Raw genomic sequence first — 144,179 nt, 5'->3', positions numbered from 1 at the left:
GCCCTGGTGTTATGTACCATCATAGAACAGCTCACTTCTACCACTGGTCTGTGCTGTAACAACTCACCATGAGTTTTAAAAGAAGTGTTTTGCTCTGATGGCGGATACATGTAGATTTATGATAAGACAGGCAACTGGGAATATATTGCATGTAATTGTTCTGAATTTTCATGAAATCTAGGGAAACCCATTAAGGCAATAATATGCACTTAAAAATGTGTGAAATACCTTTTGGCTCCCTTGCAAACTCCCAGTGCAGGACTGGTAGGGAAACGCCTATTGCTTCTTTCATTCTACAAATAAAGGAAGGTTTATTCCCATAAAACTATGATTGGTTGCTAGTTTTTTCAACTTAGGGGTGAAAACAAAAGCAAGGAAAAAATGAACAAAAATGATAGCATCACTGCCTGTCTTTTTTTCTTGAAGACACTAAAGATATTCAAGAAAGCAGCACAGCAATGAGCTTTGTGGATCAAATCCACAGAAGGGATCCTTACACTGCCGGACTAATCAATGTGGCCACACTGATGATCACCACAAAAACAACCTATTCAAATTCCTCTTCTAGCTTAGAAAGATGCTTTCCTTACACAGACTCCACAGACTGAGGCACCAAGCAGCTTCATGTTCTCAAGACCAGTATGCCCCTCAGCAATCACAGCAGGAAGCAATTAATGACTTCTCAGAAAATGAGGTGCCTTCAGACACAGCAGCTGCTGACTTGGAGCTTCCAGGCTATTACAGCAGTACAGAAAAACCTAAAACATAATTCAGCACATGAAACATTGTGTGTCTTTAAGACAAAATCTTTGTCTTAATTCTAAATGTTATGCTGAAATGTAATATTTCTTTCTGCCCCTGTTAATTACCAGTTTTAAGACAAGCTCACATTTCTAAGCAGCTCTGCAGATGAAGGTTGCAGATAGGTTTTAGACACAATTTTCACATTGTGTCAAGAGGAATAACTGCTGCTGGGCAAAAATCCCAATGGATTGTTTTGACATCCCAATCCTATCCAGAGTTTGAAGTTTTGGTGGTCAGAAAAAAATATAATCTGAAAACACAGCAAATTAATCTGGAAGACACTGAAGGACATCACATATGAATTTCCATATTGTCCTTATTCAGATTTGCACTACATCTAAATATAAAATAAGCTCTATACTTAGAAAATAATACACAAAATCACAATAAAATTATCAAAAATATTTTTGCACCTTAACAAGTTTTATTGGTAACTATATTATTATTCTAATAATTTAAAGATTACAGAAAATAGTTTTAATTTTATTCGAGACTAAGGTTTAACAAGAAAAGCTTGGCTAGAAGGCAGCGGTGCGGACGGGGGCCCCAGGGTCAGGCAGGAGGTCCGCGTTTCAGGAAGGTCCCGCTAGGGGGCGGTGGGAGACAGGGAAGACCCTCGATTCCCGCCTCGGTTCCCTTCTGGAAGGATGCCGGCTCAGGGATGGGTCGGAGGGAGGCAGGCTTAGGGGAGCAAGGGAAACCTGCCAGTGGAAGAAGAATGTAGAGCAGTGGCAGCAGTGTGGCTGCGACAGTAATCCCGCTTCCAATAAGGCACTTCACAGCCTTTCTGTTTCATTGACTCCTTATACCTTCAGCAAACTATACATATCCTCACGTATACACACACAGTTTTTATAGTATCTATATATTTTTTTTACTCAGTTCGGGAATGCAAGAATTGACTACAGAGGTTAACAAAAATTTTACTCAGACATCAGGATTCTTGTTTTGTTATGGCCATTCTTTTAGTTCAGGAATGAATAGCTCAGACTTTGAAACTAAGTGAGTTCTGAAGGGTTTTCAGCCTTCAGAAAGCAATGATTCTTGAAATACATTTCAAGGTCTTTTATATCATGGCCTAGAATATATACTTGCCATAACGTTTTCAGACTTTGACAAATTGATCAACAATATTTGTTTGGTTTTGTTTTTCCAGTAAAAGCCAAGGTAAGTTGAAGGAATGTTTGCTTTGCTATCTATCAGGTTGGATCATCTGCAAAATCAATCAACTTTCAACACAGGCAAGTACATCTCAGTAGGTTAGTCCTTGTTTTTCCTCTCGTACCAGGATTTCTGCATTACATATGAAATACAACATGTACATAATGTAGTGAACTGGCTAGTACCCCAGGATTTTCAAGGTCTATCAGTACAACTAATTAATTCTCATTAATTGTTCTCCAGGTCTTTTCTGTCATTCATATTACTTTATTAAAATGTTCTGAATCTTCCAGGAACAATATGTTGCATACTTTTGTCAATAAACCTACATCGCCGACATTTTTCATTAAAAGTGTCAGTCAGCTGCACATGAAGTGAGTGATTACTTGTAGTTGATTTGGTCAATTCCTTCTGGGCAATATGATAGAGCATTGTTTTAACAACACTTTCAATTTCAGAGACCATGTGTCAAGCCTTCATGTTTTTATCTGGAGACTGTGTTCACAATCACTTGAGATCTAATTATCTCTAGAAGCATTGGAATTCCTTTACAATAAGTTAATAGAAAAAGTATCGATTAGTGATGATACCTGAGGACATGTTGCCACCTGATATCACTTCTAGAAAAAGGCACTGTATGCGTTTGGGAGAAAAAAAAACAAAACAAGTGGTGTGGGATAAATAACCATAGGTGACATGTGGAGTCACTGGTGGATGTAGGCGACAGGAATTTAAACACTTTCTGATTACTATTTATAGGATAATCAAGTCACAAGCATCCATCTACTTGTATTGTAGGTACAAGTTAATGTAAACAAATTAGCAAAAAGTCAAGAATTCCATAAAAATTTAAGACTTCCATCACTCTTAAGTTGTTGTAGCAGTCATGCAATGTTTACTGCAATAGCCATGGCATATAAAACATCTAATTAATTTAGACATTTTTCAGACTTACATGATATTCATAGGCCCAGTTTGATAATTACAAATTGTTCAAAATTATCCATTTAAATGTTTACATTACTGTATTTCAGGAATGCCTCAGGAATGCTCCTGTTAACATCATTCCCAGCCTTATTTCCAAAATGAGTTATTTGTACACTACAGTTAGTGGTTGTTATTTTTACTATTGCTTGATTGATTTAATCTTAAACCCACAAGGGACCTTCCAGTGTACTCCTCTTTTTCACCCCTAGTAAAAAGACATGTACAAACTCACATTCATTTGTGTCTAGTATTTGATTTTCAGCAAAAATCACTGATAATAAGACTTAGTCTCTATGAGTATCCTTAAGAAAATGTAGAATACAGCATAATACAGTAGACAAAGCCGTGCAATCTGAAATCCAAGCCAGTAATACAAATTGAAATGAAGAATAATGGTAAAGTTTGGGATTTTCTTGTTTGCCTGAATATTTGGTTTTGTGCAGGAAATACTAAAAAGTATTTTTGAGAAAATACTAAAAGTGAAAATAGAATGCAGAAAGATGCTCTTGAATGAAGGAAAATATTTCCCAACATTAGAAACTGAAACTTAAAATTCATTGCTTTTGTTCTCATTTTTGTATGGCCTGAGCTTTTTATAACTAACTTGGAAGACAACAATTCTGAAATGAAAAAAAACATAGATGAGAGGACCTAATGAAAGGTATTTCCAGCTTTAAATCTTTTGATTTTGTATTTCAACAACTGGGGTCTACTACTTCATTGTAGCGGGGAGAGTGGAGTGAAATATAGTCATAGGAAAATCAAAGATGTCCACTTTTCATGTCCTCTCTGAAGGCTGTGGAGTTTAATCTCCATGAAGTGAACAGTATAAAGAGATATTGCCAAAGACACGGGGTGATTTTTAAACATCAAATCAAAGAAGATGAAACAATCTGAAAAAAAAAAAGAAATGTATCACATAAAGATGAAAACCTCGTATTGAAAGCCATGTACTACGTGATGGATGTGCACAAACTTATTCAAAGCACTTTGCCATGGACATTTCTAGTAAACTATTATCTCCTTAGAAAATGTATGTTAGAATTTCCAGTAGCTGGAAAGACCTGTCAACATATTGTTGCACTTAACAGTGGTGCCTCCTACAGAAGTGTGAGGGTTTTTTATGGAAAAGAAATGCACACAGGTTTGTATGAAATGTTAATAATACAAAACAGATAGTGATGTGATTAATGCTTCAGTCTGGATTATACAATCTCATTTGTTCTTGAAACAACCACATTGAGACATTTGTTTCATTGTGATTATCACAGACATAGATTTTCTGTTTGTCATTTTGGTTTGGGTTTTTGGTTTTTTTGTCTTTTTACCTTGTCCTCTATTTGCTTTCATAATTAGCAGTGTGCCCTGCTCAGTATTAATAACTTTCCTGGATTAGCATAGTTCTCAAAATCAGATTTAGTACTGAAATAACTTGGACTTTGAATTGTGGCTCAAGGTGAAACAAATAGTGTAGAAAATGGGAGTTAGCTGTAAGGGCTTACTTTTTACTTCTAAAAGTATCTAATTTATGTGAGATTTAGTGTTTGGATATATTCAGTAAGAAGTGTATCTCCATTATGAACTTTATCACAAGTTTTGGAGTGCACATATGCAGTACTGTGCCATTAATAGTTTTGACAGATCTTATGCTTGCTCATTTGGTTGCCTTTTTTCACCAGTTTTTGGAAACTATTCTCTTTTTTTCAACCAGGGCTATATTTGACATGTACCACCTCTGGCAATGTATGGTAGGAAGACAGAGCTATGAAAGTTGTTGGATTAAATGACAGATTCAACTTTTTTCAACATAAAATTTCTATGGCACCAATTGTATCATCTGTATCTAGGATGGATAGCCTGCCTTAAAACTCACAATTAGAAAAATCAAAGTAACTGACATCTCATAAGCAGGTGCAAAATTTTACCTGGCGGGAAAGGACAATAAGACAACCATTTGGAGATCATGATTACTAAAAAGGGAATGATATTGAAGTCTGTATCCCAAAGCTGAAAGTCCACAACTGTCCTAACTCTCAGTTATTCCCGATCTAATTTTTCCTGTAGGCTAGCCCTTCCCATGCTCCAGATTGTTAACCAGTAATTGCTTCCAAGGCTGAGCTTTTTGCACATGTGAATGCACTAGTGTGAACTGCCAAATGATCAACAGGTTTATATATTATTCCCATATTTTAGTAAAAATAGTTCAAAATAATTTTTTTTTTCACTTTCTGAGATCAATTTTAAGCAAAACTCCCATTTTTGTGAAGACAGGGATTTTGCTAGCAGTGATTCTCTATGTGATTCTAGGATCTGGTTGCCTTATGCCCAACTTTTCCTCCAGCAGTAAACACAAATAGAGGCATATGAATTTCTCTCACATGGTTTTCAAAATAGCTTGGCTATTGAAGGATTAACAATCAATTTCTGTTGCATAGTATTCTTCCATCCAAAGCATAATTTGCCAAGAGATAAGACTGTTGAATTTTGTTTCCATCTTGAATTGGGGCATGGGAAAATAAGTGGCTTATGCATGTGCTTCACTTTGGAGTTTAATTACTAAAATCTTCAAGATTTAAATTTGCTGAATTATTAAATAATGCTGCCGGGTAATGCAGTTGTTCTTGATCTGGCTGTTTAAAAACATGATGGCAATTTTATCAACATTTTAAATAAGTATTCATATCAAGACCCAAATAGCTAGCTATTAATGTGAACAATTCTGTCATTACTCAGGCAAGGATATTGCTGGCTATGTATTTGCCAGAATGCAGAACAAAATAATATGAAATGATTTTCATACAAGGCACTTTCCCCTTCAACAGGGTTTTAGTTTAAGTTTTCTTCCATTATTTATTTGAATAATTTAATACTCTGCTGCAGTGCAATTAAAAAGACAGATTGGACTGAACATATGCTTAGAAGAATAGGACATATCACTTTCTCCTCCCATCAAAATTCTGTTTAATTAGCATTGAAATTTGCAGCACCTACATTTCTACCTAAATTACTGTAGCCAACTAAAATGCAATATGTTTCCATACCTGTAAAATGTTCAATATAATCAGGAAGAAGCAAGTTGTGCTTTAGCCCAGGGTTTTCAGACTCTCCTACCAATGTGGCTGAATGCACTCACAAATAAAATCTTTACCAGTATCAAAGAAGCAGATCAAAGACCTGGCAATACTTTTAGATTTGTTCAAAGGCAATGCAGCTATTCAATAATTAAGGTGAGTTGAATACATTACCCTCTTGTTATGAAAAAAAAATCTCTTATTTTAATGTTCAGTGCACTCAGTAGAGACAGGCTGTGGTCTGTGTGTGCATACATAAGAAAAAGCAAGAGGAAGACTCGCTAACCACAGAAAAATTAAGGCCCATATGTTCTCAACAGCTGCACAAGCTGAAAAACTGTCAGCAGCTGGGCAAAATCAGTCTAGCAATGTCTCCTGCCTGAGCACCTAGGGTGCATGGTTTTAATGTCACAGTCAAATTGCTGCATATGCTGCTGTCTCATTGATAGTTGGGGAGATGAAGCCTGTTCCACAAGTACCTTCATCTTCTAAATTATTTTAGTGAAAAGAATAGCATTTTTCTGCCCAGGAACTCCTACAGAGTTTTAGTGAGGTGACTTCCAAGACGAAAGATTCTCTGCTGAAAAACGCTGTCAGTCTTCGTTATGGAGAATGAATCAGGAGCAAAAAGGTGAGAAAAACTGAGGGATAAGCTAATATTTCTTTACAAATAACAGTTTCTTTGTCTTTCTGATAATTTGACATCAGCAAGGATTATAATTTCTATCTGGACACCAGGAATGTTAGGAGCTCCATGGAAGAAGTTTGTCACCAAAGCACTATGACTTTGTATTGGAGTTATCCTTCCAGCCACCACTAACTCTTCCAGTTGGACCTACCTCTTCTGTGGTGGCAGCTGCAGGGCATGGATTTATTCTTGTGGAATGCCTCTTGTGGACCACCCCACAGCTCTGGGACCTCGATGGAAGCAGTGTGGTGCCCAGTTATCAAGCACCAGTCACTTGATGGTGCAGAGTAACAGTCAAATTTACATAAGTACTACATGGAATTAAATTACTTCCTAATTTGTCACTAGAATATTAGAAAATGGTTTCCATTGACACATCCTAAAGATGTTGCTCATTTTGTCTTTGAGAAGCTTGGAACTAAGTTTCCACTGTGAAACTCCCACCATTTTGATGTGCACTGAACTGGAGCTCTTCCTAGAGCTGGGTAAAGCATTTTTCAAAATGAACTGAACTGTGCAGCTTCAAAATATGTTTTTGTATCAGGAACTTGACAAGTATCACATTTCTGCCTTGTGCATTTATGTTTTGAAATATAACTACAATCAAATGCTCATGTGCCAAACATTCAAGCCTCCTTTTCCTGTCACGTATGAAGGAGTATTTTCTTGATATAGAAAATTAGCTTTTTGTTTGTTTGTTTGCCTTTTCTTCCCTGGAAAACAAAAAATACGAGTTCTAATTTGAGTAATATCACCTCAAAATGATGAATCATCACTTTACCTGGGAAAATTCAAAATTTCTAGGACTAACAGACTATAGTAGAGATGTAAATTTGAGAACAAAAATTCTATGACAGTAGTTTTTTTCTATGCTAGAAAGCACATTAAAATAAGATGCTCCCAAGGCTAAACTGACCCTCCCGTCAGAAATCATAAGCCTTGTATTTTATTTAAAACATAAAGAAAAGGAGTTCACAGAACCATGCAATATGCTGAGTTGGAAGGAACCCACAAGGATCGAGTCCAAATCAGCGCTGCACAGGACCATCCCCAGGAGTCACACCATGTGCCTGAGAGTATTGTCAAAACACTTCTTGAACTTCATCAGGCTTGGTGCTCTGATCACTTCCCTGGGAAGCCTGTTCTACTGCCTAACCATCCTTTGGGTGAAGAACCTTTTCTAGTATCCAAACTAAACCTTCCCTGACACAACTTCAGGCCATTCCCTTGGGTCCTGTCACTGGTCATCACAGAGAAGAGATCAGTGCCTGCCCCTCCTCTTCCTCTCACAAGGAAGTTATAGACTATGATGAGGTTTCCCCTCAGTCTCCTCTTCTCCAGGCTGAACAGACCAAGTGACCTCAGCTGCTCCTCATATGACTTCCCCTTAAGGCCCTTCACCATCTTCATTGCCCTCCTGTAGATGCTCTCTAAGAGCTGAATATCTTTCTTATATTGAGGTGCCCAAAACTACACACAGTATTCAAGGTGAAGCCGCACCAGTGCAGAGCAGAGAGGGACAATCCCCTCCCTCGACCGGCTGGTGGTGCTTTGCCTGATGCCCCCCAGGACACAGTTGGCCCTCCTGGCTGCCAGGGCACTGCTGACTCATATTCAACTTGCTGTTGACCAGGACCCCCAGTTCCTTTTCCATGGCACTGCTTTCCAGCATCTCATTCCCCAGTGTGTATGTACATCCAGGGTTGCCCAGTTCAAAGTGCAGAATCTGGCACTTTCCCTTGTTGAACTTCCTATGGTTGGTGATTGCCCAGTCCTTGAATTTGTCGAGGTCTCTCTGCAGGGCCTCCCTGCCTTTGAGGGAGTCAACAGCTCCTCCCAATTTTGTGTCATCTGCAAACTTGCTTAGTATCCCTTGCACTCCTGCATCCAAGTCATTTATGAAGATGCTGAAGAGAACAGGACCTAAGATGGAGCCCTGTGGAACCCCACCATTGACAGTTGATTGCCTCTAATTTTCATTTGCTTAACTTCTGTGTTCTCCCCTCTGATCCCATGCTGTAATTAATTTATGCATTAAGTGCCTCAAAGTTAAGGGAGATGAGTGTATTAGTGAAAAGAAAATAGACTGAACTTATCTGTTGGACTTCAGTGGGAAGTATGATTTCATACACAGGATGAAGGAGCCTAAACAGGAATTAAACAGATGTTAAGGATAAAATCTAGTTGCATGAATTACACATGGTGAAACTGTCTATATTTGCAGGTGCCTAGGGCTATTTGGAGCATGTAGGATATCCATAAGACTAAGAGAAAGATAGACTAGATATATAGGATATATGCTCAGCCCTCTGACAGGAATTTTCTTTTAAGTTCACCTGAATTTTTTTTTAAGTTCCTCTTAAACCCACCTTCAATTTAAGCTCACCTGAAAGAAGTACAGAAGGGTTGATTCAGCAGACTAAAACAGGTATCTAGTGCCATTTGGGATGCCTGAGGGCAAATCACACGTGCACATGCATCTGGCAGATGTGACACAGGACAAACAGGATGCCTACACTGTTCTGGAGCATCTGGATACCACACAGCATGCCTGAGGACATCTCAAACTAAATGCCATTTTTAAACAACTGAATTTGATGTTTATTGCCCCCCAAAAGCTTTCAAAACCGTTATCCACAATAATGTATTGCAGTATAGCAGAAGAAGGCCCCAGTTAACCCGGGAATTTTCACATGAATTGCACCACAGTAAAAACCGGACTTTGTTAACAGATGGATTGTTTTCCCATTGTTATCTTTACGTGGTTCCAAATCGTGTTCAGTACATCTGCAGGGTATTTTACAGTCCTCATTGCCAATGACAACTCACAAATACCAAGCAAGATGGTTCTGCACTGCTCAGTTCTGCAGTGTGTTTCATATAGCCAACAGATCAACATTGCCTGTATACCACTACTAAGAGCCCAGATAGGGACAGAAACAATTTATGAGATTCCTTTGAGTTCACTAAATGTTTTCATCAACTGTCAATTGTACTTTCATTCATAGCACAGACGATGTAGAAATTAATGACCCAGATGCAGACAGAGCTGAAGCAAAGGCTAGTGGTTGCTGCAGGAGCCCCTGAACACTTGAGCACTTTTGTCGCAGGCAGTCTGTCAAGGAAAAGGGCTAAGCAGTTACGTTACAGAAGAGGTCTAACAGAAAAGCTCTTTAATGTGAAGTCTATGAGTCCATGTTATCACATGGACCTCGCCCTCGGTAATTCAGTTTGTGTTTCCTTCGGGCTCCTGGTTATGTGATTCATACTTACAGAGATTTTGAAAGTTTATTTCAGACGCCTTCTCCCATCAGTTACAATATTATAAATGAAGCATGACTTCCAGTGGACTAATGTATTCGTGTAACATAAGCAAAGACAAGGAGAGAAAGCAAATAATTTTAGATTGCCTACATGCCTTCTATCCATTTACTGGTACGCCACTAAATCCCTTCTGAAGTTGTTTCATTTATTCTTCTAGTTAGCAGCCTCTCAATTAAAGAATTTATTTTTGCCTTGTTTGCTATTCTTTGGCCCCTGGAATAATCTAAAAGAACTGACTTCAATATTGTATAAACTAGCTGGTTTATAATCCACTTCCACTGAGGAATTTTCATTAATGTAAATACTTTAAAGAACTTAGGTGTTCTGCCTTTATCAGGTTTGAGATTTACAGTTCTAAATTCCTTTAGATTTACCCAGCAGAATACTTTATAGTAACACAAGAAGGATACAAATCAGTGAGTTTACAGAGTTAAAAGAGGTAAATTAAAGAACTTTGAAGGTTGAGAAAGTCATAGGAAAATATTAAACTGAAAAAAATAAATATCAGTGGTGTGACACTTTTGAAAACAGGTGCTAAACTTATGCAAACGTTTAAAGGGTAAAATATCTGCTATGGAGAAAGCTGTTTTATAGCTGTGCCAAGCTGAAAAGCACAGGACAAAGCTTGTGAGAGTATGGAAACAAAGTATTCCTCACTGAGAAAATCCTATTATAGTGAAAGAAAAAAAATTAGAAGATATTTTAATCTGACTTTCCTTAGAAAACAGCAAAGCCTTAAACAGAAGGTCCATCCAAACACTGTGATAATAAATTGAGTATAAAACTATATGTACATTGGGAGTTATTTTTAAAACAGTAGCAGTAAGTCTGGCTAAACAAAATGTAAATCTGATTATCTGAACTCTCACGAAGGTTTGGTTTTTTTCTGCCACATCAAAAAGAAAACAAAACAAGACAAGCTTGCATTAGAAAACCCTCCTCAAATATCTTGAAGGCGAAAAATCCTTGACGGACTTTAGGACAAAGGGTATGACCTTAAGGAACAGCTTTCAAAGGGCTTTCAGCTTTGGCTGTAAATTGAGTATACTACCTGCAGGCACAAACAGGATCTATGCTTGTGGATAAGATTTTGCTATGTTCTCAGATCACTGCTTGGTCAGTCACTCGCATGCAGTAGATCTGCAAGGGCTGGTAAGGACTCTTACAAGGTTGGTATGAGAGGTCATTTCCTTCTCTAATTCAAGCAATTCTGTAACAGACCATGCTGATCTAAAAACAGTTTAGTGGCACAGAACAGATGCCATTAGTTGGAGAGAAAGGGCGTACAAACAGTGGCTGGAGTGTTTTATTCACAAAAGATATTCTTTCTTGTGATGCTGCAGTGGCTCTTTTAATTAGTTTTGGGAGGTTTCTCATCCCCTAGAATTGATGCAAGTATGCAGCCTGAGATTTTCAGCAGTGACTGGTGGCAATGTATGTAAAGGAGACATGAAGGGAGCTGCAGGGCATGAAGACACAATGCTCCCTAAAAAGCATGCCCCACCAAAGTTTCCCGAAAAATACTTAAAACACTCCAAAAATCAACTATCTTTTCTGAAAATCCTTGTCTTCACCTTTTATCATGCTCACACTGTGTCACCCTGAACAAGCGTTTGGAGGGAGCTCGGAACACCCATCCCCTTTCTCCTTGTAGTGGAGCCTTCTTCCATACACTACCTCACTGAAGTTAGTCAAGTCACTTATACAGTGATCAAAATTAACAGGAGAACCACACTGTGGTTTGTTGCATTAAAGAAGCTGCCACTATCACTTTAAATAACGAATTTAAGTGTTTTGTTTCAAGCCTCCAGCAACCACTGCAAAATCCAAGTGGCAGAAATAACCTCATCGGTCAAGCACAAATCCAGCTTCCTGCCTTTCCTGTGTCCTTGATATGACCACTTATTTCTTGTCACTCAGGCCACAGATTCTGCTTTCTTTGTATCCAGTCTTGTACAAAATGCATGGAGAAATCACTGTGTAGCTATAATTCATTTTTTGTTCTCCCTGCCCTCCGAAGACATTCTTAGGTTGCAGTGAGCGCTGACCGTTCCTTTAGTGTTACAATTGCATTAACAATGCCAAAGCTCAGAATTAAGAGAAAGTATTAGCTAGAAGTACATGCAAAAATGAGGTTAGTGTAGAAAAGACCACCAAGGATCTGTGTTGGAGCAGACCAATCAGTACCTGCAGTATCTCTACAGCTTTTTTTAATTAGCAAAGAAAAATCTTTTCCTCACATTTCATTGTATTCTTCATAACATATCTATAATGTGCTAATGGTTTCTAAAGCAAACACACAGCCCCATCAACTTTTCATGCTTCCCATGGTTTTTGTATCATTACAATGGAAGTTGTACTATGGCACAGAAAAGTCTTCTCAGTAGACTGAGGGGAAGGAGAGGATGGTGTGACTTTTTACTAAATTGCCTACACAGACAAGGTACACGTGGCAAAGTGTACCACCAGTGTTTTACAACTATTCAGCACTGGCCAAACACTGGTGAAAAAAGTGGGAGCTTTATGGCTGGCTTGCATGCTCAGTCTCTCTGATCTGTCAGAGGTTCATATAGCTCACAGGACTCAGTACAGGTGCCTGCTTGTTTGTTCAGTGGACTGTGGTTTTCTGTTCTACACACTAGTCAGGCACAAGCTGAATGTTTGTTTTGGCACAAGCAGGAAAGGTTATATTGTTATACATTAATGGTCTAAACTTTATTTCTGACACGCATAATAGAAAATTAAAATGTTTGCCATACACTTGTACAGTGTATGACTAGGAATATGAGTCAGTATGATGCTGTGCTGAAGGAAAAGCCTAAACCAATGGAAACACCTATTTCTTCTTAAGTATTTCTGCTACCATCACATCAATATACCGCCAGATAAAGCAGCTGTTGTTAATCTCCAACTCAGTACATGCAGAATCAGGGTGGGCCTAATGACTACTATTTGCTACCAAATCAGTGGCCACGGGCATTGCCATGTAGACAACTGTATGATATTTGCTGTACTGTGCACATTGTTAGGCAGACCTCATTACCAAAGGAGAAATGCTCCAGCCCTGCTGGGTAGGCAGGGATCCTATCCTGGTTTCCTGGGACCAGTTTTCTATTGCAGGCACCTTCCATCTAAAGAGCACAACCAGGATTTAGATTGTGAATAGTTTAATTTCTGTGAATAATCTTCTTTATCCTTTGGGTAAACAATAATGTTTCGCAGTTTAAGACTTACATTGCTGACTCTGGGTTTTTCCACATTGAAAAAAAATATCAAGGAAAGGAATCCACTATGGTCAGCCCCATTGATTGTACTGAAAAGCAGCTCAACTAACACTGCAGCACCATCTTCCCAGGCACATTAGGCTTGCTAAGTGCTAGCTGCAGATCTGCTCAGGAGTACTGAGAGCAGAAGCTTTTACAACTATCTTGTCCAACTGAAAATAACTGGAAAAGATTTTGCAGCCTAGAAAAAAAAAGTAGGGATATGAACGAAATAAACTCCAACTTGTCTAGTAGTCATCTAGTAATTCTTAAGAATAAGAATTTCTTTTAGAATTGTTCTCCATTGTCCCCCCAAAATCTGAATCAAATATTCATTAGCTAAAAAACTGCTTTAGATTTTGTGTTTTGTCCTGAAGGTTTAGGCAAATAAAGATTTTGTTGTTTTTCACCCTTCCAACTTTGTGCAGCCTAATTCAGTTCAATAATCACCAAACCTATCTTCAAAATATATTTAATAACTTAATAACTTATATTTTCATGTAAAATTAGCTTAATTTTCCTTACTGTTAATAAAGCCACTTAAAGCATCCTTCAGTAACATAGTGAAAACAGGTCTATTGATTGACTCTTCCCATAACACAAGTTATCAGTTGTCACACATGTGGAGAGGGAAGAACAGTTCAGTGAAGCAAAATGTCGGTTCAGGAGGAGTACATCTATGATTCAACAAGCAGGGTATCACTTTTACAAAGCACACCCATCCTTCATTCGTCAAATGACTGCAAAGAATTAATAAAATTTTTTTTCAATGCAGTTTCAGCTTTTTAAGAAAGATTACAGTCAGTGAGGCATTGTGTCTGATTTCATGCTTCTCTTCTCCCTGATTTCAGCAGACCACCAGAACACAACCACAGGCACAGTAGAGAAATATTCCTGTGATGTGGTTTCTGAAATTTGTTTGTTTTTCTTCACTTGGTAAAGGCTTATTCATTTCCATGCTCTAAGCGAATCCTGTTCCCAGTCAATGATAGCTGTGTGAATGCATTTGAATGCTGAATTTGGCTTTTTGTGTTCAGCTGGTTTCATAATACCTTTTTCTGACTCAGTGCTCATGCTGGCAAATAAGTCCAAAATCTTTAGGAAGTAGAGTTACCAGTTAGCAGGTCTTTTTAATAGTAAATAGATCTATTCCTACTACTTTGATTTTATTTTCTTTTTTCTTAAATTTAAAATCAAAATCTTATTTTTAAGAACTGTTTAGAGTCCACAGTAGATTAAATTTTCAGGTGTAAATAACATATTGTTCAACCTTAACAGAGCTCAGTCATGCCTGGTGCCTCCTGTAAGCAATTGACAAAGCTACTTACAGAATAAGAACAGGCTTTCAGAAGGAAAAACTTAGCATAATTTCTAAACATATCCTTTACAGAATGCAGACGTCGACAGTTTAACAAAGGCTAAAACATAAAAACACTTGGGAGGTCCTTGGTCCAGCTCTGCTACAGGAGGCTCCATTCTGAGGTCAGACTGGGGTGCTCCTGTGACGTTAAACAGGTCCTGAGGCAGACGCACTCATGGTACTCCACTGTCACCAGACTCCTGGTAAACACAGTCCATTACTCGCTATCCTTTGAGCACAACCATCCAACTGCTATTTAACCAACTACCTGTCCACCCATCCACAATGTAATGACAATTTAGTTACAAGAATTTTTTAGGAAACTCTGTTGGAAGCCTTGCTAAAGTCATGGTAAATGACATCCACTTCCGTCAGCTTGGTCAGGTATGATCACTCCCTGGAAAATCCATGCTGTCTGTTGCCAAAGACATCTTTCTTCACCTGCCCCAAAAAGTCCTTCAAGAGGACTTGCTCCATGGTTTTCCTTGGGATCAGTGTTTTGGAGACTACTCTATGTGTAGAAATTGTTCCAACATCCATGTAAAATAAATCATATTGCATTTCCTTCTATGCTACTGGATGGATTTGAAACCTTCAGAGTGGATACAACATTTGGTTAATCACTGAACTTCATTTAAGTTGGTATCTTCAGGAACCCCATTCATTAAATTCCATTTCTTTCATGAGATCTTTTGTCCATTGCTTGACAGCTGAACTTAAGGCTTATGTTACAAAATTCCATCAAAGCTACTGAAATCTGTGAATATAGGCAAGGGAAGCTTTTTTTTCCAGAAGACAAGTGATGACCATAATTCATTCATTTAAATTCATTGTTAAAACAATGCCTTCTTTTAATTTATTATTAGAATTGTACATATACATTTATTTGCATACTTTTAACTGTCTATTGTTAAAGAAACCTGAGTTATGCTTCAAAATAACTCAGTTATGCTTTGTGATAACAAAAGAGTTAGAAAATACATTGTTTTGCGTATTATACCTGTGTTTGGGATAAATGCTCAACCCTAGTATGAGTGTCCACTGAGATGTCTGAAAGCTGGTTTTGCAGGAAAAGTTCACTTGACATTTCCAAATTCCAAGTCAATTTTTTTTTTAGCATATAGCTTCTCACTTGCTCCTGTTATTTTTAGTCTGTAGTCAAAAACCTCCTCATAAGAGGAAGAGGAGGGGCAGATGCTGATCTTGTCTATGGGGTGACCACTGACAGGACCTGAGGGAATAGCCTGAAGTTGTGTTAGGGGAGGTTTAGTTTGGATATTAGAAAGAGGCTCTTCTCTCAGAGGGTGGTTGGGCACTGGAACTTTATTTTCTTTCTTCCTTTCTCCATACCCTTGTAGTTTCATATGGTGTAATAGGGATTGCAATTATCCTGTCTGTCTGGGAGACCATTAACAAGAACTCAGATTTTCTTCTCCCCCCACCCTCAATCTCTATGCCATACTGCAGGGAAATACATAGATTTTGAGGGTCCTGCAGTAGATTTGGAGGTAGATCTAATTCCAGTCTTAACTGTGTATTTTGGGATTGCACGTGGATTCCATTAGAAAGAAAAACTGTTTTCTGCTTTGGCTTCTGAATCAGACCAGCCACCAGCCTTCATGGTCTGCAAATATTTCAGCTCACTGTCATAGTCTTTTCTTGTAGTGCATGTGTTAAAGAGGGAAAATGACAATATCAGGCATTTACATCTCAGCAGAAGCTTGCCAGAGTTTAACAGGACAAAGAAGAAATATTTCATTAAGTACTCTTACTTCTCAAAATCATCCTGCAAATTATACATATGTATATTAAAAAAGAGCCTTGTAGAAAAAGTTTCAAAAATGTTATTAGTAGAAAGTGTATCAAAGCCAATATATATCCTCCCTACTATCTCTTTCTAGTGATAAGGGTAGACAACATCCTAATACTTTGCAGTTAGGAAGATTTAGTTCAGTCTCAAGATACTAAAAGGAGAGTAACTCTTAATTAAATATTTGAAGGCTATCTGTAACTGTGTCATTAGCCAACAAAAATGAGAATGTGCTTCATCAACTGTGTCCAGCTTTCATCTTCACAATTCAAAAAAGACATGCACAGATTGGAGAGGGTCCAAAGGAGGGCCACAAAGATGATCTACAAGACCTACAAGAAAAATTGAAGGAGTTAGATTTTTCTGTCATGGAAAGAAAAGGTTCAGGAGTGACTTCATCACAATTTTCTAGTACTTAAAGGGCAGCTACAAAGAGGACAGAAAGGTCACTCTTCAGAAGGACCGACATGGAGAGAACAAGGGACAACGGGCACAAGTTACATGAGGGCAGGTTTCATCTTGATATAAGGAAGAAATTTTTCACAGTGAGAACAATCTCCCCAGGCGTGTAGTGGAGTCTTCATCACTGGAGAGGGTGCTGATATCATCAGGGATCCCTTTCACATGAAAGTTTGTACCAGATGAACTTCCTATGTCTCTTCTGACTTAGGCTGTTCAATTATTCTGTGATGCAATCTACACAAAGGTTTTTGTTAACACTTAGCCATGAGTTTGTGCTGGTTTTGGTTTTTCTGTTGGGGTTTGTTTGTTTGGTTGATTTTTGTTTGGGATTTTTTTTGGCAGGGGGTTGGTGTTTGGGTGGGGTTGTTTTGTTTTGTTGGGGTTTTTGTTGGTTTTTGTTTTTAATGCAGGAATTCCATCCAGCCTGAAACTGAGAAGCACATGGGACAATTTACCATTTGCTTGCCTGAACAAGAAAACATCAGAGATCTCTCCGAAATGTTTTATTATCTCCTTTATCTCATCCTCTTTACAATTCTCTTGGACTCTAAATCAGAGTGGATAAACTATTTGAGGATTTGGTTCTGACATGAATGATTGTTTTCTGTCTTGGCTCCAACTCATAGTCAGTGCTGAAAAAGAGGCTTTTGTGCCACACATTACCATTCTTCGTGTGACTTCTGGCTGTCTAAATTAGCAAAATTATCACTATTCCAGTGACCTCTTTTTTCCTTGATGAAGGATCATGCTTATTTTCTAAACTAAATTACTTTGAACATTTAAGTTGGCAGGGATAAAGTAGGGGGAAAATTCCACAGTTGAGAAATCACAGTAAAATGAAAGGAAAGGATTATAAATATCAACCAACAAAATGTAATTTGTGTATTAAACTTGGATAGATTGTTTACTATCTTCATTTGACGTAACTTTAAAGCACATTTCCAGCACATGACCCACAAGGATTTAAAACCATATGAAATTCTAGTTATCAGAAAAAAATAGATGACCCCAGAGGATATTCTGATTTAGTTTTAAAGGCTGGAAAAATTGCAAATTTGCATCTTGAGGTCAGAAGTAGCTGGAAATACCCCCAACATTTACAGAGGAAAGATCTTGTGAAAATTTAGCCAAAACCACATGAATACCTGGGTGTACATAGTCAGGAGATACATGCTAAGAAGAAAATTAGGAGTTCCAAGCTTTGCAAATTAATGTCTTCAATAGCTCATTAAAAATAATGATGCATGATGCCCACCTTGTTACACAAATTTACCAGTCAAATATTGAAATCTGAATAGGACAATTTGGCTAATAGGCTGAGAATTTTTAAATTACTTTTAATAAGCAGAAAACATTACTAAATGAAGAAGAAGTTCAGTGAAGAGTAACAGAAATGTTCAAAAGGTTGGGACAAATTATAAGCTAAAATTAAAAGTGCTGAATACATAAAACTTAGCAAAGGTTTACTGAGGGGCAATGTAACCAGTCACAGATATTTTTTAAAAATCATTAATCTCAATATGATATGGATAAAGTAATGCTGGAAACATCAGTGTAAAAGTGCAGATGAATTATATGAATCAGTTGGCCTCTGATTTTAAAAAAAAAAGTTTTTTGTGAAAAGGGAGGGAAAATTCATAATACTGCCATCACTGGGAAGGTAATTACATTTCAAATAGCTAAAGAAACAAGTCAGAAAGAGTTTCTCACTGTTGCTGTAGTTACCACTGACTATAACAGTGAGCAAGTGTTTCAGGGAATGAGGGTGAGCCATGGTGTTCCCTTGACTTGCCGGATAAGATTGCTACAGAAAGATATTCTGACCAACACAACTGTGGTCTCACAGCCATTATCCAAACCTCTCTAAATTCATTGGAGTCTTTCCACTGACTTAAATAGACTCTGACATTCTCTCATAGTGAAATGAACTTATGGCTAGCACCCAAAGTTCAAGAAAGCCCAGGGGACAAAGTCTTGACCTCTCTCTGTCTAACAAGGGGAAAAAAAAAAAAAAAAAGAACAGTAGGGGGAGAGGGCAGGGCAGGCAGAACTTATAAAGGAGAATAGCAACTTCGGGGCTATCTCCACCATGGAGAAAATTATAAGGAAGGGAAGAGTGATCATAGGAACCTGGGTCAAGGAAGAGCGAGGAAGAATAGCCTGGCACAGAGAGGGAATGATACAGTTGGCAGCCCTGTCATGGAGCTCTGATAAGAGCTGCAGGGATTTAAGGTCCTTCAAGTACCTCTCCCACTTTCCTATTCCCATTGCAAATTCAAATAAAACTGAAAGCAAAAAAGCAAAGGATAGAAAGATTAAAGGTTTTGCATTGATGGCAAGAGAAAATAAGTAGGCCGATTATGAGAACAAAAAGTAATGTAAATCACAGACATATAAAACGCAGTGTCCTGTATTCATAAGTTAACACTGAAGAGAACGTTTTTGCTCAGAAAAACACTTTCTGGTTAAAGTGAAGGATAGATAATCAGAAAAGATGATTGGTTTATGGGAATGGTATAAATGGTCCTGTATTACTCAAGGGATTCCACCAGTTTGGATGAAGTAGAATGGATGTCCTTAGAAAGAGATTATGAGAAGAGATGGGAAGAAACAGAACACCCACATCAGAAAACTGGTGAAATCCATATTAACAATAAGCTTTCATTAACAATATTTTAGCCTAAAACTGCACTAAGAGAGCCTTAGAATTTGTCTTCCTTGGAGATGGCAAGCAGATCAGCTCTAACCATTTCTGAGGGCACAGTCCCTCACCCAGGCAAGTGTCATGGTCCAGATGGAAGGTGCTAGTAAGGGCTTTCACCAGCAGTGACTTCAGTGGAAGAGTTTTGCCTCCATCCCCATGCCAGCCAGTCCAAGCACTAATATTTATTCAAATAGGATAAACAGCAGAAACAATTTTTGAAGAAATAGAAATTCAGTTTATTAGGACTGTGGAAGCTCAGTGCCAGATATTTGAAAGTATAATCAAACCACTTAAGTCCAGCCATAACATTTAGATTTTGTTTAATCCTAATGTATTTTTGTAACTGATTTTTGATGAATCAGCCCTTTAAAAATCTTTACATAAACTGTTCTTTGAATTATATGCAAATATTATCCTTTATAAACCTAAATATTGGCATATATTCCTACAACAGTTTACAACTATGATTGGTAACTACCTTTCAGATTATTCCTAGATTTTTTGATGGTAAATACCATCCAAAGAGAGGAAAATGCTACCTTTTGGGATATCACTAGAATAAACAGCCTTGGAGATCACAAAATTCCCTCTGCTAACATGTTGGCAAGAAGCTAATCTGGACATGGTGGGTTAGCTTGATTTTGTTCAGATTGTTTGCTTAGCATATGCAATGAGAACAGTTTGGAAAATAACCTACATTACAAATGAGGTACATCAAAGACTGCTAGAGTGTCACATTTTGATGTTCCTAGTTGGCCAAAATGGCCACTCTTACCTGAAATTGAAGTGAGATACTGGATTAGCACCAAATTCAAAACAAGCAACAATGCAATTTCTTAAAGACTTACTGAGCTTTCATACCAGGTCAAGTACATTTAGGATGAGATAAGACCAGGAAAGGGACTGTGGACATCCTTCTGCTTATGAAACAAGGATTTCCTACTCTTTTCTGTTCTGTAGAGAAGATTATTCTGGGAAGTATTGGAAAACATCTGAAAGACAACACAGTCATCAGTCACAGCCAGCACAGCTTCATGAGAGGAAAGTCCTCCTTATCCAACCTGATTTCCTTTTATGACAAGGTAACCCACCAGGTTGATCAAGGGAAGCCAGTTGATGTAATCTTTTTGGACTTTAGTAAAGCTTTTAATATGGCCTATCATAGTATCCTTCTGGACAAAATGTCTAGCCCACAGCTGCATAAACGTATCATGTGGTGGGTGAGCAATTGGCTCACAGGTCGAGCACAGAGGGTAATAGTGAATGGGTTGACATCAGACTGGCAATCTGTCACTAGTGGGGTTCCACAGGGCTCCATCTTAGGCCCTGTGCTCTTCAATATCTTCATAAATGACTTGGATGCAGGAGTGCAAGGGATACTAAGCAAGTTTGCAGATGACACAAAATTGGGAGGAGCTGTTGACTCCCTCAAAGGCAGGGAGGCCCTGCAGAGAGACCTCGACAAATTCGAGGACTGGGCAATCACCAACCATAGGAAGTTCAACAAGGGAAAGTGCTGGATTCTGCACTTTGAACTGGGCAACCCTGGATGTACATACACACTGGGGAATGAGATGCTGGAAAGCAGTGCCATGGAAAAGGAACTGGGGGTCCTGGTCAACAGCAAGTTGAATATGAGTCAGCAGTGCCCTGGCAGCCAGGAGGGCCAACTGTGTCCTGGGGGGCATCAGGCAAAGCACCACCAGCCGGTCGAGGGAGGGGATTGTCTCTCTCTGCTCTGCACTGGTGCAGCTTCACCTTGAATATTGTGTGTAGTTTTGGGCACCTCAATATAAGAAAGATATTCAGCTCTTAGAGAGCATCTACAGGAGGGCAATGAAGATGGTGAAGGGCCTTAAGGGGAAGTCATATGAGGAGCAGCTGAGGTCACTTGGTCTGTTCAGCCTGGAGAAGAGGAGACTGAGGGGAAACCTCATCATAGTCTACAACTTCCTTGTGAGAGGAAGAGGAGGGGTAGGCACTGATCTCTTCTCTGTGGTGACCAGTAATAGAGCCCAAAGGAATAGCTTGAAGTTGTGTCAGGGAAGGTTTAGTTTGGATATTAGAAAAGGTTCTTCACCCAAAGGGTAGCTGGGTACTGGAACAGGCTCTCCATGTGAGTGGTCATGGCACCAAGCCTGATGAAGTTCAAGAAGTGTTTTGACAATACTCTCAGGCACATGGTGTGACTCCTGGGGATGGTCCTGTGCAGGGCTGATTTGGACTTGATGGTCCTTGTGGGTTCCTTCCAACTCGGCATAATCTGTGATTGTTAAAAAAAGGAAAGAACCTTTCATCTTCTTATGTGCCACGTGTTGCTCCTACTGCAATGTATGTTTCTTAAACTTCCTAAGAAACTTGCTTCTACCTATTCTCATGGAAGCTTCCATACTTACATAATTTCTCTTGTGCTGCAGGCATCTTCATCCCTGTCCAGTAGTCTGGAGCAGTCAAAAAAGTCAGAGAGACTACAGTGCAAAAGTCATAGTCTGAGTTAACAGGATGAGCAAAGAGACAAAGATTTGGCATAGCTAGCCTTACACATGGTAAAGGGCCCAAAGATGGCTTGTTAGACCAAAAAGTCTCTAATCTCACCTTTTAAGAGGAGCAGAGATTCAAACTTCATCTTGTGTCACCTCAGATTTCCAACAGGTCTTCCCAACCAGTTAAAGCTATCATTTTACTGAAACATCTATAATATTCATGCTGTATTTTGGTGCAGTCTATAATTACCTGCTCATACAGAAGCTGTCAGGTCTCCTCAACTTTGTTTATATATTTCTCATAGTAAAGTATCACAAAACACTCCCTCTGAGTAAAACATCCTGCTTAACATATAGAAACATATAAAACCCCTCCAATAACATATTGCTATTTTATATACAATACTGCAGCTCTAACATCATCTCACACCATTTTCAGTTAGTACATCCTATATAAACACCCTCAAACATCGCATTTGAAATGCAAACATATAGGATAAGACATAATGAAATAATTTACTATGTATCTATTCAGCACAATGTAACATAAAGACAAAGCAATATTAAGTGTTGCTTAAACAGGCACTATAAATAGTTGGGATTTAAGGAGTCAAACATTTTAAAGAGTTCAGACGATACTAAAAATTTGACAGCAAATGTAACAGGGTTTACCTCGGGAGACTTTTAGTTCTTTCTGCATATGTTCTTTAAATGTACTTTGTCCCTTGGTGGTGCAGAAGTGAATTAGCAACATGTGAAAACTACTAAGGAAAACAGAAGGTATACGTTAATTTCATACCTAATTATTAATTAATTTGCTCAGGTTCTACCAGAATAATCAGTACTTGAACAGCTTCACTTGTTCCCAATGATCTGCTGCAGTGTCTCTGCTTAAAATTCCAGGGGGCACAGTTGCAGCAGGCTGAAGAGTAATGATTGCAGGGAACTGGAGCCTGGCCTGGGCCCTCCTTTAATGGGACCTGCACCATATGCTCTTATAGTACCAGGAATGACTAGGTCACTAATGCTAGGGTAGACAAATGTGATTTCTTTCTGATAGTTCCATTACACTAGCATAACACTGAAGTGGAGAATGATGCAGGTGAAATAGCTCCACTGATCTTGTATTGCTGTAAGACTGTAACAGTGTTAAGACAGTCTGTGTTATTCATATTGGAAAAATTATTCAGGACAAATTAATGTGCATAATGTATTATGAACGAAAACTTTGGTGCCCTGATACAAACAATATGTAGTGTTGGGAGATGACAGGTTCAACTAACTTATTAAATAAGATACAAATTACCTTTGACAGACAAATGATATGAAAGGCTGACAGAAATTTTTCTTCATGCTGCCTCTCTTTCAGATAAAACTTCTAAGACACAACATATATAAGCACTTCCTTGTACATTTGATCCAGATTGCCTTTCACTCCCTTCTGTACCCCATGCAGGTTTTAATTTGCTGTAATATTTGTCTGACAAAAAGTCTTAAAATTATATAAAATAAGAGACAATTTGAATACTTCTATGAAGATAGAAACATTTTCTACTTCCTAACCCTATTATGTTATCCTAGGTATCAGAAATTGATGTAAGAACCATCATTGACCTAGAGAAAAAGGCACACGTGAAAAATGGAAAACTCTTCGGACGAGATTCAGCAGGAACTCTGGTATAAACAGAACTTGGTAAACTTTATACCCCAAAGTGAAAATTAGGGTGCAGCCTCCTTGGGATTTGAAGATCCCAAATGCCTGCACACCTCTTCACACTTCAGTCTCACAGTGCTCACTGACATTATCTAGCTCAGCCCTAGAAACTGGGAACTCAAAACAAACCCTCTCCTAGGAGAATTTTATAATTGGTGAGAAGAAGGCTAGGCTGAGCAGGACTTTCCTCTTCTGCTGAGAATTTGTGAAGGTCAGGATTTGCCAAAGAGGGAGAAAAAGCCCACAAGGGGGAGCTTGGCTCTGCAGAAACACTAGGACACTTGGATAGGAGTGAGTTGTGGGACTGTATCTACTGTCAGAAATTATCATGCATTTTATACTAAACAGTTACTGGACTTAATAAAAAGAAAAGTACCAACACTCCCACATCAGTACATAACCACAGTGCTCCAGTCAAGCTTCATCCCTGTATAAGATTTTCAGCTACAGGAATTTGCAATTCTTTTGGGAAAGGAATGTGTTCCTTCCCTTCCCTGTGGAGCTCACAATATGGATTGCTGAAAAAGGAAGGTTTGGGGTCCCTCAGGCTGGAGGATGTCTAATATGCAGATCTACTATTGCTAATCTCTCCTAAGGCAGAGACAGGGCACACACTGAAAAGACACCAGGAGCTTTGCCAAGCTTATTCAAGCAGTCTTGATGGGCACTTACCCTCAGGAGAGAATATGGACTTTGGATACCAAAAGTAGAGAGAGGCATGTACCCACACCCCTGAACAAGGCACCTAAGATCCAGAGAATGATTTGAAGGACAATCCTTCACTTTATATCTTCTACCTGAAGCTTCCTTGTTCAGTATATCAGGGAAGGCAAAAAATGACCAGATTGGTCAAAGACCCATCCAATGTGGCCTTGAACACTTCCAGGGATGGGGCATCACCACCTTCCCATTGAATAATTTCTATCTAATTTAAATTTACCTAATGTAAATGCAAATTTATTTAGTCTCTAAATTTCCCCTTTTATATAACTATGTCAGTCCATGATGGATAGGAATTGGAATGTCCTGGTTAAAATGAAAAAAAAAAATCTGCATAGGGGTGAATAAGAGAAAGAATAAATGGTTCAGTTCTGCAAAGTGAAATTCTTGGCATCCATTGCCTTCAGAAACAACTGAGAATGTGCAATAACCCTCAGGAGTGATCTTCAAATAACCTCTGCAGCAAAGCACTACAAACATAAGCTAATTTAAAAAAAACAAGTGTAAAAGCCATAAAATTCTAGCAGAGCTTATTTACTGCTTTATACCAAGATCTATGCTTGTATAAAATTTCATGAAATTGCACCTAATTTACCATGGATTATTTCTTGAATAAAAAGTAGGAAGAAAGTGACTAATAATTTCCCTATATTTTTATATTATTTTCATCACCATAGGTAACCCACCTATAATAAAAAATGCAGCAGCTCTGTTTTGTAATGCTATGTTTATTGTATTGAGTTATATGCAATACAATACATATCAATACTGTATGGTGCATAAGCAATAAAATAAAGAATATAAAGCACAATAGCATTACAATTATTTAGTGTTATAAACACTATAAAGCATCAGAGTAGCTAGCAAAATTATGCTGAAAACTAAGCAGGAATGTATTTTTAAAGTTTTTAGAGAACTTTGCCAAGTACTACTGAGCTGTGAATATATCCTCCTTAAAACTTAAAACCACCTCCACTGGTGTAATTTGAGATAGATCCATTAGCATAAATCAAGTTAATCAACATACACCAGCCTAGAGTCTACATCCACAAGGGTTCTTCCCTTCAGCTACTTCATTATTCTCCAGTGCAAGCCCAGGAACCTGAGTTAAGCAAAAAAGAGTGCATCAAAGGAAGAAAGAATTTAAAATAGTAATTATCACATTATTAGCACACTTTGCATGCTACAGGAGTGCTCCAAGGATTCAGAACAGAGTAATGTCTCCAATCAAGCCATTACAAATTCACAAAACCCATTTGACAGATGAGAAAGGGATGAGGATTACACTCAGCCATATCAAAACAGGATATACTCCCATTTTCTTTGACTGTAAAGCCAAGTTATGAGGTTCCAACACCCATCATCAAGAACTGACTTCTCCCACTTCAGAATCACAGCTCTTTCCCTTTCAGCAGCACTGACTTGCACACTGCAGGTCTGGTGTAGTAAATAAGACTATTTACAAGTCTGGAAAAAAGATACCTTCTGAATCAAGGGACCTAAGTCCTACCTTGTTGATTTAAATAAGCTTCTGACTCAGGAGAACAGGGACTCACTGTGTGTTTTTCTCTGGCAGTTGCCCCAAACAGGTATTTATAAGTGCAATTACCTGAATGGAGAAGGCGGTTCTCTGGAAAAAAAGAATGGAAGAGATGAGTTTTCTGAACTGAAGAAGAGAACAGGGATCTGGACAGGCTGAATTGATGGGCCAAGGCCAGTAGTATGAGGTTCAACAAGGTCAACTGCTGACTCCCACACTGGGGTCAGAACAACCCCATGCAGTGGTACAGGCTGGGGTAAGACTGGTTGGAAAGGTGCCTGGCAGAAAAGGCCTTGGGAGTGCTGGTCAACAGCTGCTGAATATGAGCCAGCAGTGTGCCCAGGTGGCCAAGAAGGCCAATAACATCCTGGTTGGTATCAAAAATAGTGTGACCAGCAGGATTAGGGCAGTGATTGTCCCTCCGTATTCAGCACTGGTGAGGCCACATCTCAAGTACTGTGTCCAGTTCTGGGCCCCCTCAATTCAGGAAGGACATTGAGGTGCTGGAGCTGGTCCAGAGAAGGGCAATGAAGCTGGTGAAGGGTGTGGAGCACATGTCCTATGAGGAGCAGCTGAGGGAGCTGGGGTTGTTTAGCCTGGAGAAAAGAAGGCTCAGAGGAGACTTTATCACTCTCTACAACTATGTGAAAGGAGATTGTAGCCAGGTGGGTGTCGGCCTCTTCTCCCAGGCAACTAGCAACAGGACAAGAGGACATAGTCTCAAGCTGTGCCAGGGCAGGTTCAGGCTGGACATCAGAAGGAATTTCTTCACAGTAAGGGATGTTAAAGATTGGAATGAGTTGCCCAGGGAGGCGGTGGAGTCACCATCCTTGGAGTGTTCAAGAAATGACTTAGTGCCATGGTCTAGTTGCCAAAGTGGTGATGGGTCAAAGGCTGAACTTGATGGTCTTAGAGGTCTTTTCCAACATAAATGATTCTGTGATTCATGTCAGATAAATGTATTTGCAGATTTCCAGAATCACATTCATCCTTATCACTACAATTCACTGAATTATACTGAGATGAGGGTGACATATTGACCGTAATAACGCAAAATTGTAACATATATTTTTTTACTACTCCAAAGAAATTAGATTCATTATCTTAAGAAATGTCTGTTTGTTACCAATAGGATTCCATGGTACGACAGATTCTGTTACACAACAATCTTAAATTCAGTTTTCATTAAAAGACCGTTCTTCGTGGATGAAGACATTCAGGACTCTGTTTTTCTTCACCCGTTTTTCTTTATGTCAGAAATCATATTTGTTCAGAGAAGCTCCAAAAACTTTTCTTGGATGTAAAATTCTCTTAGGATCACAGACATTATCTAAGCAAAATAAAAGAAAAAGTAAAAACAAATGTTTTCTGGAGTTTAAATAAACAGTGTTGTTTCCAAGCAATGCTTTTACTATTTCTTTAAAACATCACTTTGATGTTTGAGGAGGTCACAGTTTGCTAGGACACAAAATATTTGAAAAACAAAGCACACAGTTCATGTTGCTGAAAGTACACAGAGGAATAAAGCACTGCAAAGGATGGGCCAAATTCTGTCTTACAAAGAGTACAGCTTTAAATAAGCAGCAAAGAGCATGATTTGCTTACTTTTCAAGCATTTTACAACATACCAAAAATGAACAGAACAAAGTTTTCTGTGCGTCACATCTGGCTAGATTTATCAGTACTTCTAGAAGAAACTCTTACAAGCAGACTATAACTTATATTAACAAGAGAATGTAAAGCAACAGCTTACATAGCAAATGTCTCAAGTATTTGACTCCCTGCAAATACTAAGATTACAGACAGCGCTTGGTTGATGATGCAGGAAGGAAATTGTCTTGTGTTTGATGCTGGGATTCAGAACTGTAGCAGGATAAGCCATTGTGTAAGGAAAGCTGTAGTATATCTGGATGGATACAATTTTCAGAAGACAGATGGGAAACAGAGGTTAGAGAAGGTATGACGGCTTAACACAAAACCACTTACACAGGCTTTGTGGTATATATGGTGTAATAAAGGAAGCGATAGCAATGACATATTTTAGGGAAATCCAAGAGGGACAAAAATGCAAAAAAGGAATAGCAGTCAGTATTTGCAACAGAATACCACATCAGCAGCTCAGAGGAGCTGATGAATGAATTCTGAAATGTCAATGTGGCAGGTGCAGGAATTAACGCTAATCCTGGGAGGAAATCTGAAGGAAGTGTCCTCAGCGATACTGTACAAAAGATGAAGATAAAATTGAGCAATTATAAAGATATTCAACCTCAGGATATCAAAGTACTGGTTTTCAAGGTGTGGTGGTTTCAGAGCCCCAAAAATCCAGTTTCTAATCTCCAAGTCCCAAATCCCCCCTTCCCCCCACAATTTGTTTCAGTGTGAGAGGGTTTTCCAGACATAACACAACTCAGTATGGGGGGAAGGGAATTATATTCCAATTTATTACTACACAACACATACTATAATACATTATATACAACAATTCTAATTATCTCTCCTATGGTAAAAACAATATATATGTACAGATCAAATCCCTCCTTTCCCTCCAAATATAAGTTCAGAAGAAAAGAAGAGAATCACTTTCAAGACAGCACAATCTTTTCCAAGCAGCAGGTTCACTCCATCATAGTTGGAAAATATCTCTCTCTCTCTCTTCATTACCACACAGGGGTTTCCTCTCACCCAGCCAAAGGTCTCTCTCTCGTGGACTGAAATAGCAGGGACAGGCTTGCCTCACCACGTCATATCATGAAGTGTAGGGCATCTTCGTGACAGTCCCTTCCTCAGGGGATTCAAGTTCCTCCTGAGTCAAAACATTCAGGGCTGTTCAGTTCAGGTTTTGCCCCAAGCGTTCCAACAGAGCTCCTTTGCTCTGTCTCAAACTGCCAGCATGGCGAATGGGGGAAAGCCTCTTCCCCCCTGCATTCCTCCTGGCTGGCCCAGTCCAGCTCCAGGACATCTCTGCATTTCAGGACTCCCTTCAAGTGGTAGTCCACCTCCTCCTCTTCCAAAAAGAGGGTCTCCAAAGGTTTGGGGAAAGTAAAGTCAGGTCTCACCCCAAACAGTCTCTGTTGAGCTTAGTCCTCTCTCTCTCTGTCGGATAGCTCTGTGTCTCTCAGCTTGGTTCCGTGCCTTCTCTGCTGCTTGTTATCTTTTTTGGCTTTCAGCCACAACTCTCTGTTCAGTGCTGCTCTGCTGAACACTGTTCCGAGTTCCTGCAGCCCCTAGCTGGGGCTAGGGGGCCTCAGCCCCCAGTGGGGCTCCTGGCCCCTCTCTCCTCGTGGCCTAAAACATGGCTACTTCTCTTCCAACTACCTCATCTCAATTCTTTTCCAGCTTGTTGCAATATGTTGATTTTCACAGGAGTGAAAACACAGCTCTGATTGGCTCCACACCAAGAACACCACCCCCCTGGAGTTGACCACTTCCCAACTCCAGGGGAAAACCCTTTTCACTCAGGACACAAGGTAGCGCAGAAAGTCATTGGTAAGGACAAGAAGAAAGACTGACAATCCTAAGGCACAGGAATATTAATGTACAACTACTAAAAAGACCGCCAGGTTTGCCGAGAAAACTCCTTAGGAAGCACAGTGCAATAAATTCTGTCAGCATAAATTAAAATTATAGCTTTTGTATTCCATACACATTTTGGAGGGGAGATTACTTTTTTAAAAAACTGCAGTTCCTTCCTTACTTTTCTCTAAGGATGAGACATTCAGGTCTGAAAGTATGAGAGGATTTGGGAAGTCCATTTGAATCAGTGAAGACTCACAGGGAAGCCTCTGCCTAAGTTTTGCACCTCCTTTGGCAGCATGGCCATTGGCAGCAATGCAATTCACAGAATCGCAGAATGGGTAAGGTTAGAAGTGACCACTGAAAGTCATCTGGTCCAACCTCCCTGCTCAAGTAGGGACCCCTAGAGCACATTTCACAGGATTGCATCCAGACAGTTCTTGAATATCTCCAGTGAGGGAGACTCCACAACTTCTGGGCAACCTGTGGTCACCTGCACAGTAAAGATGCACTTCCTCATATGCAGGTGAAAATTCTGTGTTTCCATTTCTTCTCATTGCCTGTTATCCTATTGCTTGGCAGCACTGAGAAGAGCGTGGTTGCCTCCTTTTGACACTCTCCCTTCAGATATTTTTATATATTGATGAGTTTCTCTCTCAGATATCTCTTCTCTACGATGAACAGGCCCAAATTCATCAGCCTTTCTTCATAAGTGAGGTGCTCCCATCCTCTAATCACCTTCATCACCCTCTGCTGGACCTGCTACAGGAGCTCCATGTCTCTCTTTTACTGAGAAGCCCTTTCTCAGAGTGGTGTTTCTGGGGCAGCAGTACCAGTACTTGGGCCCTTGTCCTGGATGCACTGTGGGAGCAGACCTGGAGCTGACAGAAGGCTTGCAGGCATGAGAGTCTGGAGTGCAAGACAAAGGGAAGGAGAGCCCTGCTGCAGAGATGTCTTTGCATGCTTACATGATCCTCCATTCAGATTGCATCTGGGATCTGCAAATCCCTGTGCAGACAACTGCTAGCAAAATGAAAGGAGAAGAGAGTTCTCTAAATTGTTCCTATTTCTAATGTTGTAGCTGCCTTACCTCAGTAGCAAAAAACATTTCACAATAGTGCAGTGTACTACATCTAAGGCAAAAGGAGAGGTGTTATAGATTCTCTTTCAATTAAAACCCTGCAATGCTGGTTAGAGATAGTTGTCCTGAGTGACTCCAGCAGTGATTTTAAATGATTAAGATCAAATGGAGGAATGGAACTGAAAGGAACCCTACAGATAGACTATAATCTTCCTTCAGTGATCACACATACTATTTGCAGTGTTTTGAAGTGCTAATGTAATGCCTACAAATGAGCTAACAGTTCACTTCAGAAAATGTGTATGATACAGACTTCATTAAAGCTAATGAAATGGATAATTTTAACTGCAAGCAATGGTAAATTGTCAATTAAAAACATTTAATACTTTGGGAATATTCCTTTAGCTTCTGATTTTTTACTGGGCAAAAGAATAAGCAATTCTATCACTCCAGGTCAACGTAATTTCTTTCATATTCTGTAGTGATATTGTACATTATATGTCTACAACCACAATATCTATGTCATCAAAGTTTGATTTTAGCATAATGGTCATAAATACAAATACATTTACATTGAAATAAATGCTGTATTACAGGTCAATAGGTTCAAAAGTCAGACATCCACACAACTTCTGAATATTGCTGCCACCTTCAGGAAACACATGATAAAAAAAGGCCAAAATATTATGTAGAAAAGAAATGGCAAATAAATTGGAGATTTATGATGCCACTTGGTTATTGTATTGTACTTCTGTAAAGTTAATTTTCATAATAGTATATAAAGATAATTGTACTATTCTTAATTACCAATAAAGACATAAGTCCAGTGTTAAGAGATTTGCCTAAGAACAGTCAGAGCCAGTGACACATATGTCCTTATCTCCTTGAAGTTTCAACGAGAGAGAGCTGTGGATAAGAAAAATACATTACTGGCATTTGGATATATTGTCAATGAAGCTTATTTCGTCTTTGATTCTTTGAGGGAGTTACTTAGCATTACAGTAAAAATTTTATTACTTGCACTGAACCTCAGTTCCAGTGGTTACTTTTCCAACCACAAACAGAGCACCTATTGAAAACTGCATTATAAAATACAGATGGAAAAATCAGTGCCTATATATTCACTAAGTTAAATTTTTAATCAATAACATTCCTGATTGTTAGTGGACAGGCTGTTATCAAGTGGGTGCTTTACAATGTTGTGTGAGAGTCCTATCGATTTCCTGCCAGTTTCTCACTTCTCAGAAAAAAGAGATCAGGAATGGCAATGTAAGCTCTTCAGTCTTTTTGAAATGTCAGCATAACTGAAGTTTAATTACAAAATAAGCACACTGACCAAATTTTATTTTTTGATTCCTGTTAGAGCTTACATGCATCTCATATCAGTTGAGCTCTTAATAGGAACATATGAAGTCATCTGATGTAACTTTAGACTAAAGTCATGACACTTTTTTCCTTGTTACAGAACTGATGTAAATTCTCTATGGATGTGTTTTAACACAAGTCTTCCAAGTGCAGCTGATAGTACGAAGTGATCCAGCCTGCAAACCTCATGACGATTTACTCACCAATTCCTTAGTGTTTGTTTAAACAGAAACATCTAGCAATGGGCTAGTATTTCCCCAGAGTGCACAGGGAGGAAAGGGCAGATGGTCTCCAAAACAGAAAATTTCCTTTGGAGATTATTTAAAAAGATTTTCCCATCAGCAGTAATATTTTAAGCAGTTTCCTTTTGGATATTTATGATTAGATTATGATCTAGTAAAGTCTCAAAACATGTTCATTGTTCCTCCAGATTTGAGAAACTCCCATGAATGTGATGTGAGAGGGCAACAAATGCCACAGTGGTCATAAAAGGGTTGATAAATTGTCTTCATCTTTTACTTGGAGGCTTAAGAACTGCTTAAGGGTTGTCAGAGGGTGCAGAAAGGTGGTATAGGCTTCTTGTGCTACCTCCAGAACCAGAATTCACACTTACTTCTCCTTTCTGGACATTCATTTTAGTCCTAGTTTGTGAAACTCTAAAGTGAGGATACCTTGGCTCCTTCTGGTCTTGATTTAGCTCTGAAATGGGAGTAGAGGAAGTTGATTTTGTTTTGTTTTGGGGTTTTTTTGGTCAAGTGTACTTTGCCCTCCTCTTTAGTTGATATACACTCCTTTGAAAACTGTATCAGCCAAGGCAAGGTTTCAAGTGGGATTTCAATACATACTGCTTATGCTAAATTATTCTATTAGATACTAGAACCCAATTCCTTTAGTAGGTCCTACATATGGAGTTGTTGAAAGTCTTAGATAAACATTCTTGGAGAAACCAATGGCTGTCCACTAACTACATAAAATCAGAATCTCTCCAGACCTTTTAGTGTAATCCAAAAAAGGGTGGGTTTGTAGGCAGTTACAATGAAGAAAAAGAGAAGAGTCAGAACAGAGCAAACGGACAGGAGAGAAATTATATCCCTGGTGTAATGACATGAGCACCAAGATCAGCTGTTTCCACTACTACCATTAGCTGTAAAGAAGATTCCTTTATTTTCCACAGTTTTCTCCTCTCTGATCTGCCACATTGGAGACAGTGCAGGAACATTTTAAATTTACAGAAATTTGTAATAAACTGGTAATTCAAATACTGGCATATGTTCAAGGTATGGGGAGAGAATCTTTTAAATTAAATTAAACTTCTCTATAACACTTTAATTACATTCCCATAATGTTTCACAGTTTGGAACTTTGCTTATATCATATGCTACACATTCTAAGATCTTGTGCATTTCTTGTTTCCTCTAAGTTTCTAAAATTATGGAAGTCAGCACTAAGACTTTCTAGCAATGTTGAAATCTTAAGAAGACTTATTTTTATCTCATGCCTTCCTGAGCTGGGGTTAGGAGCCAGGTTTTCCTGTTTGGACAACTGGGAGTGAACATCTGGAATATTTTTACCAATGAGAAGGATGTCTTAGTGTAAGGTAGAATGGAATTTCACCAGTGTGAAATCCACATGAGCAATTTTACAGTGGCTGAAACCTCTCTCATATGACTGACCTCCATCTGTGTAAACATAATGCATTTCAGAATACTGTTGTTCACTCTGCAGTATCACCCTCACAGAGTATCTGCCTTGATGCATTGTAATGGTCATGGCAAATGGCATCTGAGCCAGCTTTGCTCATGAGAAAGGGCCCCAGCTTACAACTGCTGCAAACATGTGGCTAACGAATATGGGTGAAATACAGAAGGTGAAAGAGGGTAGAAAGGAATGGAAGGATTTCAGAAACACCACAGGTACCATGAGGACATCTTGCTGTGATGCCACTACAAATGCAATTTTTCTTATAGGGTGTTTTATAAGATAGGAAGGGCATGTTAAACTAAAGGCTCTTTGACTAAGGACTGAACACTATGTACATTGCATTTCTTTATTCCATATCAGCTATGAAACTGAGATGTTATTGCTTGAATCAGCACTTGTGAAGTGATAGAGAAATTAGCAATGTTGTACCACAGCACCTGTAAGTAGGTATGAGGACAGAAAAGAAACAAACTGCACTGTGTCTTGGGAAAGAAGCGCCTGGCATGGATGAGGAATAAGATGCTGTCACTTGTAGCCCATTCCAAACAGTGAATTTATAGAAGATGGAGAGACTGCATGGCCAAGCTAACAGGACTCTAGGGAGTGTACCGAAGATCTTGCAAGCAGCAGTCAGCAGACAATTTTTCCAGTTTTGTTTCATGGGTACCTGAGGGCCCTGGCCACTTCAAAGCACTGAAGAGATCAGTGTTAAAGGTACCACAACAATTCTGTTGTAAGTGATCAAAGTCTTGTTGATGAGGAACAAGCAGTGAGACAGGTTTATGTTGCAATTCCTGAATCATCACTTTTTGGCGGAAATACTGCCGTTTACATGCTTGGCCCCAACATACCAGTAGTTCTACTGAGCAAGTGGATCCCCACACTGAGGTAGAGCTCTGTTAACTGAAGGGGCTACAGATCCATTTAGAGGAACATATCACCATGGAGGATTAGCATTACGTGGAAGATTAACATTAAAGGAATATGTCATCATGGAAGCGAAGCGTTACCGACATTATCTGAATCATTAGAAAAATGTAGGAATCAAGGATAATAATGTACAATGTATCACCTTACATGAAAGCACTGACAAACATGAATTTTTATTATAACTAAATTCTGGATTTTTGTATCTGAACAAATAGGGAATGATTCCAAATCAAACTGCTGTTGCTGTTTTGTGTTATGCATTTATTTGTTGAACAGAAAAAAATACTATTTGCTCTTTTTTTGGTAATATTTCCTTCGTCACAGGAGGAGATGAAGAGTTATAGAGCACCGAAAAATACCTCGCCATTCATTATTTTATTTATTGTTACAATCTGCTTCCCTACTGATAAAAACTGGGAATAACAGCATGATTGTATTCCTTCGATTTCAGCGGAAAACCAGGGGGCCACCACGGACTGGACAGACAGGAGCCCTGACACACCAGCCTGGAGACAGGGAGGTCCATGTTATCAGCAACTGAGTGTGTGGGGAGACCCTTACGGATAAACGTATCCCAGATCCACAACTTTACCGAGACCCTCAAAGCGACGCGCCGCAGCAGCAGCAGCAGCGCCCCCCCGCCCCCGGCGGCGGGAGCAGGCGGGCTGCGGCCTCTCGCGATGTTACCAGGGGTCCTGCGAGACTCGGAAGCGGCCGCCACCGTTGCCAAGGGCTGCCGCCGCCGCGAGGTGATTCCCGCCGGGAAGGGGGCAGGGAGCCGGGCAGGGAGCCGGGCAGAGCCAGGGAGCCGGGCAGGGGCGCGCAAGGCGGTACCCCGGAGTCTGGGCGGAACCAGGAGTGCGGGGCTCCCGGGGCGGGGGGAGCGCGGCGCGGACGGCGGACAGCCGAGGCGCCCTGGCAGAGCCCGACCGCGCCGTCAGCGACGGCGTGACAGGAGCACCTGGCCAGGTTTAGCTTGTGCCGACGCTTTTGAAAGAGACCGGCTGCTCTGCTCGTACGTGGGTTGCCCTAAGAATGCTGGTTGCTGCCCAGAACTGGTGCGCAGCTGAGTGGCCGGCGATAAAGCTCGAGAGGGGGTAGGAATTCTCTCGCCCTGCTCGTATTCTGGGAACTGCTGTCTTTGGTTTGTTGCTAAAATTGCCACTCCTTTTTTTCGTTGCCCTACTCAAGCAAAGGCTTGTGTAAGGATAAACGGGCCGCTTCTGGATCGTCCCGTGGGCTGGAGGGCGGGATTTGCAGTTGTGCGGCAGTGCCGACAAAATGAGTTTGACCTGCAAAAGACTACCTAAAGTGGGTTTTGGGTAAGGTTTTTTTAGGGAGAAAACCATCATTTAAACGTTGCCAGGAAACTGAATGGGGGATATGCCTGCTGGGGGAAAAAAAAAAAAAAAAGCAAAGCAAACACCAGAAAACCAAACACAACAAACCACAAACCTTTACGAATGTAAGATAAGTATCTCTGTTAGTGATTACATAAGTCAAGAGTTTTTAAAGAAGATATTCTCTTGATTTGTCTCTTTGAAACAATTTCAGTGGGGCTTTGCACCGACTGCTTTCTAGTATCTGGATAATTTGTACTTTTAAAAATGCCTATTTATACCAGAATACTAAGTGATTTTTTTACCCCAGGGGATTAAGATATTATCCAATATTAAGGTTTATATAGACTATATCCTGAGATTCTAATTTATAAGAGGACAGCAAATCAAGGGGGTAAGTATATTACAAGGGATTTGCAGTGTTTTGTTTGTTTGTTCTGAATTTAGTTTAATGCTATTTCTGGTAAGATGATTGAGTTAATATTGAATTATGTTTGATCAAAATAAAATGTTCAGCAACTGCACTACTTATTACAGAGAACTGCTAACTTGGTGAACTATTACTTTTCATAAGAGGTAACTCCACCAGCTGGTGCTATATGGCTTTGGGTTGGGCTTTTTTTGTGTTTTGGGGGGGGGTTGTGTGTTAATAGTGTTTAAGTTTGAAGCTGTGATTGACTGTATTGTCTCTTCCAAGTGTGTATATTGTTTATTCACAGGTGCTTAGAAAGTCTTTGATTTTTTAATTAAAAAAAAGTCAAAGGTCTCTACTAGAAACATATAAGTTAGAACTCCCACTGAGGGTTGAAATTATTCATTGGCATATAATGATGTTTAAGCCCTTAATTTTGGTTAATTAATTAATCAAGATCAAAATCGAGCTTTTGTCTTTTTTTTTGCAACCCTTGAGAATTTAACTGATTGTCTTCTGGACTTGACAGATGTTTCCATTTTCTCACTGCTTCTGCTCCTCCCAGTTTTTCCCAGTAGATGAAGTTTAATTTGACAGAACTCTGTCAGGTCACTGCAGATGATTACCACAGGGAAGTTAAACAGGTCTGATAATTCCACCTGCCCTTTCAGAAGCTGACAGCACTTTCAGTCATGGACACGGCAACAACTCTGAATAGAGGGATCCAAAAATCAGAACTGGATGAGAAGCAGCTGAGAGACTTGTAGAGTTTTCTTATTAAGATACAGTCATTACTCTTGTAAAACTCTCCCTCCTTTTTATTTTTTTAACCTACAGTGTAGTCTTGTGACTATTTGATGGGCAAGTCCTCAAGCAACTACAAATAGGAGTATTCAGACTTTTCTTAGTGTGATATTTCTTTTAAGAATATTGTGCTACAATTTCAGGAGTTTCATTAAAACTGATTTGATTATTTTGTTTTGTGTGAAGTTTCCCTCTCTGATTGTGTCTTTTGGTAGAAAATCTCGTGTTGTTGATAACTGGAAAAAATTGGTAGTTTAAGGGAATTGTGCTTTTCTTAGCATCTTGAGGGGAGGAAAACCCCTAAACTATGAGCGCTTGTTATTCTTCTATTTGTTTTCTACAGATGTCTCACTTTACAAGTGAAGATGAAGCTCTATTGCAGTCTATGCTTAGACAGTTGCTGCAGAGCGTAAAGGAAAAAATCACTGGAGCCCCATCAGTAGAATGTGCAGAAGAGATTCTCCTGCATTTGGAGGAAACGGATGAGAATTTTCACAAGTAAAATATTTTTGCTCTTTTTAGTTTTCTGAAGAAGGTGATATGTGCTAAACTGTATCATTCTTGGGAAACGTCTGCATTTCATATTGCTTTGCAAATATGTATATATTTATATATACAGATAATAATCAACTGTCAATAATCAACTCTCAGATGATGCTAATTTAGAGAATAAAATTAATTTTGCCATTTTTCTGGTTTGCATTTTTTCCCTCCACTCTTGGTAATATATGTTAACTGTAACAGTAATTTATGAGCTGTTTATGAGAGAGGAATTTACAAAACTACCAAGCAGTCAACTGATGCATGTACACATGTAATCTATTAAATGTGCACATGAAGAGGAGCAAGAAGAAATCCTCACTGAAGGCTGTCAGTGGTTTTGACACTTGCTAGACAATATAATCTTGTTTTTCAAAATAAAGTAAATTTTCAGAAGACTGTTTGGCTTTCATATTTGATTGTTCCGTCTGGCCTATATTACTGAACATGTTAATTTTATCATGTATATCATGAACATGTTTGTCTTATCTTGAACTTATCATGAACTGAACATGTTTATCTTATCTTGTTATTCTTTTAATTTATGTTTTAAATAAAGCAGAAATGTATCCTCATCACACTTCTGTTAAATCAGACTTGACAGTATGACCTCATTTACATGGGATCTAGATTTCTGGAGCACACACTCCTCTTTCTGTGATGTTCTAACTTGATTATTTTTTTACTACATCGGAGATTTTCAGTATGCATTTTATGACAAGCCAAGAGACTATCGAGCTGAAATGATGTTGAAGACATTTTAATAAGGCCCAGAGCTCTGCCATGTGACGGCTTCTGAAAAAGCTCGTTCCCTGACAGTTTTTTTCAGAAGTGGCAGTACCTTCATTCTCTTAAATTTATGTAGTTTTTAACATTGCTTTGTCGGTGGTAGAAGTTAGGTAAAAGTAAATAAATGAAATAGAACTAGGGATTATCTAAAATTTCACTATAATTTTAAACCTTTGAAACTTGTGTGCATTCTGAAGATTCTTTAAAACGTATTTTAGCTCAATTTTAATTTGTATTACAAATTGTATTGGGTGATGCTTTTGTTGGCACTCTTGTGAATTTTGAGCACCAGGTTCCTGGGTGACAAGCATGAGAGTAAAAGGACTTGGTTATAAACACATCAAAGATGATGCTAATTGAAAGTTACGTGTAATTTTGAAAGAAAAACATTTTTCCTTAAAAGAAGGTATGTAAAATAAAAAAACTCAAACAACAAAAAACCCATGAAATTACTTCTGTCAATATTTCTTCTGAGAACATAATAGGAGAATAGCCAGGTTGGGGAAGTAAATTCTATAGCTGGTGGAAACGATGCCTATATAGCTTTTTACTTTAGAACAGTGAAACCATGACATCCATTACTTTTTTCTTATATATTTATATTCTTATATTATATGGCGGTCCTAAAGATATTTTCTTTTCATGAGAATGGTTTTATGTTACATTTAATGGAAAATCAAATGATGCTTTAAATGCAGACCATGAGCGTTACTCTTTGGTGCTGGAATAGTTCTGGGGGTATTCTTGTCTCGTTCATCACCCACAGCAGTGCACATTGGTTTTCACGGAAGGTCAGAGAAGTTCTGTGGTGCTTTCTTAGTGAGGCCATTAAGAAATTTTCTCCTTGATTCTTAACTCATGCACCAAGTCTGCAAGCTCCTTGTTAGTACTGTGTGCTTTTGGTCTGTCCAATACTCTAGTTCAGCTTAGCATTTTGATCAGCATTGTTTCTGCTTCATGCTTATTTTGACTCAGTAATTTTACCAGATTTTGAGGCCTTACTTTATCCTTTGTTCCCACTTAGATGCAGAAAAGACAGAAATTCAAGATCCTCAGAAAACTAATAAAAAGGAAAATTGAATTGAGGATTTTAAACTATATAAGTAGCATATTTTCTGTTAGATTAGAGGTTTTTTAACACCAACCCTCATCATACTTCCTTTGTAAGCCCCACCAGATAAGTCTGACTTGATTCTGCATGTGAAGAAGTAGATCTGTCATTGCTGTAACACTGAATTGTTACAAAATATTTCTAAGGAGGAAGAATGATACAGAAGATCTAGACTAGGACATCAAGAAGACATAAACTTAGTGGCATGAATAATGATGTGATTGCTCTGTATTTCAGAGTGCAGCAGTCACTGCAAAAACATATACCCTGTTGCAATACCTATAGCTAACACGGAGATGGAGGACTCAGGGAGAGTCTTTAGTTGGAAATCCAATTCTGATTATTCATTCTTGTTTTCACAAGTTTCTGTGAGCATCTGATCATAAGAGTCCATAAGAGTGCTAATTTCCTTACGTAATCACAGATGGCAGTTTTGTAAGTTTGACTGAGATCTTTTGCATACTGTTAAGACATGTAGAATTTCATAAGCCTTAGATATGCTTATCTGCTCTAATTTATAAACTGAGTTTTCTGTGTTTCTTTTAATCTTGTGTGCATAACACATAAATAATAATACCAGAGAGCTATACTGAAGGACAGTGATATGTTCAGGATGCTCCAAGTAATGTTTCCTTTGGAATTTTAAATTTGAAATTTCTTGATATTCTGTGATTTTTATCTACAAAACCTTACTCTTTTTTCTGAGTGGACTTTTACTGTTTGGTATTGTTTCTTCCTGCAATATGCTGGTAATTACCATATTGAAGAAAATCAGACTTTAATGTGTTTTTGTTCACTGTTGAAGTGTAGTTCTATGTAAACCATGACCTTTTCCTTGAAGTAACAGGTCTGCCTTAGGAGGAGATAATGAATGTTGGTGTCGTGTTGAAAATGTTTCACGGTAAAGTCAAGGATACCTGTTACATTATAATTTTGTGTATTTCTTGCAGCTATGAGTTTGTGAAATACCTTAGACAATATATAAAAAATACCGTGGGACCTGTGATTGAAGAAGAAACAGAAAAATATACTTCTGCTCAAAATCAGAGTGAAATATCTGGCTATGACACGCTTGTCCAACATCTTACTAAGAAGACCCGTGAATCAAAAGAGTGAGTATATACATGTAATTCACAACTCTCTTTCTTCTTGGTCCTAGTCATCCTTTCTCTTTTCCATAACTCATTTTGAAAAAATAAAATCTGAACCAGTAATAATTCTGAACCTGTAACAAAAGTCAGTGCTAAGCAGTTCAGATATTCCCACCTTACATTGCAATTTGTCACACTTAGTCTCACACTGGAATTAAGGTTATGAACTATTTCATAAAAACTCTGATAGCAAATATGTGAAGTTTTTGTAGCATTTAAGATTTTAACATCAGTGGTCATTTTTATGTGTTGCAGAGGAAGAAAACAAAAAAACCAAGGCTTTTACTTTCACCTGGAAAATAGGTCTTAGGGTGACTGTTTTTCAAATTACGCTGTTTGTATCATTTTGTTTCAAGGATCAGGACCTTAGAGTTCTTGTGCTCCTTAAAATTGGTAGAAGAAACTCCAGTGAACTAAATATGTCTGTATCTCATATTTTTAATTTGACAGGAGGATATTAAAGCACAATATGATAATTCATATTTTTGATGACTGGAATAAGTAAAAGTAACCTTAAAGTAAACAAATAATTTGAAATAAAATATCAACATTTTACAATAGGATGTTTTCCTGAAGCATTTTTTATTTTGAATTGTTTCCCTGTGGATATTATTCAATTTATGTAAGTTAGAAAACCCCTGGTTTTGTTGAAAGAAAATTATTTTGTGTGCGTGTCCTGTAATCAAGATCTTGAATCAGGATGATGAGTTCTCTTCTACTGAGTCTGCTTGGGGCTTATAGCAGAAGAAAAATTGGATGTTGAAACTAGAAGAAACATAAACAGTAACAAAAATGAGAACTGTCCTGTTTTCTCAGGGACAGATCCTCCCTTTTGGTGGATGTACATTGTTCTTTCTTAACATCCCAGAACAGAATTATACTAGTGGTATTTCATTGAATGGTTTTAGAAGGACAAAAAAAGGAATTTTATTATAATTTTAAGATACAGTTATCTGAAACATTTAAGGTACATACATATTTTGTTGCGCATTTTGGATTTGCAGTTGGTATTCATTAATTTCTGTAAATTCAGTGAGTTTAGGTCCAATTAGCTTTATGTCATATTCAGTTATTTATGATTTAGCAATTTTTTTTTACATAGTGATTTTTATGTTCTTTAATATTAAAATCATCTTTGCTTTGAAGATACCGAGAAATGATGCATGCTTTGAAGAATGTCATGATGGTTGTGGTAGAATCTTTGATTAACAAATTTGAAGAAGATCGGATGCATAATAAAGAACTGGATAGTAAAACAAAGAAAGAACGTCAGAGTGGCTATTTTACAGACAACTGTTCTGACAGTGACTCCTCGTTCAACCAAGTACAGTGTGTTTTCTTTCTTTGTTATGAAATAAGCATGGTACTGCTAAACTGAGTGAAGATTGAGAACAACCCTAGAAAAAGATTCGTTCTTCCTATCTTCCAAGTTACCTTTCTTTCACTTGCCAACTAACCTTTAGGCAGCATATGCTAGATAAGGTTAATATGATGGCCATCTGCTTTGCAGTACCTATCCAAGTATTGTATAGCAAAAGATAAATTAATGGTAAATGCACTGTTATCTAACTTTTTGTTCATTTAGTTTAGGAACCAAATTACATGCAGTTCATTTCCAGATTACTGCACTATGCTATATTGCTTATTGAATAAATTATTGTAAGGGATTTTATGAAGATACAGGAAACTTCGAGTAAAGCAAAGCAAAATGTGTAATGCTAATTTCACTGTGGTAAATTTAAGTTTGGGCAAACAGCAGAAAACATTTTGAATGTTGACTTTATTGTTAAGTTACTAAAAATGTTGAAGTTCTAATTATTAAAAGTAAATTAGGTATCAGGAAGACTGATGATTTTAATCTTCTACTGTTCAGTTTAATGAAATATACTGATGATCATTTTATAATGTGTGTTGCAGAGTTATGCGTTCATGAGTCAAGAACAATTGCAGCTGCTCACAGAAAGGCTTGACCCTATTCAGCCTAAGGAAGTGAGTTTAAAAGCAGAATGAAATGTTAATACAAATGAATGTTTATGGCATATTGGAGAACAGACTGTATGTACATAAGAGTTGCTGTGTTAATAAGTGGAAACTTTTTTGGTTCATGTATCTTGGCTTCAGTGCAGCAATTGCTCTGCAGTGCAGTATTTCATTGTTTGTAGCTGTGTGGTTCAAAAAGTAGTGTTGCAGCAGGTATCTATTTTTTTTAGAAGTTTATGTACTACAGATTTGCATTTTTAATTTGAAAAAAGTTGTTCTGTGAGAAATAAAGTTTGTCCTGTATATGTGTCCCTTGCCCTTCTTGGTAACTTCCGTACTGCCCTTTGAGTTACCCCTATCACAACAGAGAGATGCCTGCTGATTTGCCGACGAGCTACTGCCAGATGGAATGTATAAAGTCCAAGTTAGGTTTGCTTTCCTGTCAGTGGCAGTATTAATTTGTGTCTCTAACCAGCAATCAGCACCAGCTGCTGCTACTTTAGAAACTTGGAGAGATACCAGTTTGAGCATGCTGTCTCAGTACGGCTTGTTTGGGATTGTCTGGCAGTTGAAAAAAGCATAGTAGGTAGGAACTGGTATATACATTGTGATTGAGTTTTATTAGAAAGCCAGGTGAAAAGTCTGATGCTATTAAATATTGTTAAAATTTCCTGTAGTTTGTTGTAGTAAGATGAAATAAATTACTAGAGATTACAGTCGTCTGTGAATAGAACCGTGAAAAGTTAACGTAAAAATATTTAGAATACAATACTGATGAAAATTCAGCAGTAAAAAGTAATGTCTAATAAGGGGAAGTGTCCACTTCCCTTAACTGACAGATTTAGAGAGCTATATTCGCCGATAACAAAATATTTGATTACAAGAAGAAAGCAGAACATAAACCTTGCATCCAGTATTGAAAACCTATTTAAACTGGTTTTGTTCCTTCCCCAAATACATGTTTTTTCCCCTCAGTGATGTAGTGTTTTGTCTAAATGACCATAAAAAGTATAGCAGAAGATAAGTATTCTAGAATTCCTTATCTCTTCTACAACCAGGTTCTGTTCTTTCTTTCGTTCCTATAAATTATATTGTAAATTATGTATTTGAGAGGTTGCTCTGAATGGACGTGTCGTGTTTGTCTTTTTGACCACTTCAGGTTCGACAAGAAGCATTGCAGATGCTGTGCTTTGCCCCCCCCTCTGATATACTGAGCTCTGAGAATTGGCCAAATCTGCGTAAGCATCTGACGATTTCTCTGTCGGATCCTGATGCAACGTTCAGTGTAAGCAAATGTTTTCTATATAGTTATCAGATATGTACCCATAGTAAAGAGTAATGAAGAGGTGTAAGAAGCTACATATGTATTACAGGTAGTCCAGCAGGGTCTCAAGACATTTTATTATTTGTGTATGGGTCACATAAACTACTTTTTTAAGTGAAAGAACTACATGATTCCAGTAAGTCTTGGTTTAAAGGATTGCAACAGGTTTTCGATAGAATATTTAGGCACTCATTTCCATATCTTTTAATGGGAATGAAGAGGTTTGATTTTCTTATAGCAAAAAGACATGTTAAAAATTGACAAAACTATTCTGTAAAACAGTTCATGTTAATATTTTCTGTTTAAGTCAGGCTTATGCTCTATGATGATGAGAAAATGATACATAGTAATATTACACAGGCACTGATAATGAAAAAAATGGCAGCTGCTTAAGCTGCTTTTAGATTATTTATTATGTCAATTAAAATTAGTTTCTTCTCTTTGAATTTTAAAATAATTACAAAATAGATAGGAAAGTTGCCCCAGCTGTTGTCATATATTTCTCTTTCAGCTTAGTTCTACAGTTTCTTTTAAAACAGTGCTAATTACAAGTTTCTGAGGCGTAATGAAAAAGTAGAATAGCGTTCCTTGAGCTACTTCTTTGTATCTCAGTGAGGCTTTGCATTGGTGCTGTCAGTTAAAGTATTTGAGTAAAATTTCCTTTGGACTGTGGGTATTTCTGTGATGTATGTTTTTATAAAACATATTTAACATCTCTACAGATTTCTGAGTCATATGTAATATTAAGAACGATGCCAATGCATATTAATTATTTTGCAATTGTAGTACACAGTTACATGAGTATTTAATACATTGCTTGCTTTTTCACCCTTAGGAGAAAATTCTTAGGTTCTATGCAAAAACCTTTTCTTCTTCACCATTTAATATGACAAGAGAAGTCTATACAAGTTTAGGTATGTGCATTTAATTATATTTCAGACTTCACGACTCATGTAATTCCTGAAAATCAGTATAATACAGTCTGCTTTGTCACTGTTGTCATGGAGGTAAAGTGTTTTTTTCTTTTTTCTGTTTTCTTTTTTAGCAAGACACTTGGAGTTGTACTTTCTTTCTGGAGAACACTCTCTTCGTATTTCAGCTGGTCTGGATGTATCTAACACAGATATAAATCGTTTACTTAAAAAGGTATAAATGAACTTTCTGTACCTTTTTTATCATTACTGAAACATCATGCAATACTTATTTTTTAATTTTAATAATTATGTTTTCAGGTTCGCCTTTTAAATGAGTACCAAAAGGAAGCACCATCTTCCTGGATTCGGCATCCAGAAAAGTATGTTACCTTCAAAACCATGTAACTGTTTCTGAATTTAATCATTTTTGACATATAATTAGACGCATGTAATTTTAGCAAAGTGTTGATTACAGGATGTACAATGGCTGGTCAGTGACAATAGGGGAAATAAAAATATAGAGTGGGAAAATTAGAATAGGGAAATTGCACAGTAGTCATATTAAGCTGCTTACTTAGCTTTTGAAGTGTTCTACGTACTTCTGAGCAAAAAAATAATGTGGATGTTGTAAAAGTAACAAGAGTAATATTTAGCACTTACAAAAGATGTAATAATTTAGGAGATTATACATGCATGTTAGTTTTATTTATGGTACTACAAAGAATTAATATCCCTACAAGATAAAGTTAATATTGTTGATATTTATGATTTATCTGAACAAGGTTTTACAAGAAGTTTGTCCTGAATATTACTGGTGGAAAGACTTAAATTTTTGGTTTCTGTCCATTTTTTCCTATTTGTGTCATAAGGTACATGGAAGATGTAGTGGAGAGTACCTTGTCACTTTTGTCAGTAAAACACGAGCCTAATCATCCTGCTTGTCCAGATTTTTTGGGTCCCGTGTACTTCTTGGCTCTGCTAGATATCAAAGCAGTATGGTTTAAAAAGTGGACGGTAAGCAAAAAATCCCCAACTCAGCAACTCGTTCATGTCTAACATATATTTTGACAAGTCTGAGTTATGATATCACAGACCTATTGTGTCCTATAACAACTTATACCAGGAACTGTAATTAAGAAAGTCTGAGGTGTTTTTAGACATTTATTTCCACTGCTTTTTAATATTACTCTGTCCCTCAATTTTTGTTCAGTTACTAGTTTGCACAGAATTTCTGAGTATTTCTTGTGCTTTCAGTCCCTTTGGTATAATTGACTGACAACCATCAAAGGATAGAAGTAGTTTTCTGGAAGAAGTGATGAGCAGGAAAGTACAGATATATATGACACACTGCACACAACTTGCTAACTTCCAGTCGACACTGGAACTTTTTGCAGCCTACCATGTGTAAACTTATAATTTAGGATTTACATGGGAATGTCAAAACACATAGTTTAGCATTTCAGTAGTTATTGTTTTTCTGTTTTACTGGATGTTCTACTACACTTTTTTCTAATGTCGTAATTTTTTTTGTCATCTGAAACAAACTGCAAACAAAAGTCTCAGTTGAGTATAATACTGATTTGCATGAGCTGGAGTTCAATACATTGAGTATGTATTGTGCACAGGATCCCTAATAGAAAAGAATCAGAGATCAAAATGTCTGCTTTTTTGTTTAAAAAGCAAAACATGTTTGCAGTTGACATTACATCTTCTTTGTCATTTAAGCATGCATATTACAGCAGAAGAGTGGTACTTAGGCTTTTGGAAAAGAAATATAAATCCTTGGTAAGTACTTCTCTTAATATACTTTATTGATAATATATTCTATATATATTTTATAAATAAAATTTATTGATAGAACAAGGAGTAATGGCTTCAAACTGTAAGAGGGTAGATTTAAATTAGTTATTAGGAAGAACTTCTTTGCTGTGACGGTGAGGAGGTACTGGAACAGGTTGCCCAGAGAAGCTGTAAATGTCCCATCCCTAGCAGTGTTCAAGGGCAGGTTGGATGGGGCTTTGAGCAACCTGGTCTAGTGAACAGTGTCCCTGTCCCTGCTCATGTGACAGTTTGGAACTAGGTGATTTTTAACATCCCTTCTGTCCCAGACCATTCAATGATTCTATGATTTAGCAAGGCAAATTTACTTGCAACTTACTCTTCTTTTACACAATGTGGTTGGAACAAACGTTTTTCCTTTTATTCTGTCCCATATTTGTCTTTCCTTAAATGAATGATTGCAAATGCAGAGAGGGGTATGTGAGCAGCATATTTATATCAGGTGTTTAAGTAGGATTATTATTTATTTGTTTGTTATGTTGTATTCATATTTAGAATTATTAGAATTAGAGTTATTTCCAAAAATGCATAAAAATGGGAAATGGTGCATGAAAAAATATCATAAATACTCTGCTCTATTTGGATTTTTGATGGAAAGAGACTAAAAAAACCACAATTGTGTTCTTTGAGTTGTCATATGAAGCACTAAAGATTCAAAATGTCAGCAAGATAAATCAAAATGGGAAAATATATTCAGTAATATAGATGTTAATCCTGTGAAATATTTTGTCTGGGCAGATCTCTACACTGGGATGGAAATGACTTTTTTTTCAATAAGACAAACGGATACGAGATCCGTTCATATAGACAGGACTTTACCTATGTTTTGTAAAATCTTTTAATAGAAATGAAATATAATGTAAAACATATGGGACTGATAAAATCTTAAGATGGGAGAAATGGATACAGACAACTGTAAAAGATCTTTATTTTGTTTATCTGTATGCATAGAACAGAGCATAGAATAAAGCATGTTCCATGCAACAAAGAGTTTATAATAGAAAGTCTATGAGCAGAATAGTCTAATCTAATATATAAGCACAGGGTAAACACCTGATTAAGTTTGGGTTTTTTTCTTATTGTGCTTGTCTGTATATTTTACTTACACTTGTGAATAAATCTTGGCAGCTGGAAACTGTAATAAATGTAAGTGTTCTTCTCAGATCATAAGAAAACAGAATAAATGAGCTTAATGCCAGCTGGAACTAGAACAATATGCTTTGTGTTTCCTTGCTAAAACCATGCTTATAATTTTTAAACTTTTATATACCTTGGTAAGATTATAATGGTATGATAATGATACGCCACTTCTGCAAAGGTAAGTAATATCACTGTCAGCACCCAGCAACCAAACTTACAGTTTAGTAAGTGTATTCAAGACAGAGTTTTTCTCTGTGGAAAATGAAAATCTTCCATAGTAATGACAATATGGAAATCACAGATTGCTGTTGGCTTCTCAAACCACTTGCATATTCTCTGTACTCTTTTTCATAGATTGTCTTAATGCTTGTCATGTGATGATAATAATAATGTTAGTGTATTTTAATACCCTTTAAAATTTTGCCTCCTGGTGGCTAAGCCATCCAAAGCACCGAAATATGAGGTCATTAAAGTGGATATTTAAGTTCTTGTCTTAAAGGACAGTACTTGCGTAAAGAGAGAATGAGTTTATTGTAAAATATCAAGTAGTTTATTATTTTGTGCTTTATTCCACAGATTAATGCAGCTGTCCAGCAATGTTTTGATTATTTTGAGTTTTGCAAGGCAGAAGGTAATAAAAGTTCCAAAGTCAGTGGCTTCTTCCACTCACAGCACTGCAGTGAGTATCTTTGTACGTCTCGCATAATATGCATATATATCCACATTCTTTAGGTCTTTGAACGTGCTCCCTCGAGAGGAAGACATTGCGTCCATTGTTTTTCTTCCCAAAATCTTATATGACTGTCTTTTGAGAGGACACTAGTAGCAGTGGTTAGTTACTTAAGCTGTCTTTATATACGAAATGATCCACTTGTATTGCAGGTAGTAACTAGGTACTGTGAAGGAAACTAAAAGAGTAAATTTCTAATTTTTTTGCTTTATTGTTAAAGGTGATAAGCAGAATTTTTCTTACACTGGACAAGAATTGCAGTACATCTATTTTGTTCATTCACTGTGCCTCTTAGGAAGATTGTTGATCTATAAGGAAGGCCAGAATCTCTTTCCTGTACAGCTGAAAAATAGAAAAGGTAAGGGGAGGGTTGGAACCTGTTGAGAAACACTTCATCCATACTTGATATATGTTTTCATTCCAATGTTGTGGACATTGTAGAACAACATTCTGTTCAATTTTGTGCCTGGAAGCTTTCATAAAGTTGGTATAGGTAATTTTGAGCACCTACGTAGTTTTTTAATCTTTGATGGATGTGGTTGAGTAGATCGTTTATGTATTTAGTTTTAATTTATTTATATTAATATATTTAATATTTTAATTTCATGTTGAAGGGCAGTTGAATCAGCGTGTAAGTGTGCATAATATTTCTGTCAAACCAGTTGATGTAATTGGTTGGAAGAGAGACATGTCCAGGGACCAAAACTGTTTTTCAGGTGTCAAACAAAATCGGTATTTCAAGCTAATTGCAAATTGAAAACAAGTGCTCTGAGTTTAACCTATTAATTAAGATAAAATAATGGTAGAAGAATAGTTTGGTACCCATGGAGCAGAGGTGTTAATAAGGACAGAAGATATGAGATGGAAGAGCCCTCAGACATCCAAAAAGTCTACCTAGAGTAATACATTGTGCAAGTGTGTGAGGGCACCTGTAGTATACCATTACTTTAGTATCTCTATTACTTCAGTGTAGAATTCAAAACTTTACTGGATACTAATTCTGAGCCTTCCCTTTTGTCCCTCTGGTTTGAGGATCAGGACTTGATACATCCAGTGTAGAGCACTTAAAAGGAACATCTGCTCATATAGTGCTTTTGTTGTTTATGGATTATCTGTATAACGCCATTCAAGCCGTGGATGGTTGTTGCTGCTTTTTTCTCCCCTACAAACGTAACAATCTTGCTATCTGTTTTCTTAATAGTGTCCTTCTCAGCTTTATAGATAGCAACTATTTATTCACAAGTTGTCTGATTTATTAGCATTATTAGATTAAACCTGGAGCAATAGTTCCCAACTTGGATTTAGCTACATTTGTTGGGTTTGTTTCAGACCTGAGAAGGAGTTGTCTGTCAGCCTGTCTTTTTTCCAGTTGTTTCAGCTAATCTAAAAGTAAGATAATGCTTTTTTTCTACGGCCACCTATATTGACCATTCTCAAATATTGGCTGACATTTGTTTCAGTGAAAGACATTGTAAAATTTCACTTGGCTAAACTGAGAGCTAAGATCAAGGCTTGTAAGTTGATCATGAAATACAATAGAGTCCCAGGGACATGCATGTCCTTTGCTTTATTACTTGTACATAGTTGATTTCCTCAATACAGCAAAGCATTCTTTACATATATTCACAAAATCCATTTTATTTGGAAAATTAAAGTTATACTTTAATTTGCAGATTAATTTCCTGTGATTTGTTTTCTTTTAATAGATAGTGTATCCATAACCGATATGTTGGTATTATTTACTCAGCTTATTTATTACTCTCCAAGATACCCAAAGACAGCTTTGACAGCACATACAGGTAAAGGCTTTTTTTTCATTATATTGCTAATATATGTAATTATAATGAGCCATGGGATAACTTATTTTGCAATTTTTAATTTGTGTCTGTTATTTGTACAGATTTTTCTTTTCCTTTCCTTTCTTACCCTTCCTTCCTCCCTCTGTGTTAAATCAGTGCTTAACAAAATTGTAGTTCAGAAGCAACTACATAAACCATATAGATATTTGTGTAAGTTAAAATATAAATAAATATTTCTTGTGTTCACCAGACAGTTATTCTCCAGAAGGTCTTGTTATGGAGATTCTTCAGGTTTTTTGTGATCAAACAGGATGTGTGGCTGAATGTTTATATACAGATGCAGTGATAGATGCCCTACTTCATCCTGTTCAAAGTTTGCTGAGTGGCACAGAGGTTTGTAGTAATCTTCCAAGAAATTTTTACATCTATAGAATATTACCATTTTTCTGTGTAGATTTATTTACTCACATGGTATGGTAGCTTCTGTGGTATTTTTTGCATTAGCTATTGTGGTATGCATTAACTAGCTTAAGCTGTCATTATGATTGATCTGACAAACTTGGTTTTCTTCAAATCTTGTGAATGGTAGCAAAAATTATACTGTAGTGAGACTGTACAAAAATATTGCTTAATTTTTTTTATCGGTTTTGGTTTTTCTTCTGTCATTTGCAATATTTCTTGGATAAATATTTGCTTTACCTGCTGTTTGAAAGGCAACCTATTTTTATTTTTAAATTCAGTTGGCAATTTGAAGTTAAGTGTTCTCAGTATTATATGTAAAATATTTAATTCTTTATGGGAAACTACTATTTTCTGAATTGATAAAAGGAAGAGGGTTTTTTTTTTGTTCTTTTTTTTAAACTCTTCTGTAAGAATTATAAAAATATTGGGAAACGTTGTCTGTCTGTAGGTGGTTGAAAATCTAGTTATAGTCTCAGTCTGTCCTGTTGCTTTTGTTTTGACTGAGATGATTTAATTGATCTAGGTGACTGTAAGTCTCAAGACAGGCTGTGGGTCTGAAATGCCCGTGGAGGAGCCTGAGCTGTCTTACATGAAGAGACTTTAACAGAAATTATTGGCTAAGAAGTTCTGAACTTATGTCCTAAAACTCAGTTTGGGTCCTGAACTTAAATATCTCATCTAGGTTCTTAAATTTGAATTTTGTCAGTAACCTTCTGCTGACTTTTTCAGTACAGTTTATTTTCCGGAACAGATTCTTCATATTAAATCCTGAAAATATTTTTACCCATATAGAAATATTCCAGTGCTCTTTCAAAAGTGTAAACAACCAGTTACAAGTACATATTTTAAAGTATGTATTTCTCTAAATCTTAAAACCATAGTCCTGTAAAAACTTGATCATGCCAATAATGTAACTCTTCTGTGGGCTCTTCTGTACTGAATACAGTAGCATTACTTATACGTTTTATATAAGGCTAACTGTGGATGCTTTTGCAAGACTAACACTTAATGTTGTGTAGTTTTTACTGTACATAGCAAAAACGTAGTGGAAATTTTTTTAAGTACAAAAAATGACCAAGTCTGCATATGCTTTGAACATTGATATCTAAATCTGAAAACAGTACTAAGGCAATACTTTATTGATTTGCTGTCATGGAGGCCTGTGTAATACCCCAGGCAATCTTTGTGGTCTCATGATATTCTAAAGTGTATACAACTCTTTTCTTCTTTGTTATACATTAGTAGTTAAAAATAAATTATCTCAACAATTCAGATCTTCCCTTTTTTTGTTGTTGTTGTTTCTGCTGTGCTCAGCTATCTCTCTTAAGTAGCTGAACTCTTAACAAATTGTAAGCCCTCCTATGACTTTGTAACTGGTCTAATAAAAAAACAGCTCATGTCCAGGAATATTTAATGCAATGTAGCTGCAGGAGGCTGTGTATGTCTTGTGAATCTGGAACGTCATATTTGTTCTAGTGAAAGTGCAAATTGTTTGTATTGCATCTGGCAAACCAAAACTAAAAAAAGATAGAAAAAGAGAGAATTACCCTCTTTCTCTTTTACAAGAATTTGAACTGGTTTTATTTCCCAGCAAAGCCATTGGCACTTCTTAGACACCCAGTAATCCTAGTTCTGGACCATGCCTGTCTCAAAGGGAAGGCTAAGGCCATGCACGCTTCTTTCTTCAGCTGGAGCTGGGGAGTGGGTAGCTCTGGACTTGCATGTGGGGCTCCTTGGTTGTATGGTGGACCTAATGAGCAACCACAATGCTGTTATTTTACATTTGGGTTCTGAGTTCACTTGGATAAGTGCAAGCCTTACTTGCCTTTTAAGCAGAGTTGTATTGTATATCTGTAGGAGAGAGGGGAGGAGAAACTCAGTGAGCAGGAGTTGTCAGAAGGATCAGTCTGTGGGCAGCAATATTGACCTTTTGGACTGCAACCTCTGAGTTGCTGCTGAAGCATACCTGGTGCAGAAGATTGCATTCACATTTTAGATAAACAAAGTATGGTAGTTTTGGTGTTGGTTTTTTTTTTTTTAATTATTATTTACAGATTTTTTTGGTGTTTCACGGAGAAAGTAAAATAATAACAGATTTGAAGGAACAGTGACAGCCCAATATGTTCTTTTCTTAGGACCCTGAAGAATTATACCCACTGACCTGAAAATAAAAGGTCAGGGAGATTTTTAACTGTCTGTCATTGAAAATTTGAACGGAAAAGAACAAGCCAAAATTGTATCTTTCTCTTGGGTTGCCTTGACCCACAAGGATTAATAGTACATTCCTTAGATTTTAAAGTAGGAAGGCTATTTATTTTTCTTCTGTGCACTGTATAAAATATAAAGCTACCTATAAGAGAAGAAGTAGGAGCTGGATTGAATGGTATTTTAAAATAATTTCTCTTGTGAGTCCAGCTGTCATTCATGATTAATAGAAGAGTGGAAAAGATTTAAGCAGTGGACTTTAACTTCAGCAGAGTTGTGCTTTTTTGCCTATTCCGACATACTAAATATTTAACAACTGTTACTGGAAACAGTAGTCTCACCCAGCTCTCTATTGCCTAAAATTCATCTCACTGTTGACTTCACGCTGTTGTCCTGGGTGTTGATAGGGGAAAGCTACCACACAGGACTTCTCACTTTGCAAACTGTCCTCCTCCTTTTTTAGCATGTTTATGCATAAATGCTAGGAATTTGTAGTGTTTCTCAGTCCCTGAGTGAGAAGGGATGCTCTGGGTATCTTGATTGTTTTACTGAGGCATATGGACAGGAACAGTTTTGCCCAGCACCTTTAGGACGCTGCATTAAGTCGTACAGAACTACAGCTGCTGTCAGGCCCTTGGCACATCTCTGTCCTGTTCTCATTCCCTGCCTGTACTATGTCATGGCAGCAGTGAAGCCCACTGTCCCATTGGTCTGAATCTTGACCTTCAGACATGGTTTGCTTCACCTCCATCCTACCTTTTCACTATAAATCCAGTTGCATGGTGATCATTGGGCTGTGTTTGATCCTGGTCACTGTGTCTGGAGTTGACTCTAACTCACCAGCTTGTTTTCCTGGCTTAACCTTGGATCTCCCCCATCACTGTACAGGGAATCTGAACTGGTAGGTGCACCAGGTTACTATCACTGGACCTTGACTGGGTATGGTGGGACTGCCTGCCCATCTGATGGCGAACAAGGCCTTTGCCTGCCTTCTTACCATGTTCAGCTCCTGGCTTCTTGTCCCTTGCAGAGCTTCCTGACAGGTTCTTCATGGAGCACCCAGTTCTGCTTGTGTACCTATGGAGTACTGACATCACTTATTAATAAGCAATGGCAAATTTAACATTAATTTGGGCAGTGTATTCATTAGTCATGATAACCATACCAATTAGTCTGAACACCAGTGTTAAATGTTCAAGTCTGCTTGATTACAGCGTAATTGTTTGTTATACAGTGCTGCGAAGTGAATAAGAAATTGATAGAGGACTATTTCTTTACCCCAGTGAGGAGGCTTTCCTCAAGCGAGGTGGACGTAGAAGATCTTTTTGGGAACTGGAATTCCATTTCTAGCCAAAGAGTTGCCAATGCATCAAGGAGGGAGTTAGCATGTTTCTCACCTTGATTCCACTATTGTTCTTTCACCTTTAAATGGCATACCAAGAGCCTTTCCACATTCATGGTGGGAAGGGGGAAAAAGTTTAGAAATGCCTGTTCTTTGTATCTGTGCAGTCTTGAACTTCTGCTGAAATGATTAAAAGTGGCATTTGGGATGCAGATTTCTCTGATGGCATTTGAACATAGGCTGTTTACTTACTATGTTTAAGCCTTAAGAAATGATTAGAAAGGTGACCTTCAGATACCTAAGACAGACTTGAAAAAACAGCTTTCACAAAAACATTAAAATTAAAACTTCCTTTTTTCTCTCTTCCAAATAGGTGTGTATAAATTGTCTTGAAGCCACTTTGTTTGATGTAGCTGATATTTTGGCAAGGATTACTGCTTCAGAAGATGGTCTTTCTCTTCTTCTGTATGGAGAAAATGAAAAAAATTCCAAAGATAGGTAAGAGAGCATTAATGAATGGCATTAGTGAGCACTTCTATGAATTACATTATTCTTATAGACATATTTTCTCTTCTTTCATTTATCTGTAATGTGATACATTTTGTTTATGTTTGGAGTAACGTATCTGATTATAAAGTAAAGTACTAAGTGTTTCGGAGAATGTATTATGAGAGTATTTATGTGTAGAACTGGATGAAATGACAATGTAAAGAAATACTTATAATAAGGGAGATTTCCATGTTTTACTTATTTTTCTAATTCATGTGAGAACTTTCATTTCTCTGAATGTAATCCCAGTAAATTCATGGTGCTACTGTTCAGACCAATGGCCTCTCTTTTCCATTTTTCTTTGATTTTAGAATAAATATTAAAATAAATCAAATTTATTGAAAGAATAGATTTAATGTAGCATTCACTTCTCGATATAGCTAGTAGAGACCGATCCTTTATAGGAAGCTCCCATGTGTAGTGTTGTGCCTCATTTAGGATCAGTGTGATCCTATGGGTTGTATATTGTTGGCTGATGCTAACACTTGAAACGGCAATAAAATTGAGATGAGCCTTTGAAAATAGGTAAGCTGCAGGTCCTGAAAATGTTTGGACTGTATGTCTTCTAAGTGGAGAAGTCTCAGAATTATGTTTTTAAGGGGGTGGTAGTAAGATAGCATTTTGGAGAAAGAGTTGTCCTTGGCATTACAAATGTAGAATACTTGAGAAGGACATCTTGGATAGGAAAAAAGAAGAAGAAGGACAAATTTTATCTTGTAGTGATATACTTAACACTGATTAAGCAGAAGGAAAAATGATTGTCTGGTTACTCTTCAAAATTGGACTCCTCTAAAACACAGTCTGTGTAGTTCATGGTCATGTGGGCTGGATGGAAGACAATGGATGTATTTTTGCATTGTGTAGACCTGTTAGCCAAAGTAAAATCACTTGCTGTACATTTCTTCTGACTGGTGTAGCAAGCTATAGCTTGTCTCTCCATAGTGGGTCATAGTCTCTTTCTGTATTTTCTTTTGCCATAGAAAAATTTAAAGTAGTTTAGTCAGAGGATTTGCTTCGAGGATTATTGATTACTGCAAAACAACATTTTAAATGTGTTATTTTATTTCTAGTCCTACAGCTGCTCATGTAATTGTTCAGTTCACAAAGAAACTTCTTCATGATGACCTTTCTCTTTTATCTGGATCCGAGCTTTTGCCAGTTGTTAAAGGAGCTTTCATTTTTATATGTCGTCAAATGTACCGAACTTGTGAAGGCCTGCAGATGTTAATTCCTTATGGCTTGCATGAATCTATTGCAGAGGCCTGGAGAAAGGTAAATCTTGCTTTTGGATTGGGGAAACTAGAAAAAATCTTACACTAAGAGGTTCGACTTGTGTAATAGTTGTTCTTTGCTTCAGGTTGAGTATATTTAAGTAGTGAGATAGTACTTGAAAATGTAAAAATTAAGTTCTACTTTTCAAACTTTCCTTCTGTATGTAAACCTAACAGAAGCTTGATTTGAGAATTCTATGTCTTAAGATTAAAAGAGGAATTCTAAAGATGCATCAGTAGACCTGTCATTCACTGTGCTTGGTGCTTGAGGTCACTTGATGTCATGATAACCACTGTCCACCAGAGATCTCGTTGTCACTCTTGGTTTGGGATATTTTGAAAGGAAAGACTACTGAGATGTGCTCTTACTAATTTTTGGTAAACTAGTTGGTTACAGTGAGAATTATGGAGAAGAAAATGTAGATTCCAAATATTTGATTTAAACAGTTAGGCACCATAGAATTATCCTCAAAAGAGACCATAATGCGAAGTGCCAGGCAGGAGTTCTTGTCTTACCTGTGTACAGATATCTTATGAAGTGTAGACTCTGTCTTTCAGCTTTGGTTTGATTGCTAGTCCAGTGCTTTTTCTGCGGGCAAGAAAGAACTTGGATCGAACAGTTCTGTGTATTCTGCTTTCTGTTATCACAGAATCACAGAATGGGTAATATCGGAAGGGACTACAGGGGGTTATCTTGTCCACCCTTCCTGCTCAAGCAGGGTCATCCTAGAGCATATGGCACAGGATTCTGTCCAGACAGTTCTTGAACAGTGACAGAAATTCCATGAACGCTCTCTGTGTTCATGGTCACCTGCACAGTAAAGAAGTTCATCCCCATATTCAGGTGGAACTACTGTACATCAGTTTCTGCCCGTTGCCTCTTGTCCTGTTGCTTGGCACCACTGAGAAGAGCCTGGTTCCATCCTCTTGGCACCCTCCCTTCAGATACTTATGTACAGCCTCTTCTTGAGGCTGAACAGGCCCAACTCCCTCAGCCTTTCCTCATAAGAGAGATGCTTCAGTCCCCGTATCATCTTCAGTGCAGTTATGAATTTACTGAACAAGGTATATGGATCTCTGCCTTATTCATTATACTTTCCTATATGCAGTGTGGAAATTCTTATGTATTATAAAAGTTTACTTCAGATGAAGAAATGACAGCAGTTCCTTCAAATGCAGTTTTCAAAAAGTTCACAGTGAAGCAAATTTAATAAAAACATTTGAATCTAAAATAACACTGGTACCATTTAGGTAAAAGTAGCAAACAAATCTTCAGCTTTGGCTTCCAGCTAAACTGAAAGCATATTTAAGCTATAGATATTAGGACTCTTAGTGGAAGACCACTGCATTGTTCATACTGAAAAATGGAACCATGTTTTTTTTTTTTTCCTCTGGTGACTCTAAAGTATTTTCTTAGAGAAGGATCAGACCAAGCTGGGACAAAGAATTGGCTAAAAGACTAAGTTTTTTTTTTTTTTTCTGGAGGCAAGGAAGCAGGAGGGAAAATGAATGCAAGGTAAAGAGAATGGAACAGCTATTTTTCCTGTCACATGTTGTATGCTTTTATTATGATTAGACATTTAAAAAGTACAATCACAGCGTAAACTGAAGCAGAAAATATCAGAAAGATAGAACATAAATAGAAGAGACTTAAATCACCAGCTTGTGGGTATTTCTCACTGCTTCAAATATGAATATTGTCACAAAGGCATACATTTTTATTGCAAATAAATATATTATTAATTAGAATCGTAATTATATCGCAGTAGACTATGTTTTTCATCAAAGAATGTTGGTTTTGAAACTTATAATCTTCCTTACATTGAAAACTGGAGGGTTTTTTCTTGAATTAAGGAACTTAGTTCACTTGAATCATGCTGTAATTTACATAACTCATCAATCTGTTCATCTTTTATGCTTTCCTATTGTGTAACTAGTCAGTCTTACTTGAACTAAACCGTTGCTCTATTTAATGTTTATCGCAGGCAGACTGTTAAAAGCTTTTGATGGGCATTTCCAGTTATTTGCTCTAAAACGCATTTACACATATGCAAAAGACTTCTTTGCACATTAAAATCCTTTATTATGGTATAGAACATTATTTAGAGGAATTGTCTTGACACGTACAAGATATGTAGACTGAATGTGTTGAATTAAAAAAAAAGAATCATTAACTGACAAAATGCCATTTCTATCCATCACTTTGGTGGTCAAATTGAGACTGAAGTATCAATATAGTCAGGACTTCAGGAATCAACAAGATAGTTCAGGAAAGTTCCATTTGCAACTCCATCATGCTAAAGTTATTTTCTGTCATTGTTCAATTTTAAAACACCTGCAGTTTATAAAATATTCTACCATTTATAGGGTAGCAAAAATGGTGGACTTTGATGGACTCTTTCCAAGCAGTAGTGTCAATTTTTAAATGACTAGACTGGTAATGTGTTTTCTTTTCATTTACGTGTCTCTTGAAGTTTTAAGACTGACAGATAAACAATTTTTTTCTTGGCAGATTCTGATGAATCAGATTCTGGGACAGAATTTATACAGATGATAATAAAAGGGGAGCAACAGAGCTAGTACACTGAATAATTTAAAAGAGGAATCTTTTGTGGATTTATTATGTCATGTTTATAAGACAGTAAATTAAGGACTGCTAACTTTCATTTGAATTGTGCAATTTGATTTTTATCCCTAGAAACATAAAACAACTTAAATAATTAATTTAAAATATACAATGTCTTTCACACCAAGTATTTTCAAGTATTATTTAAACCATAAACTTCATCAAATATAAAAATAGGTATATATATTTATGTCTGTAGCTCTATCTCCATACCAATATAGATAAATTTATATAATTTATAAATAAATAAAAAGTGGCATAATAAATAAATTTGATGTTGCATTGTCGACTCCAGAGACTGTTATTTCCATTTCCTGTGACAGAAATGGAGTAAGGAGTTGTGTTTGATTTTTTTTTTCTTTTTTTCTTTTAAATACCAGTTTTTGCTTTGGGAATCTCCAGGTGGGAAGTAAAGAGGTTTTATTTAAGAATTCTAATAAAAATTTTAAAAATATACTAGCTTTAAAATTGTTTATACCCAAGGAAGAAGGAGAAAATAAGCTTGTCTGGAATAAAAAATGTAGTGGAATAGTGTATTCTGTGCCAAAGACTAAACTAAAACCTGATCACTGTTATTTTTTTCTTTAATATATAACACGAGAATTAGCAATATCTGGAGTTTAAAAATAGTGTAAATAAACAGTAAGGAGGTACTTATTTATTTTTTATTTTACAGACAAATTTGCTTTCAGAAAGAGTATCTACTCCTGTAGCTGGTGCAGACTCGACTTCATCAATAAGTCTGGAGTCAAAAAACACGTAAGTTTATGCTTAATTTATGTACAGGTACAAGTGTGAACAGACACTGCTTCTTTAACCACAATTGAGACATCTTGTAACCCCATGTCTTTGTTTTAGTTTGATCCCAGATGTCAACTAAATAGCACACAGCTGCTCACATCCCAGTGGGATGGGGGGAGAATCAGGGAAAAAGGAAATTAAAATTCATGGATTGAGTGATATGAACAGTCTAATAATTGAAACAAAGTAAAATTTGGTAATACTAATAATAGTAATACTACTAATGATAATAATAGCAATAATAGTAATGAAAAGGAGAAATAACATACAAGAGAAACGAGTGACGTGTAACACAATTGCTCACCGCTCTCCGACTGATACTCAGCTCATCACTGAACAGTGATTGTCCCCTCCTGGCCAAATCCCCCCAGCTTATATACTGAGCATGATGTCCTGTGGTATGGAATATCCCTTTGGCCAATTCAGTTCAGCTGTTCTGTACTCTCTCATGGCTTCTTGTGCACCTGCTCACCTGCAGAGCATGGGAAACTGGAAACTCCGTGACTTGGATAAGACTACTCGGCAACAACTAAAAACATCAGTTTTAGCAACATCATTCTCATCCTAAATCCAAAACACAGCACTGTACCAGCTACTAAGAAGGAAATGCACTCTTTCCCAGCCAAAACCAGGACAGTCTTTTTGCGAAAATGATAGTGGTAGGTAGAGGGATTGAAATCATCCCAGCATAGGTCTCAGTAGAGTTACAAAATTGTTCCTGACCTTTGAGGAATTTCTTAGCTTAGAGAGTGGTATGAAATTGACTTATAGTTGATTCTCTTTAACTACAGAATTTGGTTTGAGGAAAATGTGAATTGGAAAGCATAGAACAGAACAGCTGTCAGTTTATCTGAGGGCTTTGATGTGCTGCTAATTTAAAATTCTCTTCTGCTGAATCATATTTACACCTTTGAAGTATTACGTAGTAACATTGGCCAATGTTGATATTAGTGCAGAAACTAGTTAGTTAAGTAGATTCTTACATATACTTCACCATAGATTTAATGTATAATTTGTAAAGACTCCTCAACAGTTATTACTGTAGCCTGCAGTGGTAGCATGTGGACTGGTTATAGCAATTCAAATCTAGTAGCAAAAAGAGATCTATGGATGCAGAGCTCTGACTCTACCATTAACATAAGCAACAATGTCTTCCTAGCATCTAAGTTTTTCATTTAACTGTGGAACAAGACATGCTGATAATTTTCTGGGTGTAATCTTTGCTTCTGAACATGACACACAGGAATTCTGCAGAAGTAGTGATTAAATTTTGAGGTGATGGGTCACTGCTATTGGAGAAGCTGCGTGCTGCTTGCTGATGTGTGTGTCAGAAATGGAAATGAGAATCCAGTAAGCAAATGCTTTTAAAAAAGCAGGATTACAACAGTCTAGTGATACCTGCAGGAGTGGTGCCTAGTCATAGATGATGTAATTGCTTCACTTTTCTTTGTAGGGCAGAAGGTATCATCATATTTTTTTCTTGCAGTTGCTGTTCTTCCTACCATGTGTGTAGAAAATATTTTCCATGTACTGCTCTTAATACATGAAGCTATTATGTAAATATAACACCTTTCTTCATAATTCTGTACTAATCTCTAGCAGGAACCTTTAGCTCCTCAAATGTGAGTTTCTCATGATGTTTTTACATTGCTGAGAAATTCTGTGCCTGCTTTGCCAACTTGTAACTCCACATTAATACCTGAAGACTGTATAGAGTCAGATAGTAAGTCATACATATGTTTAAGGATGGCATAGGTCTTTTGGGTTCCCCATTACATCATCTTTCTATTCTGTGTTCCTACCTAATAGTTTCGCCAAGATGAGTTTGAGTGTTTGCGCAAAATACAGTCTCATATATATTATATCTTTTACAAATGCTTTTTTAAAAATAACATAAATTTATAAAATAACCATAGAGTTCAGTGAGTGAAGTACTGTTGTTTTTCAAAGTTAGAAATTTTTCCCATGCTTTTATACATATAATTTTTAATTACTATTTTGTTACTCTTGCAGTTTGTTATGGGAAGAGACTTTGTTAGATGCCTTGCTAAATTTTTCTATGACACCCAGAGGATTATTTCTGCTTCATAGTACAGGTGCCATGAATGACTGTGTGAACTTTATGTTCAGCAGTTTATTAAAAAAAATCCAGGTAAGCATTACCGAGTGTGCATGGTTTTTCTTTATGTTTTAATTACTACAATAAAAGAAAGGAGAAAGAAAATAAATCCGGAAACCATGTTGTTACTTACTTTTTGCAAAAATGAATGTAAAATGTAACTTATAATCTTTGATATTGGTGGCACACTGAATCTAAGTTTGTTGGATGTTGCTCATCTTCACAATTCTGGGCATATATTTAGTTTCTCAGACTTTTTACTGTAAAGTTTGAAATGCTAGGAAAGATATTTTTTCTTTTTTTTTTTTTCTTCTAAGTGCAGATTTTTCTAGACCAAGCTGACAGGTGATGCTGAAATCTAGATATGCTAGACAGTACTTAAAATATAACAAAAAAATCAAATAATATGCATTTTTAGGGCAAAAAAGTAATGTCACAGACATCCTACTGAATGTGTGCAAAAACCATTATAATACTAATGGTTTTATTTGCTGGTGTTACGTCTCTAACCAGAGTCTTTGCGTTTAAATTTTTAAAAGATACTTGATAAAGATGTTTGGTTTGGAGTCTGACCCTAGTAGGTGTGCAGAGGGTAATATCTATGAGCTGTTCAAGTCTAATCATGAAATGGATTAAATTCTGTAAACAAGTGTAAGAAAGATCAATATTTAAGAGATCATTTCAGAGTTTCATGTCTTCTGAGTAACTAACACTGTACTTCTATATTTATTATCAACAGACAAATGAATATGAAGAGCTTGGTAATCAGGTGATTGTTACACAAATGGCAACAACACCAATGGGTGCAGTAGCTCTACAGAGTTCAGGTAAATTGAAGAATGATGTTATTATGATTAGTTACATGCTGTAGTCTTGTATATTAGAAAAGTGAGAAAGATGATAAAAAAGGTAAACTGAGTGGAATAATTACACAGTATTAACAAAGACTGCTTAAATAAATGTCTGTTAATTTCTTCTTAATTGAAATTTATTCTCTCCAGCTTTCAAGTCATTCATTAATCTTGATGCCACATTTGGGAGTTTGTTTTATTTTTTCTTCTGAAATGATGCAAGATCTTTACTTCATTGGTTTGGATTTCCAGAAATTTCCTGTATGTGTGTGAAGACATTTATACTGCTTAAAAATAAGTTAGGAACAATTTGCAAGTGCTTCTTATTGATCTGCAGATCAGAATTTATAATTGTTGATATCTTTAATTTGTGTGTACATTTCCATGGTTATTGACTGCTCAGAGAGCGAGGAACTTCAAAGGCCTGAATGTCGTTGGTGCACTTATACAGTAGTGAGATGTAAATGAAAATGTCTGAATTGGCAATTATTATATGTCAACCCATAGCACAAAGTCCCTTCAGGTTCAATCTCAGGTTACTCAACTGTTACCATATCAGCAGTCCAAGTAGACATTATATTAAAAATAGAATCTCATCAATAAAATAAAGGTACTGTCTTAAGTTGCTAAGGAAGTTCATGAGGTACAAAAGTTGAAAATCTTCTCTCCGAGTATGTAGAAGTGACTGGTGTGTAACTAAGATGACTTGACTGAAAGACTGTCAGAAAGGCAGGCAAATTCTGCTAGTCAAGGAAGCTGATTGTTAGTTGCTTATTATTTATGCCTCTGGGATTTTTCAGAAAGCAGGGAGCAGATCTACTTGAGGAGTTACCCATCTGCCCTGTTTAAGGTTCTCAGCCAAATTGCTTCTTACGGGCCTTGGCGTCAAAGACAAATGATAGACCAAACAGCGTTGATTTTCAGCCCTGAGAGGTTGTGTGGTGTATGTAAAGTTTCTGTTAAGCCTGTAACTTACCTTTGAAGATTTCAGAGTTAGATGGCTATCTTTCCTCTTCTCTTTAAATATTTAATATTTTAAATTCAACTAGTAGTGCTTCTCCTAAATTATTTTTTTGTCCTTTTCTTTGTGGTATGTTTTAATTTATTAATGAATTATAGTAAATCAGTATTTTTAGAACCATAGAGAGAGTACTAGCTAGGCCTTGATCTGTTGCAGTTAACTTGTTAAAGAAGGTCAGCAGCTCATTTATATGGACAATATATAAATATCGTCTTAATCTAATGTAATAGTCTTTGGAAAGTGTTGCTATAGATTTTAGATTGAATATAAGCAGACCACTGTAGAAAAGTAGTTTTAACTCAAGGATTGAGAATAGCAGGGAGAGTAACCCTCAGGCAGTCTGTCTTATGAAATTTTAGTCTGCAGTGTAGAGAATTTTGAGAATCTGAGTTAGAAGTGTAGTGTAAAATGTTTTTAATATGAAATTGATAATTAGAACAAAAATTTTCTTTAGGCTTTATAAAGGCACTTGTAACTGAATTGTGGTCTCTTTTGGAGTGTGGAAAAGATGATTTGAGGATTACCCAACCCAAATCTGCTCCAGTTGACCCTATTGACCAAAGCTGTCAGAAGGTGAGAAATTATTTAATCTTATTATTTAGTCTTATTTAATCATAGAAAAAAAAACAATGCTGTGTTTCAGATAGGATGATACATATCTTTCTGTAAATTTTTATTGCATCTAATCTTACTTCTTGGCACATGTGTCAAAGCTGGTGTAATACACTAATCAAATGATGATTGAAAGGATACTTGTGTTGCTTGGCAGGTCACAATGCCAAGCATTCACTGTAAATTAATGAATAACAATCGTGACAAAACTGAAAGTCTTAAATACTGACCATCAGTTCATGTATCTGATTACTGTAGTACAATCAGGAAGAGTGATGTGTTATAGCGTATTCTGTGTGATGTTAGAATTATGTGATGAAATACTATAATTTTCAAAATTGCTGTACAACGTCATAAATAATACATATATGTCACATATAATACATATTTCACCGACACTACTGCCCTTTTAGATTATACAGATGCCTGCCAGGGTACGCAGTCTTATTTTGAGCAGCTCTGTTTATGTCAAGTTCAGCCTGTAAAGGATAAAAACAAACAATCTAAATGGGAAATAATTGCTAATATATACTTAATTATACTTAACTGGTTAATATTCTCTTTTGTCCCTCCTTTTTTCTTTCTCTAGTCTTTTTTGTCTCTGATAAACTTGCTCACTTACCCTGCAGTTTTTGAGCTCCTGAGTAAACAAAATATGCCAAATAAACCAGTGTATTCATTCCGTGAAGTACCCTCAGATGTTATTGTAAGTACTTTGAAAGAAAAATAAATACTTCTGTGAAGACATATATCCTAAAAAAATGTTATTTTTTTGTAATAGAATAAGTTATTTTCTCTTCTTATTGAGAGATTTTGAATTTTTCTGCATTTTGTATTATATACAGCATGAGGGCAGTATATGCACATATCACTTCATGTTAACTTAAATTTTCATTTTGAAATCCTAAAGATAATATAAAATTTGATGCCTAATTTAAAGGTCATCTTTTCTAGCTTGTGCTAGAATTGTGGTTTTCCGTGGGAAAAAAGTGGCATATGTAAACCCCTCTGTATGTGCATGCAGTTACATGCTGGAAAATGTGTATACTTGTATTTCATACAATATTGCTCTATCACACTATCCGTGGATTTAAACAGAATTTAAAAAACCTACAAAACCAAAGTATAAAACCACCATACCTTCAGCTTTTTTTAATAACACATGATTCACAGACACACACACAAAAAATCAGTAATTGGAAAGCTAGTGATAAAGGCATATTTCAGAAAAATAGTTTCACCACTTCTGTATTTAGCATTATTTTGTATTTGATCATCCAACCACAGTCCATTAGGGTTTTTTTTCTCATATACAAAGCACAGAAAAGTTTAATTTGTGACCTTGAGTAGCAATTAAAATCAGATTTTTTTTCTAATGAGCTAGCACTTCAAATTGCTGTTATGCTGAAGTGTCTGTTTAGCACAAACTCTGGATTGGTGGTAGCTTAGATTGTTTAGACAGAGTATATCATAATAGTGTATGTTGTGTTTGGAAGGGATTTTTGAGTTCTTCTTTGTAATGTTGTTTTGATGATTTCAGGAGGAAATGGGATGATAAATTTCATTTTTCCAATCTACTCAATTGGAATGAGTAGTATGTCCACCAATGGATATTTCTATGCAGTCATGAAGTTTTTTGAGCTACTGGGATCAAGGGAGATAGATGTATATTGAAAGTGATAAATATTTGAGAGATTTCAAATTGTGGTAGATCTTAAGTAATGATTTTTGTGACTTTTGAAAGCCAGTGTTGTTTTCATTTCTGAGGCACTTCAGTATTTTTATGGAAATCTCTAGTTTCCAGACATACCAATACAATTGCGCAAAGTTCCCTGAGCAGTTACAGATGTTTTTTATGGGGTTTGTCTCAACTACTGTGCAGCAGTGGGTTTTGTAAGTCTAAGATAGACATCCAAGATTATATAGTTTACAAAAAATAAATTGTCAGATTGTCTAATGTTACTTGAACATATAATGACTAAGTAGACTAAGTACTCAGAAAACTTCTGCAGTTAAGCAGAAATAGAGGTTTGCTAGAACCATGTTTTTGGGCAGTGATTGCAGAAAGTGAAAGATAAAAGATTTTGACCGGATATAACTATGATTAGAAAGCAAAGTAAAAGCAATTTCTAAGCTACTAAAAGATTTGATTGGAAGACCTAATTACTCTGTGGGCTTCATTTTTTCCTTTGTTTCTGAATCATGTCACTTTACCACAGAATCTGACTTGTTTATGCTGAACTATATGTGATAATGCACAGAACTTAATCATCTTTGTATACCCTTTATTTCTTAAATGCACAGGATTTAAACATTTGTTCCTCCTTTATGTTTTTATCTGACTAGTTGCATCATTAACTGAACACATTATTAGTTGGGCTTTTACTATTTTCAACTATTGACTAAAACCAGGTTTTTATTTTGTGCCCTTTAGAAAATTTTTCCTAATACATTCACGATCTCTCTTTACTGTATTTGGCATGTAAAGATATTTTAGAAAATGGAGTACATAAATTAGAGTCCTACCTGCCTCCAGTCTTGCTTTGAGGGTATCTACTGTAATGTATTCAAGGGAATCTAGCTTGGAAGGTACCCTCCAGATCTGTAGCTTTGAAAGACATTAAAACAGGTGATCTTTTTTTTCACTGATTATGGAGAATCTTGTATTTAGAATAGTTTATCTTAGATGTTCAAAGTAGATGACATCTGACCTGTAATATTTAATAACTGCTCTGTAGCTAAGCAGTGCAGATCTATCTGCACATTTTTCTGGTGAGACAGTGTGTTAGATCTCATTCATAATCTTCCTTCCTAAAATCTCAAAACAGAGTTTGGTCTCCTTTCTTAGTAGTCCTCTCACTGTGCTTGCTCTTTCCACTCTTTTGCAGGCTCCAAGCTTTGATGTATAAAATGAGAGAAGGAGGTTGTTGCTAGAGAAATATCCCTTAGCATTTAAGTCTTTGTTTGTGCAGATATCTAAAAAAGTCTTAAACCCCAAACAAATCAATTGCTTACATTACCAATTTTGTGAACAGCCTTGGGGGCCAAGTTGAATTATTTTATTGTGAATGATATATGTGGAAAAATATGTCTCCCTCACCACCTCAAAAAATCTAATAGGAGAAATATGCTTTCACCATATTTTAAATGAGAATGCATTTTATGAAGCCAGTTTACTTGGACAAGTTCTAGACCTGTTTTTCTACTATTTTCAGTTTTACTTGTGATTTTTAGTTTTCTCTGTTGAAAAGCAGAGCTTTGGTTGATTTCATGAAAGTATGGATCTTAACTTTTCTCTCATATTATGTTGAAATAACTCATTGATCTAACTAGTTGAGTAATAACTCTCTCTGCTGTCTCTGAAACTGTACTTAAATATGGAGGAAATAAATGTTTTGATTTAATCCAGATTAAATAAAGCTCATGAGGGGCTTGTCGTTTGTGAGCATAGCACAACAATCTGTTTCTGAGGTAACATCAGTGAATGTTTTTGTGCATTTCTTAGTCTTTTAATGAAATTATTTCTTAGAAGCAGTTTGGATATGCAGTGAACCAGAGGGGAAGATAATTAGGTTGGATTTGTGGAAGAAGTGGGAAGCAGCCACAGGTCACTGTCTGTTACATGAGATGCTCTAGGATAAGGGGTGTAAGCCTCGACAACTGAGCCAAGCCTTGCTACATCGAGAATAAATGGCTGTGTCTTGCAGCATGTAGTACTAACCAGTGTTATAAAGGGTATTATATTAAAGAATTTGCTGTTCAACATTTTTGTTGTGGTTTAATACTAAAGAACTAGGATAGTTGATATGCAACGATCTTTTTGTATGCTTAGTGAATTATATTTTTAAACAGATTTCTTTTTTTCCTAACCTTCTATATAGTTTCTTTTGACCATTGACTTTTGAGTGGAAAACAACTCTTGTTACAGAAATAATTTCAATGGGTATTTCAATAATGGTTTTCATTTAACAGTAAACATCCCTATAAAACTATTATATGCATAAAATATAAAATTATACTTGTTTTTTCTCCTTTCTCTTCCTTTGACAGGATATCATTGACAGGCTTATAATTTTAAATTCAGAAGCTAAAATTCATTCCTTATTCAGTTATGAACAATCACATATATTTGGTCTGAGGTAAGTTGCTTGACTTTTTTTATTCTCTGGTCACATTAACTAAATAGGATATAACATGCTTGGATGTGTTACTTCTGACAAGATAATATTGTTTGGGTTTTATTATGTATGAAGGTGAAATTCCCCGCTTCTTTTAGCATAAGATTAAATGAAAAATGACCTGCAAAATGAGAACAGTGATGAATTCAATGTTATTACCTGTAAATGGTTATATTGTAATATGAGAAGCAGTGGTAGAAATTGCATGTTATTTTGCCTACTTGATTATAAAAAGCGTGTTGTACATCACTGTAGTGTATAAAACAAAAATCATACCAAAATGCTAAAATAAACAAATTACTGTGTTTATATCAGAGTTTGGTTTATGTAGTCTCCCTGTACTTAAAATTATTTTTTTAAGTCTTGGTTTAATTATCACCAATTTTATCAAAACTTATTTTGAGGAGAGTACCATTTGATCCCAAATATTTCTAGAACCTGAAGTCACACTTAAAATATACTCACACTGTCATGCTCATGTTTTGTAATATTAAGTGCTTTATAATATTTTAACATTGTGTTGCCTTAAGAGACCACAGAAAACAGGACTCTGAGCCAACTTAGGGTATAAGATAAGATAAAATGAGTAGGTCCTTTAATTTCAGGCCTGAGGCCCACCGGAATACACGTGACACATCTCCCGTATCCACGGGATTCCACAATTTAAGGTATTGTCCCATCCAATCCCAGATTTATCCGCCCCCCAGCATCTCCCCCTGGCACACCCCTCTGGAAATTGAGGCAGGGGGCTCTCGGACCCCCTCTTCCTCATCCTCCTCTTCATCAAAGCACGTTCAGTCCTTGGAGCTTCTCCAAAGTTCTGGGTTTGAAGGTCACTTTGCCTGTGTGATATCTTATTGTCCAGGCCTGGGTGCAGATGTTGTTAAACAGAATAAAGGCCTACCTTGAAGGAAGTCTAAACAAGCTAACAGAATTTTGAGAGAGTGAAATGGAATGGGGTAACAGTGTTGGGTAAATGTGTAAACTACTGTGCTAAGGGTAATAATACAGCTACTTCTAAAATCTACAAAAAGCTAAAAATCAAAAAATCCATAGACATCAATTGAAATCAGTTTTTGCATTTTTATTCTGTTTTCCAAAGATGAATATATAAATCCTTGCATTGACATTTTTTTAGGAACGTATTTTGTGCAACTGAAATAAAAGATCATATTGGAGTGTACTTAATAGTATGGAAAACTTTGATAACCTTGCTTGAGCAGTTGATTAAGTCCTGCAACATTAGCTTTCTGCAGCTGTATTTGTAAAATTATTTCATACTATGTATGAATAGCCATAAGATACAGTATAATTCACTGATAAGGATGAGCATGGAGGAGATGAACAATTTATAAATGCTGCTTTGGAGGAAATCATTAGTTTATAGAGGAATGAGAAGTCCTAAAATGAAATATGAAAAATAAAATCCTGTTTTTCATTTAGAATTAGACTGGCTCCATAAAAAGATTGACAGAACTTCCATTGATTTAATTAGGATTAAGAGAAAGTGAGATGGTTTTCAGTTTAAAATAACAGGTGGTTGAGCAGCAGCAAGCCTGACAGAGTTCAAGACGCGTTTGGACATTGCTCAGGTACATGGTGTGATTATTGGGGTTATCCTGTGCAGGGCCAGGAGCTGGACTCAGTGATTCTTGTGAGTCCCTTCCAACTCAGGATTTACAGTATTAAGACTTACAAGAAACCCTAACCTATATTATCTGAACATGAGAGATACACAGTTCATTTTACAGTTCTGTGATCTTTCGTGTGGATGCTACTGACTGCAGACATCTGTAAAACAAACCTTCCCTTGTGTAGTTGGTTTGCTCCTTGACCAAATTCCATCGAGAATACCAAGTTCAGCAGCAGTTAGATCGAATAATTTTAGATGCTAATGCTCTGAAAATTTAGAAATTAGAAAGAACAAAAGATCTACATTTCTCTTTGCTGCTATGTAGAAATAAAATACATACGTGTTTTTGGTAACTGCAGCATTGAAAAACAGAATGATTTTGTGAAATATTTGTCTAGAAACATTTCTTCTAGACTTATTACCAATAGTACAATCAAAACCACGTTCTTTTAATTGTTCACAGATTTACACAGCCATATACTTTCTATTTGTACATGTTCCTCACCCAGAGCTGAGTGCTGAACTTCATATCTGTTTAACTTACAGGTTATATTCCAAAGGTCCTGCTTTTCTTGTTCAAAACAGTTACAGATTTACCTTTGTGAATGTCAAACAACTTCTTCAGTTCAAAACTACATTTTTCTTCATGTGCATGCTGAGCTTTAGTGACTTAAAATTATTTTATTAGTTCTTTAATTACATATAAAACTTAAAATATATAGATATTTCCACAGTCTCTTTAATCCAGAATGCACAGGTGTATCTATTTATGTTTGTAGTGTTAATGCTGCATTTTCAAAGGGAAACATAGGGAAGCTAGATATGGTTTGCAAAGCCAGTGTCTCTCAGTGCATTCATACAGACTAGGACCTGTGTGATCAAGGTAAAATACTCAGTTCCACAATAATGTGTGTATAGAAAGATTTTCAAACTGTCAGTTCAACTTTCAACTGCAAAGCAGATTTATGGTATTTAGAATAGAGAAGTCTCACAGTCGGCTTGTATTGGTTGACGAAAGAATGCTGAAAGCTGTCTCAACCACTCTTTTGTACAGGCTGAAAATCTGGATGCACAGGAACTAATGCAAAAATTCTCAGTGCTTTTTCTGTTTTAGAAGACTGTGAACTTAAATTGCCATCAGAGAACAAATCCTAGAGAAAGTAAAATGACAGCAGTAATGAAAGTAAATTTTTAACATACTAAACACAGAGATTTTTCTTAATTTAATGATGTTTTATTTCTTTGCTACAAGTGTTCCCGTTGATCTGATCTTAGAAGGTATTGCATGTGAGAAATAACAGTTTTCTTAAAATCTGACACTAGAAGTCTTAACCACTTGCCTTTCAAGACCAAGTTCTTTGAATTTCTGTGACTTATATTAACAAAGGAATTAAGAAAACAGCAGTAACGTACTTTTTCTTTCAGATTTATGGTTTTATATGTCATCAAGGCAACTTAGCTAGTATTGCAGTACAGTGAATACATCCACGAGTTTTGAGTTTTTACAGCCTGCCAAGAAACTATATGCATAATATATATATTTTCAAAGCTTCTGCCTAAAGCCTGATTCAGGCATTTGCATACTGCTGTTCTTTCTATTCAGAAAATGAGTTTTCTGTGAATGTTAGTGACACCGTGTTGTTGGCAGGATTGAAGTGTGGCAGAGTAACAGATTTGTACCTTTGATAATCAACCTTCTGTCTCTAAAAAATATCAATACTCCAAAATAAATTCAAAGATAATCTTTCAGTGTCGGCTTGAATAAAAAGCAGAAGGAGAAACAGTGTTACTGGGAATATGCATGGACTGAGGGCAGTGGGAGGGGATCAGAGTAGGCAGCTTTGCAAAAATTTTCTTTATTTAACAGAGTGCTTTCTTAACGTACACTGTTCCTGGAAATTATTTTTTTCCTTTTTTTCTTTTTTTTTTCATGCCTATGTGATAATATGACAGTAATAGCCATCAGAATACTTTGAAGAGGAAAACTAGATCCTTTCTTTCTTTGCCTATCTTATATACATACATATGCCACTATCGAATTTGTATTTTTCTTTTTTTTCTCCCAGTGGCTTACTTTGACCATAAATCAGTAAAACTCCTAAATATTGTGAGATCAAATTTTGTATGTACATTCTGAATTGGAAGAATCTTTGTTAGCCACACCCTCGTTCACTGAGACACCACGTGCTAGTGGGTGTCAAGCAGCCAGGACAGCACTCTGTTCAAGAATTTGGCTTTCTGCAGGGAGATGCTTGGAAGACTCTGAGGGTAAATCCTGTTCTTTCAGATATGCAAATTGCAACTGTTTTCTTTGTCATACAAAATACCATGGTGAATATATTTTTTATTTATAATGCTAGTTTTCTTGCTTTCTGAATGGGTGCAGAAGATGATAAAAATGCATTTTGTCTTTCTGTTGCTCTACAGAACTACTAGAGAAAGATTTAGGAAAGAAACTTTAAATAGCTTATATTAAACTGACATAAAAATCAATCGGTCTCTTGAAATTTGCCTCAAAGCAGTATGTCTTAGTAAAAATTTCATCTAGTGCACTCCAATGAAATCCAGATGAATGAATTAAATCCTGCAGGAGCTGGGAAATGAAAAAGGGTGTGATAGGCCAAAGATAACTTTCTGGGTTTAGGAAATACAGATAAAAACCACCCTTGTGTTCTTTTCCTTTCTTTTTTTCAACTGCATTTTAAACACCACGCCTTATATATAATTGAATTTTAATAATTAGGTATATTCAGTGTATATAAGTAGTTTGTTCCCTTAACTGTACTTATATGTATGTATTGTTAATTAAGAGACGGTGCGATTTTAATGATTGTAACACAATGGGAGAGCATTAATTGTCTTGTTTTCTAAAGGTAGAAGACACGAATCCTGATCATTCGTTTTTCTTCAGGTCAACGTGCTGTTTAGATTTAATCTCTCTTTCCCTTTCTCTTTATTAAAAAGCATTCTGAGTAGCAGAATCTAAAGGTAAAAGAGGACAGAGTCTGTATTGCTAGTGATTATTGGTGATGGCGTTTTGCAACAGGATTGTGTGGGCATGCTTCCACATCATCCGTGATCATTTTTTTGTGAGTTTATATGTTAATAGTAGTTTGTTAGGGTTATTAATGTAAAACAATTTATTATTAATAAAATAGAAACATCAGATTCTGTGATCGGATTATGTCACTTACTTTTCTTAACTTCACTGAGGGAAATCCAAACCACTTTTCCTTGGAGTCCTCTAGGCTGTAAGTGATGCTCATGGAAAACATTTTTGTTTAGCTAGGGAAACTTTTACAGTTGGCAGTCACATGACATGTGATTTCTAGGTACACGGGGTAGCTAAAGTGGTGTGGTGCTCTCTTGAAAATCTTTTCATGTGGAAATCATCTTAAGGAATACATCAGTCCCTGAGTTTTCTCACTGGGAGAAACATGACTGCCCCGAGGTAGTAGCTTCCAGTGCCCCAGACATTGGAGGTGTAACTTCTATATCCAGAAGATCTCATATTTTTTTTTGAAAACTGTGCTTTGCCTTCAGTGGAACAATTACAAGTCTTGATCCTTTAGCAAGACCAAGTGTAGAGACATCTTCTCTCTGCTCGTTACTGATGCCTTTTGTTCAGTCTGCAAAGGCAGCGTGCAAAGGCCGTTTGCATTCCAATGCTGACTAGGTAGCTTTTACCTTCCTTGGGGCTTTTTTGGTAGCCCTTTGCCTTTCTCTTCGTGTTTGGCACTTGATAGTAGTTGCCACTCGCTATTTGGATCCATGTTCTTGTTGAAGCTCAGGTTGTTACTCAAAGCAGTATAATAGAGAATAAATCAGTTGGTAATGTAGGCTCTGATGTTAAACATTTTGAGGCTGTCTCCCCTGATGACAATACTGGAATTGTTTAATGAAAGTTTTGCTTTGGCTTTCACTGTTGGTATATGTACTTATTTAGGAAGAAGGAGATCCTGCTGCTGCAAAGAAGTTCCAGTCCTTGTTTTATTCCATTTAAGTTTTTAATCTTTATTTCTGCAAGAGAAAAGAAAAATCTTACCTTGTCCCACAGCTGGGGGAGAGCTCTCTACAAATGTCATGCTGTATATTTTGCACTGGCCTTAATCAACCATGCCTATATCTACAGAAGGCAGTAACTGCAAGCCAAAAGAAAACCTTTCACTAAGGACCAACTTAACATTTCAGGATCACAACACAGGAACACCTTGCAGGCAGCAGAGACATAAGAATTTCATGTTTAGTTAGCCATTGTGCTTTATGAACACATACATTACAGAGATTGTAGTATAGTTTATTTTGGATATGCTAGTTTATTTTTTCCCATATGGTGGATGGACTGCTGATTATAGCATGAAATTTTATCTTCTTTTGGTGGACTGTGTACTGGCCGTGAATGAGTTAATTTTTTTAATAGTACTCTACATAGGTTCTGTGTTTTGAATTTGTAACTAAAACAGTATTGATACTACACTGGTGTTTCCATTGACACTGTGCAAGGATCTGCTCAGGAACAGGGCTTACTTTTTTTTCCCACTCTCTGGCAAGTAGGCTAGGGGTCTGCAAGAGGCTGGGAACAAACACGGCTGGGACAGCTGACCTGAGCTGACCAGATGGATGTTCTATACCATATTATATCCCCCTCAGTAATAAAAAACGGAGGTTTATGGTTTGAAGGTAACCATTGCTCAGAGAGTGTCTAGACACTGGTCTGCTTGTGGAAGGTGAGGAGTGAATGAGCAGCTGGGTAGGTGCTTAGTTGCTGACTGGTGTCAACCTACTGCAGACTTATTCAAGAGCAGTATCTTGCATCTTTAACCTCCAGCTGAACATTTGCTGATATCCTTGAAGTGAGAACAGAGCATCAGATTGACTTTGGAAAGAACTTATATTATGAAAGTAAGGAAGATTGATGTATTGGAGTCTAGTGGGAACTGCAGAAAAATAAAATTGGGTTTACCATAATAAAGGTGGTGTTTGAGAGAGACATGATTTGATATTAGGAGAAAAAAAAGACAACTTGAGAAAATGGGAATTCTCTAAAAGGAACTCACAGAAAAAATACTGAGAAGTTTGATAATAAGCTGTCCTCATAATATGTGTTTGTAGCAACTCGGAGAAAATCATGGACAGTTTAATTATATTATTTTCAGATGAAAAATTTTAAAAGAGGCAACATAAAAAGTGGCAAGGTTTATATACTATAGTTGGTTTATATCCCATGAAGGACTTCTTTTCTGTTGTAATTACAGGGGTCATTATGATTCCACCTACCAAAACCATGGAGATAGTTGGTTTGTGGAGGTACACAAGTACTAGCTAGAATGCCTTTTTTTTAGATTAGGCGTTTCTACAGTGATGTATAAGTTGTGAAATTGTAGTTGATGTAGTAGAATGCAGGGAGCACCTTCCAAGAAAGACAGGGATAGGGCAGGAAATGCAGAATTCAGAACAAAATTACTTTTTGCTACCATATATGATATGTATTTTAATATTTTTTAATTTATTTAAAATTACAATTCTATAAAAGACTACTTCCAGATAATCTTTTGGTTTATCTGCATTACACTTTGTTCCTGGCAGTATGGTATATATCTTGTTAGTAGTGTTCCCAGAAGTATATAATCAGATTTGAAAGGGAGAGGAAAGATTGTGTAGTACAACTGTAGTGCAACTGCTCTGCTCAGAGTGAGTTCAACTAGAGAGCATGACTCAGGGCTCTGTCTAGTCTGGTTTAGAATACTGCCAAGGCTGGTGATCCTGTAGCATCTCTGGGCAGTTTGTTCCAATATTTCATCATTGTCACAGTATGTTAAAATGGAATTTCCTGTCTTTCAGTTCATGCCCATTGCATCTAGTCCTTTCACTGGCTATCACTGAAAAGTCTGACTCCATTTTCAGACTTTCCTGTCAGATTCTTATACACATTGACAGGATCTCCCCTGAGGATCCTCTTCTCCAGGCTGAGCAGTCACAGCTCTCTCAGCCCCTATGTCAAATGGCTCAAACCCTTTATCATCTTCTTGACCTTTTGCTGGACCTTCTCCATTGCATTGATGCTTTTACTGGAGAGCCCAGAACTGGACCCAGCACTCCAAGCTGTAATCTTATGTGTACCAACAGAGGTGCTGGGTCACCTCCCTCACATGACCTTTTGGCAGCACTCTTTGTTACACAGCACAAGATGCCACTGGCCTTCAAGGGCATGTTGTTGGTTCGTGTTCAACCTGTTGTCCACCAGGAGCCCCCAGGTTTTAGCAGTATTCAAGTTGAGAATTCTATCTTCTGCATCCAAACAAAATTTTAAAATATATCTGAAAAAGATACGCTTTGATTTTATTGTATTATATGTGTGAAGGTTTTATACATTTTCATAAGCATGCACTCTGTATAGGTGGAATATTGAGATGAGAAGTCTGATCCAATTCTCAAGTTTCAAATGTAATGAAAAAGGACCAAAAAAGAAAAAACTCCACAGCCATATTCAAGTATGTTTACAAATATACACACAATATGACATTTTTTTTTAGTTGCAAACTTTAGTCTATACATTTATGACTTTAGAAGGCACAATAATGGAATATTACCTTAAACTAAATATATGTACTTCAGTGATAGCATTTTTAACTGGATTTTTCTGTGTAGGTGAAGATTTCATTTGAATTCCTAAGCAGCAGCTGCTCATGTTAGATCTTGTGTATTTTGCCATTTATCCTACCACTATCCCATCTACCTAGTTTTATTTGCTTATGTTTGGTTGGGTTGGGGTTTTTTTGCTCTGCCTTGTCTACCAGAGGAGATGTTATAAGGCATTCTCAACCACCAGTCTTCTTCCAAGTGGTTTTTAACTGCTGGAAACACATCTTTGCCATTTATTATACTTAAGAGAAGAAGTTATCTATCTTCAGTGCTATTTTCTGGATTTTTTCCTCTATATAATAATAATAATAAAAATTATAGTTGAGCTGTCATTTCTTCTTCTATGATTTAGAAAAGTACTGGAAACAAATCAATGTCACAAAATAGTTAATGTATAATAAATAAAACCTGAAGAGGACTGAAACTGAGCAGCTCAAGTTGTATTAAAAACAACAGGAAAAAAGACATATTTTCATCTTGACTTTATCCTTGGCCACAATTGTCTGAATTTGCAGGTGTTAAATTATTGAGAGAATGGCTTGTGAATTTTTGCTGTTGTTAGGAGAAGCATATTGGAATTACAGGGAAGAAAATAAGCACTGACTAACAGACTACAAATTTAAAATAGTATGTATTTTCCAGTTCATATCAAGTCTTATGTGAATGCAAAATATAACACTGATCAGACTTAATTTGTTGTGTGTTATGACTGTGATAAAACAGGAAATAAAACAGTAAAAAGAATGTTTAGTCATAGTATTTTTCTTGAACAGGAAGCCCTCAATGAAATTATTCTGTTGTGGTCTTAGAGTGAATAGATTAGTTAAAAAAAATTGCATGATTTGGATTGCTCTGTGTCAGATTTATATGAAAATATTTTGGAGTACTTTCACCATTAAGTTGTCCTGAAGTAAAAGAAAATTGTATATAATATACTGTCATGTGCTCTTGTGATTATTAATTTAATTCACCATTGTTTTACTTTCTCTGGAAAAAAATGAACACAGAAGATTTGTTGGTTTTGTTACACATTAAATCTTTTATTGCTTTTGAATTGTGTTAAATTGGATTATACAGAGGGGCTTAAAAACCTATTTTCTCAAGGAAAGATATTTTTTTTCTTTCTGCCTTCCTTCCCCTTCAGACAACCTGATTCTAAGTTGCCTTACCAGCCTATTATTATATAATTTCCTTACATTTCACATGGAATGTCTTACTAAGTCTGCATCACTTTTGTTACTCTGTGTTATAAAATCAAAAGCAGACTGAACTGACCAGTGGATATTTTCTCTGGTTGTTCAATGCACACAAAAAATCTGTTGGAAATCATTCCCTGCTTGCTTACAGTCGTGCCACTTGAGTGGCTAAAAAGGATATAAAAGAGTGTTCCTGACCTAGTTCTGTCTGAGTGTTTTTCAGATACTTCAAGTTGGTTTTTTTGTTGATTTTTTTCCCCCTCCCTTTCTATTGTGAGATCTCATAAACACGTTCACCTTTGTCTTATTGTGCATTACTGGATTCCTGACTGATGTGCTGTTGTTTCAATGTGTCCTTCTGCAGGTTGTTAAATGTGCTGTGCTGTGAGCTCAATACTCTTTTACTCTTGGAGACTCAGTATAAAGTGTCACAAGTTTTACTAACTGCTCAGGAGGAAAACGTCACAGAAGCTTCAGAAGGACCAGGGTAAGAACTGACTGATGTAAATGTTATTTTAACTGTCAAACTCTTCTCCTGAGAACAAATGCATGGATGCCTTAGTGGCTTCAAACGTACAAATGCTTTCACTTAAACTGGCTATTAATGTGCGCAGGTTTCCTTGTGCAGGTTTGTCAGCAGTCTTAAATTATGAAAAGATACAATGGTCTTCTCTTTCTCCCATGTCCACACCAAAAATATAAGAAATAAAAAAGCAAATATTTTTCTGCTTTTGATTTGTATTAATCTTAGTTGTTTCTTAAACAAAAAGTGTGCATAACTTGCGTATGTAAATATGCCTTCTAATTCTGTATTGTTTTTAATGTTATGTATTTATTATAAAATTAGAGTATTGCTTTAATGTTTATGAATTAAAGGCATCATCTGTACTTTGGGTTTTTTTGAGAGGGTGGGTTTTTTTTGTTTTTGTGGTTTGGTTTTGGCTTTTTTATTTATTTATAACTTAGTTGACTCTCCAACTTCTGTGACTTTCCATTGCTGTCTTCTAAGTAAAATTACACAACACATCCTTTCAAAAGGAAAAGTATATTTTTGGGTCAGAAGTGGACAGTCATTTAGTTACAGACATTTTTTCCTTTCTCACAGCATGCTGAGTGTTAAGAATTTTCCTCTTGCTGTTTGTTGTATGTGACCGTTACAGAATATAAATCAATCAGTATAGGTGAAGTCTCCACAGATATAGATCATAGTTATTTACCATTTGAGGATGAAACCTACTATTTCTGTACTGAGGCAAAAGTTTTATTAAGAACCCTGGTGTATAAAAACTGGATATTATAGCTTTTAAAAAATTTGTGTCTTGGCCTGCACAATGACTTCAGACAGCAAGATGGCTGTCTTTTAAATTGTGAATAACTCTACATATTTGCGGCAGGACAAGTATACTGGTAGGCCAAATAAGGAACAAATTTTGATGGTCCATTAACTGTCTTTACTCTAATTACTGAACACTTGGACATAACAAAGCTTGTAAATTTTCTAATCTTATGTGTCCAGTAATTGCTCAAATGTTTCTAATCAGTAATACGTAGCGAATACAAAGTTAGAATAATGCTCAGAGACAAAATACTTCACGTTTCTGTTTATTTCCTTATGTCTATGTGTATTCCTGGTTGCCTTTAAGTCCAGTGTCTTTCTCAAAGTATTCTTTCATATAAAAGTTTTTTGAATTAAATAGTCAGTAAATCAAATTCTAATTTTTGGAGTTTTTTATGTTTCCCTTCGTTTTGTTTGGGTTTTTTTTCCACAGAGTTTTTATAATTGATGGTCTGTCAGTGGAGAGAAACCACATTCTTGTAAGGATAAATCTGATTGGAGGACCACAGGAAAGGATTTTGCCTTTGAGAGCACTAGATAAGGTTAGAACCTAAAGTTTAACAGTTTCTCTTTGCTTAACTCCTGACTTCATTAATTGAACATTTTTGCTGATAATTCAGTATGTGAAAAATTACTTAAATTAAGAAATACTAGACCACCTTTAGCTTTATAAAGGGCTAACATTTAAAGAAGTGATATACTGAAAAAATTGTTCCCACTATCTGGGGATTGGCATGTACCTAGGACATACTGCATTCAGATGACAAGTGTATTTTGCTCCATTTTGATGTTACTTTTAAGCGAATACAGTTTATATTTTTTTTGCTTTTATATTTCTGTGGATTTTTTTATTAGCTTTCCATTTGTCTTCCTTTTATTTTATATTTTTTTGATGCTTGGGTTTTCATATGCAGTATCTAATACATGGAGCTTTCATCAATGCTCTAACTTAGAGTGTTTGTTAAGCAACACCTTTAAGTGTTCTAGTTCTCACTGGCTGTCAGTCTCATAAAGATGAAATGAAAATTACTATCAGCACAACCAAGACACCTAGATCAGTGTATGAAATTGGAAATACAGTTTTGTGTTTTGTGGTTTTTTTTTAAATTTTTATAAAACTTGCAATTTCCTCTGTGTTTGAAATAAAAGCTCTAAAATCAAAACTGTCAGTGGTACATATCATAAAAAAACTCTGGCTCAAATACTTTTTGGATTTTTTATCTTTTTTTAAGTTATGGCACATCTCATTGCAAATTGTAATATCAAGTGTCATTTTGATGCATAGGTAGTAATTCTGGGAACTGCACCTTTGTGTGTTAATTGCACAAAAGCATCAATTCTTCTCCTAAATTAATTTGGTTTTGGTCCTGTTTCTAGGGCAGTGATCCATATCCTTGGCCAATGTTTTCATCGTTCCCTTTGCCAAAGTGCTATCTTGCAGGAATTCCTAGGAAAGCTGAATTCAGACAAGGTACACACAAAGCATGTAAGCAGTGTAGATGTCACACAAGCATCTTGGTCAATTTTAAAATTTCCTTTTCCTTCCTCCTTGCCCCTCCACTCCTCCCCTCACATCCCACGGATTATAATCTATTTAAGTACTTAAGTATATTTTATTGTTGGCTGCATTTCAAGCTAAATAAATTGGTTTGGTTTTGCTTGTCTGGTTTTGTGCAACTGTCAGTCTGCAAAGCTCTGTTTAGTAATCTAATTCTTATGCAAATGTCAAGATTAACCTTTTGGCTAGTGTCAGGTGGGTGACTCATAAGGTACATTTGTATCATCCCTCTAGTAACTGAAGCAAGACAGTATGGTTAAGCTACAGATTTTTTTTACACTATTTTCGTGTTTCACCTCCCCATGTTTACAAAGCTTGGTGGTGTGTGAAATGGACAGCTTTTAGGATAGTTGGTTTCCACATTGAACAGCAATTTGGAATGTGAGCAGACTGAAGAATCCTTTGAAGAAGTGACTGGTCACAACAGTTTAATTCACACAGAGAAACCTGTTTAAGGTTTTAGTTTGCATAGACAGTGCAAAAGAATCTGATGAATAGTTTAGTAAATAAATAATTCATTATTTATTTGTTCATGTGTACTATATCCTTGAGATGTACTTATTGGAAATTATTTGCTGATTTCCTTAGCAGAGACAGATTTTCAGAAGTGGTAGAAATTCTATATTAACTGTAGAAGACAAAACAGTCTGTTTGTAAATCTCTAGGAAAAAATAACTTGAGAAGGTGATTCCCTGCTCCCACAAGAGGAAAGGCTACGTAATTATAAAAGAAGGGAGTTTTCTATATCTTTTCTAGGCTTCCCAAGGCAATATTCATAAGACAACAATCGGATAAAAAGTAGGTGCCCAGTTGTTTTAAATATGTCTTCAGGGAGGCAGTAGTATCTCTCTTGGGTTGGAAAAGCATATCGTATTGTATCCCTCAGAACTTCTCTGTTCTCTTGTTCAGAGCAATTCTCTTGCTCATCATTACATAGTGGCATAGTGGAATAACGATTACAATTGTCCCTTTTGCAGATGTCAACCAGCTAGGAAAACTTGGGTAAAACTTTGATTAACACAGTAAGTTTGCTGAAATAAAGTTTCAAGGGTTTGCAAATGAATTTGATGAATAATTGAAATAATGGTATCAAAGAAGTATTTCAATTTGAAGTGGCATTTTTGGTATTAACAGTATCTTAAGTAAAAGATTATATAACTGCAAAATGAACAGAACATTTGGTTTCAGAGTCAAAATATTTTGTGTTTGTTATTTGAAAAAAGGAAAACAAACATTGAAAGTGTTCTGTTTCAGTTCTCCAAAATCACAAAACTGTGAACATATGATTTGCCAGACTGAAGCTTTCGGTATGCGTAAGTTATTTTGAAAGAAAGTGTTGGAATAAATAGACCTAAAATGAAAAGAATAAAATTCATAAATCACTATTCTGCTGCTTGGGAAAACAGACATCAAGAGCAAGAGTAGAAAATGGAGAATATCTGAACTGTATTCTTCAGCACTACAGTATGGCAGTGATAGAAGTGCTCTTTCACAAGAGAGGTTATAAATATGATTATGATAAAGATCTGTATGTTACATTTATACAAGGTAGAAGAGCGCCTTTACACAACTTCTTTGGGGTTTTCAATATTCAGAATTCATATTGTGTGTTACTTGCACAGCTTGCTCAGAGGTTTAAAAACAGGTTAGAAAAACACTTGTTAAATTTTAATTCTGCCTCAGTGCAAGGAGATGGACAGGGTTCACACGGACTTACGCAAGAATTCTGCAGCCATGAAAAAACACTTGTACATCGTATGAGAAGGAATGCATGACTGCTTCTTCGTATCTGTCATCAAGGATGGAAAGCCAGCACAATGTTTCTGTGGTTCCTTGAACCTGTCTGTGTTCAGATTTAATGCTGCAGCGTTCCATTATGTAACCTGTGTGGTATCATTCCTGTCCTCTTTTTTTGGCTTTTCTAGGACACGAATAATTAAGTCTACTAGATTCTTATTACTGTTAAAGAATATAAAGTTTTTTTTTGGCTGAAAAAGCTGTAACTGTAGGTTTTATTCTGTCTGTCCTGACCTCTTACTTGCCTCCTCTCTTATTGCCCATGTGACAAGGACACCTAAAGAGAAGCTTACCTTTTCTTTCTACTTTGAAAATACGTCCTGTATCCATCATACAGTTGTGATATCAGGTGTAAAAACATAACCTGAGTTGATATTTTTTTAATGTATCTATAGAATAGATATTGGAAATGGCCAGGGGAGAGTCAAAAAATAATAATAAAGTTTACAGATGTAATATAACACCGCTGATATGCTGGTTTTGACCCTCCTTTTAGATAGAGTTGAGGGACAGCTGCAATAACAGAACCTTTGTTTCCCAGAAGAGTGTCTCAACTAATGGAAGGTGTCTTTCTGAGTGCAAGCTGAAATTGCATACTGAATATTTTGGAACTAGTAAGCTGAATTGAGGTCAGGGAACAGGAAGCTTCATTTCCACAGCTCTAGACCTCATGTAGCCTTTGACTGTGTCTAGTATAACACAAGCCATGGAAGCCACTTTCACTCTTATGCTGAAAGTAATGTAAAAGGGGTTGATACTAAAAAGGACTTATTCACACTGAGTTTTCAGTAAAGAAAACCTAAGAAATGGGTGGATTTTTTTATTCTCTCTCTAAATTCTTTTGAAGGGGGATCAGAATGGGCTGCCCAAGGTGGTGGTAGAGTCACCATCCCTGGAGGTATTTAAGAATAGACTGGATGTGGCACTTACTGCCGTGGTCTGGTTGACAGGGGGATGCTAGGTCAAAGGTTAGACTCAATCTAAGAGGTTTTTTCCAACCTAGTTGATTCTGTGATTCTGTGACAGTGGTAAACGTGTGACTCTGTCACCTTTCTGGGTGTTCAGTTTGGGGTGGAAAGGGAGGAGAACTAATGAGCTGTAAGAAAAAGCAGAGCAGATTATTCTGATAGAACATGTGTTTCCCAGCATGAAGGCCTGAAGGCTGCAACTAAGAGAACACTTCTTTAACACTCTTGCTATTATTCTGTGCAATTGTAGTACTCAGAGACACTAGCAAGTGGATATTTGGACTCATTGCGTCAAAAATTAATTTATTGTAATTTATGTTGGTAAAATTAGTAACTGAATTGGATATTGGAGTAATTCCTGCATTTCATGATGACACTTTGAGTTCACCCCAAAAGTATATTTGTACTTGGGAAAAATCTGTAGTGCTTCACTGTTTACAACCATCTGCACTGTTTTTGCAGATGTTAGGTATTTGTCCATGTGGTATATGTGTCTGTCGGAAAGGATTTATAGAAAAATAAACTTGCTTGGTTGTGTATTAATATGCACAAATTCTTTCAGCCAGTACTCAGAGTTTGAAAACTGTTGGTTAGCAGTATATTAATGATGCACTTCTGTCTAAGATAATTTATAGTGAAGCTTCAAATGATTTATGTGAATCATTATTTACGTGTGGAAATTAATTATACCATTTCCACTTGTTTACACTGCAGCAAGACACCTGTTGCTTTTCTTTTGTTTTAATTGTTCAATTATTATTTCATTAAGATAATTTGAGGAAGAACTATCAAGTGGTTTTCAAAGAATGATAGTTCTTTATCATTCAGGAAACAACTATGAAAAAGTTATTTTTTTTACTTGTAATTTTAACTATAGTGTAGATTTTTAACAGTTAAACTCTTTAGAACTCTTTAGAACTCTATTAAACTGAAATATTCACTGTTCTATTTGCCCACATGATGTTTTCCTTTTCTACTTCTAGCTCTGCAGTTATGACAGTTGGTAATGAGTGTGGCTGAAGAAGTGTCCGTAAATGTTCTGCAATGATGCATTCACTTCTTGGCATTTCCCTAAACTTAGGTATCCCACCATACATTAATCTTACTTCCTTCTGGACTCGTACAGTCCAGAATTGCTGCCAAAAATCTTTGGTAATGTTCTTAAAGTATTTTGATAATTTATCTCAACCACTGTTCTCTGAGTTCTTTGCTTTGTACTTCTAACTTAAATGGGAACATGCTGCCATGTTTCTGTGTTGGTTTTTTTGGGGGGCTTTTTTGGTTTGTTGGTTTGGTTTGGTTTGTTTGTTTTTGTTTTGGGTTTTGTTTTGGGTTTTGTTTTTAAATCTGATCTCAGCACTGTTTTTTTAATACCTGTTGGAAACTAGCAGTTGCTTCTTAATTTTTATTCTAAATTTTCTCTGTCAAAGAATCGGCTATATTACCTTTCCTGTTATCCCTTGTAATTTCACATAAACATCTTTATCACCTGCACTTCTTTGACTTGTCCTCCTTTTTATATTTCTCTCAATATTCATGTATGAGACTCTTGTCTTTTGCTTTTAAGTCCACTAAGTTAATGAAAGATAAAAGAGCAGTGAGTAAACAGGTCTATGAGAACTGTACATGGGGCTTCCTAAATTATATATCCTTATATGGATTTGTTTTCTTGTAGTAGTCAAATACAATATCGTCAGGTTATTCATTATCTCTCAATTTAGATTTTGAATAAGAGACACATGGATTTACAGATCTTAGTTTCTTTGTCACAGAAAAGCACTTTTATCACAATGCATAATCAGATGAGAAAGGGTTTGTTGCATTTCTTATGTTTTCTAAAACATTGATGAATTTTCCTAGGTCTTACTTGCTTTAGATACAAAAGCTAGCTGAAGAATTATTTGAAGAATTATAAAGCAACATCTTTCAGGGAAGGAGGTCAATTTAAACTTGCAGTTATGGTGTGGTGGTTCAGATTTCATACATGTAGGTAAATGTAGATTATTTATAGTGCAGTTTCATAGCTTCATAAACTGGTAAATGTGATGGTTTGTTTTTTTTTTTTTCACATGACTACACAGAGCAACCAATGCTAGCACAAAACAAGGGATGGGATGGCAAAATATAACCACATATGAGGAAGAAAGCAGAAGTGCAGCAGATTAATTAAATTTACATTAGTTTCTTTTCACTCATGGTATATTTAAAAGCTCACTAGCATCAGTAGAGGAAGGTCTTACTCCTTTTCTTCCTCACTTTTTCTTTCTATTGACTTTTTTTCCTTTCCTTCTGCTGTTCCCTCACCTTCTGTCCTTTACCCCATTCAGCAGTTCTGATATTTCTTCCAGAAAAAAAAAAGTAAAGTCATTAATTTGGAATAACTAGTGAACTCATTTAATGACATACCAGAAAAGAGAATAAAGAAAAGCAAAACTTCTTTTTTTTTGGCATTGCTGTGTGTTTAGAACACCTCTAGTGGTAGTGTGAAAGCCCATGCTCCGTAACAAGTAGTACGGGTAGCCCAGGACTGTGTGGTTGTTTGAGTTCCAGCTCTGTGATAATACCGTTGGACAAGTTATAGTTGCGTTCTAAATTGCGAAAGTGGGCTGATGTTTATTTGCTATCGTGAGGTTTTTCGAAGCAATTTTCATTCAAAAAACCTCCCAAGACTCTCTCTCTTTTTTTTTCCTTTTTCTTTCTTTCCTTTGTACTATGATGACCTGCTGGCAGAAGTGGTAGTCGACATTTAATGACAAGTTAGGGGAGCAAGTGGTTTACCTGGAAGAAAATGAGAAGCAGCAAGTTTCCACGATATAATGCCAGTTACAGAATGTAATGGATGTATTAAATACATGACCACTACAGAATCTTGGTTGCATGGATCTTAAGTTTGTTTCTCTGTCATTTGAGTTTGAACATTCTTGTGTTCTCTCTGAGGATCCTAAGTCTTGCATCCTCCTTGACTGAGAGAGAGGAAGTCCACTGGTTATATAAAAATTATTTCCTATTTTCAGTAGGTTGCTTGCCACTCACTGTTCTAATGACAGGCAGAACACATGCCCATCTGCATTGGTTATCTTCCAAGTTGCTTAAGATCCTTTTGTATTAAATATTACCTTCCCAGAGGAACCTCAAGGCAAGTACAGTGGTCCATGGTATTTAGCAAAAGTTCAGAATATAGTTAATCCTGCAACCTTTTGTTTCCTTATCCTGTTGTTGGAGCATAAATGAACATTGTAGAAGGTTACATGTTTAAACAGTACAATTTTGGATTCATTGACACTGCTGGATAGTAGCATGTGCACATATCAGCAATCACAAAGATTTAAGCTTGTAAAACCTATAGGAGAGGAAGAATATTAGAGACACAAACTGTGCAAAGAAAAATCTAGGGATCATACCAAGAAGCCAGGAGGGGGCAGCAGAGATGCCATGAACTTGAAATCCTGCTTTCTTGAGAGGATACTTTTTAGTAGTTTTATTTCCTTCAGAGGATTCAAAGTTTGACCCTTGTCTCTGGTGAGTTGACTGATTAAATCTTAGCTTGTAGTTTCTGGTCCTTGTCTGCCAAACTGATTTAATGCAATCCATTAGGAAGTAAAATAACTATTTAAGTTGTACAGAGGAGTGTTGCTTTGCAGTTGTAAGATTTTCTTCAATATTCACCTGTTACAGAAGTAACAGAAAAGGGCAGAAAAAGAACTAGAAATCCTTCTGACAATACTGTAAGAGTTAAATTCTTTTTCACATTAAATTTTGATAAATAGGCTGTTCTAAGAGTCAGTGTGTGTTATTTGGAAAGAGACTGAGGACTAGTTATTTGAGAATAACAGAGACATTTCAGGTTAATTAATTTGGAATCGTTATTAATTATAATAATTACTATAATAAACTTATTTTGAAATGTTATGAATTGTATAATAATTTCCAATAACAGGGATACAATTTACTAATTATAAATCATTAGGGTCTTAGATGAGCTTAAAATAAATTATATGCAAAATTGGAATTCTATTGAAAATATTCCAGTAATTTTTAAAGAATAAGGTAGTTTGAAAATAGTATTTTAAAACTGAAATGCTACAAAGAAGAAAGTAACAGCAAATATTTTAAATAGCCATAGACTGGCTCAAACAATTGTTATGTTTCATGACAGAATTAATTTCTGTAGTGCCCAAAATGTAGAAACAAAGAACAAAGAAGAGCTTGCAAGGTCTGAAGAACCTTCATTCCTTAGTTGTAGTGTCGGCTACAGTCCTTTCATAATGATGGGAACTGCGTGGTCCCACAGCAGAGGGAGTGTGTACAGCTGGAGCAAGTGCATGTGGATTTACCTTCTCACAGATACTGTCTTTTTATTTTTCCCCTCAAGTTGACCAGAAAGTATTTCATAGCAGCATCAAGTACTCTGGGAACCAAGCTGCCTAACAAGAGGCAGTCTAATTGACTGTTTCCATTTTGTAGGATTTTGATCAGTTTTATCTTGCATAAAATTACTTTATAAAATTACTTGGCATTTGAACTTGAAATTTGTTCTGGCTTCAGAAAAACAATTTAAAAAGTCAGCCGTTCCCAAAATATTAAAATGTTTAAACAAATGTTGCTTATGGTAAGAAATTATGTCCTCTTTGATTTCCCAAAGCATATGTATACATTATTTTAATTGCTATCTTGCATATAATTTTCAGTGCTCAGCGTCATCACACTTAATGGTAGCTTGCTAGTGTTCATTGTTCAGTGTGAATTCCAAGATAGACATTTTGGTTACATAAGATTTTTTATTTAAATAAAGAATTCTTAAGGCTTTAAGTACAAACATCATACTGTTGAAAGCCAACTTAATACTGTCTTGTATGATTACACATGGTAGTTCTGCATTTCACAGAACATTCACTATGGTTCTGTTTTCAAACTTCTGTGAGCGTCAGCTGTTTGTGAAATTGAGTTCCAGAGACTGTGAGATTTTATTCTAGAAAATTGGTAAAGTATGTGCAATTTCCTCCAACTCAGTAGAACATAGAAGTGAAAAAAATCGGTTCTAGCCAAGAGAGAAGAGAACATACTTTCCTTTTGTCATGGCATCAATGACAATTTTAACTTCGAAGGCATGTCTCCCTGTTGTAAAGAGGTAATGTGTCTTTAGTAGCAAGGTAAGAGTAACACTAAGGAGCAATCTTTGAAATTCTTTCTTTTCATTAAAAATAAATATTTCATTAAAATCTTTTTCATAAACTGTCCCACAAATTTCTTTAATAATCAAGCTGAACATGTAATGAAAAACATTATATTTGTGCCTCATATATAACAATTATACCAAAGACTGTGTTTTAATAATGCTCAGGTAAAAAGTCAACTGTTCAGAAGTTAAAAAGAATGCTTATATTATATTGTTTCAGCCTGTGACAGGACCAGCAAAAAACCTGTGGCTCTGGGCTGGAGCATGTTGGGTACACCTAGATTCTTCAGAAAACTTAATTAAAATTTCTGAGTTTCTCTAAAAATTAACACAAAACTTGCAAGAGGACATTTCAGCAACAGCAGAAGTATACTTTTAGTCTAATGTTTTGTCCCAAATTTAAGTCCTTATACTGATGTTGAGAAACACTGGAGATTATCAGCAAAGCCATTGCAAGAATTCTCATAACACAAGGAGCCCAATATATTTTTGGCAAATTTACTTGATAGGTGTCCTAGTAGCCTGAAGGCATACACATCCAAAGCAGCAGCATCTGAGGGAAACCTTCTTACAGAAAGAAGCAGAAATTTTCTGTGGAACACTGTTGTGTTGCTATCTTATCATGCTTCATTTCATGTTCTAAAAACTGTGCTGCCATCTCACTAGGGAATGCAGGGCTGGAGAGTAGTGCCGCAGAAAAGGACCTGAGGGTCCTGGTCAACAGCAAGTTGAGTATGAGTCAGCAGTGCCGTGGCAGCCAGGAGGGCCAACCCTGGGGGGCATCAGGCAAAGCATTGCCAGCCAGTCGAGGGAGGGGATTGTCCCTCTCTGCTCTGCACTGGGGTGACCTCACCTTGAATGTCGCGTGCAGTTTGGGCATCACAATGTAAGAAAGATAGTAAGCTATTAGTGTCCAAAGGAGGGCAGTGAAGATGGTGAAGGGCCTTGAGGAGCAGCTGAGGTCACTTGGTCTGTTCAGCCTGGAGAAGATGAGACTGAGACTTCCTTGTGAGGAGAAGAGGGGGGTCAGGCACTGATCTCTTCTCTGTGGTGACCAGCAACAGGACCCAAGGGAATGGCCTGAAGTTGTGTCAGGGGAGGTTTAGTTTGGATATTAGAAAGAGGTTGTTCACCCAGAGGGTGGTTGGGCACTAGAACAGGCTCCCCAGGGAAGTGGTCGCAGCAACAGGCCTGGCAGAGTTCAAGAAGTGTTTGGACACTGCTCTCAGACATATGATGTGACTCTTGGGGTGTCCTGTGCAGGGCCAGGAGTTGGACTCAATGATCCTTGTCGGTCCAACTCAGTATATTCTATGATTTTGTAATAGGGAAAGCAAAAGCCACACACACAAGCAAAGCAAAACAAGAAATTAATTCCCTGATTCCCACGGGCAGGCGTGTCTTTAGCCATCTGCAGGAGAGCAGGGCCCCATAACACGTAACAGTTACTTGGGAAGACAAATGCAATTGCAGAATCAATTAGGTTGGAAAAGATCTCAGAGATCATCAAGTCCAACCTTTGACTTAATACCACCATATCAACTATAATCATGTCAACATCACTCCTTTCCTTTTTCTTCCCCCCACTTCATATACCGATGGTGTCATATCATGTGAAATATCCCTTTGTTCAGCTGTCCCAGCTGTGTCTCCTCCCAGTTTCCAATGCACCCTCAGCCTCCTGGCCAGCATGGCAGTATGAAAGCAGAAGAGTCATTGACTCTGTCTAAGCACTGCTCAGCAGTAACAAAAATGTCTCTATATTATCATTGCTGTGTTCAGCACAAATCCAGGACATACTCCCATCCTAGCCACTGTGAAGAAAATTAACTCTACCCCAGCCAAAATAAGCACAAAAAGCCATCAGTAGGTAGAATGAATATTTCTGTTTTGTATAAAGCAGAATGTCATCAGCTTTAGGACTGCTTCTCCAGTTTAAAAATTCTCTTAGGATAAGGCATATTTATGTCATTTCTTTTTCAAAAGGTATGAGGTATGCCAAAACTACCCATGGCAATGGGGTTGGAACTAGATGACCTTTAAGGTCCCATTAAACCCAAACTATTCTATCGTTCTATGATCATTGCAGAATAACACTAATTTTTAATTTCTTCTAGATAACGATCTTGACAAGCTCTTGACACTCTTGAAAAGTCCAGAGAAGCCAACCGGGTGGACAGAAAATTATAGAAAACAGTTCTGCAAAGTCATGAAAGCCAGATCGGATAGTATCAGTGGACCAGGTGAGTATAACTCAATAAGTTTAACAAAGGAAGCAAACAGAAGACCACTAGTAAGCAACTGTTCTTTAAAATTTCTTTGAGGATTAATTATCAGTACAAGTAGCCAAAAATTTTGTATTGATTTTAGAAACTATTTCAGTGGGATTTTCCCAAGAAAATAGGGTTTGTGCTTTATGTCCTATTTTTCTCTCTTTATGTCTTTATGACCATAATCCCTCTGTGTTTTAAGTGAAATTTGTCACAGAAAGAGGACTCAAATGTGAGTTTTTGTCTTAGATCTCTAAAGGGTCTATTATTGACATGCTGAGAAAATGAAAAAGAGAACCTGAAAGAAAACACACGTTTCTCAGAGATCAGTGAATGGCTTAAAATGGGTTGGGAAATTATATTAAAAGCCAGTTTCACTAAAAAATTTCATAATTAAGCCATACTAAACATCAAAGAACTCACTCATTCACATTTTTCTTAATTTTCATATTATTTTCTAGTGACCAGTGCGGTCATGCAGGAGCATTGGTACAGATCAGTAAAAAAAGCAAACCAGCCAAAGCAAAAACATATGACATAAATTGTCAGTGATCAGACATAATAATTGACTTGCAATACCATATAAACTTGAGCAGCAAAAAAGAAGCTAGGTGTTTTCAGAAATTACTGGCTTCCATTTCCTTAAGAATTACAGGCTTCATCTATCTAGCAAGGGCAAAAGGACTCTAGCCGATAAGTTGTCAGGACTGATTGGGAGGGCTTTAAACTAAGTTTGGGGGAAGGGGTTGAAACCAGGCTCTCCAGAGATGAGCCTAAGGGTGGAAAGCCCGAGTTAGAAGTGATACCAGCAGCCCAGCTGAAGTGCATGTACACCAATGCACACAGTGTGGGTAACAAACGAGGAGGTGGAAGCCATCGTGCAGCAGGAAAGCTGTGACACAGTCGCCATCACAGAAATGTGGTGGGATGACTCGCGTGACTGGAGCGCTGCCGTGGATGGCTACAAGCTCTTCAGAAGGGAAAGGCAAGGTAGGAGAGGTGGAGGGGTGACTCTGTATGTTAGAGAGTCTCTTGACTCTGTAGAACTTGAAGTCAGTAACAATAAGGTTGAGTGCCTGTGGATCAAAATCAAGGGGAAGGCCAACATCCTGGTGGGAGTCTGTTATAGACCACCCAGCCAGGATGATGAGGGTGATGATTTATTCTACGAGCAGTTGGCAGATGTCTCAAAATCACCAGCCCTTGTTCTTGTGGGCGACTTTAACTGGCCAGATATCTGTTGGGAACTCAACACAGCGGAGAAGAGGCAGTCTAGGAGATTCCTAGAGTGTATGGAGCATAATTTCCTGCTTCAGCTGGTAAATGAGCCTATCAGGGATGGGGCCCCGCTAGACCTGCTGTTCACAAACAGAGATGGGCAGGTGGCAGATGTGGTGGTCAGAGGCCATCTGGGGCACAGTGACCATGAAATGATAGAGTTTTCAATACTCAGGGATGCAAAGAGGACCATCAATAAAACTTCTGCCCTGGACTTCCGGAGGGCAAATTTCAGCAAATTCAGAAGACTGGTTCAGAGGATACCTTGGGAAACAGCCCTTGAAAACAAAGAGGTCCAGGAGGGATGGACTTGCTTCAAGAAGGAAGCCTTGAACGCACAGGAGCAGGCTGTCCCAATGTACCGAAAGGCGAGCTGGGAATTTAAAGGAAATTAGGGGAAAAAAGAGAGCTTACATTCTATGGAAAAAAGGGCTGACTACTCATAAGGAGATTAGGAATATGGTTACGTCATGTAGAAAGAAAATTAGACAAAGGCACAATTTGAACTCAATCTAGCCACTTCTGTTAGGGATAACAAGAAGTGCTTCTGCAAATATATCAATAGCAAAAGGAGGGGCAAGGAGAACCTCCATTCTTTGTTGAACATGGGGGGAACATAATCACCAAAGACGAGGAAAAGGCTGACATACTTAACACCTTCTTTGCCTCAGTTTTCAACAGTAAGACAGGTTGTCCTCAGGGACTCCTGGCTTCCAGAACTGGTAGACAGAGACAGGAAGGCGAATAGCCCCCCCTGTAATCCAGGAGGAAACAGTGACCTGCTGAGCCACTTGGATCCTCACAAGTCTATGGAACCAGAGGGGATCCATCAGAGGGTGATGAAGGAGCGGGTGGAAGAGCTTGCCAGGCCACTCTCCGTCATCTACCAACAGTCTTGGCTCACTGGGGAGGTCCCAGGTGATTGGAAGTTGGCAAATGTCACACCAATCCACAAAAAGGGCTGCAAGGAGGACCTGGGAAACTACAGGCCTGTCAGCCTGACCTCAGTGCCTGGCAAGGCTTATTGTGGCCTTTCAGTACTTGAAAGGGGTCTTATTAAAAAGATTGGGACAAATGTTTTAGCAGCACCTGTTGCAATAGGAGAAGGGGTAATGGTTTTAAACTAAAAGGGGGTAGAGGTAGACTAGGCAGAAGGAAGACATTTTTTGTAATGAGGGTAGTGAACCACTGGATCGGGTTGTCCCGAATGATGGTAGATGTCCCATCCCTGGAAATGTTCAAGGTCAGGTTGGATTGGTCTGTGAGCAACCTGATCTAGTTGAGTATGTCCCTGCTCGTTGCAGAGGCATTGGACTAGATGACCTTTAAAAGTCCCTTCCAACCCAAACCATTCTATGATGCTGTTCCTTTTTTTAAGAAAAGTATTTAATTTCAGTCTTTATTATGTCTAGCTAAAGAAGATTTGACTAACTTTGTTCTTGCATTCTAGTCTTCCATAGTCTTACCTCGTTAAGTATGAGAGAGAATTCTCTATGTTGTGATTTCAAAAAAAAACACATCAGGGTAACTGCATTAGATTTCAATTCTGAATTGATCCTCAGAGGAGCCTATTCTTCTCTGTAAGAAGAACACAGATTCTCTGAGCTCAATTAGGTGCTTTTTAATGTGGACCAGATCTTCTACCTTGAAGATCACTGAGATCTTGACTCTGCCTCTGGTCTGTTCTTGTTTTTCAGTATGACCGTTTTAAAAATACTGTATTTGCAAAAGAATTTTTTAGAATAATACAAAAGAGTTGTTTACTTTTTTATGTCCTTGATTTTTCAAGGAAACTTGTGTCAGAATTAGGGTGGAACAGTGGGTCTTTCATGTTACAGAGGAAGAACAATTGCAGATCAAAACTTCTTTCTTCTGTCCCCCAAACCAGTTTGGAGCCATTTCCAAATTAATATCCTGTAAACCATGTGAGTGCATGTGAATGTGCATGCAGGTGTGTAAAGATTATGGCATTTGGGTAGGATTTGAAAGGTTGTTTTTTCCATTAATAAAGAAGATTTGCAACCTTTATCTCTAATGGAATCACTGACAGAATTCTTATTATCTTGTTTTCTTCTTTTCAAAGAAAATGTAGGTTGTTCCTTTGTCATTTTAATGTACAGTAATTGAAAGTCCTCCTTGTTTTTGCCATTAAGAGTGGAATTGTTAACTGTGTTTTTCGTACATTCATTATACTGAAGCATGGTTGATGGAGTTGAAAATTTCTGACACTACTCAAAAAATCATCGGTCCAAGATTTTCACTCTTGAATTTTTAACCTCTAACACAAGTCAAGCAGAACTACTGTTAACTCTTAAGAGAGGGTTTTTTGCATTTTCCCTTAAACTCCTTTGAAGCATCTGGATCATACATAGAATATGATCCAGTATGGATCATGGAATATGATCATAGAATATGATCCAGTAACACTAATTACATTAGAGGATTCAAAAAAATCTGATGCTTTTTGCAGTTTTTGATCTTTTTGACTTAAAACTTTCAGAGTAGGGATCAGATAACCTCTCATGGTCGTTACCTATTGAAACAGTTTTAATCGCATCAATTTTTTCAATCAGTGTTCTTATGCAGTTTTAAAACCATTTCAATTACCTTCCTTTTGTACCAAAGAAAAAAAATCCTTTAGGAATTTGGATATTTTATGAGCATAGTGCAATGATTTAAAACTCTTTCATTTATTTTGTATATGATTATACATTCCTACATTAAAATTTTCTTTATTTTGTGTGTGAATTAAATTTGCATTAAGTGATTGCCAGTCTCCTAAAAAGTTCAACACTAATACAGCCAAGCTACCATAATTTAAGAAAATCAACATTTTCACCGAGTTGGTAGGCCACATAAACTCTGCATGAGAATTTGGGCTTTTACAGCAATACTGACTGTACTGTACAATGAACCTGCTGAAATTTCTTTTGTCTGCTTTTCCAGTTATATGAAGAATCAGTGAAACAGTTTCCAGGATAGTGTCCAAATGGTAGCTAAATGATTTAGTATTAGAAGACAAAAATTAAAATAGCTACTTGTCATTTCACATGGACATTCCTTTGGGAGAGACACTGTCTTGTGAAAACGCTCTATTTATGTATGAACCATGTGTTTTTTGATAAATTCTTATTTGTGTCTTCCTCTCTCAAACTTGATTAAAAGTTTTTCAAAGATCCTGACAGGCACTTAGATAAATACTTTCAAATGCTGGAAATCAGTTTAGTGCTTGAGTTTCAAAAAATTGCTTAGCAGTTGTGCTGTTGCTTTTCTTGTTAACTTAAGGGCTAAACTGAAGTATTCAAGTACTAGGTCAAGCTTGTGGATATCTTCCAACAAAAAGGGAAGAAATGTACAATGTCCTGACTTGGTTTTAAATTTTCTGAATTATGGGGTATTTTAGTCTTAACATAGTTCCCGTTTATTATCATAGTATGGCATATTTCAGTAATCACCATACTAATAGTCATACAGTAAACATATAGCTAGTTAAAAATTTTAAATTTAATTTCTGCTTTTTACTATCTACAGCTCCAGGAATAGACACGTTTGCTCATTTTACACAAATATTTGGTATATTATTTGTGGGCCAAATTCCACTAAGCATATTAGTGGAGATTAGTGAGCTTGTTTATTCTCCCAAAATGAATAAATTGTTATTCTTCTGTAAAATAAATTGCTTTTCCTAGCCCTATGTGGTTTATTAACCATGATTAAAAATAGCTATGTTATATTTAATTAGCAGTTTCTTTTCACTATAAGATTGCTTAAGAATATAGATTACACGTGTAATTTTTTTTTTGTTTTGATTAATAGTCCTTTGCAATGCAAAATTAATTTTGTTACTGTTGGGTTGGTAACTCTAACTGTAAATTCATGTTTAGCTGTTGTAGTGAAACTTCTTTAGTATTACCAAAAGTCAGGCTTTTAAAAACTTTTTATGGAGTCATTCACTGTGAATTAATTTCTGTAAATGTTTTAGACAACTAATCAAAACAAAAAAAATCATGATTAAATGTCAGTATGTTAGTTAGAAATGGTTGGAAGAAGAGTTAATTATCTTTATGATATCTTTTTTTTAATTGGTTTTCTGGCATAACAAGCATCAAACTGTGGGTAGAGGTTCTGTCTTTCTCCTCCTCCTCATTCCTGAAAGAACTTGCTCTGCAGTCTCCTGTGATAGTTTTCCTGACAGCGAGGCAAATTCAAGAGTTTTCTAGTTTTCTCCATTGCACCTCCACCACAGATTGTTATGCCTTACTTGTGCTGCTACAGCTGCTCATACAGTTATTTGCTTAGTAGTAGTGGAACTAGGTGATCCCTTCCAACCCAGGCCGTTCTATGATTCTACGACTTATTTAAGACCAGCAAAACCACCTGTGGGTGCATGGAGTTATGTGCGGGAACAGGGGAACAGGAGCTGAAACTTCATTGCTATTAAATTGAGGTGCTGCCAAGGAAATGGTAACATGCAGCCTGTAAACAGGAAATCTCATAAGTAGCAGCACTTGTTGCACTCTAAATACACTCCCTTGCTTTGCATTATTGTGAAAAGAAGGTTATATCACTAAAATTTAAATCCTGTTTGTCGAGATAACAGCTGTTTATTGTTCTTATCTTAAATTCTTAATAAAGCTTACCTTCTACGGGCCTCCTCCACGCAGTATGAGTAAAGGCTCCTTGTATCCTTTGTTTAAACTTGTATGACGTCATGTGCTCAGTTACCGTAGCCTCAGACTTGCAGAATTGAGGTATCAGGAACAGTTTTGATAATGATTTGTCATTGAGAGTTCTTGTTAACTTCCTGGCTCACTTCCTCTCAAAGTGGGAGATAAGATTTCCTCCCATAGTGAACAGATGTCGGCATCTCACTCATCTATGCAGTATCTGCAGACTCAAATAGCAAGAACTCCATAGCAAGAACTGAATAAGAACCTTCACTGTCATCGCTAAATACAGAATTCCCCAAAGGAAGTGCTCCTGTTGCATAATTTTAAGTGCATAATTTTTATCTTGTGATGGTTTATCTTGAGGGGGGTTTATATTGGCTTTTTGTGTAAACATCCCTTAAAACTTCATGTACTTTTGTTAGCATAATTTTGTGGTGGTGTCAGTTTTTTGTTGTTTGTGAGTTGGTTTTATTTGAGGTTTTGTTTATTTCCTGTCTACATGCAGAGACAAATATGGTAAAATATTATAGTTTAATTATAGTTAATTTTCATTTCATATTGAAACCATGTGACAAATTCTGAAGTAATCCTTGGAGGATATAAAGATAATATGGGATTCTCTTTCTGTTTACACTGAATATATTTTGAGTGAAGCTATTAAAATTTAATTTAAGTTAGGAATGGTGTTAGGAATGCGAAAGCACAATGCGTGCTTTGAGTTGTTGCCCCATAAAAACATGAATAAATATACAGGAATTTAAATAGCTTTACTTGCTCACATATTGTCATTTTTTTAAGTAATGTAGTTCCACATTTTGTTCATTGCCTCTGATGTTTTAATGGGTTTTTACATTTTGCAGTTTTGGCAGAATTAATTGAAAAGTTCGTGTCACATCTTTCTGAAAGCCGAACGGACTGTTATTTCAGCACGGGAAACTATAAAGGTCAGTTTCCTAATAATTTATTGCCATACAGCCTCTTCATATTTAAATTACTTTCCTTCTAAATGTAACTGTAGCGTTTTGGGAGTTGTTTAAAATGTTCTTTCACAGTTCAGAAATTCATTACTTAACTGGTGGGAAATATCTCACTTTGGACCAAAAGGTAATGTACTTGAGTAAAGAGTAGAGGTAATTATTAGTGATGGGCTTTCACATTTCTATGTGTGTAAGGGAAAAATGGAGATGCAGAACAGGTGAGATTATGATTCAAAGTATTTGTTGACAGCTGTTATAACATGATTTGCAAAGCTGGTGGCATAAATATTTAACATGGTGTAAGCAATCTGGCACACCTTTTGAAAGCCCCACAATATATAATCAACTAATAGGTATGCAATTTATATAGCATTAAAGGATATGTGTTAAAGAACTGTTATTGTTGTCAGAGTAATCTGAGTGTTAGTTTTTTACAGATGTCATGCTTACAGCCAAGAACAAAGGATGAATGATAAAGTTGATTTATTCTGAGTGTAAAGTAATGCATTTTAATGCTTTGAAGCACTGGCAAAATTAGAAGATTTAGAAGCAATGTTAATATCTGCTGGAAAATGCACTTTTCATTCTTCACTGTTTGTCCAGGACTCCTCTTAGGTTGTAGTTCAGCCATTTAGAGTACTTACTGTGCAACTAACTGTGGAGAACAAGCCTGCTTTGGGGAGAGTCTGTTATTTATACTGATATTTTATTTTCCTATCCATAGGATGCAGATATAGTATCCTTGGAGACTTCAGGCTTGCCTTTGAAGTTTCAAAGCATAAAACCCCTTTAGTAATTCAGAGGCTCTCTTTCATTTATGTAGTGGCCTTTACCATCTGAAAGCTTAGAAACAGAATACCCTCAATTTTGTTTGAGAATGTCTATTTGCTTAATGAAGAGAGTTACTGAAGTGACACATTTTATCACAATTTTATTTTTTCTTAGAAGATCCTGGAAGTGTTTTGTGTTGTCCTGCATTAGATTGTCATTTACTTTTCAATTTCTTTTGAGTCAGAATGATCAATAAAATAATTTCATGGACTCATAAGGCTTACTAATTACATATTTCTGACACATCCTAATTCAAGCAATTATTTTGATTTTTCCTTTAAAAGCTCACACAATGTCTTTATGTTGTAAATTATTTATCTGACACGTAGACTGCCCCTCTTGCTCCTTGACATGCATCTCTTTCTTTAGTTCCAAGTACCACACATTCACCAGTCAAATTGAAGGCCCAGGCGGGATTTTCTTTTCTGCCTTGGGGAATGCGTATCTCTCATTTCTTTGGAGAAAAGTATAGCCTGCAGACCTAACTTTGCAAGATTGTCTTAGTGTTTCCTGTTAAAAAAACAGGAAAACCCATGTGGTTTGAATAAGGGAAAAACTAACCTTCTAGAGGAAGAACAAACATCTGCGCCTTGCTCTATTTGCCTTGCCCAGCAAATAGAGCAATTCTGCTCTTTCTTAATCATGATAGCTAAGTGAAAAATGTGAAAAAACTCTATACTCCATACAATGTGAAAAAACTCTAAGGAAAAGAAACAGTAGGCCTTACTCTGTTCACTTAGTTGTTGAATACCTTAGTTTTAATCCACTCTTAACATTTTGGTCAAAGCTAGGATTGAAAACACGTTCAGGAAGGTTGAACCTAGATCTTCTATTTAACTGATTTCACCATAAACCACTTATTAGGTGCATTATTTATGTAAAATTTAATGCCAACTTTGAAGAAAGACCGCATTTGAAAATCCCATGACAGTTGCATACATTGAATTAATATTTTAGGATGAAATATCCCAAAAAAATAGATACAGAGACAGAGATAACATAGTGAAAGCCTCAGTTCTTGCTTTTCTTGAGCTTGACAGATTTTCTTTTCTTTTCATGATAAACAACTCAGTCTGTCTGATACTGCTTTTTGTGTTTTCTGAATGGGCATTATTCAGGCACCATTGGACACTAATTCTGGATAAGTCTGCCTACTCAAATATCAAATAAAGGCTGCAACATTTAAAGGGTTGTCTGATGAACAGTTTTCATGTGCAAATGCTTTTCATATTATATGTGCTTTAATGAAGACAGGCTTGGAAATAGGAGAGTGAGAAGTCCTCTCAAGGATAGTCAGTAATCTGGTGGTAAGAAACTGATGTGAAATGTGGGCAAAGGGCTCATGGTGTCTTATTGTGTTCTTTCCCTGTCAGCAACACCATTAGCACAGACTTTTTTGTGTAGAGTTCTCCAGTCCAGCAGAGAATGTTACTCAGTCAAACAGCACTTGTTTCATCAAGGGTTTCTTTTAAGTTTTTTATAGGAAAATATTTATTAAGATTTCATAGCACCTTTTTCAGAGAAGTGTAGCAATAAGGGTTGACCAGGGAAGCTAGTTTAGGCCAATAAATTAATGCTGATTGACATGAAACAAAAGTCTGGCTCTAAAATTGAATCTATGATCGTACTCCACTCTGAAATAGTAAAAGGACTTGATTGTAAAATTGGTTGTATAGCTAAATTCACACTCATTTCAGGTTCTCTTTTACATCATAAAATATACAGGGTGGCATTCCTATGAAGGTAGGGTAATGCACTTTGAGTACTCAAGTTTGCATTATGCTTCCTATATTTGTACTGGAGAGACAAACAAAACACACTCAAATTTTTATCAGACCTTATTTGTTTAAAATTAGGTTTATCACTGATTGAATAATGAGTGATCAAATTTCTGTGCATTTCCCACAGTTTTCTGCTAATCTTCATGAAGCGTTGCAATTTCTTCATAGAGAATTATTGATTGACATATTATTTCACAGTATCTTTTTTGTATGCTCGTGTGTAAGAGCTGTCTAAGCTAAATCCTAAAACTACTGTTACAGTAGAGACATTTTTCTGTATTAGGTAAAGTTAATAAGGAAGAAGGTAACATCTTCCTAGCTCCACATCTAAGTAAGCCAAACATGCACTTGGCAATTGCACGTGTCCACCATTCTCTGAAATAAATTTGGGTCTGAGGAACTGAAAACAGTTTCTGATAGTTGTTTAATGAAGACAAGTCACATTTTTCATGAAAGTGGATTCAGTACAGCACGAAGATATTCAGTGTTTATCATATTTCTTGGCATGAGAAATTGATTATCTTAAAAAATGACAGCTTTGTAAACGTGTGGCTAGTTGTAATTAGAATAACACAGTCATCCATCTACTGTGGAACCCCTCAGGATTTCAGTCTATTATAAAATTACAAATATGGAAAAATCAAATTAGTTTGGGTTGTTATCATTTTCAAGATGAGAGAAGGAAAAATCTGATAAACCACTATGCAGTTGCAATTTTTAATTATAAACCAACAAAAATCTTACATGAAGTTTACTTGCTGCTAGCAGCAATGACACTGCTGTGATGTGGATTGATGACTGAATCTGTGTGTTATATGTTAATGATCTCTGTCTGTTCCCTTTCCTAGAATTAATACCTTCTAGTTTGCTTTCATTTTTCGTTCTTCTTAATAAAACCCAAAATACTGAAAACCAAATCATTGATGCGTAGCTGTAATAGGTAAGAGAATGGCAAGAAACTGAAATTTGCTATAGTATAAAATACTGTGCATTATGCCTTAGGGATATGAAGTTCCTAAAACAGCCTCTTGCTCTTTCTGTTAGCAAATTCCAGTTCAATGCAAAAGAAATCTTTTATGGAAATGTCTAAGTTTTCTCAAGGTTTCAACAAACCCATTTATCAGAGAAATTCCATGTGCAGAGTCATTTAATATGTTGGTGTCTGTGCTTTTTAATTGATCTCCACCATATGTTGCAGACTACCCAAACTTGGGAATGCTGCAACCTTTTTTGATTGGCAGGTTTTTTTGGTAGCTCTACTTTTGCAGATGCCCTTGCAGTTAAGTCTTCTTTTTCCACTGGACTTTGTGAAGCAACTCCTCCATGTACTGCCAAAGGGACAGAACCTCAGGGATTTCAGGCCTTGGCCATAACACTCAAATGTCACGCTGTGTTCCTTCTTCTAGATTAGGCTTAGTTCTCCAACTGAACAAAATCTCATATGAATTTCCTACCATTTAATGAGCTCTTAATCTTTGAAGGGTCAGGTGGGTTGAGTAACGAACTAAAAAATTTTAAAAACACCAGTGGGAAAGTATCAGTATAGAGCTGTTCAGAAGGAGTAGCAAATGAGAAATACAGGTTTTCAACCCCAAATTGGTCTTAAAGGGAAGAAAAAGGAAGGGCATTCTTACATTCTTCCTGCGTCATTTGATTAATCCACTTCTTTAAAGACTGTTCTCCACTTTAAAGATGCTGTCAGCAGAAAGCATTTTTCCCACTGCCAGTTTAGGTAATGGATTGAAAGTGTGGGTCATTCTTAATGAGGCTGTTGCCAAAAATAGCTTGAGTATTTGTTATAATCAATGCATAAAGAAGCTCTAATATGAATATTTTGATTTTGTACTGTTATGACAAGCGTACTGATGACATAACATAATACGTTCAATACTCAGGGTGGAATAGCACATGAGATTACCTATCTCTGAGAAGCCAACAACATTCTCCAGCAAGTACTCTCGGATGTTGTTTATATTGTCTCCGTTCACAGTTCAAATCCAACATAGTAATACTTTTCTTTGAAACAAGATTTTTTTATAGACAATTATATATTCTAACAAGGAATATGAGATTCAGACTGTCAGAAGAACTCTAGATGAGTAGCCTGGTGGAGGAGGTGACACCATCAAAAAATTGTAGCAAATGACAGAGCAGAACATAGAGAAACTCATGACTTTTGCTGTGTCCCAAGTGCAAATAATTTTTTAAAATAGAAAACTTTCATAAGAACATCAGAGAGAGGATGGATACTGACAGAACATAAAGATTTATATTGACTGCTTGGGCAGGTGTGCATGGGCAATGTTTAGGTACCTGTTGAAGAATAAGAAAAAACCTGCTCTTTTTTAACAACAACAAAAAAAAATTATGAGTTCCACAATTTCAGTTTAGATGGACCAAACCAAGGACTAGAGATCTGATAGCAAATGTACCTACTACATACTTGTAAGATTTTTGAAGCATCTGCAGGAATAATGCAGGTGACCCTGGTTATCATGGGATTTTCAGAATCCAGAATGCTTGCAGAATAGTTACTTGCATAGTTCCTTTGAATCAAAAGTCTTTTCCATCCATACAAAGAAAACTAATCTTTCTGAACATCACTGAAGTTAAAATTCAGCATGCATTAGCATTTTCCAAAGATCATTTATGTAGACATAAACACTTTTGGCCAGGGCATCAGGGAGTGAAAAAGCTAAATTAATAATGTGAGAGCTTTAATAATCTTCTTCACTTTAAACAAAAGGAAGCCAGTGGTTTCTTTGGGGTAATAGCACTTTAAACAGGCAAATAAATTAAATATTATCTAAAGACTATAGAAGTTCTCTGAAATATGCTGTAAGCTGTTTTAGCTTGGCATCTTGTCATTTCAGTATGAATGCAGTGTAGCCTGTTTTCTGATTTAAACACATAAAAGATTCATCATGGTAAGAGGGAAAATGAATAAGAAAGCAGTCTTCCATATAAGTTGTAAAGTTGATTGAAGTCTAGTCTGATAGAGAGAATACTACAGGACTGTGCATGCCAGTTAACTTACTCTGAAATGTTTATAGCTATAGATCAACTTCAATAATTATACGTAGTTACCTTTGGAAATCATGCCTTATGGTGGTTTGGTTTTATGCTCCTGAATGCTACAAAACATTCTGAAAAGTACTGCCCATTGAGGTGCTTTCTATTATAACAATTTTTTAAAATTGTACATCAGCTCCCAGAGAATTCTGGTATCCTTCAAGTCGCTCGTTTGGCTCAATTTCTAGTTTACAGTGTTTTACATTTTTAAAGAAAGAAGTGTAAAGTATCTGTTCAACATAGATTTTTTTGTTTTATTAGATAAATAAAAAGGTAGCTGCCAAAGCATGTTTTTCATTCCATTTAATAATAACCAGAGTGCTGTATTATGTTGTTATTAATTCACAGTTCAGAGAGGTGTTCTGGCCTTTGAGGATAAATGGCATTCTTATTTAGAAAACTGATATGTCTATGCCTTTTGTTATGAAGCCTGTTGTGTTTCAAGGCAGTTATATCTGGTGTATTAAAAAATATCCGTCAGATAAGTTTTGTAGAAAATTAACTGAGTGTATTGATTCAGAGGTATGGGCATCATTACAATAGTACAGTCACAACATATTCCTCCAAGCTTACTAGTCAGCTTTTTAATCATAGATTGGAATATGCAGTATTTAAATATTCCACTTGTTTTTAATAACATTTTTCTAAGTTTAATGGGGCATTTAAGGTTTCTGGGTCCAGTTTTTAATCAGCGGGAAGTTGTCCTTTGTGTATTCTAAATTACTTTATAGTGTTCTAAAGCCTAGTCTTCCCACTCTTTTAAGTGTTAAACAAAATGGAAAATAAAAACTTTTTACACGGGACAAAGAACCATAGTTTACATGTTCCCATCGTGAGTTGTGGATTAGCAGAGTACAGAGCTGTGATTATGTCAAATACAGTGGTGTCTGAAAGCAAGAGTTTTTACCTTGATAAGATACCGTGTGATAGAAAATTATTATTCAGTCCAAACTCTATGTTAATTTTATCTTCTTTCACAATACAGGGGAAAATATCAAAAGGAAAACTGATAGGGAGAAAACCCTTTTCAGCAACTAACAAATTATTACAACAGAGAAGAAAAGGCAATGAGAATCAGTGAAGTCAGTTGTGGTTTTTTAATGTTAGTGGGAAATAAGCATTCAGTACTTGTAAACAGTTACAAAATGGAAAGTGGGCTCAGACTGTGGATTGAGCTATTCCTCATTACACCCTTGCTGGACTGGAATCCGAGCTCCTGCATTACCACCCGCAAGAGGATCCATCTCAGAATGGAGGGAGAGCTGTATTGTGGCTTAGAGGTTGTTGTACCCTTTGCATCTGTCCTGCCATTAAATAAATGGTGGTGTTAGGACTGAATTAGCCATTAGCCATCACCAACTCATTCAAATTCCCCCTATTTTCTAAGATGTAAGTATACCTCTTGCCTTCATGCTTGCATGCAGGAACTTGAAGATGAATTGACTTAGTATGGTAATTGCAGACTGAGTAAACAGGTAACTTGGAACAGGAGCTGTAAAAAGTTAAGAACTGTTTCAGTTATCTCTGGGTTTTTAACTGAAAGGCCCTGTAATTTTATAAGTATTCTTCCAAATATTGCATTGCTGGTATGCTATATGAAAGGTATTGGAGCTTCTGTTCTTTGGGTAAAAAAACCCTCTCTGATGTGGGTTTATATTTCAATCCCATCAGATTATTGAATAAATTCATTTTACTCGAAGATCAGTTGATTTTTCTTATGCATAAATGTATTTGTCAAAATTACAAGGTAATTTCTCATTACTCTTAACACTTTAAATTATTGTCCTCTGTGAAAGCTGTAAAACAGAGTGAGGTTTTTTTTCTTGCCATACTTCCTCTGCTGAATTTTACTGCTTCATTGTTAAGTGTAATTTGTAATTTTGTTGTATTATTTTCTTCATAAAAATTTCAACTTACCTCAACTCGTTTGATCAGAGTGCCTTTTTTGGTGGGGGGGTTGGTGGGGCTTTCCTTCCTGAACCTATTTCATTTTTAATCCCTTAGTCCCTGTTTGCTTACCAGGAACATAGAATGTTTACCTGAATGAGAAGCAAGGGAATCCTTCCATTTGATTTCTCTGTCTGTCTGAGGATATAGAAAAAATACATATTAAGTTACTGTGTGATCTGCTTAATCAGATTTTTACATTTATCATTTACATGAATATATTTTAACTTCTGCTGCCGTATCTATTACATTTTTAACAAATGTGAGTTATTAGGGTTTTTGATTTGTTTCATTTGTTGCTGTTTTTTAAGTAGCACTTTCAAAGAATTATATTAAAGGTTTAAGCCCTCAGTTTTGTAACTTGTAATATTATTAGACTGTAATGTTTGTCTGAAGTATAGTTATATTAGACAATACATGTTCATGATAGAAAAAATGCCCATTTTTAATTGAATTTAGAACTTAAAATTTAAGAAAATACTTCAGCAGAGGTTTCTTTAATTTTTCTAACTTGGATTTTTAATTTAAACAAATACAGAAAATGGAGTATGTGTTACTGTGTTAAAAAAATGCATAGAAGTACAGGATTTTTAAAATCCATGAGTTATAAAGTTTTCTGTGATTCATATAAAAATAGAACTTTCTTTAATAAAGTTGGAATTACAGCTAAGAGACTTTAAGGCCACTGGAATGGAAGAAAGTAGATCAGAATATGTTGCCTTGTCTGATTTCTAGGCAAAAAATGATAAAGTGCTACTAAGAAATGGCACTGAAAAAGGCATTGCTCACTTACATCATGCTGTTAAGCTAATGATAACCATTCTAACTGTGAGGATTTCTTTATAAAGACGGTGATTTTCATAAAAAACAATATATGAAGAATGCAGTTTCTTGATGTATCCTTTCCAAACTCTGATAAACTAATTTCGAAAAAGAAACAATTCTGGAGAGTTGGTATGCATACATAAAAGAAGCTTTTCATTCATATTCAGTTAAAATCATATTTCCCATAATACTTTATTTAATTTATTTCCTTTTGTTTTAGCCATGGAAATAGATGTGAAGAAGGAAAGCCTTTCATCTGTGCAGCAGCTCGGTGTTGAAATGACAGTCAGGTACATGGTATTAAAATATTTCCTTAGAGTATTTCTAAATTTGTTTGATTTTCATGGAATGACTTTAATGATGCTTAATCCATCAACTCATTGCTTTATACTATCTAAATCCAAGATAAACTTCAAGAAAATGAATTCTAACTGTAAATTAAAAAAGGTATTAGCACATAATTAAATTATCTTTACAGATTATATATGTTATTATCCTGCATTTTTGTAAAGACTAATTGTAACTTGCTAGTAAGATTTACCATAAAATTGCATTATCCTGAATTAAGTGTCTTTTTTTCCCTTGCATTACTTCTCTAAATGGTTCTGTTTAGCTAAGCTTGGTTATATGCCATTTAAACATTTTATTTGGCTGGTAATTTTCAGAGCTGTGATGAAGAAAAAGCTAAGATGTCTGTACTTTCACAGGTTGCTATCTTTAGCATTAATATTTGAATTCTGATTATAATAATTACGTGTACAATATAGTTATATCAAATTCTAAATATTGTATGTGAAGAAACTGAGTCCTGTCTGAGTACTTGCTCCTCCCCATGATAGTCTCCAAAACCGAACTAAAAGGAGTTTAGGTGAGGAACTGTAACACTGAGTAGGAGATGTTTGGTGTGTATCCTTCCTAGGTGGAGCATAATAGGTTTTCTTTAGTCATATATATGTACATATACAACACAGTAATTAACAATGCTATGACAGATTTACTGTTACAGGCTTATTAAATATGAGTTGTTGCTTTTAGGTATTAAAAAAAGTATTTAAACTGTTTTGGTTTTGAACTTTTTGTGCTAGATATGGAAAATATTTAAACTTGCTAAAAGAAGATGCTGAAAATGGGCTGTGTTTCGTGTTAATGAATTGTGAGAAATTCCTGAAACAACAGCAAAGAACTGTGGTATCTTCACTTTGTATCCTTTGTTGATGGTATAAATTATAATGCCTAAAAATGCCAATGGAATTTGAAGTCTTGCTTTGGGCTTTTGATAGTGGCATAGACGTGTACTATTTACAGAAAACAATTTTTAAAAAGCAGCACTTTTACTTTGAAAATCTGATAAGTTAAAATGCACACCCAGTGCACCCAAGAAAATGTTCACCCTTTTGTTCCCATACTTTTTTAGAAGTGCAAGTCTCATTCATTTTTGTCATTAACTGTTTTGGAGTGGGATCACATCTTTGTGTGTTATAAAGAGTCTGCAGCAATACAGCTTTGAACATTAATGAGTATTTGTGGTACTTCCACAATATCAGCACTGTTAATGGTTTTGCCTTCACCAGGAACGTTTTGACTTCTGACTCTTTTAGATCTAATGTGGAACTTTTTTTTTTTTTTTTAACAAAACAGATACACCTTTCCAACAAGCTTTGCTCGATTCTTCATGTATTAGACTTGCGTATCACTGTTAGATACACTTAAGATAATATTAGTCATAATATGCTTAATCTCGTTTTTAAAGCTTTTCTTTTACTTTCTTTTTTTTCCCCTATAATTTTAATAACTCATGTTCTCCACTGTTCTCCTTTCTTATACTCTATAAGCACACTTGTTTTGGTGCAGAGTTTTTTGTATTTGCTTGGGTTTTGTTTACTTTTGTTGGTTTAGCTTGACTACTTATGGACTGAAAGAAAATTAGTGTATGGGGAAAACAAATTATTTCTCTTAATTCAGTTTGAGAGACAACTGTGTCTCAAGATGCTGCCTTCTGTGCAGCTATATTCCCCTTGGCCCATCTCTAAAAAACCTCTGTGAGCACAGGCTGGGGAGGAGAAGGGCTGTAGTTCCTGGAGGGCAGTGAGGAGGAGATCTCTGTCTGAGTTCCTTAACCTTCTCATTCAGGCTGCTTGCAGGAGCGCTATGCTGGCTATGACTGGTTTGCATCTTCCATCTTCCTCATAATGTCAGGGGACAGGGAGAGGACGCTGACGTTTCTTCAGCAATTTTCATGTCTTCTTGTTTCAGCATTTCTCTGGCTACCAAGACTGCATTTATCTGTAAGAATTTTAAATCTGTGTCTTTCTGAAAGGCAGCTTTGAAAGTTTATAAAGGAGACTTGATTAATTTCCTTACTTTTGGTGTGGTTTTTTTTGTTTTTTTTAATGCATTAGGTTTACATTAAAGCCCCCTAACTAAATATGTAACTCTGGAAAATTATCTCAGAAAAATATAGTTTTGACAGTTGCTCAAATTGTTGTTTAAAAGGAGTGAAATAGCAAGTGGACTGATAGTAAAGACAATGTTATTGAATCTTTAAGCTGGCAGTAAAGCAAACTTTGTTAGTGCCATTAAATTCTGTGCGAAGGCTACAATACTGTTGAATGACCTTTTTTTAATTATTATAGTGTGCAAGTCCATCCATCTGATTTTTTTTTAGTAAAAGTATCAGTTTTGAAATTTACTTAATACATTAGAATATATTTAGTAAATTTTAAACATTCTTACTGCAAAAATACTATGTGATTGACGATTTTCAGTTATCAGTGTTTTGGATCAAGTTTGTAGTATAGAAAACGTCATTTCTATCTTTCATTAGGCTGTTTCCATCTGTTTAAAATAAAACCCTTTGTACATTGTCAAGTTGCCTTGAATGTTGTGAACATAAACTCTAAACCAACTGTAGTCTCTACTAGAGAACTCTGGGGTATAAGATGCATGGAGTAGATTCCATACCTCTTGTACATGTAGAATAATGTAGGCATTAATATCAGTAGATCTGTCTTGTCACTAGAACGGATGACCGTATTGGTGCATTCACAGCACTGAGTTTGGCCCTGAGGTTGTTCCAACCTAATGAAATTCATGCTGAAATTTGCTCCATTGTGTCAATATAATTGTGCTGAAAACCATTGGTGCCAAGGACTCATTACCTAGAAGCTGGGCATTAATATCCAGAGCCTTCTATAGGGATAAAACCTCTGCTGCTTTTGCTGCATAAAATAGAATTTCACTCATACACTTCACACGTCCTACAAAGAAATGTGCTTACAGAAAAAAACTTCAAATACCATAGAAGTTCCATTCCACCAGTAAATGGGGAAAAAAAATCCAACAGAAATTGGTCTTTTTTTTCTTTCTGTTCCTTTGTTTAAAATATAACAATGGTTTCTCCAACCCTTCGACAGTTAAAGCCTATATACAGTAAAGAACTAGACTCTAATTAAAAGGAATAATCAGAATATGTTATCAACACTTTTCTTTAGTTTTACTACAAGTTTTTATTGATGGTAGTATGACCTTTTTTGTTTATTCTGTTTCCTGTCTCTAAAATAATCAGAATGATTAATCTTACATGTAAAAGTATATATTTTTATATATTGTTCTCAGCGAAGTATTATAAAAAACAAATTTTTGTAGTCTGTGATCCTATTCCTCAATTTTTTTGTTGATGATTATGTTGTTAACCAGATTCACCTGCCTATTACAACAGTGGAATATGGCATCCATCCAGTCTATTTTTGCAGTGCTCACCACATTGAAATGTTGCTGAAAGCTGAGTTGCCACTTGTCTGTTCAGCCTTCCACATGTCTGGCTTCACTCCATCCCAGGTAACTGATCTAAGTGTATTGAAGTATCATCAACCTTTTGACTTAAATGCACAAAATCAAGAACGCTGAGGAACTACTGTGGGTTTTTTTGTGCAGCACTTGTGTAGTGGTTATGAAACTGGGGGTGAGAGATGGTATTGACCACATAATGACTTAGAGCATCTGAAGATAGAAAGCACCTGACTGGTAGAATAATGACAGTGTACTGAAGCTGATGACCTTCTATTACATATTCATGCGGAAAACTTGATAAAAATAATATATACTTAATGCTCAGATTTAGCATTAAAACTAAACTGAGTATCTGGAATAATTCTCTAAATTTTCTATAGGTGGGAAATGAGTAATTTGGAATAGTTATATAATAGGAAGCAGTTCCGGTGATATTAGAGCAAAATTAATTTTATATGAGCTACCATATCTGTTACAGTCAGGTAATGCAATATTCTTTTATAGTAAAGAGATGTTACTAAAGAAGAATAGTTATCTATAATGATAGCTTTCATTTTGTGTACTTGCAACAATTCTTTGGTATGAAACATTACTTATAAAGACTGCAATCATGATGAGGCGTAAAGAGCTTCATGTAGTAATGAGTTAGAAGGCCAATGCAGAAGACATCATACCACAGAAAGAAAGTTTATTGCTGTGCCGAGGCAAGGAAAATGTTGTTCATCTTACGCCTTCAAAATTCCTTTTTGCTGCAAGATTTGCAGCTGAAGAGACTTCTTAATGGGGGCGGATGCCAGTGTGGTTCAGACATTGCTTAAAATAGCTTGGGGTTGGTCTTTGAGAAGATTGGCAGATGAGGAAATTTATCTCAGCATAGGAATGAGGTGCTTATAATAAGGTTCCTTCTTTTGGGGTGTGAAAACACATGGGGAGAGTCACTTCTTCTTCACCTACTCTTGTGCAAATTACACTTTTTTTAATTCTGTGCACTCAGTAATAAACTAGTTACTGTTCTAAACTGCTGGCAAGGATTTTTTCATTTATTTATCGCGCTACTGAAATGCCGCTGGTGGGCGCCACTGTATCTTTTGTGTGATTTTGCAGTTCTACTGCAGCATTAAAAAGAAACAAACTCTGAACTGTGGAAACAGTTCTGATGTATTTTAAGTGATTGCGTGCATCAATAAATACCTCAAAACAGATTTACTGCTACAGTACGGCTGTTGTCATCTAATTAGAATCCTGGTATCTCTCCTGCTGCATGTTTTTAAACACTTTAAGGACTGATTAGCAGAAGATTTGTGGTCTAGAACTAAATGAAATGTCCACTATACATCTTAATACATTGTAATTTAGAACAAAAAAGGAGTCACTAACTCCTTAGGAAAAAGGAGTCACTAACTGTGTTCCATACCCACTTCATTAAATGAAAATGTGTCTTAAGGAAGGGCCTAATATTCATTTATAAAGGAAAAACCACACTGAACACACCTTCATCACTGTCATTGCCCTTTAGGCCACATTTAAAAAAAAGTCTTGAAAAAAATTACTTTTGTTTTCCTTGGACTTTGATTTTTATGTCTCAACCTCAGGAGCTGCTGGAATATACTCAAATAAGTGTTAAGTTTAGCTGAACTCACTAGAAGTCTGTTCAGAGGCTGTGCTTTAAAAATGGTGATTCTTGGCTTCTTTTGTACATCATCCTTTTAATTGTTATAGGAAAAGGGTTCTGTCTTATAGAAAAGAGATAAAGCTGATCAGTTATGACTGAATGTCTACAATGATTTAATTGTATATAATTTCATTCTCATCTAGATTTGTCTGCAGTGGATAACTCAGTGTTTCTGGAATTACCTGGACTGGAGTGAGATCTGTCACTACATTGCTATCTGTATTTTACTTGGTCCTGATTATCAAATATATATGTGTATTTCTGTGTTCAGACACCTACAGCAAGACATTCTGAAGCACACTGAAGCCCAAGATCTTCAGGTTTTTCTTAAAGTAATGGTTTATTTTTTAATTTTTCAGTTGCTGAGGAGAAGCAAGGCTCTCAATACTGAAAACATACTTAATCTGGAACTCTTACTGAGTTTCACTTAGTTATTTTAAGTGAGTGGGATAATACTTCAATTTGATTCGTTCCCTGGCAGGAAACTGTGGCATAGTATTTTCTAGAGAATAGCTTTCTTGTGTTTTGTCCTAATCAGTTCCCTTCATAAGCAAAGTAAATAACCACATTAAGTCATGTATGTGGACCCAATCTCATTAAAATAGATGCTCTCCAGAAAAGGTGAGTTTACACAGTGGTCTCTTACTGAAGCTTGAAGAGATGTGTCAACAAGCTCAGCGAGCTTTCATATTGATGAGATGGCAATTACTGTACAACCAACCACACAATTTCATATTCTTTCGATATTATAAATTATGTTTGGGTTTCTTTGATTTTTTGCAGGGTACTGCTTAGCTGTAGCTGCAGTCACAAATGGATACAATATTTTACTCTTCTTCACAGAGACATTTTTGCTGTTTTCTCTGGTCTTTTTTCTCCTGTCAAAATTCTTCTGAGAACTGCATCTTAGTCTGTCCTAAGAATAGTAGTTTTCTGACTAGTTTGCATCCAACTTAGATATTCTTAAATGTGAATAATATGTCAGTTCAGTTAGTTTCCTTGAAAATGTTTGGTACACAGTCTAATGAATGTATTGTTTAGTTTTCCCTGGTTTTGGACAATGTGACTTAAAAGCTACGTCTTTATGGCATTACTGGATAGTATATGTAAATTATAGAAGAGAGAATTTGTATGTTGCCACTTACAGTATAAACAGGCCAAAGATTTGACATGGTACTGTTAAATTAATGAGAAAAAATGTATATTAATGCAGTAGTGGAATATCTACAATTAATTGAGTGACCATTGCAGTAAAAAAGATCATAGCATAGTCTTGCTTCTGATAGCTCTTAATTAATAGAAATTTTAAAAAAAGGAAAAATAGAACCATAGAATGGTTTGGGTTGGAAGGAACCCTAAAGACCATCCAGTTTCAACCTCCTGCCGTAGGCAGGGATACCTTCAGCTAGCCCAGGTTGCTCAAAGCCCCATCCAGTCTGGCCTTTAGCACTTCCAGGGGGGGCATGCTCAGGCTCTGCTCTGAGCAACGTGTGCCAGTGCTTCACCATCCTCACAGTCAAGTTCTTCCTAATATCTAATCTAAACCTACTCTGAGTTTGAAGCCATTCCCCTGGCCTGTCACTACATGCCATTCAATTTCAGCTATATATATGATATATATATTTTATATTCCACTGTAGTCAGCCTTCTCACAGTGCATGAAGAACAACTTGAAAGGTAAAATTGCCTGTGTGTAGGGGAGGAGAAACACAAAGACCATTTTGAATTCCTGTTCAGCTGCCAAAGTGCAGCCTTCCAAGCCTGAATATATGTTCTCAGGAGAATTCCACTTAGGAGAGATGCACAGTCAGTACACCAGAGGTACAATATGTGTCCACAGGGACTGTCTGGCTGCAGAGAATTTTTTGCAGCACATGGTGCCAGCAGTGGTAATACTGATTAGCAGATGAGGGGAACACAACAGCAACAAATTCACCCATTTCACTTAACTGTTCTTCAGGACCCCGCTTTCCATGGTGCATCCACCTTCTCCATCTAATATAGTAGCCATTACAAGGAACATGGTCTGTTTGTTTTTGTTTTTTTTTTCTCAGGGCAATTTCTTTTACTCTGTGTTTTGGAATTGCTAAGAATTACTCACTTGTGGTGATGCAGAAATACTTTGTCTGGATAAAGGTCTTCCTTTATCACTGATTCTAAAAATATGCATCTACTATTAATCTCTTGGTTTTCTTGAGAATCTAGCTGGATATAAAAGCCACACTTATCATGCCCTGTGTTGGTGTAGAAATCTTTTTTTCAAAAGAATATTTTAGTACCTGGCTTTCCCTTCTTAAAGCTTACTTTGTTTTTCTTAAAGATCTTTAATGTTATGTTCTCCAAAAATGAGATAAACAATGTCCACATGAAATAAAACTATCTGATACCAAGTCTGCAATTAGAAATAACTGTCTGGAAGCAGATATTGCCAAATATGTATTTCTAAATGAAATGTAAGAAAATCTATTTTACACATCCAGTCTATGACAAGCAGAACAAAATAGGCTATCTTTAGAAGCTTAGAATTCATTAAATTTGAGTTGTGCATCTTTTTTTCCTAGCTAATAAATGTTTTTTGTGTGTACTTGTTCAGGAAGAAGCACTCCATGGATTTCGAGTGAGTGATTATTTAGACTACATGGAAAAGTTGGAGGCAATCTACAGACCTATGCTGCTGAAAGACATGAGGACCATAAGAGTGCAGAATACATAGATGAAGCAAACAAACACTTTATTTTCCAGTTTTGGTTACATCCTTTAAAAGGATGCTGATTGATTGATTGATTGATTGATACATCAGCCTCACCTAAAATCAACCAGGCTGTTTAAATGTACATACTGTAAAAAAAATAGCAAGGGTTTTCAGAATATAGTTTTTCAAAATGAAGTACCTTAAGTTTGATGACCAAATTTTCCCATACAGGCTATGTGCACAGTCTCATTTTCAGTTAGCAGAAGGCAGCTTCAGAACCCACGTGTAGGATGCTTGATCTTATAAAGCCTTGAACCTCTTCCCAAGTCATTGTATCATTGTCATCTCCTTGTAGCACAGTCCTAAAACCTTCATATTTTGTTAGGGTCTGACGAAGGGAATTTTTTTTCTATTTAGGAAAAACTGTGTGTTCATGTACATGAGAAGTCAACAAATGAAAAACAAATTCTCTGTTCTGACTTTGTGGATAATGTTGAGAAAACGGGATGTTCAAATATATGCAATGAAAAAACACTTTATATTCCTGTCTTTTTAAAAATAAAATAAATAATTTTATGTTATAAAACATAATTAGTTTTCCTGTCTTAATGAAATTATAATCTTTAAAAATTATTGTTGTTTTTCAGAGATATGAATAGCAGGTCACTCAAGGGTTTCTTGTTCACTTATGTGGAGAGCATATGTGGAAAAAATTTTTTTTTCACATGGAAAAAAAATCTCAAATTAGAACAGTTATTAAAATTTGTTCTTAAATTTCGTGTATTAATGTATTTATATGGAAAAATGGAGAAAAACTGTGATCTGTTTTGCTTCATCCTTACCATCACTAGACATGTCTTCTCTCTCCCTCATACCCACTCTATATTATTTTTAGATTGTTTGTTCTTTTAATTTTGCAAGATTTTTTTCCCCTCCTCATTTTTGTATTTTGTTGGCTTCTTCTGTTCAGGACTTTTCAACTGTACTTAAAGGTATTCTCTCAGGAGATGCAATAATTCCCATTTCTCTCTACCCTGTATTTTTCATTCTCTGCTACAAGAGGCATTATGGTGAAGTGGATTTTGGTCTGTTTCTCATATACCGCCTCACCTGTAGAACTTTCTGTTTCAAAGCTGTCTCATGAGTTACTCGCAAGTTCACTGCCTGAGTATTGGGAAGGTTGAAAGAATTCAGTCAGTGGGATTAGCTTGGTTTACAAGGCCAATAGGTTAGGTGTCAGGAAAAGGTTTTTCACCCAGAGCGTGGTTGAGCACTAGAACGTGCTTCCCGGGGAAGTGGTCACAGCACTAAGCCTGTCTGAGTTAAGAAGCATTTGGACAACACTCTCAGACACATGGTGTGATTCTTGGGGTGTCCTGTGCAGGGCCAGGTGTTGGACTTGATGATCCCTGTGGGTTCCTCCCAGCTTAGCATATTCTGTAAGGTTCAAAAACTCTCTTGGAGCAAAACTTTTAGGAAAATTTCAGAACAGAGGCATCCACGCATGAAGTGAGACACGCTTGTCTGCTTTTTTCTCCTGTAATACACTACATACAGAACAGGCATTTGTTGCGTTCTGACCCACAGCTTTCCCCTCAGAGTAACTGTACTGATCTTTTGTGATACTCATTCATTCATACAGATAGTTTTGACTGATGATCTCTGACTTCAGTGTGAGGATTGAGCTTGTCTTGTTGCTTGCCTGTCCTCAATCAAAACTTACAAGCTCCTGGATTTACAAAGTCTTTCCATAAAACTACCAAGTGATTCTTTAGTGACATCAATATCAAGTTCTTAAACAGTTTTTTGTAAACAGGATTATTTTTGGGTTGGTCTTGAACATTATACCTGTTCTTATCACAAGATACTCATTTTCCCTGAGTAAATTTACAACAATTATTCTGAAGTTTCTTGGCATTTGTGCTTCCTCCTTCAACTACCCAGAGTTTCTAAAAAACAAATACTGAATATATATTTTTATTATTAGATCTATGCATTCTTAGGATTTCAGTTTTATTTCAGCCCAAGTAATAGTTGCACCACTTTAAATTGAAGTGAAAGGCCCCGTTTTTGCAGTTACCTTTAAAGAGATTTTTGGTCTTGGTAATTATTTAGCATAAAAAGTTGGTAAATTGCCCCATACCTTGTAATATCAGACCCTTAGTATCTTGATGCTTCCAATTGTTTCTTTATCAAAGAAACAAGATTTAGCTTCTCTAGCAAAAAGTTACTTACTAGCTGTATTTTTAGATGAAGTCATCTTTATACTGTGAAGCATAAGTAATCAGCATAATTGATCATGTGTCTGCTGTAGCTTGTTTAGTAACTAAGCAGTATAAATTCTTCAAATGCATCCTAGTTATGTAGATAACATTACCAGATGGTGTTACATAGTGCAAGTTAGGCATTAAGTAATTCTTTATTTGATTAGAAAAGTAGGGAAAATGCTATGTTTTGTCAACACCTGCAATACTATTTTCTTTATGTCTTTATGTCTAATAAATATTTTTATTAGAATGCATGATAGAATAAATCTTTTCAAAGTCTAGCAGAAGCCACAAATGTTGAATTTAGACTTATTCAATATTGTTACCACATTCCTGTGAGATAAACTAAACATTCTTGAAAAACAACTTTGTTAGATAAAAAGAATATCCATACAGAAATTGAGCAGATACACGAATTCAGATTATAAAACACATTAGAACACGCGGAAACATTTCTGAAATTATATGCAACCTAAGAGTGAACACAAAACTAAGGTTTTGCCACTAATATCTGTTTTACTGACTGTGCATTTCATAAGTTCAGGAGTTTAGCTTTTTTCACTGTCTAGCAAAAATATGTTTTAAGTATTTTTGGACTTTTGTGAACTGTGTTATCTCACCTACATTAATAAAAGAAGCTGGCAAGGATGAGGAAAGAATTATGACAAGAACTGATGGAACCAAGTATTTGCCTGACACAGAGGCCAAAGGATGTTATGACTTCCATAATATCTGTTCTTTTAACCTTAATAGCAGTCTCTCTTTTTTCAAGGTAACATTTTTTGGAATATATCTCAAAACAGCCAAATAACAAACATCTGGATGGTGACTAACACTAGAACACTAATATATATCTGTTTCTAGAAATGCCATGCACTTTTCTAAAGAGACCATGGTTGAAAACCAATTACGAAGTCATCAGTTCCTTTAGCAGCAGCAGAAGTTTGTCAAGAAAATTGGCTCTTATGCTAGGCTTATGAGTAACCCAGGGACTCCTGCCACCCAAATAGCTACTATTTTGTATTCCTTGTCCCCCAGCAAAGAAGAGAGAGGCACTTCAGAGCTGACCCTTAATATTAACAACTTTCATCAATATTGCATCAAATTAATCCAAAGAGGTACAGTACACAATAACAGGGAAGAGGAGTCAAATACAAATAAATCAAAAGCAAACAGCCTGACTACCAAGTGCTGGCATTGATAAAAGCACTTTTTGAATTGCCTCCAGCAATTCAATCAGCTGCAGTTTCCCCATCTGCAAAATAGCTGCATTTTCATACAGTTTATGTAGGTGCTGAGATGATTAATTAGAGAACATCGTAAAACATTTAGTGCATGAAAATTCTATGCAAATGCTAAATCTTAATACCTGCTAATAATATAAAGTCCCATTGTACCCCATGACAGAAACAGGACATTGACACATGTTACAAATAGACTGAAATAGAGCTTGAAGTGATAGTAATCAGGGAAACCAATCTCATCTTCTTTGGATCAATGACAGCCTAAAAACAAATGACCATTTTAACAACAGATACCTGAAGACATGTTCATTATGTTGTATTACCCCCAGTTTGAGGACTCCCTCATCCTGTTTTGTGCATTTATATATAAATTTCTCCATTCATCTCCCTATTTTCTTTCAGGGAACTATTTAACTGACATGTAGACAGTTTCTATCTCTAAATCTATTTGTATTTTCCTGGTTGCCTCTTCCAGTTTCTTTTTCCCTGCTTTCCATCTTGATTGTATCTGTCTCAGGCTTTTTCTCTCTCTTATTTTTAGCTGTCTCATTGTTCCCAATCCCCACTGACAGTCCAAGCACTAAAGGATAAGAAGTGTTTCCTTGCTTGTCCCTAAAATGTGTAATTAAACATGAGGTAAAATAAACATAATCATGCAAACCTCCCCAGACACTAAATATGTCCCCAGCTTGGAAAAACTGAGAAGTCAGTTATAGGAAGATGATACTCCCAAATAAGCTGTCAGCAGTCCTGACCCAGGCTCCTACTGGAGGCAGCTAAGCACTGCTGCCTCTGCCTGTCTGTCATATCTCCCTGACCATAGGCTGGGATGCCATACTGAATAGAAACATCTGTGTTATTTCCAAAAGACGTGCATTTTCCAGACTACTTCCTTCAGCTAGGCTCTGCAGCATGACTCAGCCTTTTCGGATAAACAGCAGGAATATAGAAAAATATTTTTCACCTGATGATGTCTGCCCTTGTTGTCTTTTGACAAGTTATTTTACTTCTGGAAACTTTGAGCACCTGTCTAAAAAAAAAGCCAAAACCAATAATTCTTACTTGTTTTTGTACAAATTACTTCTGCAGATGTGAATGATTTCCCCATTACTATATATAGTGTTCATGCAACAAGAGAAATACTGGCAGTGGAAGCAACTAAAGCAACTAAGCTCTAAAACAAAATATTATAGGTGTGTTAAGAAAAAGAATAGATCAGTGGTAAATATTTATACTCTAAACTCTGGGTTTAGCTGGTTGAAGATGTCCAACTCAATCATTAGGTCAATAGATAAACAGTCTCAGCTTCTCTAATCCATTTTGTGTTGTCTTAAAGTACTTTCTAGATAATCCATAGCAATAGTCCATAGATTTCTAGAGGAGCTATGTTTGAATAACATTAAAAGATCCCAGTAAATAGGCTGAATTTCAGTATAGCAGGCTATCATTAATGGCAAGAGATCACAATACAGAATAAAAGCAGAATGACTGAGTTGACATTCAGAAAGAAGTTGGGAAATGCCAGACTAAAACAAAGCCATGGTGTCATATAATGCACAGTACTGACACTGCTTTATGGCCAATCTGCATTTCATCACCTCCACCGTGAGAATCATCCTTTATTGCTTGTCCGGATAAGTAGTGGTGAACATGTACTCCTTTCAATTATTTACATTTTTGTTACAGGGATGATGCTTCAAGGATGGCAAGAAATTTGGCAAGCAGAATGGAGTTAGCATCATACAGTTTCAGGATACATGTTCTCTCTGTCCCTACTAAGAGCAATGCTCAGATTACTGCAGGTCCCTCACTCACTAGTGAGTTACAGCAGCATCTTCCCAGGGAAGGAAATTATGAGCCTGTAAACATTTGAGAAAAAAGGTACATTATTAGCCGTTGTTACTGAAAACCAACAACTGCAAGCAATTCCTTTCTTGAGAAAAGAGAGCTGGTTCATCAGGCTTTTCCATACCAGTGCAAGAACACATAACAGGAGTTGCAGTGCAACAGGATCAGAAACTGCAACAAATCCAGTGAAGTGGGTGAAATTATAACACTCTCAGAACATTTCCAGATGACTGCAGAACTGATGGATACTAGGAAACTGTTATGCAGTTCAGGTCCTATGAGATACATTGTAATTAACTCCATTGGAGAGAAGATTGCTAGGTTAGACTATTAGAAGGGGATTTAGTGACTGTCTGATGTGGAGATTTCTGACAAGATCTTTTTAATCTAGCCTGACATTTTCCCCCTCACCCCACCGACCAAACAAGAAAAGCATATCACCAACAAGAATGTGGGAGATCGGGAATGAGGAGCTACAGTAACTTTTAAAAAAATAATTCAGTTAGTATCAATGGGATATGGTCTCTTGCAGTTCTCTTTGATATATTTTAGGGAAATCATAAAAAATAATTCCCCTCAAAACCAACACCAGGAAGTAGAAATGGAGCAATCTCATGAAGAACAGTGAAAAAAAGGTATTTGAAGAATTTAAGAATGGTAATGACAGCACACATTTTCCCATTTAAAGTATAGTATATACCTATATACCATATTGGACTAGCTATTTGCACTGGCCTCTTTAGCCACCAGCATGCTTGTAGCAAATGTTGGTAGAGTCCTTCCCAAATCTTCGTTCGCGAAGCCCAGCCATGATGACGTTGGACTAGAACTGAAGATACAATTTTGACTATTTTAAGCAGATAAAAATTCAAAACTTGTTTGAAATGTAACATTGTATCTGTGCCAGAAGAAGTGACTGGTATTTATTTCCCGCAAAGAAATTGTTTGGAGAGCTGCAGTGTTTGCACTGTTTCTGCAAATCAGTGGACTATATTCATGACACCTCTTCTGGCAGTTTGTATATTAACTAATCACACATAAGTAGACAGAGGTACAGGTCTTCAAAACTAAATTACTCAGTGTAGTTTCCAATAATTTAAAATGCCATTTTTATATACACAGATCACGTCCTTTCAGATTTCACTTTTGTTCAAAATCTGACCTAAAGGAGAACAATATTTTAAATTTCAGATCATGAATGAGGTACTAGTTTTATTACTTCATCTAACAGATTCAGAAAGTTTTGTATACTCAGCAAAGTATCAGGGAAAAAACACCTTCCCTGTGCCTCCAATACCAAACCACCACTAAATTAAAAAAGCCCCATAGCTCCAGAGCATAATGCTGTTTGATTTTGTTTCACCACAAAAAACCAAAAGGCCTTAAAGCATAATATACAGTGCAGTGGTGCATAGGGAGGTATCAATATGGTTTGAAAAATTAGTTTAGATGGGGTTAAATTGGGAACTGACACTTGACTAATATTTCATCAAGTCAGTTTCCTGCTCAACAATAGGAGGAAAGGAGAATACATGAAATTCGCTTGGAATGATGAATGGGGAAAGCAGGCTTTTTTGGAGTAGGTTTTTAAGGAAACAAACACCACAGAAATAAAAACTCCAGGGGAAATTAACAATTTCAAATAAATTGGTGTTTACTCTCTCAAAAGATTTCATCTGCTCTTGGTATGTCCTGTGCTCTAACTCTAAGCCTATCTTGGTATCAGATTCATCCATGTTGTGGGAATTAGTTTAAAATGGACTCAGCCTTTAAAATACTGCTTGAGTTTAATACAGACATTCATAAGCCAACACAACACTCCATTTGAACCTCCCTCTCCTCAAAATTCTTGATAAGGTAAATGATAAGGTAAATTTTCTGGAGTTATCAAGGCTACCTCCTGCAGCATAGTTTTCACTTAGAAGGTAAATTATAAGTTTTTTTTTTTCTTGATTTGTAAAATCCACTGTTGTGAACAATGCCATAATGTGTATAGTATCACAATTTCTGTCATGGACTTTCTAGGTAAAGATTTCCGGTCCAAAAGAACTTATTCCCCATGTTGATTCAGGATGGTGTTTAGTTATAATGTTATTTTTCCTCTAGCTCTAAATCAAGAGAGAAAAGCCTCTTGCTAGAAAATAGAAACCCAAAGTTTGGAACAAATACAATTTTGGCAAGGAATTCCTTCTGAGGGAAATTATAGACCCATGAAGCCAGTTAGACCATCTGTCTAAATCACTTTGGAGTCATTCAGATATTTGTAGGAAATTCATTTTGTACAGAACCTGGAAGTGAGGGGAAACCATGGTCTCTAGATACACCAACCCTTTCAGACTCCTGTGAAAATTAACTTTAATGAATTTTCAGCAAATCACTTGGAGTCTTGCAGCTTTTTCCTTTAGAGAAACTAATTTTATATCCTGAGTAATTACCTGCACCATCAACATGCAGTAGATTTGAAGCTTCCAAAGCATCCAGAACTGTGGCAGTGGGAGAATCTCAGTGTAGTGTTTAAGAAGATTGTTCTGTTTTTATGCTGCAACACTGCTGCAGCCTACCACTATGGCTGCTCTTAGTGTCAGTTGTTCTTCTTCTGTCAGCATAGAGTTTCAAACAGCTATTAACATCATGCAATACTAACACACTATGCCAAGGAAAGCAACAAGATCTTCCACCCTGAAGTTGCTAGCTCTTTCTCTGTGTTGAGTAATAATGAGACTGTTTTCCTCAACAAAATCATGACAACAAATTTCATCAAGCGTTTTCCAAAAGTACAGTGATTCTTTTCAGAGTCTTTTAAATGTCTCCCATAAAAATAGTCCCCCTCTCTATCAGCACTGCCCTCCAAAACAACAAGGAATTATTTAAAATATACTCACTGCAGAAAGGCATAATAAAGAACTCCAAGAACATGCTCTTATATATAGCTAAAACAACAAGCTGCTATCTTCTATAATCCCTGCCCCTATGTTAAATACTCCCATTGCTTGCACCGACCGCTTTGATTCTTACCAGATCCTTCCACTACCTGGTTTATATCATTAAAGCAGTAGAGAGACATCATTTTATTTTGTGGAGGTTGTTTTCTAGATGCTCAGGTGGGGAGTGGGAGCCCCATCAAGGTTGCAAGGTGAACCTGTAACATGAGTAAAAGTGTACACATGGAAAAATCACTCCTCCACTTGTGTTACGAGCAGTTAAACTGTCATTTTTTACAGTAGAGAAGATGAAACTGTCAAAACCCCAATGTAAGAATAGTTTATTTTCCCCCCACATGAACGTATCCCACTATAAATTTCAGCTACTGAAGAAGTTTGAAAGATTTAAAGAAATACATTAACATTCTTTATGGTATAGCGTGGTCTGGGTTGTAAGCAGACAGTCTGACTTGACTTTAAAGGTAAATGTCAGAACTGGTCTTCCAACTATCTACCACAGTTGCCAGTGTCTATCTCTAAGGTTCTCATATACTCATATCACTTACATCTTTTTTAAAAAAAACCCTCAGAATTACACAATTACTGCAACAGTATAAGATTACAAATTTATTTTAAAGGGTTTGTTATCTTCAAGTAGAAGGATGCACTGAAACCAGTAACTTTAAAGGGGTACTTGAACCATTACTTGCAAATTCCAGGTTGAAGACGATACAGTCATTAGAGCGCTTCCATTTTCTAAGAAGGTGCTTGGAGCTTGCATTTTCTCAGTGAGATTGGAAATGGCCTCCTGACACTAGGCATAGGCTCTTTGCACAATGCTTTGCTCAGCCTGCTACTGTTTAGAAGTTGTCACAGCTCCTAATAGAAATCTGCCTGAAAGCTTGTCCCAAACAGAATACTCTAAATATAGTGTCTGAGTGTTACTTAAAAGTATGAACAGTGTAGAAAACACATATATGTCTCCAAAGGTCTTTTGTCTGCAGAGTTGCGCTTAGTTCCTGACTTCACATCCCTGCTCATGGGCAGTGGCATGCAAATCACAAGTTCTCCATGCTGCAGATCCACAACTGTACAACATGGAGAAGAATGTTTGTCCCCCTCCACCTTAGCTCCTGCAAGATCTGCAGGAAAGAGCCTTCTCCTTAGTATTTGTCCTAGCAGTTTCTATTGCAATTTCAAGACATGGAATAGAATGTATGAAGAATCCCTTGAAATACAGTAGCGGACTCATAGTTTGTGTTTATGAAAAAGTCAGCCACAAAAAGAATGCGCTGCTCACAAAGACCAAGAGACCGAGCTGCGCTTTCTGCTCCTCCGTATGGTAAAGGCCAATGCTGACATATTTTTGTTTTATTCAATCCGAATGATAATTTTACTGAGATTAGATTAAGCTATTTGAAAATTCAACCTCAAAAGTTTCATCTATAAATAGAGAAAACCATGCTAAGACTTGATAAGTCTTTTCTACACAAAGGTACATTGAGGAATTTAGACTAGATGTGATGGTTAAGTTATTATGTAACTTTAGAGTTATTTAATCTGGTTGAAGAAATTAAAGCTTTGGGTGTTCTGCTTGCAAAGAAAATTTTAGCATTATAAGCTCAGTGAACTCAAGGCAAGGCACTTAATTTAAACTATAGCTTGGAAAAGTACATATTTTTGTCTGTTGGCCTCAAATTATCATTTTATTAAGATAAGTCATTATTGTTAACAAAAAACAGGTTTGGTTTGTTGAGGTTTTTTTAGAAATATTTTGCTTTTATTAATTCCAGAGCAACTGACCTAATAAGTTCCCAATTTTTCTTCTGATAAACTTTCTAGTTGACTGTCAATATGGAGAATGAGAGCTCATAATATTCATTACAAATTTTAGCAAACATACTTTGATAATTTGTGGGGTGACCATGCAGTTTGATAGATTGCAATTATTATCAGTTAAATGTTTAATTCTTTCCACAAAGTAAACAGCCAACAAAGATTAACTCATTATGCAAATACAGGCAATGAACACTGTGTGCACAGTGGTGTAGCAGAGATGCACTGGCAGCGAGCTACTTAAGGTACACAGAGAAATCAGAACTTAAAACAGTAAATGTAATAATAAAAAACAATTAGGAGTGTAAACATTAGGTCTGAGACTAAGAAATTAGAAAAGAAATAACTATCAAATTAGTATGCCAGCATGGAGTTGGAATGCAAGGCCCTTCATAAAATAATCAGAGCACAACAGAGACCATCTGAATTTAAAACTGCAGTTTCAATGGATATGAAAGCATCCTCCACTTGCAACAATAATCAGCCCCTAGGGGTATATGAAATCAACAGAGTTCTTACCCTACTGTAGAATGGTGTTTTCTGTGCAATGCTTCACTGTGTTTACACAGCCAACAATTTCTTGACAGGACCCTTTTGTTAAAACTACCAGGGTATTGGCTTCAGGCAGCTCTTTTTAAATTTCTTACAGTGAGGAGTTTTCCATAAAGGCACAGCAGGTATTTTGAAAACTCCACTTGCGTTACCTGAAACCAAGCTCTTCCTACTCTTACAGTCTGGCTGCTGTGAAAGTGGTGGCAACCTTATCAAGAGCAAAGAAGATATTCATCTGGTTACACCAGACAAGTTGCCCAGGCTGGAAGCTAACAAGGCACAGCCCAGTCCAGGTTGGGAAGCCTTTCAGAGATATGAATGGACACGTGCCCATGTTATGTCCATACAACTTTCAGGCAAGGGTGATCAGCTTTGAATTACCACATCATTGCACATCTCCATGTCAACCTAGCCAGTTCCAATCTCACTGAGAAACTGCAAGCTCTGAACACCTTCTTATAAAATAGAAGTGCTCAAACAGTTCCAGATTTTTAAATCAGGAAAAAAAATCAACTGGAAGTTCCAGCTGTACGCATTTGTTTAGGTAAAGTTATTCCAACAGCACTACAAGAGCTGGTAAATCCTGGAAACTAGCTTAAAGAAACCTACTTGTTTCAAAGTTTGGGGCACTTAACACCTGGCATCCAATTCTTTGTGTAGGCATTCTAATTGCCGTGTGTACTCACATCCTTCTGAAGGTGTTTTTTATACCTTTAGAAGGATCTAAGCCTTTAAAAATGATGTTTGGATGTTTCACTGCCAGCTATGGGTGTGTGTCCTAAGAATTTGCTCAGTTTCTTTGCGATATTCTGGTCATTCACAGTCAGCTGCAGATATACATCACTGATATATTACCATCCAATATCTAGCTGCTTTACAATATGATCTTCTTCAGGCTTTATCCACAAGCCACCAATAATCTATATCTCAACTACTTGTGTTAATTCAGGAGACCGCTTTCTTTCTGACTCTCTTCAAATTGTGACTTACCCCCTCTCCTCACTCTGCAAGAGCCATTTACTTCTTTGTGAATAAAGAACACTCTTAGAAAAAGTCTGTTCTGAAATGCAGCCATGCAGCATTCTACTTGGCCCAGAGCTGAAAAGTACAAAACCTCTTCAGCAGCAAAAGCATTAAAGAGGAGCTCAGACTGGGATAAAAATTAATCCCCTTCACTAACAAAAGTGTAAGGACTAAGTCCATGCCCAGTTTGACAGGGAACATGTTCCTTGCTGTATGTTAGACTGAAAGTGCAACACCAGTCTTAGAACCTGATATAGATGAGATGTTTGCAAAAAAAGCAAATACAGAGGAATTAATTACAAAATATCTTGGTTTCTCAAATTTCCAAGTAAACACCAAAAGTTGATTGGAGAAGGAAGGAGTGAAAGAAAAGAACCCCAAACAAGTCCTCGAACCACTACAAATAAATAAAAATGGGGATAGACAGTGACCTTTTGCTCACTCTCTTCTGCTCCACACATCTGTCTAATGTCAATAAGAGAAAGGTATTTACACTTTATGATTGTGATAACATTATAATACAGGCCATTTCCCATAATACCAAAAGAATTAAGACCCAAATACCTATCAATATTTTGGTTAATCTGCCTCTGATTTTTTACAAATTATTGCTGATCCCTGATCTAACTCTGTAGACATTTCTGTGAAATTTCAGACAGGGAGATCTCCAAACTGAACCCAAACTCTAAAATTTACACCTAGTTCCTCTATAATTCCTAGATCTGTATCATATAATACCTAAGTCTTTGGTATAATCTCAGCCTGCCTCCCTGTGCACAAAAGAAGTCAATAAAAGAAATTTATACCAACTACTACTGCTACATGTATAACATTTCTAAAGAAACTCTAAGGATCTGTTATTTCACAACCTAAGGCCACTGTGCTTACTAGGAACAGTTTCTCAACTTCACTTCTTTCTCTGTACTGCTTGTGCATATGACAGTGATCCTTATATGTACTACTCCAGTTTCCCCTGAGCCCTGTTTGCCCATAACACCAGGGCTGCAGCAAGCTCATAAATACCTGCAGTTTAAAGCAGTAGAGATTAATTAATTTCAGGCCAGAGTTCTCTGACATAAGCTTTGTAACTGATGGCCCACCCAAAATCATATTAGCACTTAGACAAACACTTATTTGAGTAGCATTTCTCCCCATCCTCTTTCTACTTCATCTCCAGGAGCCAGGTGGGAACATGCTAAGACAGAGGCTGTGTGAGGCTCAACTTGTAAGGAGCTCCATGATGGCATATGCCACTTCCAACATGGGTTCAAACCTGCAGATCATTTGAAACACATAAGTCCTTAGTTTTTTGATAAAATGTCTTTCTGAATCTTTGCCAAAACTGAGCTTGGTATTTTTCATTCAAAGCTAATATTTTGAAAATCAAAAAGCAGCAAGAGAAGTGCTCCAGCAGCCTGCCATGGGAACCACACCAAGAACAAAACAGAGAGAATATTTTGGCCATCCCTTCCAGGTGTCTGTATAAATGAGTGCTATAATTTCTTTCTGCCTGCTTTTTTCCTCCCCTCTTTCCATAGCATATGCTAGAAGTTATTTTTTGTTCCTTCCAATGTCCCTTTTCTGTGGGAGTGAGAGACCAGCAGTGCAGCTGTCTGGCAGCTGACCAAGGTCAACCTGACACAAACTGGTTTTTTCTGATATTACCAATCATCTATTTCCTGTGCTTTAAGAGGAAATCAAATACTTCGTCTTTAATTATTACAACTTCTTAGCTTTTCTTCCACTCACAAAAAAAGGAACAACTACTTCTGGTATTTTCCACATTTTTGTAACACTGGAATAAATAATGTAATTGTTTTGGGTTTTGTTTTTGTTTTTTTTTTTAACAGATAACATTTACTTAATTCCCATGCTTTCAGATGGTTACTTTCCCAGTATACTGATGAATGGTGTGATGCAACTTTCACCCTTTTTGTGGCATCATCCATGGCTGCATTCAGCTTCAGGCAATTTAAGAATTCAACTGTGGAAAATCTCATTTATTCTAAGCCACTTGAAAGGATAAACCAAATTGTAATGCTTGACCAGCTGAACAGATAACTAGCAGGATTTGCCACAGTGGTTATATTAAGAGGGCATATTTCCAATATGAAATATATCTATGAAAGTGAATACAGACTGACATTTTGAAGCCCTTCCCAAAGTCCTGTTGCCTTCAGGTTTAATACCCAGTTCTCAAAGGCATACTAATTGATCAAACTAATTGATCAAAACATAATCAACTAAACCTTAACCAAATACCCAGGTAGAATTTTCTTCAGTGACAATACTTGTGTGTATATTAGTACAGTAGAGACTATCACACTGATCAATTCTGCATGTTCATTCCTGAAGTATGGAAACAGTGAACTCAGTTATCTGTCTTCAGACTTGCAGAAACAATCTAAAGATACGTTTGTAATGAGTTATGGTAAATTTTCACAGGTGGACGCACAATTCTATTTATGATTAAGGTACCTGAACCCTGTATACAGTACTTGGCAAAAGATTTAACGGAAATTTACTGTTTTTTCTTACCCTTTTTCACAATATACAGTTTCTTCCAGCAGGGGGTCTCTGTTTTCAACACTATTTAGAATACACATCTCAGTTCCACTACTGCCTCTTCAGTCAGCACAGGTAACCCAAACAAAGTTTTTTATTATGCTCTAAACCAAGTTTGTCTCCAGGTTGCTTCCAGACTCATCAATAAGTATTCATCTGTGTTTGTAGTCTGAGGTCTTCTCATGGTCCCGCGGCTATACTTTCAAGGCTTTTGTTACCATTCCAGGATTGTCATTAGACACTGTTAATGATTCTAAATTATGTTTGCCCTGAGGTGGAATATCAGCACACCTTATTGCTGACTAGTATGCATGCTTATTATAGGGCTGCTGAAAATTCATTCGGTATAGCTGTGATTCACTAAAAGAATCTATCAGAACAAAGCAGGCATTTATTATCATTTATAGTGTCATGAAAAAATGTAGTTTCCCAAAAGTAAAAACTTCCCCAGCCCATGAGCAGTTAATAACTTTGAGCAATGTTTGATGTCCCTGAGCAAAGAGTACCTAGAAAGCAGATGTTCCAATGGAATTTCTGTTTCACAAAACACCCAGCAAAACACCCTGTCCTTATCTTCACCAAAAAGTCTTTTGTTACATTTTCTCTCCCCTGTCCAGCTGAAGGGAGGAGTGATAAAGTGGTTTCTGTGGGCACTTGGAATCCAGCTGGGGTCTATCCAACCACACTAGTCTGGGAAAAACCAGAAATATCTAACGAATGTTGTCTCATTGGACACCAATTATTCTGTTTTAAAGGTATCTTACTCATGCAAACTATTTTATCTCAAGCAAAGCAATACTGAGTATGTCACAGAAGATCTTAATTCTGTCCACAAACAGAGCCCCAGGGGAGTCATTACCATCATCCGTTGCCATAGGCCCCTGATTACAGTTCAGGAGGATTCTTTCCCTGTTGATGCATCAAATGCCAGGTATTGAAATAAGACTGAGTAGCAGGAAATTGAGTTATATACCAGCATGGGGGGAACTTTAATGAGAACAGAAGCTCCTTTGTGTCAGCAATATTCCCAGCAAATTTTATCTTTTTCCATGGATATCAGAGCAGTGGAAAAAATTCCTCAGTTATATTCTTTAATAGAAACAGATAGACTCTTCTCTTAGACCCCATCAGCCTAGGAGTCTACCATCAGCCATTAAGCACTATGTACCTTCTTCCCCCTTAGAAAAATCAGAAGGTTTTGATTCCTTCCTTTTTAATTCTGCTTTCCCTTCCCCACTGTCCCCACACAAATAGCAAATGGTTGGGATATACCTCTTCTGGAGCAGATCCTACCCGAGCTCATTACCCTATCTCGACTGTTGCCTGAGCTGTGACTAAAAGTTACAGCAAGTGAATAGGCCCTCGTGAGACGGTGAGGTTATTGGCCAGCCAGCTGCGCTTTCAGTGCCTACTGTCATAACTGAACTTTCATACATACAGAGTTCATTCTAAGTTCACGCTGGCCTCTGATAAAGTCAGGGTAATTTTCCCATTGACTTCAACAGCATCAATAATTCACTCTTTGTTCTTCCACTTTATTTGTATGTAAAAGGTAAGATTTAGTGGCATATCATTCGCATGCTCAGCAGTACTTGCTGTGGGAAAAGCACTGAGAAAATTAACAAAAAGGAACAATCATCTTATTGTTATCACTTTGCTATTTTAGCAGCATGCTAAGAGTTACACTTGTAAAAAGAGTACAGAAAGCATTGCAAAGGTCTAACATTTCATTTTGCTTCAGAATATTCAAGTAACTTTTATTAATTGCATTGATTGTTACAAAATACAATCCCTAAATAAGAATGGAGTATTACCAACAGCTTTTTCACCTTTCCAAGAAAAGCAAAGCACTTGTTATAAAAGATTAATTAAAGGTGCATTAAGCCAAAAGTATGAGAAAGAAAGACTTAAATTATTAACATTCCAGTTCCACTTTAATGCTACTGGTTTTAACAGTATGTCAATAGGAAATCCAAATTTTTAATTACAAAATAATAAAAAAAACCACCTAGCCAGTCATTCAATCCTTCCTTATTTAGCAGAAATTTCTTTTGTTTTATTTGTATGTCACTGTTTGTTCTCACTGTCCTGCAATGCTACCTGCAATGTTTAGCTCTAATTGAATCCTAAGCTCTGAACCAGACAGACATTAACATGCCATACCCGTACCCAGGACAAGGTCAGCTCTGCCAAGGGTTGGATTTTTGAAGATCCCAGATTTTTAATTCATTCCAGGCTTTTTAATATTATCCCACATAAGTTTACTACACACTATGATGTGGAATAAAATGGTTTATTCTTCTGTGAGGGTGCCTGGTAATCTAATAGCTGCAATGAGGAAGAAGGGAGATTTTATGAGCAATATATCAATGTTGTATGTGCAGTGTGCCAGGGAAAACTGACATTTGGTTCCTGTTGGTCACAAGAATTGATCACTCTTCAACTGATAGAGACTGACTTGGTGCTTTAGCCTCGTTAAGGTATTTAGGATCATTCTCCAGGCTTTCAGAAATATCTGAAACTTAATCCCTTTTAAGAAAGTAACAGCCACTGTCAAAAGCTCACACTTTGAGAAAAGGGGAAAATAGAATATGGCCATTTTGCCTGACACTGTGGTCCTGAACAATAGCTTTCTTTGTGCATGACTGACAAGCAAAGAGGCTCTTCTTACAGAATCTCACTGCTGATAAATTGATTTGGTATTGCAAAACTAAGACAGACAGCTAAAGAGGCAAACAAGGAAAACAAGGAACTGTTCCTATTGCTTTCCTGTCTGTGTAAGAACTGATGCCATGCTTCATGGACTTTTCATTTACAAGTTGCACAACATTATTTGTTGTGCACACAACTGACTCTCATTTGATCAACCATCCTTATCTTCACTCAGAATCAGATTGGTCTTTACTAAATATATAGAAAGATTACATTTCTGTAAATAGAAGTTATGATTCTGGACACGATCAGTGCATGCAGATCAGTCCATTACAGTACATGGCTAAAAGTATCAAAAATTTTAAAATTTCCCACCCTCCTCAATTCTAACAGAAGTTACAAGTGAAAATTTCTATACACTTTTAGCGTTTTAGGAAGAATGAGAAATCATACCTTTTTCCATTATTTTTAAGTAAGTTCTGATTTATTTTTGTAATAACAATGAAGCTTAATTATGGCTTCGCGTTTATCTCATTAGAAGAGCTGATACTATGCAAAACTATAAAGACTCCCAGGCACTTAAAAATTCTTATGAATCACCATTTAAGGATCCAGATTTTATAGCTGAGACATTTCCTGAGCAATGCTCCATCCACCTGACCTATGCGAAGGTGACACTCCACTGCAGCCCAGAATTATGAGGTGACTGTGGGTTTCAAATGAGGTTGTTGTACTCATAGAAACTAGTCAGAGGTATAAGCAGACCTAATGAAAAAAAGTGCCTTGCTATGCTTCTTCTTCCAAGAAACCAGGCAGATTTCTACATGCCTCATTTTATTCTGTAACTGTCATGAGTCTTAACTGAACTACATAAAACTGTTTCTCTTTCACATTTTGTTATTTATTTCTTCATGCATGACGACTGGCAGTGTCGATTCCCTCGTTATTCACTCAGTAGAGACTGGAAAGTAAGACGTTTATAAGGCCCTCTCAAAGACCTTTTACTGGGTAATATTTCCTTTAATTTTTTTCTTTTCTTTCTTTAGTTTCAGGCAAATCAAGAGCAACCCTCAAAATAGAGCCTATTGGGTATCCTGGAGTCCATTTAAAAGCCTTCCCTAAGGCTGTTTAAGTTGTTGTTTCCTGCTGTAGGCATTACAGTATGCGGACACCTTCAACAATTTCTCTTAGAAAATATTACTATACTAAAACTTCTCCTATTTCCTCAGATAAGTATGAAAAAATAAAAAAGAAACTTTTGGTTTACCCATCTCCAAGTATTACAACTTTTTGTAATGCACAAAGCACAGATATGAAGTTCTATCTCAACAGAGCCTTTTGGGACAATGTAATTTCTATTCTTCAGCAGCAGACAAGGAATGATGCGTCTATGCTGTCTCCTGGCAGCACTGATTATACTACATCTTTTAAACCTGTTATCAGCTCATTCTGAATACTGATGCCTTCCTGTTCAGGCTAGCACAATTTGATGCAGAAATCATCCTTTCCTGACTTTAATTCAGATCATTGGCATTTTCTAGCACGTTGAGCTCCCACTGTCCTCCCAGGGCGACATTTGTTGGCAGAATACAGGTGGCAGATATGTCTAAGTGCAACTCCTCCTCACAGTTTCGTCACCCACTGCAGTACATGTAGGCTGGATATTTACCAGCTCTTACAGATGCCACCTTTGTGTGAGAAAGATCTTTCCTGAAAGAAGCAATATATGGTACTGCACTGCAATGAATTTCCATTTTGTTTGCCTATTATGGCCAAATATCTCACCTCTTATACTTTTGTCTCCCCATCTCCTCCTCCCTCCAAAATCAATCCTACAATGATTTACAGTTATGGAGGATATTGTCTCTTTCCTATAACTCCATTTTTCCTTCAAGGAAAGATGAGAAAACTTCCAGCAAGATGGATGAAACATTAAATCTGAGCAGAGACAGTGCCCTGCTGAAATAAAGTGGTCAGTGTTTCATCAAAATATCTGGCAACTACAAAAATTAACCCATATGAGGATCTGCTCCTAGGACTGCAGTGAGGATTGAACTTGAACACTGGTTTTAGCAATAAACAATTTGAAGATACATAAACAAGTAAATACTGTGGTATTCTAATAAAAAATGTGAAGCTTTAGGTAAAAAAACAAAACAAAACAAAAACTCACAAAGCAAAATAGATATTCTATCTACCTTGCCCTGAAACACACATATATAATGTAGACAGTTTCTGCCTATCACAATGCAGTTAGTGTGGAGTAAAGGAAGAAGTGCTAGATAAAAGCTGAAATAAGCTACAACTTCAAAACCACCCAGAATATGTTTTTTAAAAGCCCATTAAGAGGAATAGGCTATTTAAAAAATCCTGAAGTGCTGTTCTGCACCTTTATAAAATTTCAGACTTCACATTTCAGTCCCAGAAATGAGTAGCAAAAAGAGCAAAGGACTTATCTTTTCTGTTCTTACTCTCACTACAAGCCTTATAAGTAAAAATCTAGTCTCCATTCTAGAACCACAAATTGAATTCAACTGAAAAGATGTAATGCATTTGGCCTCTAGTTCCCTTACGCTCAATAAATAGACACTTTAACCACTATGAAAATTGTTTCACTCTGCATCTAGAAAGCACAGCCCACATCACAAATTATATTTCATTATAAAAGCAAGTGATTTCCTACTGTTTTTAGGGGAAACAATGTCACGACTTCAGAGTTACGTGGCATTTCTGATTTAGCTAATGAGGCCACTATACGTTGCTAGGATTGTAAGGAAGTGAAGCTGACTTGCTCATTGTTTTTGGTTTCCTTTGGAACTGATGTTCTGCTTCTGGATTTATAATGAATAGATCTGCCACAAATTAATCTTACTAGGGTGAGGAAAGATGGCACAGACTGTTTTGTTCTTACCACTTCAAAAATCATTCTTCCCTGCTGAGTTTTTCTGTCAGAAACAAAGTGAGTAGTTTTCTTCTAATCGAAGTGTGGTTAACCAAGATTTTCACCTTGGAATGAAATGAAAACTAGCAAAATCTCATCATTTGGAAGCTAAATGAAATGATAAAAGAGACCATGCGGCACTCTCACTGCCGGGGCCTGGGTTCGATTCCCGGTCAGGGGACTTCCCTGGGCAGATGGAGCTCGTCAGCCCTGTAAGGCCATCCATCTAAGAGAAGGTCACGCTAAACAAACCTACATCCTGAGGACCTCGCTGCCACTGTCCAAGCTTGCTCGGCCCCGGCAGATGAATCTCAGGATTAAAGGGTGGGCTCAGTTCAGTGCACACTGTGTCTCACCTAAAAACTCCACTGCGCAGGCTGGAAAGGTAATGACCTTTCCCAAAATCTTCATTCGCGAAGACTGGCCATGATATCTGTGACCCACACTGACTCCATTGATGGACAGACACATACCATCTGTGTAAAGAAATGTGACAATGTCCTTGTTAAGATGAAACCCTAGATACTGGGTATGAAACAAACCCACTTTCACAGAAAGCTTTGTCTGCAGTCACCTTTTTTATTGTTGCAGTTGGATAATAAATATATCAATAAAAGGACATAGTCTTGTCCTATTTAGTCACTGACAGACATGTATCTGTATCATCTACATGGACAAAATGCGGCATAAAAGGACAACATCTACTCTGTCAGCATTGCTTGTCAGTCCATATGCTCTGCATAGCGATTACATAGTCCCACCATCCATAACGTTCCCTTTCTATTCCGTGTTGATAGCAAAGAGATGGACTATGATACATTTACTTTCACATCTCACCAACAAAATTTAACACGCATAATAAGAAAAGATCTACTTACTGCTACCTAAGATCAAAGTAGTAGATGTGACATCAAATACTTCAACTGCAAACATCTGCACAGGGAAAATGCTCTGATTCTGGACATTCAGGCAACGGTTTACTTGTCTGTTTACTGCTCTGTGGGGGCCTTTCATCATCTCTGCCCCAAAACCCAAACCACTGTGTAGTCAGAGCCATGCAACTCGATCCCCAACCCATCCAGTGATACACACCATATACTCCCACCTTCAAAAGTGTGAATGAGGTGGATGGAGGATTTTGAGGGAATTAAAATGTAAGCATTCAAGCATTCCTAAAAGGACAACATAAATGCTCTGAACAAACCTAGCTATAGGTTAAATTGAGGATTAAGGGATATTTGGCAGTATGGATTAAAACACCAATAAGAAAACAGCTTTTACAGAAAAGCCACAAATCTTTAGGCTAAACAAGTGATTTATGATCAAGTACTTGACCATAGCACAGACCACACACCTCACCCTCTTTGATCTAAATCTAAATCTTAACATCAGGCTCAAGCATTACAGAGTCGTCATGCTGAAAATATGGAAATATATTTGTTTGAACTCTACCTTTCTTTAGCAGTTTGCATTTTTCTGATACTTTAATAAGCTACTCACTTTTAGAAATCCCAATTGCTAGGTACCTCTGCACTGTAATCGATTTACCTTTAATGTCACTTTAAATTAAAATAAACACTAAGTTGACTGGTTTTGTTACGTCTCTCACTAAAGTGGGATTTTTAGTTGTTTTTTCTTATTGCTGAGTTTTTCTTTTCCTATTTTTTTTCTTTTCTCTTTCTCCAAGAGCTAAAATTTCCTAATTTCTTTATTAAGCCATTTCCAAGTTTTCAGTGTGGTCCATTGTGGACATTTGAGTTCTAAATAGATTCCTGCTCTTGCACTCACAGACCATGCTTGTTCTAGCACAGGAGGGAGCCAATGGTTCACAGTGGACTGCTAACCTACTATAACTCATTGTCATCTCAAGATACATTTCACAGCTGCAACATGGAGGGTTTTTAAAATTTATTTCTAAATACACGAACTTACAAGAGGAGGGCTTTAACACATATCTGTGAAATGTACGCACATAAAATGGAAATCATTGCCCAAACTGCAGCCCTTTTTTTAACTCAGACGCTATCAGAAATTCTCCTTCAGAACACCACTTGTACACATATCTTATTCTTATTCCTACTCATGCCTCAGAAAGCTTGGACTATGTTTCTAGGTTCCTTTTTTTGTTTGTTTGTTTTTTTGTTTTGGTTTCATTTTTTGTTGTTGTATTATTTTCTTTCATGAAAAGAAAACTGTCTTATACAAATGCTTGCTGGTTTTAATTACTCATAGGATTCCTCCTATGCCAAACATTTTGTTTTGTTGCTCTGAAGGGCAGAAATTTAATCTTCCTCTTTTAATCCTTCACAGTGAAGCATATTTTCCAAAATTTTATCTACCACTTATAAGACAATAAAGCTTCCCACTGATATATCTGTCTCCATGATCCTTGGGGGCAATGTCTGTATGTGAGAGTAGGCACAACAGATGAAGAGAAAAGAGTATGTTCAGCAATCTTGCATCATGGTGACTCTGAAGTGACTCTATATATGACCTGATAGAAGTTACTTAAACTTAATGGTTACATTTTGTCCATGACAGAAGAATAATACCCTTCTGCCTTATAAGAGAATTATGAGACTAAATTAATGTAAAGGCCTTTCAGATAAGTGCAAAGATATTATTTCCAGAAAAGAAAAAAAAAATATTTGAAAGCTAAGAGGCATTTTATGTAGTACAGTTAAAGGACTTTTCTTCTGACAAAACCTTCTGCAAGAAACATTGTTCCCTAAGATTTTAGTCTATTAAACAACATATAGAAATTCACTCTAGAACATTTCATGCACCAAGGAAAGAGGAGTAATAGCTAATATTTTAGTTCTTTCTAAGAGAGATTAGCTGAAAATCTCCCCCTCCATTTGCAAGAGGTGAAAAAGATATGGACAACTAGTTGGATTGAAGAAATAAAACACAAGCAGAAGTGTATTTTCTAATATTTATTTGCTACGGGCTTGGTCTTCCTGTGCAGTACTTCCAAAGTTATCTTCCACTGTAAGAGGTAAGTCCGAGACTCTAGCACTAAACATGCTACCTGAACTCAAATGAAATTTAAACTATCACAGAGTCACAAAATATGCTGAGTTGGAAGGCATCGACAAGGATTATTGAATCCAGCTCTTAGCCCTACACAGGACCATATCCAAGAGTCACACCATGTGCTTGAGAGCAGTGTCCAAACACTTCTTGAACTTGGGCAGGCTTGGTGTTGTGATCACTTCCCCGAGGAGCCTATTCCAGTACCCAATCACCCTCTGGGTGAAGAACCTTTTCTAATATCCAAAGTAAACCTCTTCTGACAACTTCAGGCCATTCCTTCCTGAAGAAGTTGTAACTGCAATGAGGTTTTCCCTCAGTCTCCTCTTCTCCAGGCTGAACAGACCAAGTCACCTCAGCCACTCCTCATACAGCTTCCCCTCAAGGCCCTTCACCATCTTCATTGCCCTCTTTTGGACCCTCTCTGATAAGTGAATATCTTTCTTACACTGTGGTGCCCAAAACCGCACACAATATTCAAGGTGAGGCCACACCAGTGCAGAGCAGAACAGGACAATCCCCTCCCTTGGCCGGCTGGCGATGCTTTGCCTGATGCCCCCCAGGACAGGGTTGGCCCTCCTGGCTGCCAGGGCACTGCTAACTCATATTCAACTTGCCATTGACCAAGACCCTCAGGTCCCTTTCCACGACACTGCTTTCCAGCATCTCATTCCCCAGTGTGTATGTACATCCAGGGTTGCCTCATCCCAAGTGCAGAATCCAGCACTTTCCCTTGTTGAACTTCCTATGGTTGGTGATTGCCCAGTCCTTGAATTTGTCAAGGTCTCTCTGCAGGGCCTCCCTGCCTTTGAGGGAGTCAGCAGCTCCTCCCAGGTTTGTGTCATCTGCAAACTTGCTTAGTATCCCTTCTAGTCCTGTATTCAAGTCATTTATGAAGGTGTTGAAGAGCACAGGGCCTAAGATGGTGTTGTGTTCTGGATTAAGCCATAAACTGCCCAGAGTGGTTCCATTTTTTATTTAAGGCTTTTTAAAAGCCTTTTGATTCATTATAACCTCTAATTAGTGTCCAGAGGAAGAGTCATACAGTCTTCTCTAAGAGAAATTCTTTTTAATTTAGTAAGAAAAATAAGATATTTTGGCAAAGGTTTTTAACAGGTGTAAAATACAACCAAGAAAAAGGCATTTCACTAAAACATTCAGCACTAAGACCCATTCCATAGGAAACACCCACTTAAACAATCCATATACCAGCTTTAGTAAAACACAGTTCATTGGTTTTAAGTTACCCATAAGAGAACAAAAAGAGTAAAAGAAGAAAACAGATTAAGGGGTAAAGAAAGAAAGAAGAGAGAAGGAGAGAAAGGAGAGGAGAATAGTTACCGACAAGGTCCAATGATTCTCATGGTACTATCTGGAGAGAGACTGCATGGAGTCTCATGTATTTACAGAGTTCAGTGTTCCCTCCCAGGCAGGATATCTGGTCAGTGCCCTCCAGGCCAGAGTGAGTAGTGCTGTAGCAGTCACAGGCTGCAGGTGCGTACTGTAGACGGGCTACCAGGCAGCTCTGCCTTGACTGACAGCCCGGCTGCAGGGCCTGAAGCTCAGCCGTGTGCTCTGCGTGGGCAGCAGGCCTTGCCTTCAGCTCTGCCCTGTGCCCTCAGCGCAGGCCTGATGTGCAGGCCTTACCATGGACCTGCAGGTCTAGGCCCAGCCTTTCCCCATGTGCACACACACTTACAGTGAGTTGGTTCCGACCCATATCAACAATTCAGTGAGATTCGGACCCAGGATCTCACAGATGGAACCCTCTGGAACCCCACTAGTGACAGGTCACCAGTCCGATGTCACCCCATTCACTATGACCCTCTGTGCCTGACCCGTGAGCCAATTGCTCACCCACCGCATGATATGTTTATGACGTGTGTTGGATATTTTGTCCAGAAGGATACTGTGAGAGACAGTATTGAAAGCTTTACCGAAATCCAAAAAGATTACATCAGCTGGCTTCCCTTGATCATCTGGGTGGGTTACCTTGTCATAGAGGGAAATCAGGTTTGATAAGCAGGACTTTCCTCTCATGAAATTCTGCATACCTGCACACTTATTGGGCAAGGCCTGGAAGACCAGAAAAAGATAAAAGAAAAGTCACAACCTAAATACGACCTTTCTTTTGTACTGAAATGAGTACCTCATAGACTACAGGCACTCTTTTTAAGGTTCATGACTTTCCAACCTATGAAACTGTATTGGATCAGAGATTCTTTGAAAGCACATCGAGGTTTCTGCAGGACCCATCAGACTATTTTTTTTTCCTCAGCTCCTGCAGGCAACACACCATGATTATATTAATTCGCTCTGTCATGTTTTCTGATTAATACTTTCATTAATTCCCATTCTTTCAACCCCAAGATTCCTTACAAAAATTTCTTCCTAAACCTCAATATTCCTGAACTTCAGGACATATGAATCTTTTATACAGAACCTGCCCTATTTTAAAGACACTATCATGTCATTTAGATGAACCCTTGTGTACTAAAAGAATTTTGGTATTTCCAGCCCAAGAAAGCCCACAGCATTCCTATTCATCCAAATGGTGTGAGCACAAGAACAATCTTAAAGTTCTATACCATTTTCACTTGTTTGCTTAAAGTATGTAGAGGAGGAAAAAGGAACAAAAACATCTTCAGAAAGAAAAAAACCACAACAAACAAACATTAAAGAGGTTATAAGTATTTCACCTGGAATACTAGTGACTTCTGAAAAGCAAGTATGTCATCCATATCTAACCTTAAAAACCTGAGAGATTTAACAAGATAGTTTTTTTTCCCAGTGAGATCTGTTCTCAGTTGCTGCAGTGGAGCACTCTAGTGTGGTGCACAGGGGTGTGTCCTGATCTAGGGGAACCTCAGGGGAGCAAAGAGACCTGCCAGCAGTCCACAGATCATGCCACAGTGGCTGATGAGACCCGGGTGAGGCCAGAAGCAATGTCAACCAAGCACCCCAACACCTATAAAAGAAGTCCCTGGAGAGCACCAGTAGCCAGGGGAGTGGCTGCAGAATGTTTTATTTTAGTTGGGCCTGGATTTGGGGTTTCCTTAGAGAGGGGGTGCTGAACTTTAAACCCTGCCCATGACCAGTTCAAAATGTTCCTGCACTGCATTGGCCCAGCAGCCAGTGAGCTCTGTCTTCCTCATGGCCAAGCTCTACTCTCCTGTAGAAACCTCCCCTTTGCTTGAGCCAACTTTTGGGACAAGGTTTCGACCTTGAAACTCTGGGTATGAAGGAATGGCTTTGAAAATAGTCTGGACAATGATGAATCCCCAGCTTTCTCTTGACATTCTGTGAGAAGTCAATACACACATAAAAAAGCTGGTGTGATGTGCACTTTAAGGGCTAACTCCTTAACAAACATAAAAGCTATTACCTCAGTCGGTATTCTTGGTGGGAAGAGGTGGGGGCCATTACAGAAGAATCAAGACAGAAAACATAAAATGCTATCTTACAATATCTGCTACCAGATTCAATTAGTATAATTGTTCTGAAATGCTCCATACTGGAAAAACTAAACACACTGTCTCTCGTGTTAGAATGAGGTAGGGAAGAGAGATATGCTAATGTCAGTGTGCCTGTTTTCTGCCCAGCCTTTTCATAAGTAATTTATCAAAATACCCTGCGTCCCAGGGTAAGGGCCAGGACTATGAATGTCAGGGTCTACTGACAAGGTAGATAATGCAATACCTTTTATTGGGTCAACAAATAAAATATTATGCTTTAGCTTTCAGGCCAAAAAGGCTCTGTCTTTTGGATGTTGTCAGAATTTCCAGAGTATGGCATTTAAATGAGACAGCTGATTTAAATTATTTCAGCTGTCCAACATGAATTGCATTTAGGGCCGCAGCAAAAAGAAAAGCCTTCTAGGAGAAAATGACAGGCAAGATACCCATGAGCCCTATTTCCTCTTTTAGAGAACGTGTCCTGATATGTCTAACTCTAAAATTATTCTATACTTTTCTTCAAAGGTATTGCACAGGCTGTGTAAAAATTGTCAAAATGAGAATTAGATGTTGAGATACACAAGGGGAAATTACACTGCCTTATTAGTGTGCAAGTGACTCAGGAAACCTTAAAAAGAAGCAGAAATTTCTTAGAACATCTTCTGATGAAACTGATGAACATCGAGAGAAACAAAATAGAGACAGAAAAAAGCATTAGAGTTCCACTTAATTTAATGTAAACTAAACTAGCTAGAGGAAAACTAAAAAACATCAGCAGAGAAAAAAAAAATAAACCAACACAAAAATTCCAGCAGGCCCTGGTCTAAGGAATCAGCTGTCTGAGTAACATGACAAATTTTTTATGCATGACTAATTTTTTAGGTGAAGGCAGGTGAAAGACTACATCATATTGTCAGTAAAGGTTCAAGGACGGGAAATGCAAGAGTAAAATTTTAAAATTTCTGAAATGGTTCTAAAAACATCTTGCTTGCTGCCTTTGATAGAAACTTTGAAAACTATAACCACAAGTGTAGATGAAGTTTTTACTTGTCTTATTCAAAAGGGTGATATAAAACATTAAACTACCTCCTGAAATGGTATATATGAATGGCAGAACCTGTGAATAGAGACCTTCTTAGCTCTAGGCCTCTGTCAAGGAGCAGATATGGGGAAAGAAGCATAGACAAAATGCTGATAGGGGTCTCTCTGTAACCTTTCAGCAAAGAAGGAGTAGCTGGCCAGGGAAACTAGTGCAAGGGCATACATTGCTCCTTTGTCTGAAATGACTCATCTTGTGAAAAAACAGGTTTCCTTAGGAAAGGATTGCTCTTAGACCTTCAGCTAGTAAAATATCTCAGGCCTCTTTTACAGCTATTTTCTTTCAATGATTTATCTATGGGGAGTTAAGGCACCATTTCATTAACTCCTGATGCTACATGTGAAAATAATTATTCTTATCCTCCTTTAAAGCAACCAGTAAGTCCCATATATGGCTGCCACTGTCGGTTGCTTTATGACCCATTTAGTGTTTTTACATCTCTTGCAGAAGTGTCCCCAAATCCCTGTCTCTTCTCATGAGATATAATTTCACTGCAGACCCCAAGATGATAACAAGTCTCTGTACTTTTTAGTCTTTTTTCAATGGCACATTAGTACTCTCTATGCTAAAAGAAGCAGTAAGCATTCTTTAAGCAAACTTCTTTATAGTCTTTAGTTCCCAGAGTAGTGGAAGAACACAGCTAGCAATGGGCTGTCACTTTGAAACAATCATGTAAGAGCACTAGCTCACCAGTACCTTGGCTTGAATGATTTATGAAACCGTCAAAATCATGAAACTGCTTAACCTATACTATACAAAGGGTTATTGACTGCATGAGAACATTCTGTTTCTTTATCATGAAAGCAGATGTAATTGTCTAACATCTCAGACTCAAAAATCTGTCACTAAATTAGAACAAATTAAAAAATGTAATGCATATGAGGAATAGTCAGTATGTTATTTTTTGTAATTCGTAGATTAACCTTTTCTATTATTTGTAATAAGTTATAAAGTCCTTTCCAAGTAGTGAACTAGCAGTCATTTTTTCCTTTTTTCTTATAATAGTTCCTTTGGTATTACCTAAACATTTTCTAATATATTACTCATGTTGTCAAAGTGTTGATAATAATTACCTGAGTAGCATATTTAGAAACACATCTTTCCCTCTAGATGTAGAATCAAATGCCATCTGCGAATTCATACAGAATTTTACAGTTTCAGAACTCTTTGTACACTCTGAATAATTATTTCTCCTAGCAACATTATTAAAAACTCAATTGTGTCACATATTACTCTCATTCTAAATATGGATGCAGTGACAGAGAGGTAAAATAGGGTAACACAAAACAAAGTGGGCAGAGACACTGTTACTAAAGAGTATATACAATGCCCAGCTCAAAACTGTTTGCTTTGTAGTTGCACCCATTAGGAATTACATGATTTTACTTCTCACCCAGAGTTCATCTGCTTGTTTGCAGAACTTTGGAGTCTATAGTACAAGCCTAGGAACTACAGTTAGGCAGAGAATGACTTTTTGAGGTCTAGATGTATATCTCTTCCCCCATTCACATAGATCTCCTAGGTGGCAAATGTCTATTGTTTATTTTTAAAATGGACTATTAAAAGCACAAGCAAATTTTGAGATCAGATCCTCTTCTTTATCACAACTACATCTGAGCTCAGCTTTACAAAACTGCTGCTCTATCTCCTTTACCCAGAGCTTAGCAACAGTTTTCATTTTTGGTGAAAAGGAAGCTTTGATAGCAGCATATTTCACGTATTGATCTGGTCACACAATCACAAGACTCACTCCAGTCTTGTTTCAAAGACCACTCCACTCCTCTTGATGGAAACATTCAAGCATCTGAATTTTCAGGTTGGTGAGGCACATTTCCTTTTGAAGATTGCTTTTGAAACGTAAATGCCTTACCAGTGTTACCATAGTGGATTAACCCTCCTATGCCTGCCTGGTCCCTTTGGAAAGTCTTAAAGTGTGGTGACAGCAGAGGAGTATGGCACCACAAGGACTTCCAGGATACAAAGTTCAACTTGGAAAATAAACTGCAGCAGAACTGCAAATGCTGGTTATTATGCTTGCCCTG

The 144,179-nt window shown here is 36.8% G+C and overlaps 1 protein-coding gene across 4 annotated transcripts; it reads left to right on the top strand.

Moving 5' to 3' along the window:
- The first annotated feature begins 35,236 nt into the window (after positions 1 to 35,236).
- On the top strand, positions 35,237 to 115,292 carry TBC1D32 (TBC1 domain family member 32). 4 transcript variants are annotated; one of them, XM_039384370.1, is made up of 34 exons: positions 35,346 to 35,430; positions 37,581 to 37,735; positions 40,628 to 40,789; positions 41,975 to 42,152; positions 42,746 to 42,817; positions 43,968 to 44,093; positions 44,968 to 45,046; positions 45,178 to 45,278; positions 45,365 to 45,426; positions 45,916 to 46,060; positions 46,772 to 46,831; positions 48,602 to 48,716; positions 48,976 to 49,113; positions 50,462 to 50,554; positions 50,805 to 50,947; positions 54,937 to 55,061; positions 56,183 to 56,384; positions 59,686 to 59,768; positions 61,824 to 61,962; positions 62,669 to 62,756; positions 64,256 to 64,374; positions 65,003 to 65,119; positions 68,464 to 68,552; positions 78,427 to 78,549; positions 79,832 to 79,940; positions 80,776 to 80,869; positions 91,015 to 91,140; positions 97,976 to 98,059; positions 106,769 to 106,838; positions 107,634 to 107,749; positions 108,679 to 108,833; positions 110,245 to 110,385; positions 112,153 to 112,341; positions 114,603 to 115,292. In XM_039384370.1, the coding sequence occupies exons 1-34, from the start codon at positions 35,362 to 35,364 to the stop codon at positions 114,720 to 114,722; spliced, it is 3,987 nt and encodes a 1,328-aa protein (XP_039240304.1). In that variant the 5' UTR covers positions 35,346 to 35,361; the 3' UTR covers positions 114,723 to 115,292. The 4 variants fall into 4 exon arrangements, with proteins under 4 accessions (XP_039240306.1, XP_039240304.1, XP_027607574.1 ...); XM_027751773.2 differs by having other exon boundaries at positions 35,347 to 35,430; positions 48,602 to 48,704; XM_039384371.1 differs by lacking the exon at positions 35,346 to 35,430 and adding an exon at positions 35,444 to 35,778.
- Positions 115,293 to 144,179: the final 28,887 nt, after the last annotated feature.

The sequence above is a fragment of the Pipra filicauda genome, unplaced genomic scaffold (assembly GCF_003945595.2).
Source record: "Pipra filicauda isolate LSUMZ 115617 unplaced genomic scaffold, ASM394559v2 scaffold349_size1355687_pilon, whole genome shotgun sequence".
In the NCBI taxonomy this organism is placed as follows: Eukaryota; Metazoa; Chordata; class Aves; order Passeriformes; family Pipridae; genus Pipra; species Pipra filicauda.
Note: the sequence above shows the minus strand (reverse complement) of the source record. Positions and strands in the feature narration are given on the sequence as shown.

Excerpts from the sequence above, each read along its gene's own strand:
- TBC1D32 (XM_039384370.1), top strand. The coding sequence starts at position 35,362 with ATGTTACCAGGGGTCCTGCGAGACTCGGAAGCGGCCGCCACCGTTGCC. Across the intron at positions 107,750-108,678 it reads AACTGTGGTATCTTCACTTT|GCTGCTTGCAGGAGCGCTAT; the intron begins GTATCCTTTGTT and ends CTTCTCATTCAG. Across the intron at positions 112,342-114,602 it reads ATCTTCAGGTTTTTCTTAAA|GAAGAAGCACTCCATGGATT; the intron begins GTAATGGTTTAT and ends GTACTTGTTCAG.